At 39.3% G+C, this 130982-nt stretch overlaps 2 protein-coding genes across 2 annotated transcripts; both read right to left on the minus strand.

Moving 5' to 3' along the window:
- Positions 1-59161: 59161 nt before the first annotated feature.
- Positions 59162-64275, minus strand: LOC139725253 (uncharacterized). Its single transcript, XM_071636345.1, has 2 exons — positions 64143-64275; positions 59162-61209 (listed from the first exon to the last, which is right to left on the minus strand). Exons 1-2 carry the CDS (start codon positions 64273-64275, stop codon positions 59162-59164), a joined length of 2181 nt encoding a protein of 726 aa, XP_071492446.1.
- Positions 64276-70390: 6115 nt separating this feature from the next.
- Positions 70391-98657, minus strand: LOC139725244 (lanC-like protein 2). Its single transcript, XM_071636338.1, has 10 exons — positions 98569-98657; positions 96693-96837; positions 95622-95742; positions 94970-95177; positions 91915-92056; positions 90666-90806; positions 88957-89139; positions 79093-79269; positions 72746-72818; positions 70391-70518 (listed from the first exon to the last, which is right to left on the minus strand). Exons 2-10 carry the CDS (start codon positions 96801-96803, stop codon positions 70439-70441), a joined length of 1236 nt encoding a protein of 411 aa, XP_071492439.1. The 5' UTR covers positions 96804-96837; positions 98569-98657; the 3' UTR covers positions 70391-70438.
- Positions 98658-130982: the final 32325 nt, after the last annotated feature.

The following is a 130982-nucleotide window of genomic DNA, read 5'->3' on the forward strand; positions in this document are numbered from 1 at the left end:
TGCGACACAACAGAAGCCTGCAACATTGTGTGCGACATCCTCGAGAATTGGCGACATGCATGTTCTAACTATGTCAGTGTTATCAAATTTGTGAAAAACACGTGTAAAACTTGTGGGACGACAAACTCATATGTTGGCTGAACTCTATTTTATTTTTTTTTAAAAGAATATTTCATTCTCCATCAATGGTATTTCGTTTATGCATCGATACAAGGTACTCCATCATCTCTTTATTGTTTTAGGGGGTTTCGTGTTGACAAAGTCGAGTATTTGGCTGCAAAAATTGCGGTGAGCTACCTGTGGTGTATGGCTGGTGCGTGTTCCACGTGTTTATAGGGCATAGTGAAAATTCAAGGAAAAAAAAACCTACAACCCAAACGAATTGAAACAGAACGCGCAGTGGTACGGGGAAAAGACACTGCGTGCGAACATCTTCTTTAAAAAAAAAATAAAAAATGTCGCTACGGCGACAGGTGTATGCCTCCGCAATAATGCAGGTCTATAGTACAATGTCTTGACCATGTGTGATGACAGTTTCACACAATTGGCAAGATATTAAAATGACAGGTTTGCCACAAATGTGCTGAATGTTCACTTTCCTAGAACTATCAATTGGATGAATGATTAAAACGTCAGAGTGCAGGTATTTGGGGGAACTGATGATTTTTACTGGACTTTTGACCCTTTTATAAGTTTATGCATTGAGTAATTTTCAAGGTATTGAGAAAAAATATAAATTCAGTATCAAATGGTAAAACAGTATTATCTAAACCTGGCCTTTGACCTTTGACCTCACAGTTCCAAAGAGAATCACTGTTAGGTAGAACATGCATAAATATGTAAGTTTCATGATAATACCTTGACTTACTTTTGAGATATGGAGGAAGAAGTGCAATTTAGCACTTTCACTTGACCTTTGACCTTTTGGCACGAAACTTCCCGCAGAATATATATTGGGTTATACATGCATACATCAAGTTAAAAAAATCCTTCAGGCATTGCATAAATATAAGAAAAGTAGTGATATTTTGAGGAGTTGACCTTGAACTTTGACCCCTGACCTTTGACCCATGACCCCCAACTTCCCTAGATAATCACTGCCCATCGGTTCATATATATACTAAGTTCCATGAAGATACCTTGAACCATTTGCGAGATATGGAGAAAAACATGAAATTTCAACCTTTTTTCACAAAATAACCTGTGACCTTTGACCTTTGACCCCGTGACCCTAAAATCCAAACAAAGTATTATCCCCCAGGATATACCCTCATACCAAGTTTGATGCAAAACCACCTCACGGTTCTTGAGATATTGACAAAAACAAAACGGGACGGACGTACGGACGGACGTACGGACGGACGGACGCCCCGAAAACAATGCCTCCGGCCACTTCGTTGGCGGAGAAAAGAGAAAAGAGCAAAATCCCACGATAGCAAGGTGCCACAGACTTGGCAAAGGGGGGGGGGGGGGGGGAGGGGGAGGGGGAAGGGGAGGGGGAGGGGGGAGGGCGGGGGGTAAACCACAAATCCGCGCGGTGGCGCATTCCTGCTGAGGTCATAAACAGTCTGGGGCCTGCGGGAATGAAAAGGATGTTTCGAAGCGAGCTCAAGTCGAAGACTCCGGGGAAGACCACTGGCAGGATTGCAATCGTTACCTGATTCTACATTTCTTTCAATCAATTGACGTAAAATAATGTCATTTTTTCTATTTTCTTTATATCTTTCCTGAAATATATCCCACTGCCCTCCAAAGGGGGAAGATTCTCTATCATTATTCTTTCTTTTCTGACGGTGACTCAGAGGTGCTTGATTATAAAAAGGGAAAATCATGTTACTGTTCGTCACTCTGCAAGTTCGTTGTTCTGAGAGAGAAACACTTTCGCTATTTTTATGGTTCCTTGATTCGGTCACGGGTGTTCGTTCATCCTGAAACGAAATAAATTTCGTACCACGTATAGGACCTAATTCGTTTTCAGAATAAAAATGTTCGGATTATAACTAACGCCTTCATATTCGGAGCAACAAATGGATCTGGAACAGGAATTTGGGGACCCGGATTGACGAACCTTATACATGACGTGTACTTATCCCCCAAAGTAATGGATACCGTGCAAAGAAATTAACGATGTCAAAAAGGGAGATTAGTTTCCCGCCAATTCCCCCTTCCGTCAATACTAAGGCTCCTACTTCGGAAGTATAGGTCTGTCTCTCGTTGCTCGATAAAGAAAAAGAAAAAGAAATGAACAACGTCAAAATAAACAAGAACAGAATAAACGCATGTTCGCCTATCGTGGGGCATCTATGCAATATTGTTACCTTGGATGATATCCTCACCCTCACCATCGTGTAATTCCTATATAAGAAAGCAATTAATAATTATGTTTTGCACTGGATGTTATGAAAATGTATGTGATCTGGTATCCCGACGTAATGTAAATGATTATGTTACATGAAGAGGGCTGTTCGTGGGTGGTATTCGAATACTGTTTTGTATAATCATGATTTCGTTATGTGTAGATTATGTGCGTATAATAAGAGTTTCATTTTAAATGGAGTTTCAATCAATTTTATTATTCATGTCAAATTGGATTCCTCGGAAGACCATCACGACCATGAATGCCGAGTTGCGAGCAGGGCAATCCATACGTTTACCTTGAATCATTTATTAACAGACAATCAAATATCTCCCACTGCCCAAGGGGAAACATATCAAACTAAGAAAGACATTCATTTTTGCTTTTAAGATTTCCCCTCCCGTCTGACAATAATTTTCTGAAACATCCACCAGTGCCGGATGTAGAATGTTTATTCCGAAGGTGATATCCGACAATGAAGTACAAAGGCTTGATACTCCGATGAATTAGAATCACAAGCTTACGCAATGCTATTTTACGAAGAACACTCTTCGGATATATGTTGAAGATTAGTGCCTAAACATTACCTATAAACCAAAACAATCGTAGCATATGTATACTAGCTAGGCCTTCTAAATAACCGATAAAACATTTAAACGAATTAATAATTGCCTATAAATAATCGGCAGCACCCCTCAAGTATTTCAAGAAACAACTATATGTCTTGTGCAAAACAATTCCTGCATATTTTTTGAATGTGGCAAGATATAATGCGAACATGAGATTGTGAGTTATAAGAACAATTTCAATATTGAGCTGAGTTCAGCAGATGTCATAAAATATCTTCGGATCTCGTTCATGAGGACATGCCAGCAGAGTTTGGGTAAATGAAATGCAGCCATTTCCACTGGAACTAATGGTAGATCAATGTTATTGCCGTATCCTTGGAGTAAAATGTCGCCGGGGCGCGGGACAATTCATTGTGGTGTCTTCGAAGGAAACATCACCGGAGCAAGTGTTGGTGGTTCAGTCGTCGGCGGAGCAATCATTGTCGACGGAGCAGATGTCGTTGGGGTGGTGTTGTGGAGCACATTCTCGCGGAGCGAATTAATGTCAGTGGAGCATAAAGACTGACCTCTCTTTGATACATACGTATACTCATGGACACAAAGAAACATTAGCCAATGGTATAAAGGGTATAGTGGTCGGACATTTCCATCGCCTTGATGTTACCATTTTGCAAAGAATCTACAAATTTTAGTAACATACATTCACCAAAATTAATGTCATACCGTACATTTCTGGATGCTGAAAATAATTAGAAGCTGACCTATTTCACTCAGCGTGACAAAGGTGAAAAGTTTACGTTTTCTCTGTTGTTCCGGATTAAAGAAAAACAAAATAACGTCACCATGATTAATTTCCTATTATGACAATGTGTGGGAAGGGATAATGTGTTATTCATATTTTTTGCGGTACATCAATGATCATTGATGCGACTTGACTTGACATCATCTTGAAGTTCATCAGGACGTGTTTCCAGTGACGTTCATTTACTGGTGCTATATAGGGACAGCATGTCATGTTTTTACGGAGCGTTGTTCAATCTGTTAAAAACAATATAAAAAACATACATAACGATATGTGCACAGGAAATTACAATCCTCTGATAATTTATGACAATAATAATGAGATGTGATGTTTATGGCTTATTTGCAATACATTGCACTCCCGTTACAACGAACACGGTAATAACGAAGCAAAACTTCTGTTCCCAAAATGTTCGCCATTAAAGTCTGTGTTAAAAAAAATTCGCTTATAACGAACACGTTTATAGCGAAATTTTCGTTATAACGAAGTCTTTTCCGAGCGCCACTGACAAAGAAAAACAAAAGAAATGTGCTCTGTTATAACGAAATGCGGATCGCTTCCGAAAATACGTAGCGGAACAAGCATTTATAGCGTCTCTGCGTGGGCGAATGCTTCACAATACTGCGTTTTCGATCCGTGTGTCACGCACAAGTTTTCGAGGAGAACTTGCATTATTGTTAAACAATCTGACAATAATCTGAAATTGAGTAAGGTTCCTTATTACAAAACACAAAGATTCTGATACACCTAAATGTCCGTTAGTTCGGAAATGAAACAGTGTTTGTTCACGAACATTTTGGCGTTATTCCAAAGATTCGTTATTCCGAAAAAAAAAATAAAAATATGGTTCTTATTACGACGGTGCGTTTGTCCGAAAATGATAGGAATTCCAAACATTCATTAATTGGAACATTAAAAAAACAACAACCTAAAACAACAACAAAACAAAAAAAAAAACCAAAACAAACAAACAAACAAAAAACGTTTCGTTAATCCAGAAAAGAAAAGGTAAGTCCAATAACAAATCTTAGGAATTGCAAACCTTATAATCGTCTTATAAGAAAACTGAACCTTCGAAATACGTAACCTGTGTCATTTTTTTTTTTAAATTAACAAACCTTCCACGGAATGACAAACTTTATTACATTTTCGGATTAAAAAACCTTCGCAACAACGAACCTTCGGAATAGTGATCCTTTCTCAGTTAGTAAATTACAAACCTTTGGAATGACGAACCTGATCATTTTAATTTCCGATCGACGAACCTTCGGACATTACAAACAACTTTATGCTCTCTTTTAATTGTAATATTCAAACGAAATTTAAAAGGTCCCATTCCATTTTACATAGCTTTCCAGTGTATTCAGCAAACAGAACATCATAATTTATATGCGTGGTTTCCTTGTTTTCGTTTAATATTGTATTTGTTCGGTTATAACGAAACTTCGTTATAACGAAAGAAAACTGCCCCCATGCCCCCTATAGGGTATAGTTAGTTCTCTTTTCTTTTAAAATGTATATCATCAAGGTTCTGCAGTGACCACGGGTATATTATTTTTTGATATTTGTTTTTAGGAAGGAAACAACCCCGTAACGAGGGGGGTATTGGTGGCACGAGAAACTGAAGGGGAAAAAAATGCATGGGGGAGCCTTTTTTTCCTATTCAGCCGATTAATCCCGAGTGGGGGCACCAGAAAGAAATAAAAAAGAAAGGATGCAATATATATATCTATATATATATATATATATATATATATATATATATACGTGTGATACATACCTGATGGCATACGTGTAGAGCTGTCCACCGTTGCTTGTTATACCGGTCGAACACGAAGCCACCTCGATCACTACTGATTATAGCTTACTATAACACGAAGCCCCCCTCGATCTCCATTGGGATTGTGTTATGTGAAAGAGATTGCATAAGATTATGCTCTTGTCATGACATTTGTCATTATGAAAAAAGGGAAAAGACGGTCGCACAATTACAGATGGAAGAGGTCTTTGATTTGCTTTGTTGTTGTTGTTGTTGACAAAATTGTCTCACAGAATCACCTGATAAGCAAACAAACCAGTCCTCTTCACATTAATTTTTTTCTGCCAATTCTCTCCACAAAATTGGCCGCTAAGCAAAAACAACAACAACAACAAAAAATAATAATAATACAAACAGAACCAGCACATGACTGTGGTAATCAATTCCATCAAATCACCTGCCCAAACAACAAGCAAACATGTTATACATAAAACGCATATTAGGCCCTACTAATTGTAAAAACAAACAGTCAGTAAAACAACTAGAAAACATAACATTTCGGAATACGTCTTTCTTGGTCAATCAGGCCTGCGCATACTACGCTACGAAAAAAAAAATAAGAAAAAAATGTCCGGCATAAAATGCTACATGCCAAGCGTCAATATCCATGATAGGCCTATGCCTACTCTGATGGCAACGTTGACCATGTAGATAATCGTCATTAACAATCGGATTTTCTATATTATGTTAGTTAGCGATTTTTTTTTCTTTTTGACTAGACAGCCCATTCATTGTCAGAATGAGCAAAAGAAAAAAAAAAGGCTGTGAAGACTTTTTTTGAAAATAATTTCTTTCATTTTTTTGTTTAAATCTTGACCTGACAGCACATATGTCGAGAGAAGTGTTTTTCTTCGATAAGCATATAAACATGGCAATTGAACATTATTCTAGAAGAACGCTACATGTATACCATCTTGCAGCACAGTTCCATTACACACTCTTTGACTGCACACAGTACACAGGTACCACGTGAATGGAGCAATGAAGCAAAAACAAACAAAAACGAAAACAAAAACCCGAAAACAATAATAATCTAAACAGGACTAGCATTTCTGTACAATCTGTCGACAAATCATCTGCTCAAACAAAAAACATTGTCGCGTTCTGCACAAAACGCATATAGGCCCTACTAAATCTGTAAAACAACAACAACAAAATAAATAACCCGAACCTTTCGGAATCCATATAATTCTTTGACACTCAGACCTATGCTATTTACGCTAAGAAAAAATGGACAAATGGAAAAATGTCAAGCATAAATGCTACGTTGCAACTGATATACGTCGATGTAGGACAATTTGTCAATCAGCTGCAATGAAAACATCTCGACGGAAGAATTTCATGAATTTGAATAAAATTAATGCTTCGTGCCAAGCGTCATGTACTGCACCAACTCTGGCAACGTATAGTGTATAGACGATCATCAGTAACAACCGAGCTGGGTTTGTTTTTGTTGTTGTTGGTTTGTTGTTGATGTTTTAGTTAGGTTTAGTCGGCGATTGTTTTCTTTTTTTACTTGACAGCTGATTTATCGACATAATCGGCCAAAAAAAAAAGGAAAAAAAGTGCAGACAATTTTTGATTTCAAACAACGAAACCCAAAATAATATTAATAGTAATCAAAACAGGATTAGTGGTCATCAATATTATTCTGTCAACAGATCGCCTGACAAAACAAAACAAAACGAAAACACAATTAAACACGTCTTCCATAAAACGCATATAGGCCCAACTAATTTGAAAAACAATCAGTAAAAGTACGCTGAGAAAAAAAGAAGAAAAAAAGGAATGAAATTAAGAAAGAAATGCTCAGCATATACAGGCTGAAGCGTCAACTATGGCAACGTTGACCGTGTGTAGATCATCAAGCTGTTTTTACTTCTGTAGGTTTAGTTGACGATATTTAGTGCATTTTTTTTATTGGACTGCTCATTTAGGCTATGGACAGAGTTGGCAAAAACGATGCAAAGATTGTTATTGATTTTTTGATTTGGCTTGTCAGCACTTACGGCGAGAGAATTGCTTTTCTTTCATCATAAATGATATAGTGTAAAAACCATGGCAAATTGAACAAGACCCTGTCGCCATTACACGCCGGCCGCAGTAACTACGCACAGAACACAGGTAGGCCCTACCATGCTGGACAAACAAATCAAAAAACAAAAAAAAAAAAAACCTAAAACGACAATAACACAAACAGGATTAGCAAATTTGGTTGTCAGTTCTCTCGACAAATCACCTGACCAACAACAAACATGTCCTACAATCGCAAAACGTATCTCAATAGGCCCCACTAATTTGAAAATTACAAACAATCAGTAAAAAAAAAAAAAAACAGAAAAAAAGCAAAACAAAAATCCTTTCGATTTCGGATTATGTCTTTCTCTGACAATCAGGCCTATGCAACTAAAAAAATAAATAAAAAATTAAGATTAGAAATGAACAGCATGTGGTACGTGCGGAAGCGTCAACATCTACCGACTGCATGGCAACTTTGGCTGTGTAGATGATCATCAGTAATAAATACATGAGAGCTGTTGTTCTTACTTAGGTTTACTTGGCATTTTTTCTTTACTTGATTGTGTGATCATGTATCGTCACTAACAAAAGGATCGTTTCCCTCATTTCAGTCTTGTTTTGCAGATGTGCCTTTTTCAGACAGAAATGTCTTTGAATAGATACAGATGATGAGGAGCAGCAATACCTGAGATCATGAGAAATTTTGTGTCAATCATGCACGGCCACCTGTAGGCCTACATCTCAAAAGCGTCTCAAAGACAGTTTTAGCATGCTTTAGGGTACTGCTTTGATCCCATGATTGTCACCGCAAGCAAGCCGGGAGAAGAACAAGATGGAGATTCGATAAATCTAAAACTATATGCGCAGAAGAAAATAACGCAGAAAAATCAAAAGAAGTGAATGTGCAGTCTTGAGGTGTATGTTAGGAAATCATACCTCAAAGCAAGCACTTTCGCTAGGGAAAAGCAGGCAGTTTTTAAAAGAAATGATGGAAGAATGATTGTCACTTGTGATCTCAATATTTCACTTTTCCGTAGCATATTCCAGAGCACAAAAAAAAAAGAAGGAAAAAAAAAGGATCGGTAATCGTAGAGGACAGGTATATCCTGTAGGGAAGGTATAATGCGTGTGCAAAAATGTGTACGATGAATGTCCTTGTACTAGTAGGCCTATATTAGGTCCATGGCCTGTCAACAAATCACCCGACGAACAACAAACATGTCCTTCACAAAACGTACAGGCCCACTATTGTTTACTCTTTTTTTTTTTTACTTGGAAGCTCATTTATCGACAGAATAACAATAACAAGAAAAATGGGAGGGCTACCTTTGATTGTTTGTTTCAGTTATTTTATCTGTTCTTGTCAACACATAATATGGCGAGAGAATCTTATTGTTTATTATAGCATGAAAACATGGCAATTGAACATGCATTTCGGACCGCCTCTAGATCTGCAGAACAGTCCACTAACACGCGCAGCTCGCAGCTGGTCGTATGAATACTAACAGTAGTGTACCCAAGTAATAATACGTGTATATACGTTAGTAGCTTGCAACGGGGCGAACGAACGAAGCCAGCTCGCTTGCCATGGCCACGCATGTACCATCCACTAGTACAGTGATTGGCATAGCATTGTCATAGCGAACGGAAGCCAGTACGATATCGCCACGGACTACATTGTTCAGTGGACTGAATCCACTCTTTGGTGGAAGCATGACTAGCAAGGAGTATCGACTTTTTGGTGGAAGCAGGGAGGTCTCACCTCCCTGGTGGAAGGCAAAGAGTGGGGAAAGCGCGTGGGGCATGTGTACAATATGGGTACTAGATAGCATGCTCATGGCCGGCCACCCACATGCACAGTATACGGTTGGCCCATCCATGCCCCCATGATACGTACACACAACATACACCGCACAGGGGTATCGTTCGATCGTACACTACTGGACGTCGGACATAAAACGCACACAGTGGCTATACACACAATGTACGCGCGCAGTTGTCGACAGCTTGCTCTGCTATAAACGGATCGCGGATCGTAGCCTCTGGGATGCGGTCGCGCTTGTGTACAGTACACTTCAGTAGTATATCACAGAGCTCTCTCAAGACTTCTGTAAGTAGTATAGTATCAGTAGTATCCGAAAACCGACTTTCTTCTCGGGACCGCAAGGGGGCGTTGTGAATCATGCGCTCGAGACCAAATCCTTCCGTTTAAACGAGCCGTTATTTTGCGAGAGTCACTACTGCAGTTCTCATCTAAATTGACGTTCTAGTAATCAAACATGAGTTATAATGCTCCCTAAGCATCATACTGACTAGCAGTTATATCCTGATACTTTGAATCATGGTTTCACTCGGTGAAATGCACCTTAACAGGAACTCCATTTTATCTTTAAGCTTATGCAAGCTTGACTCATGCGATAGTTTCGTGTATATGCGTGTATATACTCTATTTCTCCTCAGATAGGACGTTGTTTGAAAGCGAGTTACAGAAGGGTAAACTTGCACTTAGAGTAATAGCACCAATAGGGAGATTTTACTTTTCTAGCATAATGAAAGATCACTTGAGTTATAGGCCTATATCTCCTTCAGAAAGGCAAAGGAAACAATGGGAAATGAGATTACCCTTAACATAATCAAATAAATCGAGGGTTTGCGTAATTTTGTGAAATTCTTTAAATATTTTCTATAACTTGTTGTCCTGCAGTGACGTCACAAACTGCAGCAGTTCTAAAACACTGATGACAACAACGAAACCTTAAAAATTCATTTTTTCCCAACTTGTCCTATTTTCCTCAAACTTCATTGTGTACTATAATAAATAATATGGCTGAATTCACTCAATCCACTTTTGGGTTTCGCTCCCCTGAAAAAGTGCCCACAGGGAAGTTGAAATGCGGTCATGTGACAAATATTGAAAAATTTCTGTGGTCAGTATTTCATAGAGTAACTCAATGGAGATTCAAGTTAAGTAGCTCAAAATGGTTTGCTGAGGAGTCAACGCTAACTTTCCCTTATAATCCCCTTTCTTGTCCTTGAAAGTCATGGGTTTGCTTGTGTGAATGTATGTATTTTTTTTTTTTTTTGGGGGGGGGGGGATGGGGGTGGGGAAGCTAAACTGTGTGTGTGTGGGGGGGGGGGATTCAGTCTCCCCCTCCCCGTTATCAACGCTGCCATTTACCAGGTTGTGTCTATCATCTCCAGTGCTTACATTTTTTTTCTCTAATTCTTTCCGTTTTTACGTTGTTTCGATTAATCTTGTATAAAATATTGCAATTAGAAGTGGAGTGGAGAGTTGGGAAAGGAGGCAGTAAGTGACCCATTGCCTTCTCTTACGATGGAGAAGAAAAAAATAACCACGACATTGAAAGATTGAAGAAGAAGAAGAAGAAGAAGAAGAAGATGAAGATGAAGACTATAGTGCTAGGCCGCAGCCCTCAGTGATTTCTTCAGTCCCATACGTGGTGGAAGGATGGCACTCAGCAGCTAAAGTCATTTACTTTCCTTGACCTGCACACAAGATACCATAATCAGGTGGTGTTTATAGGTTGCTCAAGCTTTGTATCACTTTGCAGAGAACACGTTGCCAAGGATGCAGTACTATAATCAGATAATGGTTTTACCATTTGTGCCTCATCCTTCGACAAGAATCTTTAGTCTCAGGAGCCTATGATTTGCTCTGAGTCTGATCATCAGTTTGCGATGACATCGAGGTCAACAGGCTGATAGGGCGCATCGCGAGAAGATCAGTGTTCGCGTTTTCCCCGAAGTTACGATATGACGCACAAAATATACACCCTCGCTTTGCGCCTTTTATGAGGCGGGACCAAAGAGGTTCTATATGTAATAGAACCTCTTTGGGTGGGACAGAGTGTTCCTACCTTGGAATGTACTGTAAGCATGCAGCGACAATGTGAATCGCATAATTGCACTTTTTTTTTGTCTCTTTGTTTTCCATGTTTTTGCCCTGGTATTATCTATTTGTGACATTTTTCAAATAGTTAATTGACCCTATTTCCTCCTTCCCAGAATGATAATTGTAATGTACCTGTTTTTATCCCCTTTTCTGCAATATATACTCACACTATCAGCAGGTACAAGATTAGATAGATGAAGGACACTGGCATATAGAATTTCAAATTTCGCATCATTTCACTTATACACGTATAGCAATCACAGATATGAAGTACTCGTATTATATTCCTCATGAGGAGAATCATTGATTCTGATTGGTTAAACGTGCGACCACTATTGTTCTGTCTTATTTTATTTGTGTTTTTTATTTATAATCATGCGCTTAAGTGCCATCTTGCAGGCGTATCTACACTTGCGCATATCGTGAAATACATGTTTAATATGTAATTTCAATGCCTTAATTTAACATGCATGTATTCATTAAGTGGGATGCAGTACGTAAAATAGATCTCGACTCTTTTTTTTTTTGGGGGGGGAGGATGGGGGTGGGGTCACGGTTAAAGCTATTTGCCTCAGTGATTTCTCAACAGTACTATGCACCCTGACTTCGTCTCAGGGTATAGCACAGTTACATTTTTTCGTTTTTTAAAAAAAATCCAATTCAGATGAAATAATCCCAGTGATATCAATCACGAAATACAATGACATACAAGTGTATTTACGAACATGATTGGCTATACAATAGCGATCTCATAATGAGGATATGTACCGAGAAGTTACAAAAACAGATAACCTGTGTTGGGATGCACTGATGTACAGTGTGAATACATTTGATACAAGAATGACGAACACGCACACACATATAACATTATACACTCAAAGAAAGAGAGAGAGAGAGAGAGAGAGAGAGAGAGAGACGGAGAGACGGAGAGAGAGAGGGAGAGACGGAGAGAGAGAGGGAGAGACGGAGAGAGAGAGAGACGGAGAGAGAGAGAGAGTGTGTGTGTGTGTGTAAAAGAGCAAGAAGAAGAAGAAGAGTAAGAGGAAAGAAAAAGCAACACACATGGTCACAGACTTCCTAAAATGTAAAAGATAATGTAAATGTTGGTCTAATGTTTGACTGTCCTCCCTGAATAAACAATTCTGGCAAATCAGACTTTTTCCATGAGTGCATTGAAGAAAAAAGAAGATTTTTCTTAAATTTGTTTTTAAATACATCCATACATCAAAGTTCCAAAATTCCAGATTTTTGGTCCAGTAAAGAGAATATTTGACACTTATTGCAGTGTCACATGACTTGCAAGATGTAGATGTAGACAAGCCAGTGATAATATACATGTATGCTGTATTATATGAAAACTCTTGTACAGGGGGAAAATTTTCCAGGATGAGGTTCATGGTTTTGTTTTGTACACAAAAACACCTTGTTGAAAAAAAAAGCAGTTGGCCTATTTCATGAACTGTCATCAGTCTCATTTTATTGTATCGTATATTGTTGAGCATTATATACTTCTATAGGGGATGTTAATAGGCGCGGTCAGACTTGCAAAAGACTTGAGAATTTTAAAGGACAAGTTCACCTTCATAAACATAAGGATTGAGAGAATGCAACAATAATAGTAGAACACATCAGTGAAAGTTTGAGGAAAATTGGACAATCGATGCAAAAGTTATGAATTTTTAAAATTTTTGCGTTGGAACCGCTGGATGAGGAGACTACTACAGCTTGTGAGTCACATGCGTACAACAGTAAAAAGAAAATGTAAAAGAAAATTCAACATATTTTCACTTTTTTCGCATAATAAAAGAGCACTTGACCTGCCTCTTTCTAAAGGCGGGGGAATAATATTACCCATAACATTTGTCGGTAAAGAGTCAGGGGAATGTACTTTTTTCAAAATATGGAATTTTGTGAAATTCTCTTTACATTTTCCTTATATTGTTGTACGCATGTGACATCTAAGTTATACATACACTGCAGTAGTCTTCTCATCCACCGGTTGACTGCACAAAAACTTCGAAAATTCATAACTTTTGAACGGATTGTCTGATTTTCCTCAAACTATCACAGATGACGTTGTGTTCTACTAATATTGCTACATTCTCTCAGTCCTTATGTTTATGAAGGTGAACTTGTCCTTTAACATTGCGAAGTCTTCTTTTGTCGTGCGGTTAAAACTTTGATATCTTATACGATATCTTATAGATCGCGAAGTTAATCTTCTCGATCTTTTGCCAATCTGACCGCACCTATTTGCCCAAGGGTTATTTCTTAACAGTTGAGAAAACGGTATCGTTCAAAATTGGTATTTTGTCAACTGCGGCAAATTGTGCAAAAATGTCTTGCGAATGTTGTATTGTTCCATCGCCCTCTCTATTTCTCACGTACTGCAGTTTGGAAAGTGCCTTCCTGCCAGTCCGAATTGTGTTCACAATAACTGATGGGGGAAATAAGGCGCGGTCAGACTGGCAAGAGATCGAGAAGTTTATCATCACGAAGTCTTCGCGGTCTTTTGTCGTGCGGTCACACTGGCAGCTGACTGGCAAAACTTCGAGATAGATCTCGATCTTTTGCCAGTTGGACCGCACCTGTCTTCTTTATCTATAGGGTGTAGGACTATATAGCCTCTTCAGTGTGGCCACGGCCGCTTCCCTTAGTAATATGACTCTACCAGAGGGTCCTGTCATTACTTTTACCACAGCACTAGCAGAGCCAGATACAGTTGTACCCTATACCTGGGTACCCAGACGGACATGACAGATAAAATGCATCCTTTCCAATACAGAGGACGTACAGAAACTTGACGGGATTCGAACTCCGATTTTACCAACCATGCCACATTATAGTGCCCCCAAACAACTGTAAATAAAGCATCACAGCTACGATTGAACTCCTTAAAGGACAAGTCCACCTTCATATACATGTGGATTGAGTGAATGCAGCAATATTAGTAGAACACATCAGTGAAAGTTTGGGGAAAATCGGACAATCCGTTCAAAAGTTATGAATTTTTAAAGTATCTGCGTAGTCACTGCTGGATGAGAAGACTACTATAGTGTATGATGTCATATGCGTACAACCATACAAAGAAAATAAAAAGAGAATTTTACAAAAACTTTACTTTTTGAATTAAGTGCACATTTCTTCGACTTGTTACTGACATATGTTAAGGGTAATATTATTCCCCCTGCCTTCTGAAAGAGAGAAGCCAAGTGTTCTTCTGTTATGCGAGAAAAGTGAGAATATGTTGAATTTTCTTTATTCTTTCTTTATATCGTTGTACTCATGTGACATCACAAGATATAGTAGTCTTCTCATCGAGCCTTGAGTGAGCAGAAACTTCAAAAAATCACAACTTTTGAACGGATTGTCCGACTTTCCTCAAACTCTCAGTGATGTGCTCTACTAATATTGCTGCATTCACTCAACCCACATGTCTATGAAGGTGAACTTGTCCTTTAACATCAAACATAGAGGTATACTTCCGGACAGCATGACAATTCCGGATGCGCACATTTTTGCGTTCTATTATCATAACGACATTCAATAGGCTCGATCGGGACTTTGTCTAGCCTCACAGAGCGTTGTTTGAACCGAAATTGCGAAAATCAAAACAAAAACAGAAAGCGTCCGTTGATACGATCCACTCTCTTACCTAATCAATTTTCCCACTATATAACTAGATTTTAACATTATATGTTTCTTAGCAAGTCAACGTAAAGCGATGTAATCATAACATCGTCAAGTCTGCACGTGGTAACAAAACATGTACACGCGTTATTTTTACACGTTAAAATTCCTCAATCTTTTTTACCTCTTGGTGAAACTTTTACCCTTCTATTTATTCGTGTTACTGAGTAGGGCCTAAACTTGAGCACCGAGTGTGTCTGTCCGTCATTTATGTATGGGCGTATACAGGCCCGTAGCCAGGATTTTTCAAGGGGGGGGGGGGGGTGCGGTCACTAAAAAAACGGACCTTCGGTACCAATACCAATGATGACACACACACACACACACACACACACACACACACACACACACACAATTATATATATATATATATATATGTATATATATATATATATATATATATTCTTTGGACGACCGAACTACAAAAGTTGTATAAGAATTTGCGCGCGAAGCGCGCCGCAAATTGTGAATTTTGATTGTTTTAATGACGTTTTAAAGTCTCGAGGAAATTTGTATTTTTGTCTGTTGCATGCAATCGCGTTACGGTATTTCATCTAGGAAATAGTAAAAACTCATTTTGCCAGGAAGTTGCAAAGTTTAATTGTGTTCGAGACTCTGCGCGCGTAGCGCGCCGCAAAAGTGAGAATAGTGATTTTCCTGGTGTTGTTTTAACTTTTATTTTTTCTATTGTATACCCGCGTTAGCAGGCCTGAAGCCAGGATTTTTAAAGGAAGGGGGGATTGCGTTAATTAACAAAACGGTCCTTTGATACTGTCCCGGGAGGGGTAGCGACAATTAAAAGGTTGACACCATGCTCATACATGGACTTTCAAAATGGCCCCTAAACGAGTAATGATCATATAATTTTTTCGGGCCTTAAAAACAAGTATTCCTTAAATGTTTCCTGCACCCTAAAGAAGTACTTCATCATGATCGAACAATATACCATTTTCCCAAATTTCGGCCTTTTTGATACCCTTTGATTATATACGCTCGTACATCACACTTTCCATCTAATCCGTGAGAAAAAACGACCCCTATTACGCGTTTTCTTTAGCGAGTATGGTCACGGTGTCCACCTTTCAGTTGGAGTTTTCCATCCCATTGGATGCTGTTTGGAAGATGAAACATTCACTTTACTATACAGTATATCAGCCGTTGGTATGCGAGTTTGTCAAAAACGAAAATAAATAAGAAAATTTTTAAAACAAAATGAATTGTAAATGTGAACCATTTATATTTTGCCTCCTTGTGGTAGGATATTTCCAGCATTTCCGAACTTTCAAATAATCATTTTAGATTTAATAATATTAAAGGTAGTAGATCCGATTCGCAAACATCTCCAATATCAGTCAAATGTCATATTAACCATCATGCTAAGAAGGTTTTCTTTGTGAAATTTGGAGGTCAGTGAAATTCAAAAATTAAACATCCGTTAGCCATTGGAAGAAGTTGAGTGCAAATTTAGACCTCAGGCTTAGTGCTCAGATGTTTTCCTATTTGATTTGATCTGTCTTACTGTGCACACTAAGATACATACTGGAATGGTTATTTCTTATTTATTAAATTATAGTAGCATATTTGGTTACGAGCTGTCTCTAGGCATTTTCGAATTTGGGCTGCAAAGAGATCCACTACCTTTAAGTTAGAAGAGAGATAAGTAAATAATGATAAAATAAACAAACAAAAAAGAATGAGTTTCTTTTGTAATACTATCTGACAAACTTTTTACTTTACCATTTTACTTCATAGCTCAGCACTTTCCATTCTCTCTCATACCCTCTTACCCATTACATTTAAATGAAATACAACTAAAATGAGTTTGCGTGCCTGCATAATACTCTTTGGAAATTATAAGTGAGAATGTTCTTAGGTTTTGGCTCACTTTAAAATGAGAACCAATAGAACTGTCACAACATGAGAAAATGTATAAGTAATAATCAACAGTACATTTCCGAATTTGGCCTGCAAAGAAATCCGCTACCTGTAAGTTAGAAAAGAGATTAGTAAATAATGATAAAATAAACAACAAAAAAGAATGAGTTTCTACCGCCGTATCCAGAACAGAGCCTGAAACGGTGCAGGCTCAAGAAATCGTTTGTACTAATACGTCTTGTTTGTAAGACAGGCCTTTAATTTTGTTTTGTCTCACCTGATCGTTCGTAAGAAATGCTAATTCATGACCACCTTTTCACAATTTGATTGGAGCATGCATTCATAATGGAAAATAGTTGACATAATAATCTATCCCCAGGCATTATCATGCCAACATGTACTTATATATACATGTACTATATCTTTGTGAGACGTAGATATAAAATGTCTCAGGTTTTCGATTATAGTAATTTCGAGGAAATTTCTTTAATTTTTATCATATATGTAAACTTGAGGCTATTAGATTTTCATCCACTTACATACCTCTGTTCCTGTGAAAAAATGCAAGTGTCAACCTCAATGTCATCCACGAATCGCACGTACTCGGGCGGCCAGTGGAAAAAAAAAAACACCGGTCACACGCGCCAAGGGCCATGGCATGCAGTGCCAATATGATAATAGCTCGCACAAATTGATACATAACATTTTGTGTTTGTGTGCATGGGGACGATCCGATGGTTCATACAACAAAAGGGTTTCGTACAATTATTTTTAACATTGTTAAACGTACTCTTCCACATTTACGTAGCATATAATGTGTCTTTATATTTATTTGGATTGTTATCTTGAGAATTGCTAAAAACCGTTATTATGAAAAAGTGGACCTTTCAGAATTTGGGGGGGGGGGGGGGTGCGTACGCACCCGACGCACCCCCCCCCCCCCCCCCCCCCCCTGGCTACGGGCCTGGTATAAGTATAGGGAAGGAGTTTCGACGTGAGAAGGAAAACGCGAGGTCAAGCGGCCATGTATGCACAGAACAGACGGAAATGATCTACTATTCGAATAACGTTATCTGTCAGTAACCCCGTTTACACCGAAGCTCGTGTGTCTCTTCCAAGGATTTTTTCCGGGGGGTCGTAATCAAAATTTTTTGACCTTTACCTTTGCGAGGGAGCGGGGTGGGGGGGGGGGGGGGGGGGGGGGGGGGGGGGGGGAGAGGGTGTGGGGGGGAGGGTGTGGGGGGAGGGTGGGGGGGAGGGTGTGGGAGGGGGGTGTCCCCCCTCCCACGGTAGGGAGTTTTTGAATTTTATATCTTAAAATGGGGCCATGTGGTGCAACTACAAAAGTGACTTTCTCGGTATGGCAGTGCGGCTTAGAAATAAGGTATGGAAGCATACATGTATTAAAACTAAGTTACAAAATTTACGAGGTTTTTGGCAATTTGCTGGAACACCACCTGGTCACTTTTTCTTGTTGTATATAGGGTGAAAAGCCCTCAAAAAACAAAAATGTCTTTTACAAAAAGTGGACCTCTTGAAAATGGGGGGGGGGGGGGGGGGAGGGGGTCGTACGACCCTCCCGACCCCATTCGCATACATCCATGATTTGTGCCTATATTCTAATTAAAACAAAAGTTATCTAAAAAAGTGTCCCTTTTGGTGGTTGGAAACCCATTTTGTTGTTGTTGTTGTCGTGGGTGTGTGTTCGTATCTTTTTTTCACTGTGAGGCGTGAGAAAAGGCTAGTCAAGCGTGTAAGCGTGAGAAACCTAGAAAGCACACTGAGGCGTGAGGCTTGGTCGTAGGTCCGTATATGCATAGCTCGATCATGACCGGGGACAGCTGAAAACAGGGGGGGGGGGGTCATCCCTCGAGACAGACACCAACGAGTCATACTGCCCAAAAGAGTTCGGCAATGAAAAACGGTCTATGAGTCGTACGGCCCACGTGTCATATGGCCCATCAACTAGACACCAGGCAAATAAGGCCCATCATTGGTCCGACACTAGGCAAACGGGGCCTACGAATTTGACACTATAGCTAAACAAGGCCAACGAGTTTGACATTACATCACTGCTTAGTGTCGAACTTGTGGACCTTATTTGTTTAGTGTCAAACTCATTGGCTGCATGTATTACTCGTGAGGTGTAGAACTCGTGGGCTGTAGTGATTCACGGGTGTTCAACTCGTGACGTGCACCCGAAACAGTCCAGGCGATGGACTGGTAGCTCGACCGCGACTTGTATTGGCAGCGTATTAAAATTTAATAACTATATTATTTGCCATATTATTTGTTTACCATGTAGCAATTCAAGACGGCGAGACTGAGAAAAGGAAAAACTGAACTAGACGGAGGCCACATTTACGGCCATGGTCCTTTGTGTAAACGGGGTCTCAGCGAGTTCCAGTCAATCGAAAATCTGACGTAAGGTTGTAATGGAGCGAAACAGGTGATGGCTGCTGCAAATGTGTTTAGGAAATCTCTTCGGTTGATTTTATTAATGTAGGATTAAGCATGACCTACAGCTGGCACTGAGTTTAACTCAGTCACAAACGTTCAAGAACCTTGGGTCTCGTCAGTTTACCAACTGAAGTAATCAGGTCTTCAATTGTACAACCATGATACGCCAACGGATGCTACGATGGAGCTACGTAACTCTTGCATTTGCCGTCGGGTGGATTTGCTTTGTATGTGTGCTACTTCACAACGCAGGTGGATTCTTTCCTTATACCTTGATTCGAGTGGGAACGAAACGCAAAAAGTGAGTTCATTAGAATTCAGTCTTTTCTATCTATTGGGATTTTACTATACCTCTATCTTGTATTGTAAGATGACTATTATAATATGGTATATGTAGGCTTATGTTACGTCTGTATTTCAAAAGATAGCTATCAGCAGTAAAATAATTGTTTTCCCATCAGGGCGCAGTGTATGTAGGTCCGCCCGACACGACCAGTATGTGTATTCAAAGTGCATACCATATTGGGGGTGGGGGGGGGGGGGGGGGAGGGGGAGCATGTCGTCGCTACTTTCTCGTGTTGTATCATTTTTTTCAAAGGGAAACAGTATTGGCTGCTGGTTGCTGTGGCTAGTGCGGTACTGAAGTATCAGCTGAGCAGTAAAGCAACAATTTTTCATACTGGAAACTATAGTGGAAAGCAATATTTTAGCATATGCGCTCTTACAAATACTCGGTCTCTTCGATGACGACTATAGAAATAGTACACATTCAAACCGTTAAATGGAGAATGTGAATACTCAGTAATTTGAACTAGAGGGCTCTATCATTCCTAGTACTGTACATCAGCAGTGGCTGCCCGTCCTCGTGACGATTAACAGTAGGAAGTGCAAACTCTGATACATATGTGGAAGAGCTTTTAACCTATAGAGAATTATCATAGTTGATATACCAGTGAAAACATTAACAAAAATTGCACAGTACTCACTACATCTTAGACTGTTATTTGATCTATTTGAAATCAGGCGGAAAGGAATGCTTATGATGTGTTATGTCGCAAATTCATGCTTGATGGAATGGAACTGTAATTCTTGCACCCGAAGAGACTAGCAGACTTTAAGTAGGTCCTATATATTCTATTGATAAAGAGACATGCAAATACAAACAAACAAACAAACAAACAAACAAACAAAAAATCATTAAACGAAGTTACACAAATTAACTGAAAGCTGATGTTTGGCATAGCTTTCAGGTGACAGAAGAGGAAGGAAGGCAACTCAGTAATGTGAAGTTGCTGAAGAAATGCTGTCATCCGATGGGAGTCGGCATCAGTACGGCCCCGCCAGAGGACCAGACGCCTCTTGCACCCATCGAACTTCGGCAGCAGTCAGAAATGACTCTGGATAATGTTTCGTTACTTCTGAGGCTTAATGAAAGCAAGTCCTCCTGGAAGTTTCGTACGGATCTCCTTCTTCGATTAAGGTAAGAAACACACATGTATATTAATCTTACTTGATAAGCAAAAGAGTCAGCATGATTTATTCACGAAATATCCGATGAAAATTTACACAGCACGCCGCTGCACTATGTTTTTTAGACATAATCATATATAGAAGTATACACGAACTGGTATAATCACGCCATGATGAAAATAACTGGGAATTAGTTTGCAAGTGAAGAAATCTTGTCTTCTCGGACACTTGACTTCTCGCGTGAATGACCAGGTGATTTTTGTAACATCCTAACTGCCACTTCGACAACATATTTACAGAAAAAACAAAATATTTTGTCATGGTTTATGGTTTTGTCTGCTTTTGCACGAGATTGCAGCTGCTGCATGTTTTCCGTTGATGATCTCTAGGGACCTGCCCTAACCCAAACCTTGGCTGGAAATGTTATACCAGGGAGGTGTCTCACCTCCCTGGTTATACCCAGCTTTGACGTCTTCAGATTCAGCCACAGTTCGCCACATGCTCGAGTGCATTTCGTTAGTTCCTGTTCTGTTGTTTGTCTTCTTCCTTTAAAATTGGAACTAAATTAAAATCTAAATTGATTCAATATACCACAGCAAACATAACATGCACTGAAATGTTGTAGAAAGTAAAACAGTGACGGATTGCACATTCTGTTCAAACTTTGTTAAACATGTAACAAAATTTCGACAGTTATAAATGTAAATACATGTACTATTATACACTAGTGGGGGACGCGTCAGTCCAAAGCTGCCCCTGCCCCAAATGTCCAGTGTTCTCAGGTAAAAGTCTGCAAGAATGCATAGAAGGTGAACTTGCGATACTCTGGTGAATGCGAGACCCCCGGGTCTCTTATATTTTAAAATGCATGTCCGCATTTTTCTACAAACTTGCCAGAGTGATAAGATATACAAATATAAACAGCATGCCCACTAGAGGCCTCAAAACTGCGTCCACCCCCCCCCCCCCCTCAGTTTTGATGTTCTGCAAGAATGCATGGAATGTGAACTTGCGACAGTCAGGTGAGCGAGAGACCCCCGGGAATCTTGATTTTGTTTTGTTTTGTTTTGTTTCTAATAGGGTTAGATAATAATAATTATAATAATCATTGCATTCGTAGTCCGCTTCAAACGGTGTTTCTATGACAACTGGTGCTATTTATGTAAAAGACAAGAAAACACGATAACATAATTAGGACAGTGCAAACCAAAATAACAGAAACAAAGAGAAGAAGAAAAAAATCTTCAATTGTATAGAAGACGAAACGTTTGTATTGATGACGTAAAAATATATTGAGCTAATGATATGTCTTTTCCTGTAGAAAACAAATCCGTGACTACACTGGGGAAGACTTTTTGGAAGGATCCTTCCTAAGCCAGTCCAAAACCGCTCTCGATTCTCAAATCAAGTTTTATCCTCCTCCAACCAACGCTCGCGTTAACGTAACACGGCCTCTCTGGAATCGACTACCGAAGGTATGCATCAACCGCCCTTTTTTACCAAGGGGGGGGGGGGGGGGGATTAGAATCGAAAAAAAAGATAGAAAAGAAATGAAATAAGATTGAAAAAAGTCTATTGACAAAAATGATAACATATGAGAAATAGATTAACAGTACAATGTGTATACTACAATGTATGTACTTCAATAAAAATCGAAACAAACAAGTGAAAAGTGAAATGATAAGCGAACTTACTAACTGAAAGAAGGAAATTAATTTTGTAATCAAAATGCAGTTTCAGACCAGAACGTCGTTTGAAGAGCACTGTTTTTTTTTCTGCATTGAAGGTGCGATATACTGGTTGAATATTGTATTCAATTCAAACGGCAAATATTGTGAAGTAAACACTTGAAATTTGATGTGTGATGTGCATACTTAAGTATAGCTCACTTGAATGAACTGCATGCTTTGGGCCTGTGGCAAAATGTAACCCTTTAACAGAGATCTAAATCAGAGATCATTCATATTGCTGGATGATTTCTAATCACAATCGTTATCATTTCAGCTGACACAAAAAATATGTTGTGATGGCTGAACTCATGCCAACATTCCCTATCTGTCACCCGATATTGAAGTAACCCATTTATACAATAATAGAAACACATATAATGTATTCCTGTATACATGATATAAAGGCCTACGTACATGTATATCATATTTCATAGCATGATCAAGGTGCAAAATAATGTATTGATCAACAAACTCCTGTTGCAGATACATGTATGTGTGTTTATTTACAAACAGAAATAAAAAGAAAATGTTTGGGAACTGGGAAGAGTTAATACCAAACTGCTGTTTGTGACATAGTGACTTTTTTTTTTGTCATACTATGGCTTCAAAAATCAATTTTGTAACAGACAATACTTAAGAGTAACACTGACACATTGGAAGTTGTTATTGGCCGAGTCAAAGCTGATTGATGTTGCCCACTATAGGAAATCACGAGTTGAAACCAAAATGCATGTTTTATGATGAAGATAATGAAAAGAATATTAAAAAAAGAGGTTTCATAATATTTATGGTGAAATAAACGTCTTTCATAACTTTCCATAATGCAACAGGACTTGAGGGTCCAAATAGAACTTGAACTAAGTACAGCAAGTCCTGAAATTTCCCCCTTTTTTCCCTAGAGTTAAGTACGTAATGTATTTTCATTTCATTACACTAATATTTACAAAAGCAACGCAGCGAATAATCTAGTAAGAGAATTAACTATCCCTTAATACTAGAAGTATAGACACCCCAAGCTCATGATTCATTGGATTTTGTAGGATGTGAAAGTAAAGCGTATTCACGGATCCACACACTTGGCAGGAACCTATCTACAAAGGAGCTCACTACCAGAGTTGCAGTGTCGTGGGAAGCAGCGGTATTCTGTCTGGGGCTAACTGTGGGGAAGAAATCGACCATACGGACTTTGTGTTCAGGTGGGCTGACGTGCTAGCTATACCTTCCGTTGGGTTTATTTAAATAGATGTAAGTTTTAAATAGACTTGCAATGCGGTATTTTGTCAGTTCTACATGTACTATATTTATTCAAGAATAAGAGATTGTAAACAGAACTGCCTGTTTTGTCAAAGTTTCACATTGAGACACGCGACATATATAGTGAATTAAAGAAATGGTATTTTTTTCAGAGTAGATTGTTTTTCCTTTCACCATTCGCTCGTACCCTAAGACAACCATTTTTCTTTTTCTTTTTTAACCCATCTCAAAGCCGTGCGGGAAGAGGGATTCGACACCCACCCCCTCCCATCTTCGAAACCGAATGATGAAACAAGATGAAATTTGGCATACCTGTACATCAAGTAAATCAAGCTGGATCAACAAATGAAATAGGCCCTACAGTAATGTATCATGAGCATAATTCTTAAGTCTTTAATTGCTGATAAAGTATCATGCAAATGGACAAAATTCTTATGCCTTTCATGGGTTTGTCAGTAATTTTTGAGGAAAAATTGATGGTAACTTTCTCATTTAAGTGAGCTATCGATATTTTGCAGTCGTTTTAATGCCAGAATGGCGTCCTTATCAATACTAAATACGTGTAATCAAGAAGTTGATAGGAAGTGGTCTTCTACACCCATGTCAAGTGCATGTTGACATTTTTCTTAAGAGCAAACTCTGCCAAAGTCATTAATCCTACCGTAATTTGATTATTGTTCCTGTGCATGGTCAAACTGCTCACTTGGCTCAGTCGGTTGCGCGTCTGCCTCACGATCACGCGGCCCGGGTTCGAACCCGAGTCTGGACTGAGAAATGTTGTGTGTATTAAAGCATACCGTCCCCTCTAGCAAGATCGAGGCAAAACACTCTGTCCCTCGGATAGGACATAAAATGGACGTCCCGTGTATGAGAGAGTAATAACTCATGCACGTAAGATCCCGCTTCATTCATTCATTGCAAAGAGCAGGGTGTTTAACCCGGTGAAGTGGTCCCACCTCACATCCAACTGGACCCCATGGAAGACCAGCTTTAACGTATAGCTGAATATGGGATATCCAGCCATCTTCTCAGATGGAAATGAGCAAGCAAACAAGATGTGCTTATCAAACAACACAAGAAAATGGCCAGAGTGGTAAGGAGAGTGGATCACACAGTGCCGACCAGCCAGGTGCTCGGAAGGCTACGCTGGACGACGCGACGCTTGAAAAGAGGTGGCGTTTGAACACTTGTACAGCAGTAAGACACTTCACGGCAAACATGCCTGAATATGTGCGAGAACTCATTACACCCCTTGGCAACACACACTCATCTTACACGAAACGCAAGTAACAATGGTCTAATAATTCCACAAGTTAAAACTCAAGCAGGAAAAAAAAAATCGTTTTCACACTATGCACCATGTCTTTGGAATCTGATCAGCTCCCCGCTTTAGTCCGAAACGCCACCTCCCTTCAAACGTTCGTAAGAACATACATACAATATCTCACTTGGGGTAGAATGCGGTTATTTTGATATTCTTGTATAATGAAAAGGTATTATTTTCCTTTAAATAATGTGAACTTGTGTATCATTATAACAAAGATGAATTTTGCATTATACGTATAGTATTAATATTGTTTTGATGCTCACGATGTAAAAAGGGATGTCCTTGATTTGTTATAATGTGTATGTTGAACTAACTGTTATATTTGCATTCTGATGCAGGGCCCCCCTAGGATAACAGTGTATAAACCACTGATGGGGCTACCCTGGGCAAAGAAAACTGAATAAATAAATAAATTAAGAGGGCTCTAGCTGCCATTTGCAAAATATGCAAATGCAGACATCTGCAAAGTTGACGTACAAAACATGATGTATTCTGCCACCAAAATGGAAATAAACTTGATACAGTGCATTAGGTTTATGAGTAAATGGATTATCAAATCCTTTATACAGTTGTATTACATTTCTAAATATTTGTATCCAACATTAAATGATTCTCAAATTCCTCTAAAATGTTCAAATTTATGCCAGCCAGTGAAAGTTTATGCATATTTGCTGTTTATGAATTCAATAATTATGTGGAAAAAAAAATTAGGAAGAGAGAAAATATCCGAAACCCCCCCCCCCAATGTTATTATAGCAGTAAGAATGGGACTTGTTTTTTCTTCTTTTTCGTAGCGTTCACTCTTCATACATTTTTTTCTATCAAATTTTTATCACGGAAATGGATAATTGATCATAATATGAAAGGCAATCGTAGCCATGAAATACTTTGAGAACATTCCATAATCTTTGGCCTTCATGAGACCTTATATTGACCTCTGATTTGCTAATGAACTTATGATTGCAAACCAAGTATAGGTTTATTGGGCAAGTCCAAGCTATTCGATCACGTACTCATGGCTGAAAATTCAAAATGCTTCAAATAAAACAAACTTGGTGTCATTGTAAAGCCAAGATGTTGAAATACATGAATTTTACTGATAAAAAAACACAGAAAATTGCTTGTGTGTGGCCAGTAATAAATGAATACATTTGCATAAATTAGAAATTAGGGTAACGCGTGGGACATAAAAAATTGTTGCATTTTAAAGATATATTAAAATTTTACTTTTGTAGCCCAATACAAGTGGGACCACCATGTCTGATTGGGAAGTTATCATGATTATGACTTCCAATTTCTCAAATAATTTAATATTCAAATGAGGGACATGCCAAAATTGGCATGTCCCACGCGTTACTTTTTTAGGTCATTGTTTCTCATTTGCATAAAAGCTGGTACATGTAATTGAATTTTCCTTAAACTTTCAAAAGACCAAATCTACATTAGTCTCCATCATAACGTAGAGAAGAAAAGTCAGTCTGTTCAATATAATTAACACCATCTTTAATGAGACTTGGTAACGCGTGGGACAGCATAATTACAATGGGAGTATATTGAAATTTTTTCCATAAAGGAATAGAATTTCCCCAAACCTTATAGAACAATGAATTCTCTATACAGTACTCAAAATACCGATTATTTTAGCCTTGTACATTCCTGGCATTCTTTTACCGGGCTGGAAGTAAATTTGTGAAAGTTTTGTACAAAGCAAAATACAAACAAACAAAACAAAATAAAATGAAACAAACAAAATTTATATATACTTCATAGGTCTTCATAATTATTGTCTATGAGAACTCACATTTTGCTTAATTGTGATATATTTTGCCATATTTATTGAAGAGATGACCTAATTTTTCCTTCAAATAAAAATCGCAGTCTTTTTTTTAAACAAATAAAGTGTCCACCCAATTTTTTTCCAGTCACAAAATGAAATGAATGTATTGTACGTGTTGTGTATGTACCATAATACTTTGATGCTGTATAACTACTAAAGATTTATTATCACAATATTTTGCTTGATAAAAAGTTGTTCATGGTTTGTGTTTGATCTTAATATGCGACTATGAGTGTTGTGCCTTACACTATAAACAAACAATAACGGTCACTCAAAAGTACAGGTATGACACAAGTTATAAAACAGACTTTCACCACATAGTAATAAATGAACAACTTTGCATCAAGGGTGGGGGGACTATATAGGCCTACATGTACAGCGGTACTTGTAAATCTACAACACTGTTCTGTTCACTGAAAGCAACTGAAGATTCCGTGTATAGTGGTCTATGGCTTCATGAAAGATACAGCAATATTACTCTAATATCAAAAACTTTCTAAATTATATCAAATAGTTTACTGGACGTTTATTTTTTTCTATTATAAATTGTTTATTTGAAAGCCCATAACGACTTTACGAAGAGAATGGTGTGTCACAGAAATAAGTCTGAAATACTTTTGTGAACCTGTTACCTTTTTCAAAATATGTAATAATATGTTCTATATGAAAGCAAAAAAAAAAAAATGGTAAAGCGTAAAACTTAACTAGAAATGTCGCTATGGCGACTGGTAAGCCTCCACCATAATGCATGGTTCTCCTAATAGTACAATGTCTTGGCAATGTGTGATGATAGTTTTGCATAATTGGCAAAATATTAAAATGACAGGCTTGTCACAAATGTGTTGAATGTTCACATTCCTTTAACTAGGTATAATTGGATGAATTTCTATATTGTTTCAGAATGCAGGTATTTGGGGATTTGAGAATTTTTACTTGACTTCTGACCTTTTAATAAATTTATGCATCATTAAGTAATTTTCAAAGTATGGAGAAAAAAGTGTAATTTCAGTATCAAATAGTAAAATTTTAGCATTTTAACCTGGCCTTTGTCCCTTGACCTTTAACCCTATGACCCTAAAATTCCCAAGAGAATCACTGTCAGGTAGACCATGCAGTTCCATGGTGATACCTTGAGTTACTTTCGAGATATGGTGGAAGAAGTGAAATTTAGCACTTTCACTTGACCTTTGACCTATTGGCAATATATGTATATATGTGTATATGTATATATTATGTTTCAAGAAAAATCCTGTAGGCATTGCTTAAATAAGAGGGAAATAGTGACATTTTAAGGAGTTGACCTTGACCTTTGACCCCTGACCCATAACCCTACATAATCACTGCCAGTCAGTACATGCATATGTACTAAGTTCCATGAAGATACCTTGAACCATTTGCGAGATATGGAGAAAAAAGTGAAATTCTAATATTTTCACTTGACCTTTGACCTCATGACCCCAAACTCTCTCTGAAGAATCCTCATTTAGCAGTACACATATAAATTAAGTTTCAAGAAAATACCTTCAGGCATTGCATAGATATGAGAGAAATAGTGAAATTTTGAGTATTTGACCTCTGACCTTGAGCATGTGCAACCAAAAGGTGATAGGCACAACTTCGCCCACTCATACATAATGATTATACATGCCAAGTTTCATTAGGATACCTCAAACAGTTTTTTAGTTACGCTGTCCATAAAAATTGATTACGGACGGACGGACGAACAACCCGAAAACATAAAGCCTCCGGCAACACTTCGTGGCGGAGGCATAAAAAACAAACAAACAAACGTACAGGCGATTTCGGGCATTTTGGGGGAGCAATAAGATAGGTAGTTTCAAACAGTTGAATTACCAATGGTTAACAGCCTACATGTACACGTATCCATTTTCATCAGACGATTTGCGTAGCCTCCATAGAAATGATGTACTAAATGAATCAGTTTGTTTATGAAAATTAATTTATGAAATGGTAAATAAAGCTTTTCTGCAAGCAAATGGAGTCAAATATTATGTATCTGTCTTACTGCCTGAAATAAATACCACACTTAAAGTTTTCTCAAGTAGATGTGCCATTTTCAGAATACATGTATTACCCATAGTGACAAAAATGTCCCACGCGTTACAATACCCATCTTTTCAAAATTGACCGTGAGAAAAAAACAGAGAACTTAATGAATTAATGAACATATTCTTCTATCTAAGTAAAGATGTGTAACAAGTTGCTCACTATGATTTTTTTGTGTGCGCAAGTATTTTCACAATATTTGAGAAACAAAGTAAACGAAGAAAAAAAAAGAGTCATCTTTCTGGTCCCACGCGTTACTCAAGAATAAATTAGCATAAATCAATTACGGAATTAGTAATTCTCATTTTATTCTGTTGTTTTGTGCGTAGATACCTATAATATCTACCAGAAACAACCAAACAATTGAGCTGTCATAACTACCTGAAATATAGGACTTAATTTGTTTACTGGTGCAAAATAGCTTGGACTTGCCCTATTCCATCCATATGAATTCCACAATGTGACAAGACTCAGTATAAAGCGCATTTCTGTGTAATAGTATGAGAAAAAAAACCCCACATACTTTTAAATGATAAACGTCTAAATATATGTATGTAATCACCAAAGACGTGGAGGGGTCTGGGGTTCCATCCCTCTCCCATCCTCTTTCCTCTGTTCCTAGCAGTTGTGTACACGTCCACGCACATCACGACATTTTCCTCCACTACGACTATTGCCCCGGTTTTATTTTCTCCAAGGACTTAGGGTTAGGGCTAGGGTTTTGATAGGATTTTATTAGTTTGATGTGAGGATTAGGTATGCAGATATTTCAAGGGCGCAATTGGCGCAGGAGCAAATGTCGTGGAAACCATACATGTACTAATTGTACATGTGAGACAACAATAACAAAGTCGTGATAGCAGTGATTATACCAGCTACCTTTCTGAGTATGTACGTGTAGTAAACAAGATATCTTCGTCTCACTTCTCGAATTCAAATCATGCAGAATGAATAATGCTCCAACATCCGAGTTTGCTGCTGACGTGGGAAGGAAAACAAGTCAGATGTCTCTCACGGGGAAAAGTCTTGCCAAACTAAGGTGAACTTTTGCCAAAGACTTGCCTTTCAACTGTTGGTCTTGATATTTACCCGACAAACCCACTTTGGGGTTTTCAGGTTTCAGGTTTCAGGTTTATTTAACACTTCCATAAAAACAAATCAACATATAACAGAAAACATTCAGCATTACAATCAATTAGACTACACAAAAGCATTATCATTACAACAACATTCATAAGAAGTATAACAATGAACAAAATGATTGGATAGTGTTAGGAGACAAGCAGAAAGGCACAGCCTTATATTTAAGCCTGTCTCCAGAAAAAATATACACATATATTATAATAAATCATATCATGGGAATATTTTTGATAAATATAAATCATCTCAATTTCAGCAAGTTGAAACATGGCTGTACACACCTATCAGATACACACACACACACACACACATACGCACGCCTACACACAAACGGCCTAACAATCAGAAAATTCAATGTATTGATTTAGAAGGTATAACTTGTATCTCCTTTGGAATAATCGTAATGATGTGCTGCCTCGAATATCTGGAGGAATTCCGTTCCATATTTTAGGTCCATTGACAAATATCGATTTTTGAGACGGCAAGGTTCTGGCAAAAGGAACACTATATACGTTAACATTTCTCATATTATATCTACAATTAGTATATAACTTAAAATAATCTAATAAATTTTGAGGAATCATATTGTTAAAACACAAATACATAAATATTGCACACTGATAAATATAAATATCTTGAAACCTCAAAAGTTTCAATTGGTAAAATATTGGAGTAGTATGGGCATAATAATCACTGTGATTTATCAAACGAATAAGTTTTTTTTGAAGCAATAATATTCTATTCACATTTGACATACTGGAATTGGCCCATATTACCGAACAATAATTCAAATGCGGGAGACTTATCATACTCTCATAGGCTATACCTGTATAATGATGGCAGCGTCAGTTAAACGCGAGGTCACGTCTCTTTACACGCTTACACTCTCTTTTCCCCGGTGTTTTGTTGTTTTGGATGCGAAAACATCACGATCTTCTTAACCCCCAAGTTTAACGTCTATAAAGTAGAGCTACGGAAATGTCTCCACATTCTCCTCTTCTTCTTCTTTGTTCTATTTCATGCAGTTGGCTGAAATCTTCAAAGTTCAAACCATCGTGCCAGGCCGACCTTGAATACGTCTCATCTGACAAAGTCACGTACTCCCACCTGCCAGTTCATGTAGTTCGCCTTCCCACCTACCCAGAATCAAAGTTCTTGAGACTTCTTGCCCAAGGCTGCCAAGTCTTGCCAGAGTCTGAGGGAAAGCTTGTACTGGGAAACCCTCAGTTCAGTCCCAAATTGAATGGGTTCTGGCGTCAGCACGGCATTCCTTTAAAAGTCTCTTCAGGTGAATAGATAATCACAGTACAGTGCACTCCCGTTATAACGAAATGCTCGGGACCGGCAGTTTTCTTTAACCGAACAAATTCAATATAATGCATTGTATAACGAAAACAAGGAATCCACGCATAGTATGTATTGCATTCTGTTTGAGGAATACTCATCGTACACTGGAAAGCTATGTGAAATGGGATGGTACCTTTCTAATTTCGTTTAAATATTACATTTAAAAGACAGAATAAGGTTGTTTGTATTGTCAAACATGACTTTGTATAGAAAATAATGGTTGAGGATTCGGTTAAGATCGCTATTCCAGAGGTCCATTTGTTACTAAAATTCGTTACTCCGAAGGCTCCTTATTCCGAAGTTTCACCATTCCCGGGATTCTGAAGGTTTGTTCAACTGAAGCTTCACTTTTCCGACGATTCGTTATTCCAAAAGTTCATGTAATCTTGTTAGAAATATATTGTTCGTTTTCCGAAGGTTCGTTGACGGGAAAATGAAATGAGGTTCGTCACTCCAAAGGTTTGTAAATCAGAAAATTAGAAAGGTTCACTTTTCCGAAGGTTCGTTGTTCCGACGGTTTTTTTAACCGAAAATGAAAGAAGGTTCGTTATTACGAAGGATTGTGAATAAAAAAAAAGAAAAAAAAATAGGTTAGTTATTTCGAAGGTTCAGTTATCTTAATACGATTATAAGGTTTGGAATTTTTTAGTGGCCTCACCTTTATCACTTTTAGATTAAGGATTTTTTTTTTTTTAATGTTCCGATGATCGAACGTTTGCAATTCCTATCAATTTCGGACTAACGAACCGTCGTAATAAGAACCACATTTCATTGTCAGATTAACGAACCTTATTAATAACGAACCTTTGGAACAACGTCAAAATGTTCGTAATAACAAATCCTATTTCATATCTGAATTTACGGACATTGAAGTGTATCATAAATATCAGAATCTGTGTTTTGTAATTTAAGAACCTTCAGAACAATAAAACGAATCTTATTTAATTTCAGATTATTGTACATGTATTACAACAACGCAAGTTGCCCTCGGTAACTGTGCGTGACACACAGAGCAAACACACGGTGATGTGAAGCGTTCTCCCATGCACGCTATACGAGCAAAATGCTTGCTCCGCTATAACGTATTTTCGAAAAGCGCTCCGCATTTCGTTATAACGGAGCACTTCTTTTGTTTTTCTTTGTCAGTGGCGCTCGGAAAAGACTTCGAAAATGTCGCTATAACCGTGTCTGTTAAAAGCGAATTTTGTACCATAGACTTTAATGGCGATAATTTTGGGACCAGAAGTTTTACTTCGTTATAACCGTGTTCGTTGTAACGGGAGTGCACTGTACATGTAAACCTGACACTGCTCGCGAGATAGCAGCACTATACATGTACACTAGTTGCAAGCAAAGAAGAAGCTACGCTAACAGGGTAGGCCCCATGTCACAATGGAAATTGACAAAAGTTGCCAAAAATTGACAAAATTGACAAAGATTGCGCAACATTATGCAAAGTTGACATGCAAGTTTAGGCAACTTTGCATTTGCTTGCGCAACTTTGCGCCATTTCCGGCAATTTTGCGCCCATTTCTGGCAATTTTCCGCAACTTCCGGCAATTTTGCGCAACCTTGCACCATTTCCGGCAATTTTGCGCAACCTTGCGCCATTTCCGGCAATTTTGCGCAACCTTGCGCCATTTCCGGCAATTTTGCGCAACCTTGCGCCATTTCCGGCAATTTTGCGCCCATTTCTGGCAATTTTCCGCAACTTCCGGCAATTTTGTGCCCATTTCTGACAATTTTCCGCAACTTCCGGCAATTTTGCGCAACTTTGCGCCATGTCCAGCAATTTTACGCAACTTCGTGCCATTTTCCGGCATTTCTGTGCAATTTTGCGCCATTTCGGGCAATTTTGCGCAACTTTGCACCATTTCAGGCAATTTTGTACAACTTTGCGCCATTTTAGGCAATTTTGCCCAACTTTGCGCCATTTCCAGCAATTTTGTGCAACTTAGCACATTTTCAGGAAACTTTGGAAAAGTTTGCACAATTTAAGGGAACTTTGCACAATATCAAACATTTTTTAGCAATTTTTAGCACCTGCACACAATACAATGCCACTTTGAGCAGGTTTTCAAAATATATTGACTTTTGGTGCCTGCTCTCTTTCATTCGTCTCAAAATCTTATCTTGTATATGATTTCAAATATCAGGACTTTATAATAATACTATTGCATCTTTCCTGTGGTCATGCACTTCTGCCAAACAATCACATAGTTGAACATCATCTTTGAAACTCTGTATTCATACATGTACTTCAGTCACAGAGTATGAGGACACCAAGAATGGTGCAATGTCAGATGTGCATGTATATAAAAGATTTCTTTATTAATTTTTTAATCCTCTAGCCCTCTATAATATTTTGTTCATATCTAAAGGGATCATGGAGAAAATATTAACATTCATGTGGTTCCAAAATCTCCATATATGCAATACGGTAAAGTGGGGGATGATGCTGTGGAACGGATCACCCACCTTTTAAATTCTTTGGGAGATAATTACATGGAACTCTAGCATTAACTAATTAAATATACTATCGCAAATCTAACGATGACATGCAATGCCTGGAGTATTTTATGTGGTACTAGTGAACAAAATAAAAAGACCTGCTTGCAAAAATATTTTGTAATGGAAGAAACAATTTATTATACTTAAAAATGTGATACATGTGATATGACTGCTGGATTTTGTTTACCACCCTTCCTCTAACTGTATTGAACAGTTCGTCGGCATTGTCTCTTAATGACATAAACCAGTTTTGGCAAAATTGATCATGAAGTATAGTAGGGGGGGGGGGTCAGGAAAAAGCATTTATTATAGTGAGATATAACTTCCATAATTACACACATTAAGAAGATTTTTGTGGCACTGAAAATGGAGAATTAAATATTGCTGACTTAGAAGGAACTTTTGTCCTGTGGCCATTTTCACCATTAACACTTGTGTAATAAAACACTCGCCATGAGTCCCTTAAACTATGTGCTTCCTTTAACTTAATCATGGTTAAGAGATTCCCTTAACCCTATGTCCACTGGGGGGGTCAAATTGACCCCCCCCCCCCCCGTACAAAAATTTTCTGCTGCCGCGCGACCGCCGCTGATCGCGTGATAATTTTTGGTGACTTTTTTTTTCTTTTGAAATAAATTTTGCGAAAATCCGACCACCGGTCGCGAGGTCACGTGACATTTCGTAAGTGCATGTCTGCCCAAAATTTGGCAAAAACCTGCTTTTCCCATACGTTTGTGTGCAAAGCAGCATATTTCATAAATTGCTCTAAAACACAGCTTTTTCAATCTTCTAGGCCATTTAAAAGATGTTATGTGACTTCACATCAACTAATTTTAGATTAGAAAACAAAAAAAAATCTTAAAAACAAGGAAATACATAAGAAATAAAAACAATAGAATACATAAGAAATTCGGAAAACAATACAATACAAAGAAAATGTTTTGAAATTTGAAAATATTACCATATAATCTTGTTGACAATGCTTCTGGGATACTTTCTGCAAAGAATTAGAATCCAATTATAATTTTTGAAGGAAATATTGATATATTTGTGAATTTTATGAAATTTGATGCACCTCATTTGCATAAATTATAATAATTAAAAAAATTAAGAACTTTTGCGAAAAAAATAATGCAGCGACGTTCTTTTCACGTGTCTTCAGGCTTACTTGAATACTTCCAAACTGAAGTTAAATTACATTCAATTAAAACAGAAAACTAAACATTTCAGGTAATAAAGGAAACATTAAACACAATGATAATGTATACATGTACGTAGACTCCATTTGCTTATGAAGAGAGACATTTGTTTAGCCCTTTTGATTGGGGTGCAATAGGTATACATATACAAATCATCAGAAATCTGCAGTTTTGACAGAAACAAAATGCTTCCTACATGTAGTCAGCTCTACTGTCCCAAACTGGATACATCCTTGAGATCTTTGAAGCATCAGCAACAGATATGGAATACATTATTGCATTTGATTGTAATGTTACTTTAGTTTGAAAGTATTCATTTATAATGGAGTCTTGTACACACATTACCAACAAAATATCAGTATGTGGGGGTAACAGTAACTTTGTAAATTGCATTAAAAAGAGTTTTTAAAGGTGAAGAAATAAAATATCATCCTAGATATTTACATGTTATGTTAATACTATACTGACAATTAACATACATAAAAATCAAGTAAAAATATTATTCGTCTGGGGGGCAAAAGCAAGGTTAAAGGAAAGGTCAAAGGTCATAGCACTTTAACTTTCTCCAATAATATGTTTGATACCATTTTTGAATTCCTCTTTGAATTTCATTTTGAATGGTACCAGTTTCACAAAAATTGGTCAACCAGTTCAGACGCATTGTGCCGTTGAAATGGAAGGTCACAACCATTTTTGCCAAAACGAATCAAATAGGGCGGGCCATAGCTCGGAATGGCTTTTTTTTTGTTTCATGGGAAGGTAATGTTAAACTTTATGTGTACCAAATTTGAGCAAATTCTGAGACGGAAGGGTGCAAAATTGCACTTTCATTGGGTGAATTGGCATGGAATGACCCTAGAGCTCCATTATAGATAATTGTATCATACCTTTCTTTGATTTACAGTCCATCACTGGACACCAGAACATAACTGGATTTATTGTCAGTACTTCATAGGTCTTATCGCCATAAACTTTGCCAGTCATGCTCCTGAATCGGTCAAACTCATAAAGGAGAAACGAAGCATCTGTGCTGCAGAGGAGCTTGTTACAATTTTCTGACCATTTTCCATCAGACTTAAGTTCTCTTACTAGTTCTTGGTGGATTTTAGAAGCTGTCACAAGAAAATAAAAATTAGATAAAGGAGTAAGTGAACAGGCTTTGAGCCAGTTTTGTCATTTCGATATCTTTAAAAAATAAACAAAACAAACAAACAAACAAAAAGAAACTAAGGAATATAGGGATTCTTAAATATAAGAAATATACTTTTACACAATACACACACCACTGCTTGTGATACATGTACAGCAGGGACATTGTTTATAAACAGTTTTCCAAATGTAAATCCAGGGGACAATAATTTGATTTGGGCTGGTGTAACTGGGAATTCTGACTCACTTTCATTTGCAAATGCAATAGACCCTATGCATAGAATTTCTGCCCCTACAAGATGCCAGAAAACAATGGTTATATTGAAATGTTGCCTGGTCAACCGATTCCCGGTATCAATGGGTTGTCAACTCTGATGCAAACCAGCGAAATGGTGTACATGACAAGCCATGTCCTCCACGATGGCGGCAATTTCAATTGTAATGCTGTTCCGCATGGTGGAATGCATATAGGGTCTGTAGCGGATACTCCCATAAAAAAAGTCCAATAAAAATTCTGTTAAAAATGAATGGGTCGGCTCATATGGCCTAATATAAATAACAATAGTGGTATATCTATGTGCAATGGCTACCTGATACTGATTTTGGTTGACATGCACAAGCACACTTTACATAGTAGTAAAAACACATGAAATACTGTGGTTACCAGTAGTTTTCTCAAGCCATCACTTCATATGCAAAGGAAGACCCTATGAACAAATCTACTAGACCTTCGTTATCTCATTAAGGCATCAGCATATTTGTGACCATCCACCACAAATCGCTTGTAAAGTCGGCACCGACTTGAGACTAGTTTCTGTTTGTTTTCAGTAGAAGAATTGATTAGGTGTTCTGTACCATAGTGCAATCCCTGGGCATTGTTGATTACGAAGAACGATAAAAGGCAATGGGTGGTAACTGGGTCGGTCATGTATAACATACTTCATTCAATCAATGCAAACAAACGCCCATGGATCACATTATCGTAGAGAACACCTGTTCAATTCTTCCACTGGAAACGAACAGAACCCAGAAACCAGACTCACCTTGGTACCAACTTAACGAGTGATTCGTTGTGGACGGTCACATTTTTGCCATGATCCTCAATAAGGGGCTTTCCCCCTGGAACCCCTGCCAAGTAGCTTTGCCTCCTGGAATGCATAACATTGGACAGAAATTTCATTGCATCTCAGTCCCAACCCCCCCCCCCCCCCCCACCAATCAAAATCATCATGTCCTAAGCCTATGTACTTCTCATCATGACTAACACTTTTCACAGTTTATATGAAGCGTGTAATTCTAACAATGTTTTATAAAGGTGAAATATTTGTCTCACAAACATTATCACTAAACTTTATCAACCATTCTTAAACACTTTAGTCAGTTCTTGAAATTTCATTGGTTCCTGGCCGTGTTACATACACATGGCTGCAGCATGTGCACGTCTACGCAATGCGCACACGCGCTGCTCGAACCAATTGGAGCCGCATAGTAATAACGGGACTGATCGATTCTAAAGCCCAGGTAATATTTTGTGTAAAAAATGTAAAAATTGCCTAGTCTAAAAGTTAGTCTATTTTTAAAATTAAAACCAATCTTGAATTGAAGTGTTTAAGAATGAGAATAAAGGTATTGTTTTTAGCTGCTGACTTGCATCTATATATCATATAACAAGCGATCGGATTCCATTATTTTTAGCATAGAACAGAGACTCCAACTCTCCCGTTTTCGACGGGAGATCTCCCGCCGAAAGCCCATTTTTGCACAATCTCCCGTTCTCCCGTTTGAGATTTGATTTCTCCCGCCCTGGCTCTGTGTCTCCCGGTGGAAAGGATTTCTTACTTATTTCTATCGTATGTTGAAAAAACAAGCCTTTGATAGCACCAGAGAACATCTAGAATCCTAGGAACTTCGCGCTTCTCACACATCAACTTGGAGTCTCCCGTTTGCTAGGGGTTTCAGGCGGGAGAATCTCCAGATCAGAAGGCGCTTGGGTTGGAGTCTCTGATAGAACCGTTCGGCTACGCCTCACAGTTCTTGATATCGCCTGTGTTATATGAGACGACAGATGCACGTCAGCAACTAAAAACAATACCTTCATTCTCTAATTGACAATAAGCAGCAACAGTTTTTCAGAAGTAACATTATTAGGCCTACTATTTGGATGTCATTACTCATTAGCAACACCTCTTTTGGCACCTACTATTTAGAGCAAACATGATGCAAACTTAACCCGTTTGAAATCTAAACTAATAAAATCAGAGACTCTCTCTTTGTCTGTTCACGAATAGGCTCCTAAACGATGTACTTTCATACTGAACTGACCCCGTACAATGATAGAACAGGTATCTAAGATGTGCAATGGGTAGGTTAGAGTAGGGGGTCAATCGTTTACTATGCAAATAACAAAAAAAAAAATGAATAATAAACAGCTTGGTTGCTATGGCTTGTGCCGAAAGGGTGGGTTGGGTGGTGGCGCGTCGCGTTAATGGGAACACCACCCTTCGTCCAAAGCCCCCCCGGTTTTGCCGAAAGGGTGCGTTGGGAGCGTTGGGTCGCGTCGCGTTGACTGGAACCCCACCCTTCGTCCAAAGCCCCCCCCCCCCCCCCCCCCCCGGTTTTGCCGAAAGGGTGCGTTGGTACTTTTTCTTACGTAATATCAAAAGAATTGAATTTATATTTAACCTTCAAACAACCATTTCAAAGAGGCTATCGTCCGGATCGGTTTACACTCTATTACAACTTGGTCTACAGCCAGTTGGTCTAATAGACTGTTTAATATCAGTTGGTCTAATATATACCAGTTGGTCTAGTCATCATTTCGTCCAATTACTGTTTGGTCTAATTGCTATTTGTTGTTTAATATCAGTTGGTTAGATATGAATTCAAAACTCGTCTTTTAACCCTATAAAGCCCAAGGGGGGGGGGGGCACATTGTGCCCCCTACCCGATTTTCATTCGCCACTCCTTCGCCCTTAATTCAGTTTTAACCAAATTTGGTGACTTTTCTAAAAATCTTATTCCAAACATTTTGACATATGATTAAGCTATATTTGATATTGCTGGTTGCCATGGCAACAATAAAACTGACAACCATGTCAGTCAGATTTTGCATATTTTTCTGTTCCAATTCCAATTACCCATATTATAATGTATAAAATGGGCGTTTCTTGGCTGAAATTTGCTGAAGGAGCAAAATGTGAAGTAATTATGGCCCTGAAATGTTCTTCCTATTATTTCCTTTGTTTTTCTGTGACAATGCCATAAAACAGTAGATATAATAGAGGTACTTGAAAATAACAGTATTTTCCAAAGATTGCCATTCTATTTTGTGTCATTTTGATTCCTCCACCCAAGTTATACCTCTAATATCATTTGTTTATCACATTATCAATCTGCAAACTTAAAATTCCGATATTATTGGTATATGAAATATGATAACTATATGCATGTACCTATTCCTAACAATACATCACAGGTCTCATAATGTATTTCTTTATTTTGTTATGAATAGCGCCCCCATGTAGTGACCTTGAGAAATTTCGACCATAAAAAATAATGAGCTTTGACTTGCAAATCATTTGTGGCAAATATGAAAAATATTGGTCTATGATAACACATAGTGGGGATAAAGAAATTATACAGAAAAATCATGTTTTTAGCATATTTCCTATGTATTTCTTTATATTTTGGTGAATAGCGCCCTCTATGTGTCACCATGAAAAAAAAAAATCAAGTATGCGGTCATGTAGACTATGAGTTGCTCTACCCATGTGCCGAATGTGACGATGAAACATCAAACAATAACATCAAGATAGCTTGGGCTTTATAGGGTTACATGAGAAAAAGAGAAAAAGTACCAACGCACCCTTTCGGCAAAACCGGGGGGGGGGGGGGTTTGGACGAAGGGTGGGGTTCCAGTCAACGCGACGCGATCCAACGCTCCCAACGCACCCTTTCGGCAAAACCGGGGGGGGGGGGGGGCTTTGGACGAAGGGTGGTGTTCCCATTAACGCGACGCGCCACCACCCAACCCACCCTTTCGGCACAAGCCGGTTGCTATGCGGTCCTACACATGGATTACGCGTTGCAACATCAGGGTCATGTTATACGCGCGATGACGGTGATGCTCGCGTCAGACGCGAATGCACGGTAACTGCGGCGACGCGTTCACTGTGCACAGTGGCCATGGCCACTGCGAAGCACGGGTACCCGCTAGTTATAATAAAATTGTACATCATGACTTGTTATGTGGAGCAACACTACGGATAATATTTCTTGTTAGGAACGCAAACTAGAGCAACTGTTCTCCAAGCAGAAGTGTCTGAGCATTGAACCAGATAGCCACGAGTGTATATGTTTATGCAGCTGTCATTTGTATGACGCACCTCTTGACCCCCGGGAAAAGTGCGTCATGGTCGCGTCAAGTACCACCAATTTGATGATGCGTGGTACCGTCACGGGAGCAAAATGTCCGTCACATACTGACCCATTATGTGCGTCATAGTCGGTCATTTAACCAGAGTGTGTCAAAAGGTTCGTTAATATACTAATGATGCACAGGATAGAGTGCGTTAGTGTAGGCGTAGTGCACTCGAGGGTATTTACAATTGGGAAACATGCACTACATTGTAAATACCCGAGAGTGAGCTACGCCTACACTAACGCCACGAAATAATCCTGTGCATCATTTGTTTTATAAAATGGGTCGAAAATTCGAAAACTAACATCATTTTTCAGCGTTTTTCACGTACCTTTGTGGATCAAGACGTCCGAAGATGTTCGTCCCAAACTTTTACGCACGTCGCACTCGCGGAAGTCCCGCACATACAGTATAAGTATAATGGGGGGTTGGGTTTCCGGACACCCGCATGAAAACTTACTTATTTTACATAGAATATGCACCCTTTACCTTAAAGACTTGATATAGACTTCTCATATAGGCCTACTAGACAACATACTCTGAAAACGGCGTGAGAATTAACCTGCTAAATCGTTGGATTTGCTCTTCAAAGTGACTCCATGTACGTGTCCGGTCCCATAACGCTTGGTCTACTGTACTGTACAAAGTGTACGTATAGTACAGTATACGTACGTACGCCACATATGTTATGCACAAGGGAAGACAGGCCGGCCGGCCGGCAGCCCGAACTAGAAGTTGTTTACAGGATTGACGGCGCGTACGCGTATGCACGCAATTCATCAAAGGAGCCGCCGCGCGCACAGACGATCGGCAATCTACCATAGGATTACAGGCAGTGCAGTTGTACTGAAGTAAAGGAAGGAGGTGTGTCTCATTTCAGCGCTTCCTATTGGCTACATTCTTGAACCCATTTTATAATAGGACCGTCATGTAATTTTGCGAGGCTTCTTGCATGGTATCCCTCCGTAACAGAATAAAACAAACTCGCGATCGCGAGCCGGGCAAATTCACCGGCTCCTGAAAACGCGAAACTGACACAATTTTCATTCAGTTTTATTATAACATACTGATACTCACTTCATTCTCGTATGTCTTCTTTTTCTATCTGATGTCAGACTAAAGGTCTTTTCAGAAGGTTTGAGCACAAATTTGCTCAAAAAACCACACTACCAAACACGATTTGTGATTAAAATCATCACATACAGCCCGCGGCATCGCGAAGCTCGCTATCCTTCAATCGCATTCACTGCTGTAGTGTAGCATCGACCGACCGTCGACCGTGAAATCTGCTGCAAAACCATGTGCGTGATGTGGACCGTGTTGTACATGTATACAGTACAGGCGTACAGTACAGGCGTACATACACGTGTACAGAAGACGAGGCATGGCAGAGCAGAGGCCAGGCCGCGATTATTTTTTCCGTAACCCTAACCTGCCGATCGACACACAAACGATTATGGAACTACTGAGAGTCTTATTCATATTTATGAACAAAATATTTACGTCGATGTAGGGCAATTTGTTAATCAGTTGCAATACTGACAGTCTATTATTAACTTAAAATAGTAAATTCTATTCAAACACTAGCCATATAAACCATGTACCTAACTTAGGGTTTAATAAGGTTCGTGTTTAAATATAGGCAGGGGCTTCAATCAAGCTGTTTTCGAATCGGGGAAGGGGAGGCGGGAGGTTACGGAAAAAAATTACTGTGGCCATGCCAGGCCGTAGTTTCGCGAAACTAGATATAATAGTTCGAGGACATGCCATAGCAACGTGTAGGCCTATATATCAAAACACGCGTTTCTATGGGATGTCCATGAACTAGGGAACGGTTTTGAGAAATTCGAAGTCATTCGAAGTTGAAGTGGTCTTTTCCTATGCATTTTTAGGTGATCCGAGTATCCTCTCGAATCACCTTCTGTATCTGTACGGATTCTTTCTTTCTTTCTTTCTTCTTCTTCTTCTTCTTCTTCTTCTTTCTTTCTTTCTTTATTTCTCCCCAAAAGTTGTGCAGAGGTTAGCTCAGAAAGTGATATGCCTATCAAGTTCATACTTATACCATGTATGTATCGTGTCCCAAAGACGACAGATCTAGTTATTTTTTGTTGTTGTTCATATCTCAAAAATTCGATTTCTTATTTTTTTTTCAACTGGTATTTGGGAGTCTTGTAATATATTTAAAATGTTGATAGAAATTTCTGAATATATTCAGAAAGTACGCCTAGGCGCCTACTGTTTGGATAAACGGTAAACATAGTCTACGTTCGATACGAAGAAATCATTACGTCTTTCACTTGAGGAAAAACATACAAAACAAACAAACAAACAAAAAACACGTACGAACGAATGTTGATAGCCAAAACCAGGGAGGTGGAAGAAAGACCTCCCTGGCCAAAACTTTGATAAGTAATAAGCAGTTATGATGAGCGTGAACTGAAATTAATTGTCACGATTTTGCTGTCTAACCAGGTGATGACTGCATCTCATTGAACCTACTCGTAGTGAATTTCTCTGGGCATACGAGACCTTTTTATTTCTGTGATTGCATTTTTAATTGACTGATTAATCGATCTTTTTTTTTTTTAGTGTTCAGGGAACATAAGATATTCGATCAAGTACACTATATTCGACTGTTTGATGTTTCCTACTATGCGCCAAAAGAAAGGCTATAGAATCACGATATTTTTGCAATGATTCCTTTAATTCAACTAATGAGCTGGTTCTTCGATCGATATTTCCAGGATATTTACACGCTGTTTATTCCAGCGCGCGCATTCTTTCGTCTGGCACGCACCTGGGTGTGGCACCTGCTTTTGTGGAAATTTCCACAAGGGGAGAGAGGTGGGGTGTCAAGTTTCTTATCGAGCCGAAGAGACTGCATGTAACACAATCTCTTCGCTCTGATTTATTGTCATTCGTGCTTTCCCCTTATTCTTTGCTGATGTTGGTAAAATCAGACAACTTGTCTAAAATTTGTCACAAATTTTCTTTAGGTATGGAAGAAGAGAAAGGGGAAAGGAAAAGAGAAAAAAAGAGGAAAGAAGAAGAAGGCCAAGGGGAAGGAAGAACCTGGGGTGTTAAGTTGGATTGACATTTTCGGGGGAATTGGCGACTGTGACCTCTAAAGTCTCTAACAACATGTTAGAGGTCATTTTTAGTGTTTGGGTTAACTGGGGGGGGGGGAACATTTCTGATGGGGGAAATGCCTCATAACCCCCCCCCCCACCCTCTCACTCTCTCTCTCTCTTTAACTTATGTGAATTTTAACACTTCAATCTATCTTTTAGGCCCGTGAAGATTAAACCTAGCAGAATTAGATTATTATCCATAATCATATAGATCTAGGCCTTACAAAGAAATACAGTGTCACTCACGTCGTTAGGCCTACAAGTCGCGACGACGTGGAATCGGGGAAATCTCCACCGACTCCCGTCCTCAGATTTAGAAGACGACCCGAGGGTAAGAATTTGAGACGTCACCTCGTACTAAGCTTGACGTTCGGTCTGGCGTTAGAAAGCTGCCTAATGCAATGAAAAACCCCCACCCCATTCCTAAATAATCCAAACTGCCTTTAGAGCCACGTTCTATTACAACCACAACACACAAAAAAATGTAAATAAAAACAAACACAAAACAATAAATAAATATATATTTTTTTTAATTGTTCCAAATTCGAATAGACTAATAGTAATATAAATCTTAGGGCTTACCTTTATATCAGATGCCATGTACATGGCTTCCTGTGTTATCTTGTTCCGGTAACATGTGGGTTATGAAATTATAATCATCATGATTTAAAAAAAAAAATTGATCAAATGGAATTATAAACACTTTAAAATTAAAGAAATCGCGTAAATCAGAAATAATTTGTTTTATGTGTTTATCATTAATAATGATCAAGTCACTTGGTCTAATATCTAAATGAGACTCCATGAGTTTCTTCAGCAGTGGGCTCGCTTTTGACGACATATTTTTGTATCTTGACTCGACTCGACTATACAGTATTCGACTTGAGAAAAAGAATGAAGATGGCGTATCGATATCTCTTGTGAATATCGATACAGACCTCATTTTAACTTTCAACCAATGAAACAGCCGCAAATTTGCAAAGAATCGTTTTTCAAGTAGTTCAAGTTTTGACACGTCCGGCGCACCATGAATCGAAATGACGTCATCTCTTAGTTTGTTTGGGTTTTATCCTTCGATCTCTAACCACTGGATATAGCATAGTACCAAAGACGCTTAATTGAAAAGACTGGGAACTGCGCGATTTTCATGTACAAAACAAATGGACAGCGCGCGGTCATCAAGCGTGCTAATTAATTCATACGCGGGTATACTCAGTCGCACTTGGTGGGTAGTTTCTCAGTTATAGTGGTACGCAATTATACTAATGATGCACAGGATAGAGTGTGTTAGTGAAGGTGTGGCGCGCTCGAGAGTATTGACAATGGTGCGACATGCACGAGGCGCAGCCGAGTGCATGTTTGCAACCGTTGTCAATACTCGAGAGTGAGCCGCACCTTCACTAACGCCACGAAATAATCCTGTGCATCATTAGATTTATAAAATGGGTCGAAAACTAACAGCATTATTCACGTACCTTTGTGGGTCAATACCAGTCAGCTACATGTAGCACTCGCTCAAAAGTCAAGGTGTCCGAAGATGTTCGTCCCAAACATTTACGCACGTCGCACTCGGAAATCCCGCACACTATAAGTACTGTACGTACGTATAAGAGTATACGTACGCCACGTACTGTTATGCACAAGAAAGGCCGCCGGCTGTTGTGGCAGCCCGCGGCCCGAACTAGAAGTTGTTTACAGGATTGACAGCGCGTATAGTAGCGCGTGACGCACTTGTAACAACTGATTGAGTGCGCACTGCTAGTGTAAAACATTGTGACGTACATCAGGCCAGGGAGGTGGAAGAGAGACTCTTCTTAGTGCTTACCTGAAGAAAATAATGCACGCACACGTGACTCATTTCAGCGCTTCCACTTGGCTACATTCTTGAACCCATTTTATAATATACTAATGATGCACAGGATAGAGTGTGTTAGTGAAGGTGCGGCGCGCTCGAGAGTGTTGACAATGGTGCGACATGCACGAGGCGCAGCCGAGTGCATGTTTGCAACCGTTGTCAATACTCGAGAGTGAGCCGCACCTTCACTAACGCCACGAAATAATCCTGTGCATCATTAGTTTTATAAAATGGGTCGAAAACTAACAGCATTATTCACGTACCTTTGTGGGTCAATACCAGTCAGCTACATGTAGCACTCGCTCAAACGGTGTCCGAAGATGTTCGTCCCAAACATTTACGCACGTCGCACTCGGAAATCCCGCACACTATAAGTACTGTACGTTCGTATAAGAGTATACGTACGCCACGTACTGTTATGCACAAGAAAGGCCGCCGGCTGTTGTGGCAGCCCGCGGCCCGAACTAGAAGTTGTTTACAGGATTGACAGCGCGTATAGTAGCGCGTGACGCACTTGTAACAACTGATTGAGTGCGCACTGCTAGTGTAAATTATAAAATGGGTTCAAGAATGTAGCCAATAGGAAGCGCTGAAATGAGACACACCTCCTTCCTTTACTTCAGTACAACTGCACTGCCTGTAATCCTATGGTAGATTGCCGATCGTCTGTGCGCGCGGCGGCTCCTTTGATGAATTGCATGCATACGCGTACGCGCTGTCAATCCTGTAAACAACTTCTAGTTCGGGCTGCCGGCCGGCCGGCCTGTCTTCCCTTGTGCATAACATATGTGGCGTACGTACATGTACGTATACTGTACTATACGTACACTTTGTACAGTACAGTAGACCAAGCGTTATGGGACCGGACGCGTACATGGAGTCACTTTGAAGAGCAAATCCAACGATTTAGCAGGTTAATTCTCACGCCGTTTTCAGAGTATGTTGTCTAGTAGGCCTATATGAGGAGTCTATATCAAGTCTTTAAGGTAAAGGGTGCATATTCTATGTAAAATACTGGTAAGTAAGTTTTCATGCGGGTGTCCTGAAACCCAACCCCCCATTATACTTATACTGTAATGTGCGGGACTTCCGCGAGTGCGACGTGCGCAAAAGTTTGGGACGAACATCTTCGGACGTCTTGACTCACAAAGGTACGTGAAAAACGCTGAAAAATGATGTTAGTTTTCGAATTTTCGACCCATTTTATAAAACAAATGATGCACAGGATTATTTCGTGGCGTTAGTGTAGGCGTAACTCACTCTCGGGTATTTACAATGTAGTGCAACATGCACTCGGCTTCGCCTCGTGCATGTTTCACAATTGTAAATACCCTCGAGTGCACTACGCCTACACTAACGCACTCTATCCTGTGCATCATTTGTATAACATTGTGACGTACGTCAGGCCAGGGAGGTGGAAGAGAGACTCTTCTTAGTGCTTACCTGAAGAAAATAATGCACGCACACGTGACTCATTTCAGCGCTTCCACTTGGCTACATTCTTGAACCCATTTTATAATATACTAATGATGCACAGGATAGAGTGTGTTAGTGAAGGTGCGGCGCGCTCGAGAGTATTGACAATGGTGCGACATGCACGAGGCGCAGCCGAGTGCATGTTTGCAACCGTTGTCAATACTCGAGAGTGAGCCGCACCTTCACTAACGCCACGAAATAATCCTGTGCATCATTAGTTTTATAAAATGGGTCGAAAACTAACAGCATTATTCACGTACCTTTGTGGGTCAATACCAGTCAGCTACATGTAGCACTCGCTCAAAAGTCAAGATGTCCGAAGATGTTCGTCCCAAACATTTACGCACGTCGCACTCGGAAATCCCGCACACTGTAAGTACTGTACGTACGTATAAGAGTATACGTACGCCACGTACTGTTATGCACAAGAAAGGCCGCCGGTGTAGCGGCAGATAGCGTTCCGCGGCGTTTTTTGTTCTAGAACAGTATCCGCCGGCAGTTATCGTTTCAATCGGCAGTTATCGTTCCGACATGGGCTGAAATCTGCCGCGATTAGTGACGGCAGATACTGTACAGCGGCGGATTTTGTACGTACAGGCTACTACGTTGTAATAGCGTTGCTTAACCTGCCGCGTGCACGTGATCTTCGTCAGGGACTGTGTCGAAAGAGTTCCGCGCTGCGCGGATTAGGTTCCAAGTGGCTACTGCAGCCATTTTAGTAAGCAAAATGCTGCATGAATCGTCACGAGATGGAGTGAATTCTGCCTCCCTATGAATACACAACAGGGCGGACTTATTCCTCTCTTTGAATACGTTACAGGGACTCACGGTTGACATTTTTATAATCTGTTGATATTTTTATAATCTGCGGACATTTTAGTAGGCAAAGTGCTGCATTCACCTAGGCATGATACCTGCACCATGTGCACTGGAGTGAATTCTGCCTCCCTTTCATTTTCTCGTTTGAGGGGGAGCCGAGGGGAGGGGGTGGGGGAGGGAGGGGGAGGGATCATAATGCTATTCAAAAGCATATATCTATAAGATAATTTCTCGCATGGCTACGAAAAAAAAAGATACGTGCGGACCAGAGCTAGCTGTTGTAACCTCGGAATACCGGTCTGGAGTGTAAGTGGAGGCAGCGAAACAGCAGCAGCGAGGGGCGGAAGCAGCAAATATAGAGTTATTGTACGTGAAACTCGAAATGGAAGCAGCGAACAAGCAGGGGCGCATTGGCAGAATCAGCGAAAAGAAGAAACCACAGTGAGAAGCAACGATAGTAACGATACCTGCGCTTCAGAACAGTATCCGCCAGTGTTAGGACACGATCTGCCGGCGGATACTGTTTTAGAACAAAAAAAAAACGCCGCGGAACGCTATCTGCCGCTACACCGGCTGTTGTGGCAGTCCGCGGCCCGAACTAGAAGTTGTTTACAGGATTGACAGCGCGTATAGTAGCGCGTGACGCACTTGTAACAACTGAGTGCGCACTGCTAGTGTAAAACAATAGCCGGGTTCACACGTACAAATTAGCGGGATGACGATCGCGATGCTCATCCCGAGTTTTTTGGCGAGCGTCCACACGTACCAAATTAGCGGGATGGCGATCGCGATCGGTAGGCCTATCCCGCTAATTTGGCGAGCGTCCACACGTACCGAATTATCCCGCTAATTGCCGATAGAGACAACAACAAAGCCTGCAAACTGGGTCACACAGCGCCCTTCTCTAGCCGGGTTCACACGTACAAATTAGCGGGATGACGATCGCGATGCTCATCCCGAGTTTTTTGGCGAGCGTCCACACGTACCAAATTAGCGGGATGGCGATCGCGATCGGTATCCCGCTAATTTGGCGAGCGTCCACACGTACCGAATTATCCCGCTAAGTGCCGATAGAGACAACAACAAAGCCTGCAAACTGGGTCACGCAGCGCCCTTCTCTATCACTGCTTGCGCGCACTTACCTTTGTCCATTGTCTTTTACGCGTCAGTGGTGTGGTTCGCGCGCTGTTGTTATTGTTCTCCAAAGAGGTGAAGGACCTCTTCGCAGAGGCCTCGCTGTTGTGATGTGCGCATTGCATGATGGGATGTAAAAACTCGAGATTGTAATCCCGACCGTTCACACGTACCAGCGCGCGGCCAATTATCCCGCTAATTGACGAACCAGCGCAAGATTTCTTGGGATTAGCATCGCGATGCTTATCCCGCTAATTTTCGGGTTTTTTCTGTCCACACGTGCAAAAAACTAGGGATGACGATCGCGATGCAAATCTCGAGATTTGTATCCCGCTAATTGGTGTACGTGTGAACCCGGCTTCTGTCACTGCTTGCGCGCACTTACCTTTGTCCATTGTCTTTTACGCGTCAGTGGTGTGGTTCGCGCGCTGTTGTTGTTGTGCTCCAAAGAGGTGAAGGACCTCTTCGCAGAGGCCTCGCTGTTGTGATGTGCGCATCCCTTACAAAAAATAACCATGAAATCTAAGGTATTACCATGGTAAAACCTCAATTACCATAGTAAAACCATGGTATCGATGGTATTACTACGAGTACCACAGAAAAACCATGGTGATGCATGGTGATACCACAGAAAAACCATGGTAAAACCTCAATTGCCATAGTACAACGATGGTATCGATGGTATTACTATGAGTACCACAGAAAAACCATGGTGATGCATGGTGATACCACAGAAAAACCATGGTAAACTATCATTACCATGACACAACCATGGTACTGATACGTATACCATAGAATAACCGTGAAGTCTATGGTATTTCCATGGTCTTACCATAGGCGCCACAAAATAACCATAGTAATAGTATGTTATAATCTTTATACCATAGCACTACCATGGTATTACTACCAGTACCATGGAAAAACCATGCCATCTACTGCATTTGCCTGGTATAACTATACAGGTATAAAATAACTATGGTGATGCCGGGTTATGGCCATCATACCATGGCGTCACCACGGTATTACCACTTGTACCATAAAATAACCATGGTATATAGGGCATTTCCTCAGTATTGCTGCACTAATTAACCATGGATATACCATGTAATAACCATCATACCATAGCACGGTTATGGCACTACTAGGCCTACTTGTACCATAGAATAACCATGGAGATACCATATAACAACCATCATACCATGTACTACAACCACAGGGTCTTTAATCGTACCGCAGCATATATAATCACAGTCTTTATGTTATCTTCTGTATTTCTAAAGGTACACAAAAATACCCATGGTGATACCGTGGTTCAACAACAAAATATCAATTATGATATTCTTATAGCTTAAAGGGATTGTACAGTAGGTACTGGTTGAGATGAGGATTCAGATTTATAACTTTTTTTTTTCATTCAGATGATAAACCTCTTATGAAATATGAAAGAGCATGTACAGCTGTAATTTCAAGAAGGATTCAACGTTTTGAAGAAAATTCGTCTTGAAATGGCTGAGATTACCAATCCCTTCCCCCCCCCCCCCAAATTAAAAAAATCACAATGAAATTGACAGGCCCCATCTTTCACTAGGAGCTCTTTGTTTTAATTTGTTTTTAGATATCTCAGTCATTTCTCAGCCTGTTTTCATTAAATAAACGTTTGAGTCCTCTTCTGCTCTTTACCATTTCAAAGAGTGGTTTCTAAATATCTCGCAAAACGTTACAAGCTGAATCCTCATCTCGTCCAGTATTGTATACTCCCTTTAAATGTCAAATAATGACAAAAAAGGTACATTCTCTACTGGTATCACAAGGAAAAAATGGTCCCATTATAGCTATCCGTTTGACCCAACTTGTTCAAATAGTTGCAAACTGGAAGTAGGCCGATACTCGTTCACATTATACCATGGTGTGAATTACCATACAGTTAAAGATGAAAATTAATAACAACTCACACCATTCCAGCTGACACTAAATTGAATGAGCTGACACACTCTAAAAAACACCAATCAATTCCAGCTGAATATATGGCCTGGCTCTAAATCATTGATTATGAAGTTTTATTTGTACCAACTGGAAAACATGCCGCTCAACTGGCAGATTCACTAGTTGACTCCACTTAGACAAGTTGACTCCAAACTAACATTTCATTCCAACTGACAGACTGAAACAAATGAAATAAACTGCGCAATTGTCTACCAATTAGAATTTATTGACATAACCTACAGATTCACCACTGGATTCCAATTGCAAGAAACGGAATAAAGTGTCATACTGAAATATCAACTACCCGATTCCTGTATAGATACAGCTGGACATAAACGGGCCCTTAATAATTGTATTGAAATTGACTATAAGACACAACTGGCAGATTTACCAGTTGATTCCACTTGAAAGCGATGGAATGGACTGGTACACTGAGAAAACAGCTGACTCCAGTTTGAACAAATGGATCAAACTGTGATGAGTGAGTTAATAATAACACACATAATAGTAGTAGCATAGTAGTACTGGTGATAATAATAATGATGATGATAATAATAATAATAATAATAATAATAATAATAATAATAAGGTCTTATCCAGGAGAGCCTCTCCACTGTTGCCACTGCTCTATACCACAGGGCCCTGCCATACCACTAACAGTTGAACTGTTCTAATGAAAATGACAGATTAAAAAAATTAGATCTATTGAGTGAACTGGAATATTAAAGCCTATTGGTTGATTCCAGTAGGAAGAGATAGACCAAAGTATGCCCTTTGACAAAGTGGGATCAACTGGACACAACAAGCAGATTTTTCAGTAGATGATCCACTTGAAAGAAATTGTGTGAAATGGCATACAACAACCAGTTGATTCCAGTAGAAACAATGAGTGCACATTCGAGTTCAACACCCACAAATCATACAGCCAACAAATCAAACAACCCATAAATTTGACGCCTAGCGAACAAGGCCCATATGACTGCGACACTATAAGGCCCACGACACTTTTACAATAACGTAAGCCCCATGATGCAATGTCGAGCTTGTGGGCCTTATGACTTGTGGGATGACCCCGAAAAATTGGACCAATTCGGTGCAGGTCGAATCGACTGGACACAACTGGCAGATTTACCAGTAAAAACTGGCATACTAAAACATCAACTCCATGATTCCAGCAGATTCAGCTTTTTTGAACCAGGCTCTTGTATACCTGTTGCAAATGACTTGACACAACTGATAGATTTATTCAACTTGAAAGCAATGCAGATTTAACCTACATATGCACTTTGATAAAGTTTAGGCCGTAACAGTTAGTAGAACCAAGCCGGGATAAATGGACCAAACTGGCATGACTGGGGAAGTTCATACCAGTTCATCAAATCTGGCAGTTTTACCAGTTGATTCCACTTTTTAAACGATTATAAACGTACCAATACATTACAGTCAAAACTATTGGACCATTATGAGTATACTTGCAACAAATGGGAAAAATCAAAATATATATCAACTGATTCTTAAGGTAAACCCCTTAAACTCTAAGGGACGTGGCAGGAGAGGGAAGGGCGGAATCCACCCTCGACGTTTCGAGTCTGCGATGGAAGAGACCCTGTTATGAGACATTTTGACTTTTTTTCAAGTTCAACTTCAAATTCATTGTTGTTTTTTCCACAGCAAAATAATATATTTGGTGAACATAAATCTCGCTTTCTTCAATGAAAGTATAATGCATGTAATTTGTACAGAGAAAGCAATAATTGAAAACCTAAAGTAGGGGTACAATACAATGGTTGCTGAGGTAACAAAAGTGAAATAAATGAAATATGCATTGTATGAAAAAGGGAGGGACCCACTAAAAAGACAAAGCTTGTGAAGTGCGGTCCCTTCTCCGATTGAAAAAAAAATCGATGCAAAGATTGATTGAAAACAGCAACAAAGAAACTCTTGAAAAATCTGACTATTCTTTAGCGGAGCGGATCCAGGAATTCCGTAAATGGGGGGGGGGGGGAGGGATCTGTCATGGTGCCACTTCCGGAATTAAAGGGGGCACACACGCCCATTTTCATTTTGTTTTCTTGTTATTTATTTATTTTTATCTTATCAAAAATTAAAGAAGGGGCCCCCTGGAGCTATCACTGCTGTAACATTAATCACTGCGATTGATTGATCTTATGCTAATTATGGTATAAAAGTGGTCAATGAGAATCTCCAATAAGAACACAAAGGAAAAAATTAAAAAACAAAGAAATACATTTGAAACTCCAAAAGCAATCATATACATTAAAAAAATGGCTTTTGGAAGTCCTTTAATGTGTGATGCATACAGTCTTTAAACATGTAAAAACAGACTTACAAATAATTAAGAAATAGACTCTTAATGCTTTTAATTGGGCTAAAATAAGATGTTGGGCCTAATTTGCACAAATAATTAATTGATGAATTAAAATTAGAAATTGACAATCAAAAAAAATTCTTAAGACATATAAGACATAATTTTGTAGATTACACTGTAGTTGTAACACGTGCCAAATTTCGCTATAACGATCGTAATACTAATGGTCAAGATCTTGTGGGGGGGGGGTGAGGCAAAATTCCCTCCCAAAATGCAAATTTTAGCATTTATAGCCAAATAAGCCCGGCACGTTAAAAATAAGCAAACTAATTAATTCTTTATATATAACAGTTCACTTGTTTTGGAACTAATTCACATTGTGAGTTATCTCATACAAATTCCAAGTACGACCCAAAATATTATACCGGTACGTTCATGTAATAAATGTACAGCCTGTATTTAGTATATATGTGTGAATGTGTGTATGCGTGTATGTGTGTATGTGTGTGCTTGTGTGTGTGTGGGTGTGGGTGAGTGCAAACACCCGGTTAGTACTAATATATCCACGAACACAACTGACTTCTTCCCATGCAGTTTAAACCTCATCTACCCAACTGGAAAATGTAACACAAGTTGATTCAAGTTGCACGAACCATGTTTTGACTTGGTTTCTGTATCGCTCATGAATATTCATGAGAGAGCATCTAACATGCAAAAGGAGAGAAAATTGAAAGAAGACATAAAAACCCAAAGTATATAGTCTGGGTTTAAACTTTGAAGTATGTTGGGAAATTTCTCTTTTGTTACCAACTATTTTAACTTGTGTTATAACAATGCATATTCATATTTTGATAGGACTAATATTATGTATGACATGTAGTTAGTAACCATGCCTTAAACCTTTTCAGATATCAGCCCATATATAAAGAACTGATACACTAGCAATGTATCTAGGAATTTAGTATACTCTAGGTATACAGATAGGTAGACCTGTGTAGAGTAGGATGTATGGTCTTGTACAATAGTGTAGAAACAGGTGTATGCAATTTGAGGCCATGTCAAGTAGGTAACATACTAGTACTGCATGTTGGAAATACACAATCATTAATATTATTTTTCTTTTCAAATTGTAATATCATGGTAATTTTACCATGGTAATACCATGGTAATACCATGGTAAAACCATGGTCAAATCACCACAGTACATGGTAAATTCACCTCAGAAATACCATGGTATTGTACCATGGTACCGGTACCATGGTATTTGGTAAGCACAGTAATACCATGGTAATATACCATGGTACATGGTAAGAGCAGTAATACCATGGTATTTTGCCATGGTAATACCATGGTAATGTACCATGGTTTTACTAGGGCAAAATTACCAGGTTTCCATGATTCATTACCATACCATGGTATTACCATGGTAAAGCCATGGTTCTTTTTTGTAAGGGATTGCATGATGGGATATAAAAACTCGAGATTGTAATCCCGACCGTTCACACGTACCAGCGCGCGGCCAATTATCCCGCTAATTGACGAACCAGCGCAAGATTTCTTGGGATTAGCATCGCGATGCTTATCCCGCTAATTTTCGGGTTTTTTCTGTCCACACGTGCAAAAAACTCGGGATGACGATCGCGATGCAAATCTCGAGATTTGTATCCCGCTAATTGGTGTACGTGTGAACCCGGCTATTGTGACGTACGTCAGGCCAGGGAGGTGGAAGAGAGACTCTTCTTAGTGCTTACCTGAAGAAAATAATGCACGCACACGTGACTCATTTCAGCGCTTCCAATTGGCTACATTCTTGAACCCATTTTATAAATCCAATTAATGTACAATACAAATGGACGCGTGCGCAATCACCCATATATTGCGCAGTGAAACTTAATCATGGCAAGGCGCGTGATCAATAAATTCGACGCAACTGATTGGTGATTGATGCGCTTATTTCTTTTGTCACTGATTGTGTTTTGGCGTATTGTGGCATTGCCTATTTTTCATGTACACGAATTAATCCTTATTTTTCTAAAATATTTTGTTACGATTCAAGCACTTTATATCACAAAAATCGTGTATAATTTTAAAATCTTTTAAAGATAATATTAACACCATTTATCTTATAAATAATCAATGCTTGCGGGCGGACTGAGTTGTGTTCTTAGCTCTGTGATTATAGTTCTGCCCGATCAGTCAGGCGCAAGATCGATTTACCGATCTTATGGAAAAGAATGGTTTTTGGCTGTTTTCAATCACCCGCCGCGTGATGGCGTAGAGATCGTGCTACATAGACTCTACGCAGTCGTTTATTCAAAACAACCAAAAACATCAAAATTATTAATCGATCTGCACGCAAGAATGATAGGAGTTGCGTATACGTGAACGGGTGACATGGTAACTTCATTCTCACACACACACACACACACACACACACAAACACACACACATGCACAGAATATTTCTCAGTATAGTTTCTTTTTGAAGGTATTGCAGTTTTGTTACGTTATTAGTAGTATACACACACGCACACACACACACATACATACATACATACATACACACAAACACACATATTTTTAGTGTCTCAATATGTAGCGCTTTTATTCTAAGACAATGCAGTTCCATTTCGCGATTACTATGGTCCAAAAACTACCTGGCCTGATGTGCATGCTTGGTGGGGGGGGGGGGGGGGGGGGGGTCAAGCAGGAGAAGCAAACCCCATAATTTGAAAACCAAACAGGGTGTTGACCCATACGCAGAGCGGGAGATGTTTTTAGTACCGTTTTAGAATGTTTTCCCCTGCTCGTTTGTCATAATTCAATTGCATATCTTGGTATATAAGAAATCAAAACAAGAACAATTACATAATCTTACCCCCCGGTTCAATAGAGGGGTTTCGTAATGTCAAATTTTATGCACACACCTTTGTTAAATTTCGATAAGCAAACATTTGTTCACCTGATAACAAACAATAACATTGTAATGGATGGAATGATCGTCACCCGCTGTGAATGTTGCTATAGGTTTGACAAGCTACAATGTTTGTCCGACTTGGCAATACTAATGTATGCAGTTCGCCTTCTGACTATTGTGATGTGGTTGTATTTGACAGGTGAATACATAGTTTGTCTACATTACCAAATCATCTATTCTGCTCCACCCCCCCCCCCCCTTCTACTCTATGTCTCTGAGCTTCACGATAAGATGTTACATTGATAAACATTAGCGAGTTGCAACCCAACTGATAACAAACAATACCCTTACCAGATTGCGTTATTTGACAAAGCGCCTGTTCGAACACGTCTATAAGGAACGGTTCGTTCAAATCTTCAAAAATATCGAGCCTAATTACGTATTCCAGTGGAAATTCTCAAAAATGTCATGGCTCATTTTCTTTTATATTAACAGAGAAGTATCATTATGTATTCTTCATGATTCATGCGCTTTGTAAAAAATATTGAGCCATGACATTTTCCGTAAATATTTTTTGAAAAACGGTACTGCAAACCAAACATTTGTTGGCCATAGGTATAACACGCAACGCATCGCAAAGCATGACGGGACTAAGGTTTATGTATTATTCATCAGGCCCCAAAACAACCATAAACCGTTCTTTTGGGGAAGAACGGTATTTCGATCTTGTGCCTGACTGCCGATTGCGGTCCAAATGTGCTTGCTCCATGCATACTGCACGCTTTCCTATCTTGTTAACTCTTTGATAGTACCAAAGATATTAGAGTTAACAAGATAGGAAAACGCACAGAATGTACGGAGCAAGCACATTTGGACCTCATTTGGGGAAGGGAGAAGAATTAAAGTGGAATTTTGTGAGAAGTTAACCCGTTGAAGACGAGTCCCGGGTATAATCGGGCTGGGGTCATAAGAATTGCGTGTAATAGCAAAATCAGCTCGTCTTCAACGGGTTAATGGAACTTAGTAGGGTGGAACATCCTATTACCGGACGCTTTTCTTTGTGGCTTTGAATTCCGTACTCATAGAGTGAAATTTCGGCTAAAAACAACACCACTTATTCACAGACTCATGGAAATTACGAATTCAGCCAACTTACGTCATTTCTTCGTTCCAGTTTTTAGAAAATATGCTTCAAACATACCCCTCTAAAAATAGTGGTTTTTTGCGCGGTGCAAAATCGCATTGTATTACCGGACGCTATTTTCGTAATCGAATAATCGAGGTCTTTCGCACCTAATCCTTGCACCAGAATCACAATTCATCCCACAAATCACCATACACATTCTCACCGAGCGGATGACACACAAAAAAATCTGCAAATGAAGCTCAAATTTCGTATTTTACAGTAAAATGTCTGTCTTGACCATTTCGAACAGTTCACGCAATAAAACCTTGTGAGAAATCGACAACTGGTTAGAGTATACGTGCTTTGTCTATGGGAGCTGCACGCGCGGGTGATGAGTTGCGTGCCCCTTAGCGCACAACTATTCCGCATCGTTCGCGTTTGAGGACGATAGCTACAATTTTTCCGATATTGATCAGTGAACTTTTGGTTCTAATAGAATCTTCAGCATTTTTCCTGTATGTGAGTGGGATTTCATAGAATTTCAGTCGCGAAATGTGATTCAAACATGCATAAATATTAACTATAAACAAGGTACGGGTCACTCAACTATAAATTTGAGGTAAAATGTGAATTTTTTCGTTTTTTTTTACATTTTTATGTGGCGTTTTTTGCGATTTCGGTCCACACAAAGTTCTGTGAGGCTAATCTACGAAGTCTCGCGCGTACAGAATGTCATTAGTACGCAAAAATGTGCGTGTCCGGTAATACCATGGTGTCCGGTGACACCATGCTTGCCCCTACAATTTTATGTGACTTTGTGAACCTTTGCGCAATTTTGCATAACTTTGTGAAAAGTTAATGTAACTTTGTACAACTTTGCGCAATTTTTTGCAACTTTGTGAGAAGGTCATGCAACTTTGTACAACTTTGCACATTTTTGTGCAACTTCGTGAGAAGTTTATGCAATTTAGTGCAACTTTGTACAATTTTGCGCAATTTAGTGCAACTTTGTACAATTTTGCGCAATTTTTAGTGCAACTTTGTACAATTTTGCGCAATTTAGTGCAACTTTGTACAATTTTGCGCAATTTAGTGCAACTTTGTACAATTTTGCGCAATTTAGTGCAACTTTGTACAATTTTGCGCAATTTAGTGCAACTTTGAGAAAAGTTTGTGCAACTTTGTACAATTTTGCGCAATTTAGTGCAACTTTGAGAAAAGTTTGTGCAACTTAGTACAATTTTGCGCAATTTAGTGCAACTTTGAGAAAAGTTTGTGCAACTTTGTACAATTTTGCGCAATTTTGTGCAACTTTGTGAAAAGTTTATGCAACTTTGTACAACTTTGCGCAATTTTGAGCAACTTTGTGAAAAGTTTATGCAATTTTGTACAATTTTGTGCAACTTTGGTCAATTTTGTCAATTTTTGGCAACTTTTGTCAATTTCCACTGTGACATGGGGCCTCTTCCCAGTTGATGCGATGTTCCGACTGTTGAGCGTGTTTCACGATGGCTGACTTTTCCCATTCCGAACGTCTGTAGCATGTTTTGTGTTCTTTCAGTCTGGTCTCTAGCGATCTCCCTGTTTCACCTACGTAGACTTTGCCGCATTCGCAAGGGATACGGTAGACACCTGGTTGTTTGTGTTTGGGGTGCTTGTCTTTGTGTGAGTGCAATGAATTGTGAAGTTTGTTGGAAGATGTATGACGGACCTGGATGTTGGCGGACTTGAAGATGCGTTGTAGTTTGTGCGAGGTGGCGCCGAGGTAGGGAAGATTTACAGTTGTGATGGGCTGTTCCTTGGCTGCTTGGTTGGGATGAGAAGGTGCCTGAGTGTTGATTTTGTGCTTGGGGTATTGGTTGATAGTGGTGAGTGTGTCTGTGATATGTTCGAGTTCTTGTCGAAGATGTTCTTTGTCGCTGATTTGATGAGCACGTCGGACGAGAGCGTTCGGTACTGACTGGCGGACTGCTGGATGATGGAAGGAGCGGTAGTGAAGATATCTGTCGGTGTGAGTGGGTTTGCGGTAGACCTGGTGAGAGAAAGTGCCAGCGTTGGTCTTTGTGACGAGAACATCGAGGAAGGGGAGAGAATGATTGTGTTCCGTTTCCACTGTGAATGAGATGTTGAAGTGTTGTTCGTTGAGGTGTGAGAGGAAGTCGTCCAGTTGATCTGCTTGGTGTGGCCAGATGGTGAAGATGTCGTCGACATACCGGAGCCAGAGTGAAGGTTTGTGCTGTGCTGTGGCTAGTGCGTGGCTTTCGAAATGTTCCATGTAGATGTTGGCAATGATCGGTGAGAGGGGGGAGCCCATGGCTGCGCCTTGTTGCTGTTTGTAGTGTGTGTCCCTCCATCGGAAGGAGGTAGAATTGAGACATGTGAGGAGGAGGTCGTGTATCTGTTGTGGTGTGAGTTGTGTTCTGGAAGAAAGAGAAGGGTCATCGGTGAGACGTTGTTTGATGATGTCACAGGCTTCGTTGACAGGAACGCTGGTGAAGAGTGATTCTACATCAAAGCTGACGAGGGTGTCTGTAGGGTTGATGGTGGTTTGAGAGAGAATGTCAATGAAGTGTTTGGAATTGTTAATGTGGTGTTCTGTGTTGCCAACGAGTGGCTGTAGAATGTCTGACAGGTGTTTGGCTGTTTCGTAGCAGGGGGAACCTCGTGTAGAAATGATGGGGCGGAGAGGCACTGATGGCTTGTGAATTTTGGGTTGCCCGAAGAGGATGGGACATCTGCTGGAAGAGGCACGGAGTCTGAAATAAAGCTGTTGAGGAAGGGCATTGGATCGATGAAGTTCGAGGAGCTTGGCGTTGAGTTTCCTCTCGGTGGCAGGAGTCGGGTCACGTTTCAGTTCGGTGTATGTGGGGGTGTGGAGGATGTCTTGTATCTTTTGTTCGTATTGTGTTTTGTCCATGACGACCGTGGCGTTGCCTTTGTCTGCTTGAATGATATGGATGGATGCGTTGCTTTGTAGAGTCTTCACCGCTGTTCGTTCTTCTTTGTTGAGGTTGGGCTGCGGTGGCTTGGCTGTGGAGAGAGCTTGAGTAACAAGGAGTCGAATGTTGTCGGCTGCGGCTTTGTTCAGGTATCTGAGCTTGGGTTCCGTTTGTTGTATGATTTCTGTGAAAGGAATCTTCTTGGGTGGTGTTGCGAAGTTAAGCCCTAGGGATAACACGTTGTGTTCGGCTTGTGTGAGGTTGTGCTGGCTTAAATTGACAACGGTGTTACGGGCGGCGGGCGGCTTGTCTCGTGTGTATGTACGGGTATGGCTGTTATGTAGTGTGTTGAACTTCCGTATCTGCTTGTCTCTGGTGTGGAGAAATGTGGTCCTTGCTGTGTGAGAGTTGAAGGTCTGTATCTTCTGGAGGTCAGCAGGATGTAGTGTTTGTGACAAGTGTGTTTGTGAGGTGTTGATTTGTTGATCGATTGTGTGAAGTTCTTGTCGAGTATGGGCTATGCGTTCTCTGGTGAGGGAGAGGCCGGCTTGGTGAAGAACATAATGTGAAGAACATAATGTGTTGGATACCAACGTCTAGAAATACTGTATGCACCATAACGATATCGTCAGGTGCAAACTTACAATATTGATATTATTCTAAACGAGAATGTAAAAACGTGTATCCGAAGGGCGAACCTTACACTCACGCACCCCCCCCCCCCACACACACACACACGTCCAAACCATGCTATTGACCATACAATTGAGGAAAAGACAATAATTATTGGAAATCTCAATGCATTGCAATACGTTCAATGATCTGTTCTGTACGGATATGGATGAAAGACAAATTGACATAGGTGTACATACCACTTTGTATCATGTACAGTATTCCTTTCTTGTGGAAATGAATAAACGATCGAACTGAACTGAATTGTGGCTATATTAACTATACCGGGTGTCCCAAAAAAAGCGGAACGGTGGATTTTCAGTACTTTGCGATCTAAACGTGATATATTTTTTGACATCATTAGAAAGAACATCTTCCGCAGAAGACAATGATACCAAAATCATTAAATTTGGTTCAGTACTTTTTATTCTACGCCAATTTCCGAAATGCAGTCATTTTCAAATTTCGCCGGATTTTTGCGACTTATGAGATAATGATTTGAGTGCGACACGCGATCCATACGGTGAATATTGTGTAAGCTCGGTGATCCATGCCAACAAAAGATACAGCTTTCACATTGGGCACTGGCCAGGAAAAAGCGGTGTGTGTGTGTGTGTCTGTGTCTGTGTGTGCGCGCGCCCAATATGAAAGCGTTGTCTTTTGTTGACATGGATCAACGAGCTTATACAATTCGCCGTATGGAACGCGTGTCGCATCCAAATTATTATCTCATAAGTCGCAAAAAATTGAAAATGACTGCATTTACAGAAAATGGCGTAGAATAAAAAGTACTGAACCAAATTTAATGATTTTGGTATCATGGCCTTCTGTGGAAGATGTTCTTTTTGATGGTGTCAAAAAATATATCACTTTTAGAACGCAAGGTACTGAAAATCCACCGTTCCGCTTTTTTTGGGACACCCGGTATATGAGTATAGTTTGGTTTTCAGCATAATATGGGGCTTTTTGCTAACTGAGTATCACGAACATATGATTTATAGACAAAGCACATTTTCGGAAGAGCCATCTTCACCCGTTGTCTTCACGCAGACGTGTGAGGGCTGGATCTAAGGCGCAAGAATGTTTGTTTGTTTGTTTGTTTGTTTGTTTGTTCGTTTGCTCGTGGTGAGCAGTTTGAGTCTCATACAGAAACAAGTATAGGCGCTAATAGCTGCTGGTCAAATCTAAAAATCATGTTTGCCTGTGTATATCTAACCATTGCTTGGATGTGTGTTTGCATTTGTGTATGTCTGTATGTTTGTGTGTGTATGTGTGTTTGTGTGTATATTCGTGCGTGCGTGTGTGTGTGTGTGTGTGTGTGTGTGCGACATGTGACTTTATATGCTTTCAGATAGTGAACAGGAGAATCGCTGACCTCAGGCGATCATCTTCCAGATAGTTTACGGGAATAACGAACCGGATTGGTATCAAAGTAAAATCGTAAGTATTATGCATAGGTTATCTCTGAATTGGTTACCTTCAACCTACAAAATAATGACATGTCCCAAGCCTTATTATCGGCTGTAATCCAGCGAATGGAAAGAAAATTGCGGCATTCACTACCTGACAAGCGACAAAGTCGGTACTCGTGACAGAGACGATGGTCTATTAAAGTCAGATACATACATCGAATGGCCTAAGCTTCCATGAAAAAAAAAAATATGAACTTAACAATCCACCTTTGAGGCATGAATATAATATAGCGCTCCAATCTGATACTCGGAAGAAGATTTGTCGGCGCACTGTTTCTGGGAAAGGCCATTTTGAAGTCATTTTTAGGCCCGACCTGACAAGATTTAAATCTCCGTCAACTTTTAATGAGGTACACTCAGTGTTCCGTCGAAGACTGTCTTGGGCAGTCTGTGGGATTTGATATGCAAATTAATTAGCTGTCGATTAAAGAACCGATCTTTCGCTGCCATGATTGTCTGCTTCCCATTAAAAAAAAAATCTAAGCATTACGAAGAGAGGAGTTGTAAGTGATTGCAATTCTTAGCCAACATTACTTCTAGCTAACCTAAACAAGAATAAAAGGAAAACGGATCACTTTCGAAGAACTATATTATGAACATCACTTAAGAGATATTAGCCTCTACCATTCGTTTTATATATAAAGACATATAGTAGCGTGGGGTTTCACGGGTGGCCCAAATAAATCTTTCGCTGTCCACCGAGGTACTTTCGAAAACCATGAATAGCACTGGTCAGCAAAGATATGCATCGAAGGGTACATTCATCGGTAACCATGGTAACGGTCGACTCCAGTCAAGATTCTTCGGCTGTGTGTGAACTTACATGTACATAGATATCAGAGATCAGTGATAAAGCTGTATACAATACAATCGTTGGGATTCCCGAAAACAGTGCACCCTGTGGAAGAACAGACATATTTTGATAATATGACTGAACAGGCAATCCCCCATTTCTTCTGTAAGTATATGCAATGTATATGCAACTTGTAATGTGTGTATTTTTATATGAAGACGGAAATAAAAACAAACAACAACAAACAACAAACTCTCGTTATAACGAAGACGATTATAACGAAATTCCGTTTACAACGAAATAAAAAAAAGGTCGCAAATTATTGGCCAAATGTTTATTTTTTCGGTTATAACGAACTATAGAACAAAGAAATTTGACAGTCCCGAGGACTTCGTTATAACGGAAGTCCACTGTGATATATCCGAGCGGGCCAGCCTTCCGACTCCATCATCACGCTATATACCGAGTCTGTAAATTACGGTCCGAATCTACCTTCGGTGTTGGCCTACTTGAATGAGAAATAGAGGATAACAATAAAGTTGCATGTGACATCGCCAACAACCACTTTGGCGCCAACCCCAAGATGGATGATGCAGACAGAGGCCACCTCATCCGCCGCCATCGTCCGGAACCTCCAGTGGGATCTACCGCCATCTTCCTGAAAACCATGGCCCATCATCGCGAAACTTGTATAGGGCCTATCTTACAGAGATTGCCAGAACCGGTTGGTAAATTGAAGAAGGAAATTGAGGGAGAAGAAAACTATTTTCAGCATCTATGAGGACTCTGGACGTCCTTCAGCAGAAATCTACTCTGGGAAACGACCCGGGGAAACGATGAGAGAGGCAGAGAGAGGAAGAACAAGAAAGAACCAAGCAAACTAATACAATAAGCCAGTTCACAGTTAGCACTATAGTCTGCAATGACATGTCCAACCACAGACTTTGTAAAACCTGGAATAGTCTTCAAGAAGAGCAGTTGAAAACAGCCATGCAGGAAGTGGTAATTTACATGTCAATGCTGCATGAATGGCTTTTGTTAATGTTGCTGAAAAGAATGTACATTCACCTATAAATACCAATCTGCACCTGGTTCATTTATAACGCAGTTGCTGTGATGAGGCCCTATCTAGGTTTTGAATACCTCAGTTGCAAATCCATTTCAAGAGAAGGTCTGCAATGACCTTTATCTGCACATGCTCAGATTGAAACTGTGAACTGGCTTGTACGTGACACTGCCGATGGTAGATCGGTGGAAACTGCTACAATAGAATTGTGAAGAGGCAAATAAAGTGTATATTATACTACGGAAGATCTCTTAATATACATAATATGAGCGTTCTTCCTCTACCCAGTCATGGCTTTGTGTAAGCCGTGCTTCAGATGCACTGCCATACTAATTGATAACAACGAATTTTCCTTGACAGTTCACAATTACTTCAATTTAACTAAACGAAATCAATATCAGCAAAATAGAATCTGCAAAGACAAATTCCTTTTTTGTGAACTCGGTAAGTCACCGATCACCCGACTATGACCAAAGTCGAGAGGTTATTCCGCATGTTGTTGAAATTAACACATTTCTATCAAACAAAGCACGTTATCAATCCTGATCTGTCCTTTTTTTTCATGCCACTTCAAGAAGCCTAAAGAACATTGTTCTCGTTCAATGCACTTCTTGCTTCACTGAAAGCTCAGTTTTAATATGAAAGTGCATGAAACCTGATTTTCTTTAAAAATTAATCTTACAACATCGATCATTATTCATTTGTTCGTATTTGTAGACCTTCAGGTAAAGTTTGCGGTGGAGCAGCTCTGAATGTTACGTATGAAATTCAATATCTAATACGAAATTATTTGTCAAGTGTATATTACACAATATAGAATGCTTTGTAATGAACATACTCAAAATATAAATTATTTCATTGCAGCATGTATATATTATGGTTCTCCAAATATTGATATTACTGATTTCCCTTTCTGCTTATATACTATTAGAAACATTGGATTTTGAAAAGAGGGAAAGTTATCTGATGGACACTTTTAACAGATTTATCAAATTACAGAAGTCATAGAAAAACCCATAAGTTTTGGATGTCATGGTCTTGAACAATATTTCCCCATTGACAACAAACCAATCCGTATTCTACCAAATAGATGACGCTGAATTCCTATGTAGTGACATCTCATTGACTGACACACACACACACACACACACACACACACACACACACACACACACACAAACACACACACACACACACACACACACACACACACACACACACACACACACACACATATTTTCTTTGACTGAAACATAAAAAGCTAGTGGGATAGAGTTCGTTCCGTCGCAGAATGCATTCGACTGTGCCGTTGATCAATTACGTAGTATTTTTACTAAGGACTGGCGTTGTTCCAATGAGCAGAAAACAGTCAAAATCAGTGAAATTAGTTCCATTGTTTTAAAAGGGTAATCCTGGGAATAAAATTATAGACGGGTTGCTCATCTTCCTATTTTGTCTAAATGGCTTGAAAGACGTGTATGTACTATAAAGGCTCTGACTTTTTTGCAAAAAGGAATATATTTGAATTCCTTAGTCTGGTTTTTTAACAAAAATAAATCAACTTTATTGAGTGTGATATGCTTTTTACTGATTACATCTAAGAGATTGACGAAAATAATATACAATACAGTGGACTCCCGTTATAACGACGTTCTTGGGATCGGCAGTTTTCTTTCGTTATATCCAAAATTAGTTATAACATAGCAAATAAACAATAAAAATACACAGAGTGGATAATGTTGTGGCCTGAATATTTACTTCGTTGTAACGAGAATTTCGTTATAATTGGTTCGTTATAACGGGAGTGCACTGTCATCATTTTTGCGGAGTATTCACGGACCTCTTTAATAAAAGCTTTCAACCACCATTGACCGCCATAACCCTTTCAACAAAATAAAATCTATACAAAAATAGAGTTTTACCTATGCAGTGGTTACTAATTACTCGTCAGACAAAGGACAGGAAGATTGATAAAAATGAAAATCAAGAAGTTTCGTGCATTGCCTGTAGTCGTTGGGTATATATTCGGGTAGACAAGTACTGTAGGTATGTAATTACGGATGTCTCCCACGTATGTCGTAATTGCTGCCACTAACCAATTTCTTTCCCCTTCACAGAAACGGAAAGAGATAAGAATTGTTCAGCGATGGCATAAATATTCCGCAAATTTATTCAAATACAAGGGTTTGAATAGAAGCGATGAATACAGATAGGCCCTACAGTATATATGCGTACCGGTATATTTCCGGAGTCCGCGGGTAGATTTGTTTGTATACTCACTTCAATTTCATTTCGTTTGTGCTCATTCATGTAAATGAAGGGTTCGCCAACAATATCTACATCAGATGTACTTGCGCCAGATCAGCATTGCAAGGGCACATTTCATTTTTATGATTTTTTTTTTTTTTTTTTTTACGCAGCAATTCCAGTGGTTCTGGTTGTTCTATTAATGTTTCTCAAGCACAAACATACACACATACACTCGCGCACACACACAAAGATGTGTATATGCAGATTATATGTTATTATACAGGCTTGTATATATACATATATATATATATACATATATATATATATATATTTGGAAGACATTTCCATTTGTTTTATATATAAAATACATATATATATATAGTTGTCTCCCTAATGAAGTGTCTCCCTAAGGTGCCAACTAGGGTGTGTGTGTGTGTGTGTGTGTGTGTGTGTGTGTGTGTGTGTATCTATTATAGTATTCATCGCATAATCGGGACAGGTTGGGAGTAGCAAACACGGCCCCTTTAAGCGAGGTGCCCGATTTCGCGATGAGCATTCACCATACACTAATGGCATACGACATGTACATGTAGTGCACACACACACACACTCACACACACACACATGCATACTGACGTACTGTACATGTGCATGAATACACTACCACGCTACCCCTCGGCGCGACCCTCTAGCTCATTCACAACTGAGGAAGATTGTGACGTACGCACAGGTCACAGTGTATTGAAAGTTGAAACACTCAGAGACGAGGAATTTGGACTTTGCCCTCAAAGTGTATGACTGAGATTAAACAACGTACACAGCCTGAGTTGTGTGAGCGAGGCATGTTTTTTAAATGCATGTATCAACAAAATCAAAGATCGCTTGAAGAAAAATTGGCCCGTTTATCAGAGGTCCCCGCCCGATTATCCAGTGAAAATAACGTGCATTGGAAATGTTTCTGGGAAGCGTATGTCATTTAAGCGAGGTTCCCGATTATCAGATGCCCGATTATGCGATGAATACTGTAAAAGATGAAGAAGTAGAGTGGTAATGCATTTTGACAGTCCAACAGTTCTATTTATTCAGACCTGTTGGAACTGTTGGACTGTTAAAATGCATTACCACTCTACTTCTTCATCTTTTCTACACTGGTACCAACACGCGGACTACAAGTATCATATATATATATATATATATATATATATATATATATATATATATATATATATTCATGCGACTCATGCATACATAAGATGAAATTGTTAAAATCATTTCCAACAGGTTACTTTATTACCATGCACTCGTTCCAAAACTTGATTCAAAATACATGTACACCTATCTGCATGAGATCCACTCTACGTTATGCTTTACCCAATCCTTTCACCAATTTCTCATCAATCAATTAGAAATTATTCGTAGTCATTTCAGATAGACTACATATACACATCGTACATCAACCTTCCTCGTAAATAGGCCTACACATGACTTTAATTCTGTCTATGAGAGCGACACTGTAACAGCATGCGAAAGATACAATGGATTATATTTCAGATACAATGTATTTCGTCGGCACTTTACTCTCTAGGCCACATTTATTTTATGTTAACAAATAATAGCCGCGTGCTTAAAATACAATAATGAAGAAGGGAAATTGAATAAGCACAAATATTCAAACTACTCACTGTTTCACTTCGTATACTTATATAATGTTTTATGATACATTTTCAGAGACGCAAGTGAATGGCAATAATGCACTTGAAATGTTTACAGATAAAGAAAAATATGATTTAAAATAGATGAAATCAATGCTTCCCTGTTGTGAATGAACTTTAGTGACATTTGAGTGACAAAGAGAAGATGAAAAGAGACCATGTTTTGACACTTCTGAGTGCGCAGGTTCAACATTAGCAATGACAATCAGGCATAGTTGGGGCTTTTTTTTTTTACATCTCTTTGATTTCACTGCGAGTCATTGAAAACTTCTGTTTTGTATATCATGCATGTAAACGTATAATACAACTTTGTACAAACATTTCAAGCAATACGTGGCAATTTGCCTGTTGTATGACACTGTGCACAGCAGCAATTGGTGGAGAAACAAGGCGAATTATACATGTGTGTATTGTAATGGGTTGGTGGTTTGCTGCCGCCTACGTTAGGTGGGCTGTGGGATGACAAGCGAGGACACAGAATTTACGCATACAGTCAAACCTGCCATAGCGGCCACCTGTCTGTAGCGACCACCTGTCTATAGCGGCCACTGAAAAATCCCCCCGAGAGAAAAACCCTGTTAAAGACCCTGTGTATAGCGACCACCTGTCTAACGCGGCCAGCGGCTACAAATTTTGTTTCCTGCTGCAGATTTTAACCGGTCTATAGTGGCCAAAAACCCAATGGAGCCGTAGCCAAGCTGATAATTCAGCGTGTTTTCCCGCTTTGTAGCCGTGCGGGCAACGTTCAGTGATTGCCACTGCTGTATTCATCTCTCATTCAGTCATAATAATGCACTAGTGTTAAGCTTTCTTCACGACAATACACATACTACTGTGTAACAATTTCATACACACCGGCATGGTTAAATGCATGAAACACACGGTGTGTGCATACGTACACACATACATGAACACGTAAGGATACAACGATAATACACGTACATGTAGTCAATGCACACAAAGTTGGATTACCCGTCTATAGCGGCCACCTGTATATAACGGCCACTTTTTCTGTCTCCGTCCCTTGGATGGCCGCTATAGACAGGTTTGACTGTACATTGGGCAGTGATAATCTGGATAAATCTACACAAATCTGGTTTGTATGAAAAGTCCGTTGTGATCATCTGATTACTTGGCAATTATGCATGACTGCTGATCAATAAAGAATTGAGAAAGTGACGTTAATTTGATCTGAATTGAAGAATCATTGTGTGTCAAGCCCATGAATGGTTGTGAATGGCATGGCTGTGCATGTTCTAAATAGTGATGTACAGGGAAATGCCACATATAGTGTGGGCAGTCCTTACAGTATCATTCCAAAGGTATTTTCCACTGTTTTTAACATACAAACAAATAATATTATAAATACTATACATAGTATATATAATAATCATATATAAAAAAAGATAGACAGGGGGCTGTTCAGCCACTCATGTACATGCAGTTCTGTACAAGATTTCACTCACTAGGACCAAGAAGTAATAACAGGTGGCAAGAAGTGACTGAGAAGTAGCGAGAAGTGCCATACAGTCCACTGTAGATCTACCTTCTATGGCAAATTCTTGCAAAAGTGCAGGACACAAAGGAGAAATGGGGCACGACGACACCTGACACTGCAATACACAACAAGTGATGCAATGTCCAGCCTTTAATAATACATACTACAGACTGCACAAAAATTGCTGACTTTTCTTCTGATTTTAACCCGTTTCCTTCCCTAAAGTGGATATCTCAGAATTGAGAATAGGCATATTTTGTGTATGGTCGACTGCCTGATAAGCAGGGGGCCAGAATGTATATGCTCCTTCGCCTCAGGTGGGGTAGAGACCAGGGAACCGTGATTCTGAAGGATTGAGAAGATCCGACAAGAAGTAGATTGTTCCGGCGAGTCCTGACGGACAAAAACAGATGGAATGATTTTTATGAAAAGTATCTGGAAGTAATGCATGTTCTTTGTCTATTTCAGGCTGCCAACACTGGAAACTAGTTGAGAGTGAGACTTCCATAGGCCAATGCTATAATTTAGGAGTCAAAATGAGTGAGATCAATAGAAATGCATGCAAATGAAATAAAGTTTTAGAGTGAGAAAGGACCAAAATGAGTGAGTCTCACGCTCAATGCGTGAGAGTTGGCAGCCCTGCTATTTACCATGCTAGTTTGTTTGGCATCAGTTTTCTCTTCCAGTTATCATTTTCTTCCCAGTCGTAGTCATGTTACTGTTTTTCATGTCCTCCAACTTCTGTTACCCCTTATCATTTTATCTTATATATACACCTTCTCATCTTACAACATGTACATACAGATCCATACACACATACATACAGATGTATACATACAGATATTATTTTAAATATGTATCCAAATGTAAATCATAATTTCTGTAAGCTCAACAAAGTTATATGACATAGGCGTGTCAAAACAACTATGTACACATCACATATATTACACAATACACATCATAAATTAATTGCCTTGTTTTTACTGCTCCGATCTTTAGTTTGTTTGTTTTTTTTTTTTCATAATGTTTTACACCATCTTCAAATAGGCCACAAGCAAGGGACAAAAAGGAGTGGAAAAAGAAATTTTATTACCAAATGTGACCCGCTACAACAAAAGGATCCTAAAGTCGCTGACGGGTGAGCCTAGAAAATCGAGTTTGAAGTCAGATCACCAAAATCTGTCAAAACGTTTGGATTTCTGATTTTAACATAATTCTGTAGTCTAATGCATCTTCTATCATCTGCCGAAATTTCGAAGCTAAATGATCAAAGGAAAGGCCTGAAAATAGCATTTTTCTGGGCCATGATTGGCTCGCCCGTCAGCGACTCTTTAGGATCCTTTTGTTTGTAGCGGGTCACAAATACTCCCCTAACTCACTGCTGATTTCTTCCAGCTATCATTATTCTCCTCATGCTACTTCCATTAAGATTTTGTTTTCATCTATTCTTCCCTTTTTATAATCCCATTTTCTTCTACATTGTGTTACAAAATATGAACAATACTATCTTCTTTTCCCTGTATTAAATGCATTTTCTTTCTCATGCATTTCCCATTTTTCTTCTTTCACATGATTGGCAAAAATAATCATCATCTGGTAATGATTTTAAATTCACCTTTGTCCCCATTGGCCTAAAACTTTTCCTAGAAAATGTTTATCTGGTATACACAACATTTAACATGATAATACTTCCAGGCATTGCAGAGATATGAGGTAAATAGTGAAATTTTATAATTTGACCCTGACCTTACGACCTTTCACCTTGAGTGCTGTGAACCCACAAGCTGATGGGTCCAGCTCCATCCACTCATAAATACATAAAATAACAAGTTTCATTTGGATGCCTCAAACAGTTCTTAAGTTATGTCATCCACAAAATTGATTATGGACGAAAGGACATACGGACATACGGACGGACGGACAGACGGACAACCTGAAACCATCATGCCTCTGGCGACACTCCATGTTGGCGTTATAAAAATCTTTCTTCTGATCTCGGAGTAGACAAGACTATCAAATCTGATACAAAAATGCAGCACACAGACACTCACTCACATGCACACACACACACAGAAAAATTAAAAATTGGATGACCTTTACCTGCTGGAGGATGAGTATTTTAGATACATACCGTATGTCCCCCCCAAAAATTAACAACGGGAACCTTATGTAATGATACTTTAAAAATAGTGTATCAATCAAAATACAGTTTCAGGGTAAGAAACTATAACTTATTATTCACATCTTACAGAAAACCCCATCCAGTTTGCTTCAGTGGTCATAGAGAAAGGAGGAATTTTGTAGAGCATGTCAGGAATCTCTTCCCTCCAAGTTCTGTCCAATAAATTTGTGTTCACACATTATGCAGTTCGAAGAGCATCCAAGTGCTACATTTGGATGAATTAGACCCATGACATGCTTTACAACAATCCTCATTTCCCCATAACCACTTAACAACCAAATTGAAAGGATTTTTCTGCAAAATATGGCTAAGATGTTATATTTTAAAACCCTTGAGTAGCATTTAGACAGATTAATCATATTGATAGCTTTCAATGCAAAATTTTTTTTTTGCCATACTGTACAGTTCAGCCATGTCAAAGCCGTAAGGCCAGCTCACCTTCCATTAGTGAGTAGGGCCTGTCAGCTACCCTGCAGCCATGTTTTCCATAATCCATGCACCACTCAGCAAACTAATATCAGAGAAAGGAAAAGTTGATTTGAGGCATTATTTACCATTTTGCAGATGAAACAAAAACCAGCTTTTTAGTGCTTCAAAATAGTTCTAAAATGTAAGTTAGAGATAGAAATAACCAATATAAAAAGTTAATCAGTATAATCACTGTTTAGTACTGTTAAACATACAAAATGTGAACAATATCTACAATAAACTGTCTACAACTATGGTTCATCAAGAAAAAAAGAGTGATATATCTATGCTTATGCTTCACTGCAATGTTTCCTATGGTATGTTTTGTGATACAACTGACCTAAAGATGTGTACACACATGTGTACATCACATGTGATACAGGTAACTCAATCATTTTTTAAATCACTGCTCCCAATGGTAAGCAATAGTAATACAGTGTACCTTCAAACACTCAGTCACATCCAAAACAATTTCATCAAATACAACAGCAGGGATAGCTTTGTTTTGGAGTAGTCTCTGTTCAAGGGGAAGAATTCAGCCTTTTTCACAATGACTTTACTTTCTTTCCCACGCCATTCATCCCCTAATCTTCTCCAGTGTGTCATTTTCTCTCCATATTTTTTCTGTTTTTTTTCTTATTATGGTTTGTTGATGTTGTATGCTGCATGTGAGGAAGTTAATGCTTCTAGTAAATATTGAAAATTTAAAAATTCAGCATGGAATAGTTTTGACTACAAAAAAGAAAGAAGAAAGAAAGAAAAGAGATTTACATATAAATACATGTATAGATATAATCATATGTTAACTGTAATATGTTATCAATCGCGGCGTATCAACAAATTCATTCCAATACATAAATGAATGCGCGATTAAAATTGGAGTGTGGCAAACTAACTGCCAATGATACAATTCTTCCCGTTTTTCACTTAATTTGGCTGGCAGTGCAAATGTGTATTCTGAATCAAAGCCCACAATGATCTAACAAAGAATATTGACATGAATATTTTGGTAGGATTCATATCTCTATTTTCTGGGGTTTCTTTTACTTTTTTTCTACCTCTTATACAACTTACATGGTCTTGTTACTCAACCACAATTTAAACTAGAGAAAAAGAGTGGATGACTGTATCTTGACAAGGACTGTTTTTTTCTTATGCAACTGCCTGTTGACCGATTAAGACTACCATTGCTCAAGAGCAATGAGTCTCGACACTTTTATTTTAGGAAGCAAAGCGGAACAAATACAGGTCATTTACATCATCCCATTCTCAAAGTACATTTCAAGACAGTATTCAAAATCCCTCACAATGGAGGACAAGATTTGAGTTACATAAGAGAAAACTGTTACATGTACATGCCATGCCATAAACAAGTCATGCTTGTTTGTTTGTTTGCTTGCTTGTTTAAATACTCATTATTCCTTCGAGCAGGTTCAGACATGGAACAGCTACTTGCAGGGGCGGATCCAGGAATTCCGTGAAGGGGAGGCGCAACTAATATTTCTGGTGCCACTTCCGGGTTTCATTTCATTTTTTCTTGTTATTTCTTTTGTTTTTAACGACAAATAAAGGGGGGCGGGCGCCTCTTGCACCCCCCTCTGGATCCGCCACTGTACTTGTATTACAATGTGGGACAATTACCATTTCTGGATCTGAGTAAGGTGGAATACAATTTATTTTTTTGCAAATCAGTACTTCCTGACAATTTCATGAGTGGCTAAAATAAATTCACGATTGTGGAGCACAGTACAGAACAGAGAAAGATGCATGAAAGTCACATTCATGTCGGGATCAGAGGTCATATTTTAGCGCATTGTTAAATTCATGAATAGCACCCAACTTGTAAAAAAGTTTTGACCTCCCCTACATCCCCAACCCACCAACATGTGTATTCTGGGAATGTAAGATTTGAGCTCCTGTCAAGGTTTCAAGATTCTTCAAAATAAGTGTTTGTTTCTCTTTCTTTCATTCTTTTAGCTTAGTTTTTTTGTTTGCTTTTTTTTCCCCTAATCCAGTAAAGGGAAAATATCAGCTCAATGTCTTTACGACGTAAACAGATCAGTAAAATTGCAACGGAAGGTGCCTACTCAAGATACAAGACAATGGCTACGAAACCTTCGGCAAAGATAAGATCAACGCTACTTGAAAACAAATTGTGATATTGATATGAAGATGATGATAAAAGTGATGGAAATAACCAATACAGCAGACAGCTGCCAATGGCATCTTATCTAACAGTTGATCTCTCATGTAAACAACAAACTCACGATACAAATAACTTCTGCATTGAGAATTCAATCACATGTCATGTACTTTACTATGATTGACTAGTACAAGACAAATGCATGGTTAGACACAAAAAAAAACCCACATGAATAAGAAATGATGCAAATGATAAGGTTTCTTTGTTAGAAAAGCAATATAATGTTGACTCTACTATTCCCTATCAAAATAATGTGATCCTTAAAACTGCACACACAAGCCATTTTGCTCCTAAGTGCATGTTTTGACAATCCGATGCACTATATCATAATTATGAAAGATATGGCTCATAAGTACAGCTGCTGCAGAGCAGAGATTTGTATCAATTCCTGGTCATCTCTTATTTCAAGACCAATTCACATCAACCACAACAAAATGGAAAAATCTAAAAATCTAACAAAACAAAACAGAAGGTACTCCGCTGCAGAAAAACATGCAGACAGTTCAGCCAAAATTTCTTGACAATGTTGGCGAACTCAGATCTTGTGTGAGTGAGAAAGATCAGCCAGGCACACATATTATAGTATCACGGAGGTAATTAAATTCAACTTTGAACCTATTGAATACAAAAACATGTTGTTTCCTTTATGTTTGTTTTTTTTTTTTTCTTCGTTTTGCCACATACCCATTTATCAACCCTTTCAAAGGGAATTTACAGTATCTGAGAGGTAAAGAGCTACGCCTGGCCAGTTCCGGAAGAGTTGTAGTTCTACGTTGCGTGCAAATACCGGTAGTAATCACACCTACGTACATAGTACGCACCACAAGCCTTAGGCCACTCCGTAATTACACGGTCCTCATCTGTAATATGAATACCCATCTCATACATCTTGAGGCTTCTTTCAAATCAATGGATTCTCACTGGTCTAATTCCTAACTGCGTGGCTTCATAGGGGTTAAGTACGAGACCCGAACTGTCACTGCATGAGGCATTTTGTTGTACATCAGCAGGAGACTAGAAATGTCGCTTTGGCGACTGGTATGCCTCCGCCATAATGCATGATTTTCCCAATAGGTCTAGATAGTATGTGGACAATGTGTGATTACATTTTCACAAAATTGGCAAAATACTGAAATGACAAGTTTGTCACAAATGTGTTGAATGTTCACCTTCCTTGACCTAGGTTTAATTGGATGAATAGGAGAGCATGTATTTGGGGATTTAAGGACCTTAACTAGACTTTGACCCATTCATACATTTATGCATTGAGTAATTTTCAAGGTACCGGTATGGAGAAAAAGTGCAATTTCTGAATTGAATAGTAAATTGTTACCATTTTCATCTGGCCTTTGACCCTAAAATTCATAAAATAATCACTTTCAGGTAGAACATGCATTATATGTACTAAGTTTCAAGATAACTTGAGCTACTTCCGAGATATGGAGGAAAAAGTTAGTTCAGCACTTTCACTTGATCTTTGACCTTTTGACCTTTGAGGCAAAAAAAAAAGAAGAAAAAAAAACTTTCCAGAGAATTTCTATTAGGTTACACATGCATACACCAAGTGTAAAAAAATAACCCTGCTGGAATTGCATAAATATGAGGGAAATAGTAAAATTTTGAAGTGTTGCACTTGACCTTTGACCCCATGAACCCTACATTCTCTAGATAATCACTTCCAGTCAGTACATGTATATACTATGTTCCATGAAGATACCTTGAACAATTTTCCAAGGTACGGGAAAAAAAAAAGAAGTTTTAACATTTTTACTTGACCTTTTGACCTTTGACCTCATGACCCAAACTTTCACCAGAGAATCTTAATTGGGTAATACATGTATACACTAAGTTTCAAGAAAATATCTTCAGGCATTCAATAGATATGGTGGAAATAGTGAAATTTTATGTATTTGACCCTGACCTTTTGACCTTTGACCTCTGACCTCATGACCCAAACTTTCACCAGAGAATCTTAATTGGGTAACACATGTATACACTAAGTTTCAAGAAAATCTCTTCAGGCATTCAATAGATATGGTGGAAATAGTGACATTTTATTATTTGACCTTGACCTTTTGACCTTTGACCTTGAGCATGTGCACCCAAAAGTTGATAGGCACAACTTCACCCCCTAATACACATACATGCCAAGTTTCATTAGGATACCTCAACAGGTTTTGATAGTTACCTTGTCCACAAAATTCATTACGGACGGACAGAAGGACGGACGGACGGACGGAATGACGGACGGACGGACAACCCGAAAACATAATGCGTCCGGCACCACTTCGTGGCGGAGGCATAAAAAATGGACCATAGTAAAAAAAAAAGAAAAAAAGAAGTGTGTGGTGGGGGAGCAGGGAATCCTCCTTTTATCTACTGTTGTTAAATAAGAATAAGAATAATAATAACAATAATGATAATAATAATTGCATTTATATGGTGCCTCATACTAGAAAACACAATAACATTAGCAAAACCAGCATAACAGTAACAAAAGAAGAAGAAGAAACCTAGGACTAGTCTTCAATGGTTTAATAGTGTGTGCAAAATTTCAGCTTAATCTAATAATCCCTTCAATGTGATTGCTCTGCAATCTTACATCCTGTTTTTGTACTGTTTATGTAATACACAGAGTGCAGCTTGGTTGTTACACTCTGTATGTGCCCTCAGGGATGATATTGAGGTTTGTTGAAAAAGATTGGAAATTAACATTTTCAGGTGATTTTGATACATGGAAAAATCAAAGTGTGTATAGACTTGAGAGAGAGAAAAAAAAAAATCTGATATCAGATTTAAATCTACAAAATATCATGCCAGGGGAATGTTTCACAAAGAATTTAAGGCTAACTTAAAGGACAAGTTCACCTTCATAAACATAAGGATTGAGAAAATGCAACAATATTAGTAGAACACATCAGTGAAAGTTTGAGGAAAATTGCACAATCGATGCAAAAGTTATGAATTTTTTAAATTTTTGTGTTGGAACCGCTGGATGAGGAGACTACTACAGCTTGTGAGTCATATGCGTACAACAGTATAAAGAAAATGTAAAAGAAAATTCAACATATTTTCACTTTTTTGGCATAATAAAAGTGCACTTGACTTGCCTCTTTCTCAAGGCAGGGGGAATAATATTACCCGTAACACTTGTCGGTAACGAGTCAGGGGAATGTGTACTTTTTTCAAAAGATGGAATTTTGTGAAATTCTCTTTATATTTTCCTTATATTGTTGTACGCATGTGACATCTAAGTTATTCATACACTGCAGTAGTCTTCTCATCCAGCGGGTACTGCACAAAAACTTCAAAAATTCATAACTTTTGAACGGATTGTCTGATTTTCCTCAAACTTTCAATGATGTGTTCTACTAAAATTGCTACATTCTCTCAATCCTTATGTTTATGAAGGTGAACTTGTCCTTTAAGATTTAAGATTGATAAAAATTATGGCATGCCGAGTGTGTCTTCACTGTTGCTCAACTTTCTGATAAAAATGAAGATTTTGGAAACTTCTTTTCATGTAGTTTTTAATAATACAAGATAAAATAAATAATAAAATAATTATTCTGTAAACACTAACGATAATTTGAAGTGGGTGGTGATTTCACTAATAAAATTGAACAGGGAAACTAGTGGCATACCATAATCTTTAGTCAATCTTAAATATTAAAGGTCCTGTTTAACTTTGGGAGCGGTGATATTAAAAATGTTCAAGACATCACATTTGATGCATATGCCTAAGTTTGTTGTACCAAAAAACATCCTACCAAAGATTTTCGCAATAAAGCCTTAAATCTAAGGAGATATCAGTATTTTTCTCAATAAACCGTAACTGTAGACGATTTAGTCTGGAAACATTTTCATTCTAAGTATTGTTCTAATTTTGTTTATTAACAATACTTAACATTGATTTTACTGACTCAAATTTTTACAGTGGTTGTTTCAATCCCTAACTCATATTTTAGAACTATTTTAAAGCACTAATGCTGGGTTTGTGTTTTACGTGCAAATGGTAAATTATGCCTTTAAGTTAGACTTGAATTCTTCATGAAACGCCCCCCCCCCCCCTGGTTCCTAGAGAGAGCAGTCCTTCATCAGTTGAATACCTTACCTTGCAGGCACGATACAGCTGCTTGGGGTCCTTGGTGGCCTGATAGAGGACGACAAAGGCATATCCATTGCCAGCCGTCCCGTGGCACAGACCATAGCCCTTGCGCAACAGCCCCCTCTGCCATATCACGTCCCCACAACAGAGGGCGGCATTCAAGTACTGCTCCTCACCGAAGACCTGTGAGAGAAATGAAAAACTCCACTTAACTCTTTATGTGCCACATTCGCAAGCCTGACTCAAAGTCGACATCGTGTCAAGTTCGGATATTCTGCTCAAACGCTCAAAGCCGCCCAAACCGACTGATAAATCGCAAAACGCTACAGTACATCGTACAATGAAAGCTTCCACGCGATTGCATTCCTGTCACATATACAGTGGCGGATCCAGAGGGGGGCGCAACCGGCGCACGCCCCCCCCCCTTTATTTTTCGTAAAAAACAAAAGAAATAAAAAGAAAAACGATGAAATGAAACCCGGAAGTGGCACCAGAAATATCAGTCACGCCCCCCCTTTACAGAATTCCTGGATCCGCCCCTGATATAGCTTGCATTTTAGTGGTGATTGACTATCAAATTGTGTTCCCTACTGGATTTGCGACTAAATTCTAAGTTTCTTGTCAGTGTTTTGTGTGCAAAAGTCATACCTCTACAATAATGCAGTTATTGGTCATTTGAAAGAAAAGCAATCATATATTCGTCATACAGTTTACTTCGAAGCTAAGATTGGATTAACACATTTTCTCTACAACTTTGCTCATTCAGTGTCCAGGACAACCAACATTTATAAAGTTACTTATATCTAAAAAATAGAATGTTTTCCCAAAGCAAGACTACTTGCAATGTCAGAATAATGTAGCACGCAGGGGTTTACATCGTGGCGCACAAAGAGATAATTCTCATGCAGCAACTACAAATGGCAATGCATGCTACTCATCTACATACTGCTGCTTTGCAATACATTCTAAATTTTCATGAATTGGTTTCTAAATTTGAGTTGCAGGGCATTGCAATCATGTGTGTATACTTCAATAATTTTGCAAGGCTATATTCTCCTCACCGAAAAACACTGTGATAGAATCCAGAAGGGAGCATCAATTAATGTTTGTTGACTGAAATACATACACAATACAGGATGGCCCAAAAAGAACGGAACACCTAAGATCTTTGATTTCAGCAATATTGTTGTAAATATGTCATTATTTTGCACACTATTGGAAAGGCCATTTTTTTTTTTCAATAGAATGACACCAAGTTCTTTAATTTTGGTTAATGCATTATATGATTTTAGGATCATTTTTGTCAACCCTTGCAATTTTCAAAATGTGATGACTTTGCACTCTCAGAGATACCGAAACCAGCGAGAATTCGGCTTGCCATAGAACCAGTAATGCACAATGTGTGGAATGTGGGGCGGACGTTGTGATTGTCATTGTCCGTTATCATTGTGAATAATGTGAATTTCATTGTTACTATCATTGTGAATGCTACTGGTTCTATTCTTGCTGTTTTCGGTATCTCTGAGAGTGCAAAATGATCACATTTTGAAAATTGCAAGGGTGGACAAAAATGGTTCTAAAATCATAACGCATTAATAAGAATTAAAGAACTTGGTGTTATTCTATTGGAAAAAGAATGGCCTCTCCAATGGTATGCAAAATAATGACACATTTGCAACAATATTGCTGAAATTAAAGATCTTAGATGTTCCGTTCTTTCTGGGCCACTCTGTATAATCTGCAGATTCTCTACTTGTTTATTATCATATCATCACATCATAAGTATGACTCAACCTGTTGAGGATGGGCTGATTTTGCTACAACATGAATTTCCCACAGACACTTGCGCGAGTATACTCAGGAATCATCCTCAATAGGTTAAACTTGCCTGTTCTTCCCCTCTTTTGTTTAAATTTTTAATCCAAACGACAAAACAAATGTACTCAGCCTAATATCTGGTTTCTGGTTGATTTTATAGGCCTCAGTGCTACCTATGATACTATCATTAAAAATATCACTATTTTGGAGTCATTTCAGTCCATAGTATAAGCCACAAGGCAAGGTATATCTGTACATAATCATTCATTGTTACAATTTCATAGGGCAGAGGAAAAATAAAAACCCTCTCTTGATTTCTTTGCGGTTCATATGTTGTTCGTTTCACTTGCACACTATCAAAAAACCTTTTGATTGCTAAATTTAATCATTGAATCTTTAATTGGAAACATCAGACAGAAGATTCGCATAGTTGTTTCCTCTCAAATTGGCAACATTTTGGTAGCAATCATTTCCAATTCTTAGTTTTGACACTGAATGAATTCGACCACTTCTGCCTGATCTTTCTGAAAGATAGGAATAGGATAGGACATGCTGTGGATTTCAGAGGTGCCAATTTTGATGACAAGCAAGGGATTTTTCGTGGCAAAATTCCTCCAGACTAGATAGCCTTAAATGAATTTAACCAACATGGGCCCTTCACTGACAAGAGCAATGACTGATAAAGTTTGTCAAATGGGGAGTTGCATTTGAGTTTAAAGATAATAAAAAGTTTTGGTACCTCAAAAGCTTCCCTGAATTTCCTTGTCTTGGTTTGTGTTTCAGGTTAAAGTACGTTGTCTGTGAGAATTACTCGCCCCAAAGTGCTCTCATGTCTTAGTAATCATGCAATAATGGTTTCGTACCAGAGCCGACGCTGTACAGCGTCGATAAATATTGTACGAAACCTCTGACTGCGACCAGCAGCGTGCACCCCATTGTACGCATAGCTAACTGCGACCAGCAGCCCCATACGCATAGCGTAATGGGGCTTCGCATTGTAGCATTCAGGATCATGACAGAATTAGTATCGCGGGTAAATGTCAACTTAAAATCCAAAAATTTCTTCGATTTGAAGACTTACCAATTAAGTTGAAGTATTGAAAACGGGCTTCGAACAACGTTTGGTTCTGCCAATAGTCCCTTTCTGTTCGAATTGATGACTGAATGTGACTCGGTCGAGAGGACCTTGGGAGAGCTATACACTGGATACCATGGCCAGCGCATGCGCACACAAACATCTTATCCGTTTATGGATTTGAAATTTGTGTGCATGTGATGTGTTCGCATGCACTGGCTGTATACTAGTATTCATTGTACTGTATGTAGCTCTCCTAAGGTCCTGTCGACCGAGTCACATTCAGTCATCAATTCGAACAGAAAGGGACTATAGGCAGAACCAAACGTTGCCCGAAGCCTGTTTTCAATACGTCAACTTAATTGGTAAGTCTTCAAATTGAAGAATTTATGGGATTTTAAGTTGACATTTACCCTGCGATACTAAATCTGTCTTGATCCTGAATGCTACAATGCGAAGCCCGATTACGCTATGCGTATGGGACTGCTGGTCGCTATGCGTATGGGGCTGCTGATCGCAGTTAATTGCATGATTACTAAGACATGAGAGCACTTTGGGGCGAGTAAGTCTCACAGTGTTAGTTATATGAAAGGTACTTTAACCTGAAACACAAACTAAGACAAGGAAATTCAAGGACACTTTTGAGGTACCAAAACTTTTTATTATCTTTAACAATGTGAACAATTCTTCAACTCTATTGCAAGTCATCAAGATATTTTGAGGTGGCCAGAAACGAGGATTGACAGAAATACGGACTGACACAAACAATGAGACAATTATGATCAAGATGGTTTTGTTTTTTGCCTCTATTTTTGTATTGTGGAAGCCTTGTGGCTGGTGCCACACATTTTCCTCGAAAATTATTTGTCTTCATATACTCCCCGCATTTTGTCTATTCCTGGAGTCATTGGCTACCAGGGCAATGTGAATCTATGGCTGCCTGGACTCTCCCTGAACAATTAACCAACTGCATCAGAAATGGGAGGGACTGAGGGATACAGTAGCTTGTGAGGCTTCACTCTCACCATCCTGGGCCCCGGGAAGCACAGCAACTAGAATAGAAAGTTTGCCAAATGGGCAGTAACACACAGCATGACTTCATGAGAGTGCGCAAATCATCCACAGTATTTTAATTAGGCACGGCGGAGCGCACCAATTACAGGGCAGAAATCCATTAAGTGCCGCAATTTCTTTGCATAAAATTCAAACATCATGCTATTGGTCAGCAAAAAAAAAAAAAGACTAAACAGCTTTCCACGTCCAAAACTCATAAGATGAATATTTTTATGAAATCTAAAACTCACAATACGAATATTTCTATGAAATCTAAAACTCACAAGACAAATATTTCTATGAAATCTAAAACTCACAAGAAAAATATTTCTATGAAATTATATGAAACTCACAAGACGAATATTTCTATGAAATCTAAAACTCACGAGATGAATATTTCTATGAAATCTAAAACTCACGAGACGAATATTTCTGTGAAATCTAAAACTCACGAGACGAATATTTCTATGAAATCTAAAACTCACAGGACGAATATTTCTATGAAATCTAAAACTCACGAGACGAATATTTCTATGAAATCTAAAACTAACAAGACGAATATTTCTATGAAATCTTAAACTCACAAGATGAATAATTCTGTGAAATTATCTGAAACTCACAAGACGAATATTTCTATGAAATCTAAAACTTGGATTTGAATTTTGACAAATAATAAAGCATAGGTACTTTTACTTCAAGAAAAAAATGCATTTTAGCTATCTATATTTTGATGAAAAAAAATTGAGTAAAAACCAAAGTTGACTTCATCTGAATTTCTCAATTTCTTGCGGATGGGCCAGCAAGTCCCACACATTCGTAACCATAATGTGATATGACACATACACAGTGAGATGTATAACGCATGCACCTCTGACTGCAGCTCAGAACCACGCTGGTATCATGGAGCTACCATTAGCTCCATTCTTGCATGAGGCTGCATTCACATAGAAGTATACTATTCGGGTATTCGGGGCTCATTTTCGAGGGCACACGAATACCTTGAATCGAATGATAGGATTTCCTCACACCGGTTCACATAAGAGGGCACTATTCGAAAGTACCGAATAGCTGCGAATAGTATAGCAAAGTGGGAATCGAGCTTGTTCGATTTTCTTGCAGCGTATACCGTCTCTCGTTTATGAAATAATGACAATTTTGGTCTGGATTTGCCCTTTAGCAAAAATAAGCATGTAGACTAACATTCTGATGCAGTTTAGAAATTGTTAAATAAGATTTGCTGGGATGTAGGAGGAAGAAATCCTCACTGCATGGGATGGTGAGTTGACGGTACGGGTGATGGTGTACTCAGTGTCCGAATAGCGAATAGCGAATAGCGAATAGCGAATACCGAATACTTCTATGTGAACGCAGCCTTATAGCAGTGTAATTCTAATGGTATCAGCGGTGCAAAACGTTTCAATAATTTATCTACTGCAGCACTGGGAATAGTCTCATTTCAAGACCATATGCCTGTGTGTCATTTTGTTTTCAAAATTCAAATACTCTTTAACAACGAAAGTAGTAGCAAGTTGACCTGGGGTGGTCCTGCACCTAAGTCTTTGCAAAGGCAGCAACTTTGTCACCGCAGAGGGCTCATTTTGTGGACTAGGGAACTATACAAAAAATAGTTGGCTAAGCTAATCCCAAGCATGAAAGGGGTATAAGTTTCCTGGACAATTAGGGCAAGTGGGCAAATTGGATTGCATCCCGTTGGCCCTTTTAAAAAAACTAGAAATATCACTTAAGGTGATTAATACCCCCGCCCCGTGACGACAGTCTTACCCAAGGAATGATCTTTCCTTGATCTTCTGCCATTTAAATGCCGTTACCATGGCAACGCAGCTTCTGACACGTCCGAAAAATATGTCTTGCACATCTTCCCACCAAGACTATTGTGTGTGCCACATTTCATAAGCTTTTGTCAAAAACTGAGGAAGTAGTTCAATCCACAAGATCTTTGCTTGATCTTCTACCATTAATATGCCGTTACCATGGTAACGCAGCTTCCGACATGTCCAAAAAATATGTCTTGCACATCTTCCCACCAAAACCAATGTGTGTGCCACATTTCATGAGCTTCAGTCGAATACAGAGGAAGTAGTTCAATCCGCAAGATCTTTCCTTGATCTTCTGCCATTTATATGCCGTTACCATGGCAACGCAGCTTCCGACACGTCCGAAAAATATGTCTTCCACATCTTCCCACCAAGATCAAGGTGTGTGCCACATTTCATAAGCTTTGGTCAAAAAACTGAGGAAGTAGTTAAATCCGCAAGATCTTTCCTTGATCTTCTGCCATTAATATGCCGTTACCATGGCAACGTACTTTCGGGTACTGTCAAAAAATGCGTCTTGCACATCTACAACCAAAGGCACACATCTGTACCAAGTTTCATGGAAATTGGGCAAAAACTGAGGAAGTAGTTTGCAACACAAAATTTTCCATCATTTTGGCTCATAATATGTGAGCTGTTACCATGGCAACATACTTTTTGTCACTGTCAAGAAATGTGTCATGCTGACCTATATCCTAAGACAAACATTCAATATGAATTCCATGAGAATTGGAAGAACACTGATGAAGCAGTTTTGCCATGAAGCATTTTGCCCTATATTTTACCAATAACATGCCGTTACCATGGCAACGCACTTTTTGCCACTGCGGAAATATGTGTCTTGCGCATTAACATATTAAGATGAACATCTGTACCTAATTTCATAAAAATTGATCAAAAACTGTGGGAGGAGTTCGCGACGCAAGATTTGTACCCATTTTTGCCCATAATATGCCTTTACCATGGCAACGTACTTTTGAGTACTGTCAAAAAATACGTCTTGCACATCTACAACCCAAGGCACACATCTGTGCCAAGTTTTATGGGAATCGGTTGAAAACTGAGGAAGTAGTTCGCGACGCAAGATTTGCAACGGACCGACCGCCCGACCGACCGCTCGACCGACCGACCGCCCGACCGCCCGACCGTCCGCTGATTCCTATGTACCCCCTTCAAACTTCGTTTGGCGGGGGTATAAAAATCATTGCTCCATCACACAAAAACCTCAACTCAGCAGCAGAATCTGTAACAAGAGGCCTGGACTCTAAAAATCTTTCTTTTTTGTAAAAAAGCATTTTCTAGTTGATGCTCTCTATTTGTGAAGGAGGTAAACATGTAATCAATCATGGTTTTGACAGTTTGTATCCGTAAAGAATTAATCTCATAATACTTTTGACCCTCGCAGACATCTAGCTAGAGGGTTATTTCTGACAAGACTTTCACTCTGCTCCATGTTAAAGTCCAAATTATAGAATGGGTAGCGAGAATCCTGCGATCTGATTGGTCGAGGGCTATGTGTTGATTTTTACTGGCCGCATAGTGGTAAACATGTTATCGCGCACTTGTAGCAAGAGTACGCGTACTTGTAACAAAGGTTTGCGCACTAAGCAAGCGTTCGCGCACACAGGTTGGCCATGCGTCCAGTAAATACTGATGCATGGCTGGCCGTGCGTCCAGTAAAAACTGATGCATGCTCGTTTACGGCAAGCCAAAAGGAAATGCATCCAGTAATTTTGTCATCGGGTAACACGATAGAAAAATGGGTTTTTGACAAGAAAATTACCCATTCTATAAATCAGATGACGCACATGTCTTTTCGTGCGTCAGTCGGAATATAGTGTGCATGCGGTAACTATGGAATTTAGGCATTCCATAGTTACCTTATGCACACAATTCCGACTGACGCACTCAGACCTGTGCGTCATTTGTATAAACTGACCTTTCTGGTATGATGAAAAAAAAAAAGAAAAAAGAGGAGATTCATTGCACAACAGAATTACACTGCCATGGAAGTGAATCCTTACAGTTTAAAAAATGAAAAAGAAAGCAAATGGTAGAGAAGATGAGAACACAAAGAAGACGGCACACCACTGGAGAGAAAAATGGGAAGACATATGACTAGATCAAGCCGTATAATACAAAATCCAGCAAACATGAGAAAGGATTGTCTGTTTTTATTTCATTTTGTTCTGCTTTGAAATGTATTGTTTTGTTTTATTTTGTTTTTATTATCATGATGGCAAGTAGAGGAAACCATTATCAGCATAGGGGAGGATGCGATCAAATGCAGGGAGGGACAGGAAAGATTTGTGACTTTATACAACACCTCAAAAAGAATGTAGCTATCCGGTTGATCGATTGCCAATCATGTGAGTGACATTCAGTTATAAGTTCCATCGCACGCTGTGGCTGTAAGCCATGCAATTTTGCTTGAGCAAAAATGGATAGCGCATGGCTGACGTCACCCACTTCCATTGACTCCCATGTTAAACTCACAATTGACTGAAAATTTTTGTTCCATCGCACGGCTTTGACGTCACAATAAACAAACATTTGCCGCACGCACTAAACAATTATAAGTGCGCTTACAAGCGCGTACTTAATCGAAACCGATCGGTTTCGCGTACCTACATACACACATTTATGGCTGGCTGTGACTGTGCAGCCGCTCATTCGCCTTATACGGAAAATGACTGCCATTTACGTGCTAAATTCAAGAATCTATGTGGACCACATCTGTTGATGTCTGACGTCTTATATATAACAAATAGTGTAAGGTCTTTACTCGTGCAGTGGGAGAAGATTTCACACTCAGTGAAAGATGAGGCACAACGTGTTCAATGAGGCAAAGCCGAGTTGAATAGAGCGGCTCTATCTTTTATCTCGTGCGAAATCTTGTAGTATCGCACTCATGACTGTGCACTATTTGTATACCATTAATAAGGTTGAGACAGAGGGAGAGGGGAAAACAGGAGAAATTAATGTTGATGCATATACAGGGGGTCACATTGTGCAAGCATCACAAATGGTACTTTTTGATGCCCTATAGATATATCGATACCAGCATTTTGTATGACTACATAGTGACATTTACCATACTTTTGAACAGGTGTCCCCTAATTCTTTCTGCCATCATCAAGCACTCAACTTAGCTTGCCGAGCCTTTTTATTTCCATCAGCATTCAGTAATGATCCAAATTTGACCTATGTAGTTGTAGATCTGTACATTCCTTGATGAAAATTTCCAGACACCTTTACCAATGGGTGAAGACGCAACTCCAGTTGCTGTGCAAGGCGGGGAACAAAGCACAGCAGGGCTTACATGCGAAAATTTGTTTTGCTGTATATCCACAAGAGGCATATGTGGCTTCAACCTCGCTCAGACAGTGGACAGTCTTTGTTCTTTCGCGGTTTTGCTTCATTGCTGCTCACGGGTTCTATACATGAAACATATTCCTACGTGCACAAGATTTAAGAATAATGTTGTCACTATCAACCCAAATGCAGACAAGACTGCCTTCCCATAATACATGTAGACTAAATTTACGTTTCTTCGTGTTATGCTGACCAGAAAGAAATGACTATAATCAAACATAAGAGTTTCTTCTTTCAACTTTTTTTTTTCTGTATGAAAACTGAGTATTTTTGCTTAATATACATTTTCCAAAGTAGAAGTGCGCGTGTTTGCTATATAAACACTCATATGAGGTCAAATGTAGCAATCAAAACCGAGCTCACTACAAGTCATTCTGACTTGTGATGACCCATACGGGTGCCCTTAGAGTGTCAAACAAAGGAATTTGCGAACCAGTCAGCAAACACTTTACTCATATTTCATGTCCAATATTTCCCACAATAAAATGGCACATGGAGTCGAGGGTAAAAAAAAAAGGGGTAACATATACAGGACGACTGCTTTCGCACAGCTGGCAGGTTAGCAACTCATCTTTTCTTTGTTGATAGGCAAAAAGAATCTTGTTTGGGGGCCTTCAATGTTCTCACAGAATTGCGAAAGGAACGGATTAAAACTGGAAACATTGTGATGCCTTTACTCGGGTCTAGTATCTTTGGCGGTACATGCCTCCATACCTTGTACGCCTGTAGCAGCATGTGAATGACTCCAGGGGCCCCGTGACACCAGTGAATCAGCCTGTCCGTCTGGTTGCCTAGCGATGATGGGAAATTTCCTGAGGGAAAGCGGAGTGCAAGTATGTAGTCGGCTGCGGGCTTTATCAGCGACTGCAAACTCTTGGTCATTGCCGGGCAATTGACCTTGTGGGGAGAAAAAAAAAAACATAACCATCAACCGAATAGATGGCATTAAATAACCATGTATATGAAATGGTTCCATGACATTTGCTCCTGTGACAATTGCTCCTATGAAATATCTGCACGCTCGGCCAAACGTAACTTTTACCCACAAACATAACCCTAACCCTAATCCTAATCCTCACATCAAACTGAACGCAAAATCCTGATGATCACAACCCAAACGCTAACCCATAGGGATTATCATCTTTGCCATTTGAGGTTCAGTGCTGGTGTTAGCTGTACGTTGTATGTGTAAAGTCTACACTAAATGCAATGGTCGCTTACGTAGTGTCTCTCATCATCCTCACACACAGTCAAAACCATATGCCTATCATCTTCCTATACCGCGTTCCTGTCAGGGGCATGTTCACATTCGACCCCTCCCTCACAGGCACTCAAAGGGGATTCACGGTCACTGACACCGATTGTGGTGGGCATGTCATTGTATGAGAACACACAACCATTGGGAAACGAGATCATGCGCCTGGAAGGCCGTACACAGATGTCGTTTTGCCCCATAAAGGCAGCACACGGTACACAAAAACTCCTTGTCACGCAATGCCTGCAGACTACATGGTGGTTTGATGCTAACATCTCATGTTGGGATCAATAATATTATGTGATCAGTATCATTGCATTGATCTGACCGTCGGTGTTGGGGCTCGATTTATGGCAGTTGCTTATAGGAGCTAGCACTAGCACTAACACTAGCACTGATCCTGAAATCACCCAATATGTAGAAAATTGTAACAAACTGAAGAAATGAGGAATATTGGCAACATTTTCTATTATTCGAAGACTGTGAGTGAATCGGCACTGAGATGTTACGTTCTCAACAACCTTGAAGATAAGGGGAATCATCCCCACTCCTGAGAACACAAGGAAGCTCTAGTTTACTACTGAGTCTATACAGCAAGAGGGGAGAGCTGCGCAAACAACTACTTATGACAAAGGTGGTAACCTTGCCACGCCCACATGAGTGACGTACATGTAACATCACGATTTCCTGAAATTTCTCTCTTACATGTAATCCTTCACAAATTTCTATTGATGATAGCTTTTGTTTTGCATTCCCCTTTAATCTTTTACAAGGTTTTATTATGAAAGGGTTTTTGTTTTTGTTTTGTTTTGGTTTTGGTTTTTTGCATTGCTGCATCTTGTTTTGTTTTCAAAATCAAAGTTGCTGAATTCTTCACTGATCAATGATTTTGCGTCACTCCTTCCATGCGCAGACTTTTTTCTTTCAAAGGGTTCTGGCAAAGTATGGCTTCCTTCCAAGTCTGCAGCAGAGCACATGCTCCATACCAGCGGAGCACATGATCCATACCAGCAGAGCACATGCTCCATACCAGCGGAGCACATGCTCCATACCTGCGGAGCACATGCTCCATACCTGCGGAGCACATGCTCCATACCAGCGGAGCACATGATCCATACCAGTGGAGCACATGCTCCATACCTGCAGAGCACATGCTCCAGATCCATACCTGCAGGAGCAGTGCTAAGATTCCCGCCATGCCGTGCGCGGCCCCGATGTACTTCTTCTCGTGCCACTCAAACATGAGAGGGCTGGCTGACCGCTCCTCTCTGGCCAACCGCTGACCAGAGTCTAGTATCCTCTGACACACCTGTCCAGCATTTCAAAGGAGGAAAAAGAAAGAAAGAAAGTAAGAAAGGAAGGAGGGAAGAAAGAAAGGATGAAGGAAAAAAGAAAGAAACCATACAATGAACAAATGAAAGATGAATTGTTGTTGTTATGTTTGAGAGGTGCATCATTCACATGTGAATATTTGTGCCTTTATCTGCATAATATCAATACATTACATATTAAGATCAATTACTCAGGAAATTAAAAAACATAACAATTAATAATTATTTTTGTGTGCGGGGAGCAGTCTGCTGTCATAGTTACAGTGTAGGGCAGATAGTCCCAGTGCATGATGACAACAAAATCTGGTCAGCCCAGCTCGTACGTTGAGCAAGCTTCTCAGTCCTGCGCCACTGACCTAGACCTCTTTATTTGTCACACACAGGGCGCTCTGCCCAACACATACGGTGTAAAAGCAGATTCTCGAATACGTTATGAACATCAAAACAAATTATTTCACACGTACGTTTCAAAATAAACATATAATTTGAAATAATTCTAATTCTACATGACGGTTAGGGTCTTATGCTCAGTGTCAGTCACATGATTTGGGAACATGATCATTTCTTTCTTTAAAATGGGTGCTAAGTATAAACACAAGTCACTATCAACAAAGGAACAGATTAAGCATTCTCATAAATTGCTATTATTATTTGTGCTGTTGTCCCAACTAGCACAGTGTGTGAGAACATGTTCTTCATGCACAAAAGATGGTGAAATACACATAGGGCGCATGATGTATGCATGATGGTGGAAAAATATTTAACTAAAATCTTTCTCCCTCCTACTATAAAAACATAAAATTAGGGGGGGGGGCTGGCAATTTTTTGGCACTGGGCCTGATAAGATGAATTTCACAGTTAACAACCAAAAACATTTGACTGCTCTTATTTTCTCCCTAGTTTCAATCAATGTGAAATGTGAGAAAAATTTCCACTGTTAGGTTATCTCTCTTTCTCTCTGGGTAGGGAAGGAAGAAAGTGACTACAAGAACAAAAGTAATATCTATGAGATACGTCTTGACACACAGAACAAATGATATAGATTACTTTCTCCCCTGCAGTTCAAGTTCGTGTGAAGAAACATACCTTATCTATCAAGTCAGGGCTGACGTACCCCTCCCCCAGGTTCTTCTGCAGAAAGAGGAGGGCATAGAGGTACCCCACCCTCCCGTACAGCAGTTCGTCGGGCAAGGCAGAGTCCAGCACCATTCTGTGGAGTCCCTCCAACCTGAATGAAACGATTCAAAAGTTTTTCGTAAAAGTTCAGCTAATTTCATCTTCACTACACTCACAAACTAACAACACAGATTAATGAAAACTAAAAAAAAAATAAATGAAGTACAGTCCGACCTCTCTGTACTTAAAGTTACGAACGACTTAAGAACGACTGGCGATCAGTTCTGATATGCTATACTTAGATCAGAATTTCAATAATTCAGCACAAGATCTGACCACCATTTGTTTTAAAGTCGTTTGTAACTTTAAGAACAGCTTTATGAAACGCCCCCATGTAAGGGATTTGGCCGGATATGGGAGACTCAATGTTTAATGCACCCATCTGCAGAAAAAAGATCGCTTGTAATGTGCCCTGATTTAATGAAAAATTTTCTGTCCATGTTCTTGCAGTGATTTGGGGGTAGTGAATGTCTGAATGCATGTTGAAAATTAGATGTGAATGTACATATGTTCATTATGTTGAGAATAATATGCAATTCACATGAGTTTGTGCTGGAATTTTGTTTGAGTTTGAAATCCCCCTTTTCCCTGTAATTATTAGATTGAAAAAAAAGAAAGAAAAGAAAATCATGCCGAGATCGCAGATGATAGATAGGTCTAGATAAAGAGAGGCTGGATAGGAGAGGTCAAACTGTACCAGTAAACAAAACAGAGTTTTATGTGGTCTGAAACAATTATGAATTTTTCACTTTCCCCCAAGTGGATACAGTGCACTCCCGTTATAACGAAATGCTCGGGACCGGCAGTTTTCTTTCGTTATAACAAAATTTCGTTATAACCGAACAAATACAATATATAACGAAAGCAAGGAAGCCACACGTATATGATATTCTGTTTGTTGAATACTCGTCATACACTGGAAAGCTCTGTGAACAATAAAACAAATAGTTAATCTATTTCAGATTATTGTATTACAATAACACAAGTTCCCCTTGGAAACTGTGTGTGACACACCAAGCGAACACACAGTGATGTGACGCATTCGCCCATGCAGAGACGCTGTAAATGCCTTGTTCCGCTATGTATTTTCGAAAGCGATCTGCATTTCGTTATAACGGAGCACATTTCTTTTGTTTTTCTTTGTCAGTGGTGCTCGGAAAAGACTTCGTTATACCGAAAATTTCGCTATAACCGTGTTCGTTATAAGCGAATTTTGTACCATAGACTTTAATGGCGATAATTTTGGGACCAGAAGTTTTACTTCGTTATAACGAAATTTCGTTATAACCGTGTTCGTTGTAACGGGAGTGCACTGTACTGACATTAATAGAATCAAGGCTGATCAACCCTCCTAGGGGAGAGTATGAGAACAACCGAAAAGTATTAAAATGGGCTTCACTATTATGAATGAGCATGTGACAAGATCATTTCATTGAACAGCACACACTCGAAAAAAAAAAGACCTATGGACATATGAATTGCTTCCCATTTAACCTGTTGAGGACAAGCTGATTTTGCTACTAGTTGTACACATATTTCTCATAGGCACTTGCCCGAGTATACTCAGGACTCGTCCTCAAAAGGTTAAGTACAGAATGAACGGCAAAGTAGAATGTCTTTAAACCACATGTCCACTACGCACGGCTGCGTAAGTTATCTAACCCTTACTGTGCACCTGGCATGCACATTGGGGCACTTTCTGCACCATTTGGTACAGACTTGGGGAAACTAATTGCCAACGGATAGAAACTACCTGATCCCCCTATTAAATCTCTACTGGATCACTATGGCCTTTGTGGTCAAAAATCATTTTGCAAAATGTGCAAGTGACGAAAATACTGTACACGGTAAAAAAAATGCCGCATACATTGTCTCAAAGTTGTGAATTCCCAAGATTTGTCTGTTAAAAAGGGATAATATTAGTACTTTCTCATCCCATCACTGAAAATTGACCAAGCACTTGCAAAACTGTGTTTTACAAGTCCTACACAGTTAGCTACATGTTATGCTGCATTTACACCATGTTCCCTGCAGCCATGGCAGCCCCGTCTGTCCAAAACATAATGCGCCATGGGTAGATGGGATATTCTCCTGTTTTTTTCCCCTCTGTATTCCAGTCTTGTTTGTTCCAGTCCTTGCTCCAGTATAAAACATGTAGTTACCAGACACCGTTCTCACGGGGTCTGGTCAGGCTAGACTATACAATATTTTTTGTCACGTCTCACTACGACAGGCATGCCAAGTTCACAAATTTTTTATGAGTGAGATTTTCATGACTCGGCATCTCGGCGAGCGAATGTACGCGCGAGTGAGGGTGTGGGAGGGATTTTTCCCCCTGTAGCCTCCCACGGTAGGGAGCTTTTTCAATTTTTAGCTTTCAATGGTGCGATCAGGTGCATACTTAAGTGACTATTTTTTAATTATTTTAAAAGACAAAAGGAAAATACATGTATACTTTCAATGGCAACTATCACTTTAATCTTTAGAGCTATGCTCATTATAGGCCCAAGTTGCCGATTTCGCGCGGTGCGCGAGAAAAATGGGTGCCATGTGTGAGATCGTGAGACGGCCCCTAAATGCTTGAGTCTCACGCAGAATGCGTGAGACTTGGTAGCTCTGCTACGAACCGCCTCCAAGTTTTGTTATGGCCTATTATGTGCTGTCGTGCTTTGTTGTATCCACCCCATGCCATTTTATTACCACCTACAAGTTTTCTCATTAGCATCAGGACTGCTTGTGGCAAAGTTTTTTAAAGTTCAAAAATCCCACAGGCATCCACGACAATAATGGCCTGTTACATTTGCCCATCCCGTCCCATCGCGTTGTCTCACGTCCATCCCGTTTTGTGCACGGTGGCCTGAAACGGGACTACCGTGGCAGCCGCAAACATGGTGCAAATGCAGCACTATGGCATAGACAAGTAAGTAACATTTTACTCTGTGGTGAGTAGCTAAATTAATCTTACTTGTTCACACAGTCACGGACTTGAGACGGTTGATTCATCAAGTGGTACAATACTGCACCAACAGCGAGGGGGCCCCCGTCACCACACATGAAGGTGATGCGTCGGCCCTTCAAGTGCCGTAGAGGGCGCTTCACAAATTCCAGACTCTTACCAAGGTACTCCTGGTGCCCAAGCTTTCGGTAGAGGTGGAGATAGAGTAATGATACACCTGTGAAGGAATTAATGAAATCAAAGAAACATTGATTTGATCTATGATTCATCGGAGGTGGGAGGTTGAGGAAAGTGCTATGAATTAATATGATATACATACTACTGTCTTCCATTACAAATGGGTAGCATCTATCTACATGATATTAATAGTTATTTTTGAATCATTATGTTTTTCATTATCAACTTCACCTGTAAGTTTTATCCAAATCCGTTCACAACTTTTTGCGTTATTCTGCAAAACAGACAAACAAACAAACAAATGCTGACAAAAACATAGCCTCCTTGGCAGAGGTAATTGATAATTAGTAAATGTAGATGAGTAACAAGTAGATAAAAGATAGAAATTTCTTTTTTCTTTTTTCTTTTTACTGTAAAGTGGCAAGAATGAAGGAGAGGTATATATGGATGGCTTCATAGAAGTAGCACATCTTGCTGGACATACCAGTGACTCCAGTGTAGACTGATTGGTCAGTCTCATCGCATTCCCTCCTCAGTCCAGCCTCCAACTGACCAATGAGACTCGCCACCGAGTCCCCAACAGATTTGCGAAAGGATTCCGAAAGCTGTGGACAGGTCAAGCAGATCACAAAAGTAATAGCAGTAGTGATACAGGTAGGTGCACCAGTGATAGTAAGAGGAGAAATAATGGCAGCAGAAGCAGCCAAAGTAGTTAGTAATAATATTGGCACACTAAAGTAAGTCAAAGAACCAAAGTGAACCATGGCAATCTTTATTTAAGTTCACTGTTTGACATTGCATATTTTATTAACTAGTTTGCTTTACACATTTTCTTTGTTTTTCGCTCTGCTCATATAGAAATGTGTGGAGGAAAAACCAATATAAAGTATGAAATGTACAACCTACAATAGTCTATATAGGTAGAAAATTCAAGACTTTATGCACAGCTTGAGATTAGCGGTGGCTTAAATTGTGATCCCAGAGCCACGAGAAATTTATGTCAGGCCACCAAAATTTTGAAAAGGCTAGCATCTTTTGGTTGCCTGAACAGGCACTTAAGATTAAAAATTCATTGTTCTGTCTCTCTTATGTCAAACGACTACATTTCTTCCTCGGGCCATCAAAGTTTCAGATTAGCAGATTTTAGTGGCCCGAACAGGCCGCCAGAGGAAAAAGTTAATGTCAAGCCCTGCCTTAATATACCAAGGTTACTACAAAGGAGAGTTCTTTTTTATTTTCCAAACATCACTCTCAGGGAGACTATAATCGCACACATGTCATCATTGATGCACAACTACTGTAAATGAAAATATATTTTGACAGACTTCACAAAAATGACAAAAAACAACACCCATGATGTTGATGTTGATGAAAACTACTGGATGCCTAGCTTCAAAAAAGAGAAAACACATTATCACTCTCCAGGATTAAATCCCAAGATGATAGACATTTTTCACCTACGATATGAAGAAAATTCACAAGGGGCCTAAAGGAATGGCCCACACAAGCACTAGCTGCACCCCGCCAATTTTGCTGCACTTCCAATACCGCTCACCATGTCATCTTTGAGTACACTCGAGGCCGAGTTGGCGTCAAACGGCGGGTAGGGGTTGTTGAACTCTCGCCTGTCCGATGATGGCTGCTCGTCACGCTTTCGCTTGCTCATCCTTCAGCAGTTAAGCCATTGACCTTCAAGAAATCTATAAGATAGAAAGGAAATGAATATTTACTCCCACCCAATGTCTAAAATATTTCGGAGGAGAGTTATGACACGATCTACTTTAATCAAGCCTACATGGGTGATCAAAAACCTAGATCATGTATTATCAAAGTCCAACATTTTTTCCTCCGACCGTATGCTTTATACTTCGAGCATCTTCTGAGAGCGTACTCTGTATTTCTGAGAATGACTGGACCTCAAAACATCACACTGAAGTCAGGATACACATCAAATAATATTGCCTGACCAATCTAGAGCTGAGATTACAATACTTTTGTAAAGAGGGTGGTGAGTTAGCTCAGTCAGTAGTGTGTCTGCCTCACGATCCTTAGGACCCCGGTTTAATCCTCTGGTCCCACTGAGCAATGTTGTGTGTAATCATACTGTCCCCTCTAGTAAGAGGCAAAAACACTCTGTCCCTTGGATAGGACATAAAATGGAGGTCCTGTGTGAGAGTCACAACTCACGCACGTAAAAGATCCCGCTTCTTTTATTCATCATGAAGAGCAGGGTGTTTAATCCGGTGAAGTGGTCCCACCTTAATTATACATAACTGAACCCCATGGAAGAACAGCTACTGCAACTGAATATGGGCTACCAGCCATTTCCTCTGATGGAAATGAAACAAGATTCTCTGATTAAATTTGAATTCATCTTTCATTGCCGATCCTTTTTTCGCCACTACTGATCTAAACCCAAGTATCAACATACTCTGACATTACTGTCACACGGAGCCCTAAAAATAAAGTATCAAGTCCCGTTTTCAACTCAACCTCTCTTTAAGTCATGTCGACTAGGCTGTAGAGAGGTCTATTCATAGTATTATTATTATTTTTAATAGGCTATGCACTGTAACATGAGCTTTAAATAGATCTAGTCTATGTTTTTGCTGTTTAGCTTCTTTTTTTTTTTGGTAATCAGAAGAGTGAAATATCACCTTTAAGGATTTGCAAAATCAGCTTCATTTACAAAAGTGCTCTTGGGTCTAATCAGTAGAAGAGCTACGAGCGAAAAACTGAAATGGTTTTATAAAAGGAGATAGGTGTCTATAATTATTCACCCATTGAGGATGGACTGATTTTGCTATTAGAACACGCATTTTTCATAGACACCTGCCCAAGACCAAGCATTTCCAGGACTCGTCTTCAACGGATGAATATATTGCTTTAACTTAAGTTACAATCACCCTGTCCTGTAACTGCAACCAGCCGAACGCTTCACGTTCAGGCTGTGTACAAGGAGTACCCTATAGGGTTAGGCTTACCTGTTCTGTTGACTGAAGCAAAAGACTAAACTAACAGTTAAGTCTGTATATACTGTCGCGTCGGCAGTCGGGGATATGTTCCGCGGGGACTAAGTATCATGAGTGGCCTAGACACAGAATCCTTCTCCTATAGAACTAGATCTATGTCTTTAAAAAAAAAAAAAAAACAGACTTGGCTGTATAGTCTATCTTCTTTCTTATTCTCATGGAAAGTGTATACTTAGTACAAATTTTGTATTTCTTCTACTTTTGACAAGCAGTGACCTGTGCAACACGAACCTTCTTGGCAAGGCTGTACCGTACTGTAGGCGCGGCGTCGCATCATCGGTCCGCGCGCCGGCCGAGCGGGCCGGGCAGGCGGCAGGTCTCTGGCGCTGGCGCGGTGACAGATCGAGGTGCTGCGCCGTGCACGTGTGCATGCAGCAGGACCAACAAAATCATACCCACCCTTGATGCGAAGCTCGCAACAATGCTAAGTCGGGTAGATTTCGTCAGTTGTGAGTATAAACCACACTTCGTATCGTCTTTTGTTTCAAACAAGCAAAAACGTAGTCACAACGTATCGTCAGATGACCATTGATTGACCCTTTCCAGCCAGGACCCAGGTGCCGAACCTTACCATACACAGCTAGTAGCTACAGCTACAAGGTGCCGAAATCATAACAAAAATGTTAGTGCTGCTGTGTGCTGCCCTCTGTTGTTAAGGAAGAGCTATGAAAGTACTCCTGGGCCCTGTTGCATAAACCCTTACCGCTGGACTTACCGCATATGGAAAACTTTCGCACGATTTCGCGCATTTAGGGTTGACAGACCAGAGTGCACGTAGTCGCCGAGAGCCAACAGCCGAGTGCACTCGAGCATAATATGGGAAGGAGCGGACTCGTCCATTGTACGGGAATCGGGAGAACCGTGCGTGTGCTTACTGGAGGGACAGAATACGCCTTAGAAGAAATGCATGCATGAACATGGAAGCCATTTTTTTTTAATCTGACAGCTAATAATGAAATGATATTAGTATTTTTAGTACCGGGAATCTAGATTAGCTACAACGGCATTTCCATTTCACCACACAAGTTGATCATTCACGAGCACACACACCAACGCGTACAGTATCTACATAATGGGTTCACTAACCCCTGTTGATTTAATGGGACTGAACCATGGTCTGTTCAAGCACGGCTTGTTGCAACCTCAAGTCATCTCGGCAGAGCAAAATACGCATGATGATCCTTGAATTTGGCAATATTTAGCTCTGAAAGAAGTGGTAAATACACTCTGCAGGATTGTCAGAATATTAATAAAATAATGTGGATGAAAGACGATTCAAAAGGCATGATATCCAGCGAAAATTGTGAATAACTTGAACTCTCCCGCCTTCGTTTCACAGCACAAACACAATTGTTTGTTTACGCACACTCGTCCGTTGTCCGTAAGCATTAGGGGAATTGTGTACAATGGACAGCACAAAAGCTAGCACGCTTAGCAAAGTCACAAGCAGTTTTGTAAAACATTCTTTGATTTGACAAGAAAAGTGCCCTAATTTCTCTCTGACCAATCAAAACAAGTTATACATCACTGAAGAGCCCAAACATTCTACTTCATTTTGAAGTGCGAGGGTAAACAATTCCACTAAGCTTCCGTGGTACAGCCTGTGATTTATATGGGCATGTCCGACAATTATGGCTTATTTTGGGTACGCCGCCATAGACAAACTCAGGATTTGGTGATTTGAAGCAGAATTTCAGGGGAAAAGTGCCCTAATTTCCCCAAACCTATTTTTGGTGAAATACACAGAGTAGAAAGAGGGTACATTCTAGTTTCATTTGGAGTGCGAGGGTTTTGAATTCATAGCCATGTTTTTTGTGCAGAGCTATTTTTGTCCCAAAGGAGGGGGATATGACGCGTCTTTTCACGTGTTATAAGCACCGGTGCTCTCGCTCCGGAGCAAATGCGCGCAAGTTTTCCATATGCTCCTTTCTAGCGGTAAGTCTTCAAATTAGCGGTAAATTTTAGAATCCTTGATGCTGATTGGCTATGATGCCTAATTTTGACGGTAGTTACCATTGAAATTCAACGGTAAGTTTTATGCAACGGGCCCCTGGCATCGTACTGCGCGCATCTCCACAAGAAGATTTAATACGTGTATGAATGAGTGAAGTTTATTAAAATAAGTGTAGAAAAAAGTTATCATTTTCATATCTTCTATGTTTATGAAGTGTAATTCCGTTACCCTGATTTCACTTAATCTCTTTTCAATAAAGGCAACTTTGACATTGCGCCTTAAAGATTTATTACTGTTATCTTTTCATAGACCAGCTAATTACAGGAAGGAATATTTTGCTCCGCTCAAATATACCTCTTCAAAGATGAGATATTTGAGCTGACATTAAGTTTTGAGACTCAGTTGCCACATTAACGACCGGGCCCCCACTCAAGCGATCAGCCATGCATAGCTATGCTTTCATGTAAATTTTTTGTTCCTTGTAGAACAAACATTGGAATGTTCCATTCCAAAATAATTGTTAGAGTTGCCCCCTTTATTCAGATGGAAATGGGTTAGGATTTTGACCCCTTTTCACCGTTTGTTTGTTCGATTATTTGTCTTGGTTTTTTTTTTAAGCCATCAAAAATTACTCCCCCTCCCCCCCCCCCCCCCCCCCCCCCCATCATCACGGGCTAAATAGGCCTACCACTTGCAGTAGCTGTCATGCGAAAGAAAGGGCTGCCCGGCATGCTTTGCTGCAGCAAGACATGCTTATTTTGGAGAATCGGGAAAACACCAAACACAATCATTACCTCTATTCTAGAATTTTCGGTGTTTTGCAAGTAGGCTTACCTCTATTCGGGACCCTATATTTCAGAATTTTTCGGGAGGGATATGAAAATACCCCTTATTCAAAATGTTCTGAAAGACGCCCAATTTTCTACTAGTAATTTGGGGGTCTTTTCAACCGAATGAAGCCTTGAAATGCACCCCTTCCCCTCCCCCCCCCCCCCAAAAAAAAACAAAATCGGGAACGCTCATGCGGCAGAGGACCACATGGGGGGGGGGGGGTGGGGGTGGGGGTGTGACGGACAATGTAGGCCTATGGGTCATTCGTCATTCGCTGTCGTGAACAATCATGGACAAAATCTGAGCCTATTATGGTGTGTACGGCTGGATAGGCCCTTATACCCAGCATTACCATGGTAGCATGTGGCTTCTTTAAAGGGGAATTCCAGACCAGTTAAATCTTAGTCTAAAAGGAAAAATTATCAGTAAAATTGTGACAAGCACAATAGTGACAATTTGGTCACAATCAGATTTAAAGTAAGGAAATTATGAAATTTCAAAGATTTGCTAAATTTTGTGAAAAAAAAATATCCAACAGCTGATATGAAGTTGATTATTGGGCTGCTAAATGGCATCTCCTCTTAATATATACTTTTCCTTTGATTGTGTTCTACAAAGTGACGAAACTTCAAATTTTTGGCTGTAAGAGTGTAAAACATAATGTTATTCCTGGTTGAATCCGTATTGTCTTCCGAGTGACGATCAGTCAGATTTCTCATCAGAACTTGAGAGTGGGACATATTATTATATTGTGTATAAACGAAATAGGCCGACTGGCAGTTTCAAAATTTTATTCACAAACAGTGTGGTAAATTCCTGTTGTAAGGGGATAACATTATCAATTCACAATTTGCACATTCATTCTATTGACTGTTCAAGAAATGTTTCGCTTAAATTGGCGGTATTTCACAATTTCACCATTCACAACCTTCTTTAAATCATTCCATTTTGATCAAATTTTAATTCTTTTGTTAAGAAAATTGCACTCTTTCTTTACAGACTGTCTTTCAACTGATGTTATACGGAATTTTCCTTTTAATCAGGGGTAAGAAGTCATATAGGTCTCCTGCATAAAATACATACGTCATCAACAGAAACCCCTGAGGAAGCCTGACTTGTTATAACTGCCTTGTGTCGCTATTAAATAATACCCCCACTTCTGAGAGTATAGAGCTTCGACCTACTTGACATTCAAGAAAAATATTGTTGATCACATTCTACGCAGGAGGCATTCCCTTCAGACATCGCGTGTGGGCTTCAATAAATGATAAAATGAATAAAAAAAAACACAGAACGGTAGAAGGTCGTTGTCCTTCGCCATTGTTTATGAGGAGAATGCAAACCGATCTCTGCTTTCAAGCAGTCGCCTACATTTCAATTTTTTATCCGTAATTTTGTCAAAAAAGTCACAACATCGTAAACTTCAGTTCAGTTCGCAATATTCTTATACTCGATGACGATGTCGTACTTAGTTTGTATAATTCATTTATCCTCGTATTCTCACTGTAATTGTATTTTTGTTGGCGATGAAATTAATGGCCTGAATGAAAGAAAATGAACGAAAAAAAGGACATAAATAGATATTCAAAGCAGAAGTTGTCAAATTTGACATATCATTTCCATATGTTTTCATGGTACACCTAGCTATAGTCTGTGAAAATCTCAATGAAAGTCTCCATTCATTCAATCAACGTTCTGCTTGGGGAAATGGCTGTGCCCTATTAACCGTTGGACAAGTATACCTATAAGAGTCAGTTTATTAGTTTGCATGTGGTGTTCTATTTCTAATCTATTGTTGTTAATAGTTTTCCGGCAAACGTATATGAAGTACAAGGTTACCAGCGTTTGACAATACATCCGTTAATAGCAATTATCATCGTTTTTATAAGTTCATATCTATTGCGGTAAACATGGGGCTTTTGAATCAGCAAACGTCCTATCGCATGCATTAGTGCTCCCTCTACTGTAAATAATGGGAGTTAATTTCAGAGAAATTTCGCACAGTCACCGACTGTCGGCCCCTTGGTAAGGAATGGTAAATATGTTATTCATTCATACAGACTCAGTTGTCTGCAACACTTCCCTATATACAACTTGTACTATCGTATTGAACTAGCACTATAATTTTGTTAAAGACAGACCGCCAAGCTGGCAAATGGCTGGGGCGAGATGTTTTAACAGTAATGCTATCGAGGCTTTAAATTATTTTCAATTATTTGTTATTTTAATCTATTTATGGAACTTTCTTTTTCAGGAATACAATATAGGCCCTACAAACAACGTGGACAAACGAAAATACAACAACACAGCAGATCGTAATTTCGGTTACTAATATCTTTATAGGAAGATTAAGTGTTCAAACAAAATCAATATAATTTAGAGGCAAAATACAGTGAATTATTGTATTTATACTTTCATGGCAATACATGTTTAACGTTGCAGGAGCCGTCACATTAAACGTGTTAAGCTGAGAGATCTGTATGAATGAATAACATATTTACCATTCCTTACCAAGGGGAAGACAGTCGGTGAAACTATAAGTCTGGTCATTCGTGACTCCACGAGAATGACAGCCCTCTACCAGTCTACTTACAGCGCGACCAGAAATCTATTCTTAAGTATTTTACTATAGCAACAAGACAGGGGGGGGGGGGGGGAGGGGTATCACGAATGGCCAGACTTAGTTGCACTTTGACAAAAGGAATAATAAATGAGTATGCAGTTGTACTTAAACGGACCTTAAATTCACACAATTACAAAGAATTATGAAAGTTATCAATACTCTATATCATTTCACTAAATTATCTAAATTTAATGTATGTTTTGGGGATATTTGCTTCGTCAAAATGATATCAAAGTGGATGAAAACGATCAAGAGTGTGTTAGCTTGACACGGTTAGCAATTATTAGTATTCCTTATCACAGAGAATCATCATTAATCAACCGAACATGGATGAAAAAAGTGACACACGCATGCAGGACTTCGTACTTGGTGCGGTTTTTAAACTGAATCTTGTGTTGATTTTGAGTGTGTTTGCAATGGAATAACGGCGGGAATGGTCAAATAAATGAGTTGATTGAATAGATTAACGAAAGGCAGAAGAAAAACATAATATTCTGGATAGTAGGTCACTATACAGCATGCACCATCAATCGAATTATGTTCCAATTAAAACACCAAAATTACCAACAGTGCTTGCCCCCTATTAATTTTATCTTTTTAGATTAAGATCAAACGACTTCTACTTATTCTCAATTACAATGAACATCAATGAATTTGGATTCTTCCCTGTATTTAGTTTTCATTAACCCTAACTAGGCCGGGCCATTTAGGTAGATCATAGAGCAGGGGGGGGGGGGGGGGGGAGGGGGTCCCAGGCCCCCCCCCCCCCCTCCAGATCTCGGCCGTCGACCACGCGATCGCGACGAAAATTGGCTCACACATTGCCTATAATGATGCATGAAATCAGACAATTTGGTATAAGTCCCTAAGTACAGCTCAAAATGGGCAATTTTTTGTGTAAATATTCTTTTTAGTGTCCTGAGCAAATATAAGAGAAAAAATACCACATTGTGCCATCAGAAAAAAAAGTGGTAAGTATTTTTTTTTGTTTTTTGTATTTCTTATGTATTTCTTTGTTTTTTCGACTTTATATATTTTTCATTGTTTTTTCGATGAAACTTGTCCGCGACATTGTTCCAAACATGAAAATATGTTATTAATTAATTTTAATCAATAAAACCCCAAAATAATCATGCTTTTATGAAATTTGCCTTTAAGCACAGTTTGCATTGAAATTGTACACGAATTCACGTTTTTGAGCGATTTTTGGTCGGACATGCACGTACATATTCAGGCGCAACTTCGGAACCGCGCGCCTGGGCATCGCAAATTTGGTGTCAAAAGATTCGGGAGACTCGAAAGAAAAAAGTCATGAAAAGTTGCAGCGATAGCTTTTCGCGTTAGCGATACATTGCGCGGACCGTCGGGGGAGTCGGAGCCCCCCCCCCCCCCCCCCCCCACCCGGCCTAGTTAGGGTTAAGCCTATATGCTACATATTTTTTGCTTGACACAATGTTTTCTCGACGCCTAACCCTTTCGTATGCAACGTATTCTAACAGTAATTCTATATGGTGCAGAATAAATTCCTTCATTAAGGGAAGAAATGTCATTTACAGTAAACGCCGTTGGTGAAAAAGAAAGGAAGAAAAAAAACCCAAACAAACCCCCAAAATAAAATGTATCAGTAAAAAAGAATCCATCGATCATAATTATCAATAGAAAATAAATCAATATGTGTGAAAACAGATCATGCAACTTATACCTTCAAAGTATGTGACCTATAAAAAATAGATAACTTAAGGTGAACTTGATGGAATGGTAAGGACGAAAGAATACGTGACAAATGATTACATGATAGATAATAACACGTATTCACCCACTCATACTGTGCATCGCTTCGCGAATAACAATACAATATCATGAATCCGTGAACAATCATATCACCATGTAATATAGGGTAACAGTTACGGCACGTAGCCAGAAATTGCTCAGAAAAGTTTCAATATTATGCCAAGTTTTATCAATAAAATATATGTCATTGTAATGAGGGCAGATTCAATGGGTCACTGAGGGGAAAAGCGAATACAGCACCTTTATTTTATTATGTTTTATTTCATTTACCTTATCTAATTCAATTCAATACAGTTTTTATTTCATTGCGTTCTATTCTATCTTATTCTATTTTATGTCATTTCATATAATATCTTATCATTTTTTAGTTTACTTTATTTCATTTCATTTTATATCATTCTATTTCATAACATTTTATTTCATTTCACTTTATTCTATTTTTTTTGTTCATTTTATTTCTTTTTTAAAGGAATTGTCTTATTTCATTCTGATAAACAGAAGTGGGCCTGTATGCAGAAGGTGATGATAAGAATTTAGTGTCAGTGAACTGCAATGATTATTTGACGTTTAAGAATATGCGATACATTGAGTTACTAGAAGGGTATAGATAATGGAGACGGCGTTTCCAAGGACAAAGTCCGCCTTGTGTACATAATAATAGTTACTGGCAACCATCAACGTCAGCTGGTGAGTAAGACAGACATTCCACATGCTTCAGGCAAATTATCATCGTTCTCAAAAGTTGTCACCGAGTCTACGTATAACTACTCTGAACTTGACACATATAAATTATCCCTGTGACACACGATTTGTGTTGGTCGCTATAATATTGTTCAAAATCATATAACTATCTGACACAGTGGGTCACGTTCTGGGCAGTATTAATATTGTTTTCAACCGATGTGTGATATCGATTGAAACCGTGGAGATAACACAGGGGTGGATCCAGGGAGGACCGCAACCGGCGCACGCCCCCCCCCCTTTATTTTTTGTTGAAACAAAAGAAATAAAAAGAAAAAAATGGGGGAAGGGGTGCGTGCGCCCCCGGACCTGAAAACAGGTCCATGAGTCATATATACAGCTCACGAGTCATACAGCCCATGAGTTCGACACTCATGGGCAAATAAAGCTCACATGAGTTCGACACAAGGTAATAAAGCCCACGAGTTCGACAGCACGGGGCTATCGGTCTCGTGGGTCTTGTTAACTTAGTGTCGAACTCATGGGCTGTATGACTCGTGGGTGTCGGTCTCGTGACGTGCACCCAGTCGACATGGTGGAACTACTGAAAATGATTTTAAAAAATGAATTAAAAAAAATCCATGCGCACGTGAAATTAGGGAGTGAGGAGCATTCTACATGCACAGTCAAGATAGAAAGAGACGGGTCTGGTACAAGACTAGCATCAGAGAACATTGTGTATGATATGTCACTAAATTTGTTCATTAAAGGGCAACTTTAATCAATCGTTATTGATAAAGATAAGACTCATTGTTTGTATTAGATACTTCCTATTCAATGCCAATCATGTCGAAAGACAGGTGTGTGCATGCCATTCCTACAAAGTTCTGAGACTATGTAACTTGGTAGACTTATAATATGGAGTGGTCAATTTGGAGAATCGTGGCATTTGTTCGAAAATTAATATTCTTATTCTTTATTCCGATACTAACTAATCCTTCTTTTTCTTTTTTTTTTGGCTGTGAGGGTCTTTGATAGATGCAGCCTGTCGAAAAAAGTTCATTCCATTTCTTTTCGGCAAGTCTATCGAATGTTCACCAACATCACGTGCAAATGTATTGTCTTTGTGCGAGGACGAAGCGCCCTCAACATAAAATAATAACAATCCAGGTCGATCGTCTTGTGGAAATAGTGTACTTGTATTCACAGCATTTAGCTTTTGCCAAGGAGTTATCAGACACTGTGTCTGATCAGAAACGTTGTTTTACTCAAGTTAGGGAGGTAAAGTCTCATCTCCTTGTTCAAGCATAAATATGATGGTGTTTTCTGTGTCTATGGCGAATAGGTTATAGGACTATGCCTCTGAAGTACAATGACGCAATTCATGTTTGAGAGTCTCAAGGTATTTACTTGAGGAAGGGGGTACACTGGAATTATTTCAGCTTACTTTTTGTACGTGGAGAAAAATGCAAAGTGGAAATAAACTTGAGTGAAAATTACTACCACATCATCAGCTCGGAAAGTTCACACTCGGTATTGTTTGAATCAAAGAATATTATAGAGCGCTTCTATAACTCTTTGGTTTGAATAACGTTGACGCATCTACTATTTCTGTCGGTATGTTTGTTCACACTTCAGTGTTTCATGATAAGGATTTATGACTGCTCGTTGGAACTAAAATCGTCATAATGGCGCACTTACACAGCAATTGAGTAGTAAAGGGTTTGCTTAAAACACATTGGCAAATACACGAGGTTATTGCTTATGAGACATGCATGCGAATGTGTTTTGTTGGTTTTGCGATAACGGGAAACATTGTTGATGAAACTGATAGGAATGATTGATTGACGTAAGTACGTCTTATCTTTATATAGTAGGGTCATTATCCTTGGTTTACTAAAAACTGACAGATATGTTGGTATGGACTTATGGCCCGAATTCACGAAGGTGGTACAAATGAACCATGGTTTAAACCATGGTTTAAACCATGGACAAAAACCATGGAGCGCCAAGTGTCGCATGGAATATTTCGTTACGAAATCAGTCTTTTCGTCGATGAAATGATCATTTTGTAACGAAATGACATTTTGTAACTAAATGAACACTTCGTCCACGAAATGATAAAATCGTTAACGAAACGGTCATTTTGTCGACGAAAATAATGATAAATATTCGTAACGGAATATTCCGTGCGACACTTGGCGCTCAATGGTTTTTGTTCATGGTTTAAACCATAGTTTCATTTGTACCACCTTCGTGAATTCGGGCCTGCCTTCTCTTTATGAAACTTTATATGCATGGCCCACTGCCAGCTGTAAGGTAATGACAACAGCAAGCAAACATTCTTAGTTATTAACTGATTTCAATCAAAGGAAATTCAATGAAAATGCAGTGAACTCGGTTAAACGCTTATTTATTCTTTTTTTTAAATGAATGCAATGGCATCAATGGATGAGAAGACAATGTAGATTTTTCTCTTAGTTTCACTTCTTCATTTATTATTATTATTATTATTATTATTATTATTATTTATTCGGCATTTGCAAAACAATACAAGTGATAACAGAGAAACAGAATAAACAAACAAAACACAAGAAAACAAAGTGTCAGGCTTTCCCTGTTGAGCTTCCCGAAGGAGCCGGGTTGGAAAAAAGCAATCAAAATCACTATGACCCTTGGGCCTCTCCAACCAACTTAAGGAAGCACATCAGGGAATTGTTGAACATAAAAGAAAAGAAATAATACAATTTTGAATTAAGCGTGTACACCAAGGGATTTTTTCTTCATACAAGCAAAAAATATCATTGTGGCAAATGGGTATTCCTTCCACCCCCTCCCCCGTAAAAAGAAAAGAAAAAAAAATCCAGTATACAAAAAAAATTTATCCTTTATACCTTTATTTATGTACTGCATGTACGGTATATAGGCTATGTATGTGTATGTTTGTATGTGCTTGCGTAATGTGTGTGTGTGTGTGTGTGTGTGTGTGTGTGTGTGTGAATTGTATATGTGTATGTGTTTTACCTGCACCTTCAAGTAGAAAGATTCACGCGTACTCCTTGACAGGAGATTATAATGTTCTGCACATTCCTTTTGTTTATTCAAACATTCGAGTGGAATGTAAAGAAACGAATGAAATCGAAAAAAAAAAGAAAATAGTTACATCATATGTTTGTCTTCATGCGACGATATTTTGTTTATTTATTTGACTTTACTAATATTGTTCCATATCCTTTAAGTTGCCATTGTTAATTACAATGTTTAAGAGCAATCTCGTGCTTCATAATTATAACGCAAAAAAGTTAAATTTTTCCTCTTTATCAGAAATGGTAGATACTATTATATTTCATTTTCTCAACGAATTAACTCAAATTAAAATGGAAGTTTCCATGAGATATTTGTTGAAAAGTTATGCGATAGTATGTCTTTCCTGAGGCTGAGTTAAGACGCCATCATCATGTATTTTCGTCTGTAGTTCATTTTCCCATTGTTTAATAGATGGTATCACTTTTAATTCGCAAGCTTCATTGTGTGGCTACTGAAAGATGAAACGAATCGCAACCCCTCCACACACACACACACAAACTCACAAACAAACACACAAACACAACCACACGCAAACACACACAACCACACAGACACAGACACACAGACACACACACACACACACACACACACACACACACACACACACTTGCACAATTAAATAAGAATATCATGAATACAAGCAATCTGCCTCTCGCCTGTGGATATCATGCAAGGGAAGCCCAGCGAATTGAGGGCTAGCTGACACGGTGCTGCCCGTCAGTGCTTCCGATCATGTTGGCACTGCGTGCATTCTGGCAGGGCTGAAGAGCTGCGGAGATCGAGGCATATATGCCGTTTTGCCCTGTGCGTATACAACAATGGCACTTGAATGTTTGTACTCAGCCTCTGGATCTCTCTCGCATGCATTTTCGTCTCTTGGCCCCCATTGTTTCGGTCGCTCCTATCCAGGTCAGCGCCTAAATTTGCGGATGTGTGAAGCTATCTGCGCGTTGCTGTGTGAGGAAAAAAATGACTCGTATCAGCTGTGCGATATCGCCTGAACGCACTGCTCCCGAACTTAAGGTGACGAACGGGTTGTCTTTCTGCTCGTATGACTTTATTTTGCGAAACTTGGTCTGGTTTGCTTAATGAAGGGCAAATGGTCCTGAGCGTCGATTGTGGTTCGGTACTTTATCGACAGAAACAAACATTTATTCCTCTCTTGATTAGTGGGTGGTAGCAGCATTAGAAGAGCATCGACATCTAGAGCTTCTTCCCCTACGTTTGAGCCTTCACATTTTACCGAACTACCAAGAAATGGCATTTATCCACAGCAGCTGTGACGCGATACAACTCAATGACTGCTGCACTTCGCTCGAGGACCCTGTCGTCACGCCAAACTTTGCCGGCGAAATGGATGTCGAAGAAGAGACCGAGGACGTGGTGGAGTCGCGAAAGCGCTCTCCGATATCGCACTGCGTGCTGCTGATGCCCTTCGAGCACCAGGTCGGCGGCCACGCGGCCATGATGAAGTGTGACGAGAAATCCGTGTGCAAGATCGAGAACGCCAACGAGGTGCGGTTCTACCAGCGGATGCCAAACGATCTCGCCGAATTCGTCCCCGTGTTCAAGGGCAAGTTTGATCTCAATTCAGCTCCCATGTTCACCTTTTACTCACCCTTTTTATCCTAATAAGAATATTCAAGTTAGTTCAATTCAATGCAATTCAATTCTATTCTATTCAATAGTTTATCAAATGACTCAAAGCGGTACATGACTATGAGTCAATTTGACTTTCGTCCAACTGATAAGGACAGTTCATTGTCTATAAAGTATATGCACGAATGATATTATACATCGTGTAGGCCTATATATATATCGATAGGAATCCATTTGGCTTGAAATTTCAATTTCAAATTTAGATTCAATGTGTAGATAGTTCTTTTACGCTGTTTCTCTGTGTTCTGAAGATGTGTCAGTACAACGCGAGAAGGTGCAGAGCAAACATGCATTGACTATTAGTTTCGCTGTCAGCAAAGCAAAACATTTCCTTCGATCTTGGCGAAGTTTCATCCTTCGATTGATGGACGCCGGGGGAGACAGGGGACAGTCACGTCCAAAAGCACATAGGGTCACGCTGTTCTACTTCCATTTTAAAAACAACTTTTTTTTTATTTGCTATATGTCTGAATGGCCTTTTAGTTGATAACGTTCAGATTGGACAAGGTTGCTGGGGACAAGGCGAGGGTCGTCCCAATTAATTAGTAGGGCGAATTGTTATTGTGTGTCTTCCCATTCATCTCCATAAATGTGTAACATCGCATGCGATATACGAAGAGTGGAATAAGGCGTGATTTGAAGTACAATACTGTTTGAAGACAGATAAAACTGATCTAAAAAGTTGTATAGTCGACCACAGATATAACTGATCAAAAAGGTGGTATAGTTGACCATTGGTTTAGAATATCATCATAGCAATTCGAGAAATGATTTCATCTTTGTGAAAGTTAAGTGCTGTCCTGAAAAGCCTCTGTATGTCATGTATCATATTGCGTCGTCTTTTTAAATCATGTAAAAGGAGTAAAAAGAATCGTTCCTGTTATGGGAAAAAAATAAGAGGAATGTCCAACTCTTTTGTTCCCCCATACACACACGCACATTTGCCAGTCTAACAAATATGGCCTGAAACTAACGTTTCATATCTGTATACCCGAGACGTCAGGCAGTGTATGCATTTACGTATAGTTCTGACATTTTATGATCATCATGTTTATTATTATTATTATTATGGTAATCATCATCATTATTATTATTATTTTTATTATTATCATTATTATTATTATTATTATTACTATTATTGTTATTATTATCATTATCATTATCATTATTATTATTATTATTATTATTAGTGTTATCATTATCATCATCATCATCATCATTATTATTGTGATATTCCTTAATATAAGATATAATCTTCGGCAGAACACCCATGCTTTTAAATGAAATTTGTGATATGTTGCACTAAACTGGTCTCGCACTATGACCCAGTTTCCTTTCGAGGGCGCCCCCACATTATGCAATTAATGATCACTAAATCACCTTCCAGTTTTCGTGATGATTTTGGCAGGATCATTTGCGTAAACCATCTGTCCCTTCACGCCGCGCGTCTGACTATAGGGTCACGTAAAGTTATATGCTCCTTATACGTTTGACCAATTCAAGGAGCTTGAAGCTCCATAGACGAAGGAGTTAGCAGCTTGTTTTGACTCAGTGCTGACTATACTATAAAGATAGCTCCGGTGAGCCACGAGCAGATTTCAATCCGATTGTTCCTAACCTACATTGTTGTATTTTTTTTTGATCGCTTTTAGAACTCAAAGTGACCTTCGCCGCATAACAAAAGATGACTGAGGCCCACACTGGATCAGGGTTGGAGGCGACCAGGAAATGAAGGGGAGGGGGTGGGGGGGGGGGTTGATACCAATAGCTCAGAATGCTTGCAAGTACAGTATTATTGAAGGGAAGGGAGCCTTGACTGACTTTCCTGCATAAGACGGATATTAGATTTGATTCCTGCCAATATCGTGAAAATTTACACTGTTGTCGAAACATTTGTCAACCTCTCTCTCTTTTAATTCGGATAATTTTCATTTTTGTAAGTTTTCAAATCACACACCAGGATGACACAATTTGATTTGATTTGATTTGACTTGACTTGATTTGTTTTTCACAAAATGCGTAAACAGACATTGTACACAAATGATAAAGATTACAGCAAGTTTGCACATGGAATATGTTACAGATGAAGTGCTTTGAGTTTGTACAGAAAAAGCGCTAGATTAATACTGGCTTGGTTATGAATGTACATTTCTTGTGTGTGGATCGTCATAAGCTATTCAAAGCTTGTGACTGGGACGCCCAAAAGGTAGGCCTATACAATAACTTACGCGAATGATAATGTACAGAAACATTATGCAAGAAACGTAATATTATGAAGGCCTACACTGTAAAAACATCGGTGTTAGATTTAACACCATGGGTGCTAAATCTAACACCGATCATACTTCAATAGAGGACCACACCCACAGGTGTAGAAAATGCACTGTGATGGTGTTGAAAAGTGTTCACCTGACACTTCGTGGTGTTAATTTGACACTGTACTGGTGTTAATTCAAAAATGACACCACATGGTGTTGATTTGATATTTGTTGGTGTTAATAACAATGGTTTAACACCCGTCCAGCTTCAATACGAGACCACACCAGCTGGTGTTACTGTGGTGTAAATTTATTTTCACATTTTTTCAAAAATCTAGTATTTTAATGTAAAATTCTTGATCGTCTTGTTTAAATTAAAAATCAACAAGAAGTGCAGTTACTAAGAAACTCTTCAAAAAACAGTTTTATATTTGAAAATGACACCCGGAGGTGTTAATTTAACACCATAAATGAGCACCGAAAATTTAATACCAGCTTGGTGTTCACTATTTAACACCGGACTTTTTGCAGTGTATACTTGAAGTAGAGTTAGGGATATAGTAGAATAAAATTAATTGAAACAATCGATCTACCACCGGAAGTTGAATTTATCTTTAAATTATGTCAGGGTCCTCTCAACTTAAAATGAAAATGGTATTGTTGCATATTGATTCGGATGGAATATGCCGATCATTGCATGATATGCTCGTGCATTTCATCCACTGCCTAATGCTGAAAAAATCGAGGAAGGGGAAGATTACCAATTTTGTTTCATCTCTGAAGTCATATTGAATTTGTTTGCAGATGTTTAATTGTGTCAAGTGCATCACAAGTTGAAAGGACGGAATGATGTCGAAAGTCAACATGGTATAGAGATGTTGCCCATATCTGTTTCTGTGACAGTCGCATTGAGATAGTTTGGATTTTTGTTTTTAATATGGGGGTGGGGTGTGTGAAATGCCTAGCAGGAAGGTTTTACTTGTTTAGTTCTCAAGTAAACACTTGCAGAGAGAAATGTTGCAGATCGTCTAATAGCTAACTGATGTATTTCGCATACAATTTAATCAGCGCCCATGCTACGTTATAATGTATGAATTATTCAGCAACTCAGTTTAACTTTCCTCGACGCTATACCTTTTCTCTCTCTTCTATCTTTCATGACATGATCGCGCGTTCTCCGATTCGTTGTCTGGAAGAAAGATGCGGTCATCGGTAATTGGGTCGTTTTTGAGGGCTTGTAAACGTCTGCACACAGCAGCCACTTTTCACCCATTTCTCGCTGGCGGCTATACTGCCATGCAGGCTTCATGCTGCAGAAGACTCTCGAATTGTGTCAAGTACGTGCTCTTTGAGAGACGGTACATTGAAGAGAAATTGGCTACCGGGAGAAATGTTGTCCTTCACTGTTTCCATGGCAACTGCGCTTACATTTCTACCTTTTCCTTTTTCGTTCTGTCTAGTAGGAAAATGGCATCAGTGGTTCAGGTGGCGATCCTACAAGCTTCAATAAGGAAACAAGGCCCTATTGAAATTACAGGAGAGATATGCCATCGTGTATATGGTGGCGTGCTGTTTCCGTTGTTGCTATCGACACAGCTCAGTATCCCCTTGCAATTCAACGCGTCAGTTGCGAAGCAGAATGGTAGAAAATAACTTTCGGGGTTTCCGTTGTTATCTTGCTCTCACTGACGACCAAGCTCATGCGCTTAACCTATATAGGGATGGAATCGTTCTGTTACAATGAGGTTGCCGAAATCCTGGAGTTGTTACTGATCAAAACTGTCACACCCTGAATAAGAAGGAGGAGAAGAAGTGCACTAATGGTTCTTTTTTTTCATAATATCTATAGAAACAGTTCTGTGGATCAATGTGGATAGTCAGACATTTAATGCATGCCTAAATGTGTTGGTCTTTCTTGTTAGCATGCATGGTGATCCAAGAGTTTCTTAATCCCCTTGTTGTGTTGTTCAAATCCCTGCGGAGGAATGCTTTGCATGATAGTAATGTGATACACAAGGAGGCATGGTATGACCTTTTAGCATCATACAACATGGATGTCTTCCCCAATTACCTGAATTCACCGTGATAGATTGATTTGTGTTTTTTTTTTCTTCCATCTTTCTTTTTCCCCTTTTGGACCTATTTCAAATATTCGCAACAATACAGATGCAATGCGTTAAAAACTAATGAAAAAAAAATGACAGCATAGGATCTTAAACGTGACAAATCTGACGTTTGACACGTTGCCATCTATACATTGTTGTTTGAGCATACACCCCCCCCCCAAAAAAAAAAACAAAAAACTGCAAGATCGTCAGTTAATATTCTCTAATCAGCTTAAGTGACAAGTAAGTTTAGATGACATGATTACAATGCTTAAACTAAATAATACATCATAATGAAAGGCTTTAAACAACCTAATGCTGCAGAGCGTTCTTTTCAAAAACGGATTCAAGCCAGCTTTATACAACACCGCCTCACCTCATGGAAAATAAAAGACACGTCTGCAAATGATACAAACGTTACATTTTTCTTTTTTCATTCGAATAAAACAGGCGTTGGCTATCGCTCTGACCTCACAAGTTGTATTACAAAGATGACTGAAGTCCATTTAGATGAATTCCAAAATAACATAATATCCATGGCAAAAGTTCTAATACAGAGTGATAATCATTATAGCAATAAATACTGGCATTATTTTGTTAGCAGTTGTCCGTACAATGTCGATTAAAAAAAAAGAGAAGAAAATCATGCTTCCATAATACTTTGCTCTGAAAGAGCGGTTATAGGCCCATCACTTCGTTGAATGGCTCATATTTATGATAATGAAACATAATTTTGTGAAACCACAACGAATCTCAGCGTCCATAATTCTTTGGATTTTGTATATAGTTGTTAAAGAACAAATATCTTTTCACTGATATTTTTCCCTTTTTATCTTTTTTAGACTTTTTCCATTACTTTTTCTTTTCATTTAAAAAGTTGTTTTTAACCCAAACGCGCGGGAATGGTCTTCTATCAAATATTGTAGCGAAAGCAGAGGCATTGAAGATAAACAATATGTTTTGTACTGGCAACAACTACTGAGTATAGCGCGTCACGTTTCCCCCTTTTCCCTCTGGGAAATTAGCAGGGATCGTGCTGCTCTGTATCATTAGGGAGCTTTAGATTTTAGACGCGCGGACGTTCAAAGGGGAAAAAAATGTTCTGAGCGTGCGCAGTAGCGCGGGTCAAGTTGACGCACGCTTCTGCGCACGCTCAGAACATATGTTTTTTTTTTTCCCTCTGAACGTCCGCGCGTCTAAAATCTAAAGCTCCCTATTTAATTGTATTCTACACAGACGACGGCTAATCTCTTCTCAACTTGGATCTCAGATTTCGGAAAAGGAGAATGAGAGAGGTTGGGGTGGGGGGAAAGAAAATTTACACAGATGGAGAGAAGAGAGGAGAGGGAGGGAGGGGGAAAGTGAAATATGGGGGGAGGGAATAAAGATCCTTGTAATTTTAAAAGCCTGCTTGACTAACACAGACCTGTTCTGTGTATGGGCGCTGTAGCCCTCTGAGATATGTTTAGTTTAGTTCATTTCTGTTTTACTTCTTACAGTGAACAGGAAAAGTACTCTATAAATGCAAGGAATCATTTTAAAATTATTTTCCCCTCTAACGTGTTTAATGTAAATTGAATTTGGGCGTTCAGATGAGATGAATACTGATTGACGTATACTCGTATTCTTTTCACAGGTTTTTTTTTTCTCCTTCTCCTCCTCCTCCTCCTCCTCCTTCTTCTTCTCTGATTTCTGTTTTAATGTGTAAGCGTCCTTTATTGCAAACAAAATATCATTTGTATATGCCCAAGTATGGATGTCCCATAACTCTTAGAGTCATAGAGCTCAGACTGAGAAGAGAGAGATTGGGAGGGGAAGGAGGAAAAGATGGAGAGGGAGAAAGAAAGAAAAAAAAACACACACGAAGGAGCTGCTAAATTGAGCAACGTAACATAATCATTACAAAATTCCAAATTTAAATGCGAGCGCCGATTCGTCGTCTTCATCCTCGTCAGTTTTTTCTTTGTGACGATTAAACCTGTCCTGACGGGAATCGAATCCGGCTAATCTCTTCCTCCTTTTTTTATTTTTATTTTGTTTGTTTGTTTGTTTGTTTGTTTTTAATCGCTTTTGGATCGATGGTTGTTGTGTTTGTTGTTGTTGTTGTTGTTGTTGTTGTTGTTGTTGTTGTTGTTGTTGTTGTTGTTGTTTTACCTTGCGTGTTAAGACGCTCAATCCATGCCGAATGTTGCCCGGACGATGTTGTGATAATTTGGGCCACTTTATTTACCCATGTAGGCTGCGACAAGATAAAATTGCCACCGCGACAATTGCCACTACAACGTCCGGACGAGGAGTTAATGCTGATAACTAGGAGTTAATGCTGATAACCATGCTTGCCCGGACGTGGAGCTACAAAACGTATATCTCCGTGATCCAGACAACCTTTCAATATTCATATTCGACAAATATATAGAACATTGACATATTAAACCCGTATCCACCCTACCTCCAAAAGGCGTTCATGCAGGAAAACAGACAGGAAAGGAAGGTAACAGAAAAGAGAAAGGCATTGGGTGTAAAGGGGGAAACATTTTTTCTCGATTATTCCGTGACAGTTATCATTCTCTTCCCGCGTGATAAACTTGAACTGTGTTATGTAGCGAGTTTAATTTCAAGTTCTGACCTTCTACAGAGAGAATAGACGGTATGCAACTAACGTCAAAATGCCACTGACTGCCTTCGTAAACTCGATCTATACCCTTTTATCTTCATACCAACAATACAGATGGAAATGTGGCTACAAAGTTCATCTATTGTGATGGCCCAGGATGGGGGGGGGGGGGGGGGTGGCAGGGGAGGCAGGATTCGAGAGACAATGGCCTGCCCGTTAACCACGCGAATGGTGATATATATTCGGATGTCTATTCTTGTAATCTCCCCCTGTAAACGTGATAAAGAGGTACATTGTCTTGTCGAATCTTTCGACCTTTTACTCTTGTCGCCGGTGCTAGCTATTAGTAATACCTTTCAATCAAACGAGTTCAGACGAGGGTATGGATATATTTACCATGATTTATCTCATTGTCGTGTTCAAGGGTTCACCTGTCGCGTCACAGTGACAACATCATTACAAATGATTCTACAGGCATTTTCTGGTTCCGTTTCGTTTTTGTCAGGACTCTGCATGATTCAGTTGCCATCGCTGCATGGCACGCTTCGTCTTTGAGAAGAAATTGAGTAGTTGATAATATATCTAAGTAGTCATGAGTTTGTTCATTCGGTATTCTTTGCTCACGGTAACCCTTCAGTGTAGCATGCTGATACACTGTTATTCGTGAGGGCCGTTTCACATGATAGATAACAAGGTGAATTCAACATACGCAAACTCAAAAATTCAGGACATCCAGTTAGTACCTTGTAGGAATTATATTCCCTGAAAGGGATCACAAACACTAGCTATTGACTTGTTTACATAATACCTTCGCTCGTTTGGTGGTGTAAAAATCACTAGCATTGATAACAATGCAAACTGCTGTCATCAGAGTGTATTTTGTGGGTAAAATTTCCTAAATATGCAGCAATTTTTATCTCCTCTCTTCGAAATATCATTATACAAGTTTGCGCGCATCAACAAACCCCGGTCTGATCTGTGATTGTTGAAAACAATATAATACACTCAATATCATGAACCTACAAGAGGATGGGGTTTAATATGAAGACAATGTTGAAATCCTTTCTGTTCCAATTTAAACGACTTGCAGATAATTAGCTGTAATAAGTTTCTGCATGGAAATATCGGATATTAAGTTCTCTGTTATGATAATTATGTCACTCAAAATTTGTGCATAAAATGATCCTGAAATATAGCACCCTAAATGGATGAAATATCAAGTTAAAATTGCACAAACTAACGAGCGTTCACGGTTCTGAGTATTTAAAGTAAACCCATGAACTGCTGAGGGCCTGCGAAGTGGCCAAAAGGGTACATTTTGTACCATTCTGACTTTCTTTTATTGATGCACTCAGAACAGATCCATTATGTCATTGTAGAAATGACAAACGAAAATATGTGTTGTTAGTTTGGAGCAGTATCACCTGTGCTGCTACTGGTGGATTATCAGTGATCTGTAAATTAAAGGAGAAGTTTTCCAACTGTTATATGGTGATTCAGTTCGAGGCGTCACGTAGAAAGACAATATAAAGAAAATAATTATGAAGAGATTTCCACGAGATCATGTTAAATGAAATATAAACATAACACTATTCTCCTGCTTTCTCAGAGAAGTAAATCAATTTTGGAGTTTCATTATGCTAGAAAATGGACACTTTCTGGAATTCTCGTGATAATCCCTTAATATCGATCTTCTCATTCGGAGATGGCGGTCCCAAAACTTCAAGGCCTACAATTCACAGCTTTAGTACAGCTTGTCATATTTTCTTTAAACTTTAGTGATGTGTTCTAGGCCTTATACATAATAATGTACGTGTATAACAATAGTAATACTGCTGCATTCACTCATTCCACATGTTGAGGAAACTTCCCCGTTAAAGTGGAAATCCAGTCCAAATATAAGTTAATCTGATAAGAAAGAGTAAGTTCAACGGTATAAATTTGATAAAAATCGGATGAAAAACAAGGAATATGTGACATTTTGAAATTTCGCTATTTTGGGGGAAAACAGTTCTTAAACTTTATATGAATATATGCGATATGGCAAAGTGAACTTATAATTCCCTCACGACTTACCGTATAGTTTGTACATAAAATTTTGAAATGTCCAGTTTTTCATTCAAACGCATTTATGACAGAGGCTCAATTCCTCGTACTAACTGATCACTATTCTGAAGTTATTCAAACAGGAATAACGTCATGTTTCGGACTTCAATGACAGAAACATTGAATTTTCGGCGTGTTTTTGTTTGTTTGTACACAATCAATGGAAATTTGTGAGGGTATGACATGGTAAGCTCAAGTATGTGCATATTCATATATATCCATTGTACAAGAACTGTTTTGCAGAAATTAGCAAAACTTCAAAATGTCATAACTTCCTTATTTTTCATCCGATTTCAGTCACATTTTTACCGTTAAACTCGTAAGATTTTACTCTATTTTATTAGGAAAAAAATATATTTGGATTGGATTTTCTCGTTAAACGGTACTTATCGATAATCTTGACTATTATGATGATTGAGAAAGGGGGAAAGAAGAAGACAAAAATCATTGTTAGATGACAGTTAATGGCAGAAACCGCTATACGTAGTTGTTCCCCAATATAACAGCTTTGCAATATAAGTTTCATCTACCAGTGAAAGCAAATTCTCATGTACTTTCCACCACTCTTTACGCACACACCCTGAAAGAACTCGTTACAAGATTAAACCATCAAGTGCAACGTGGACCACCCATTGTCTGTGCTTGTTTCAATTACAGAGACCAAGAAACAATGCACAGGACCAATTGTGAAGGGCATAAAAACATCCTAATACACATTGTGTTCACCATCTGAACTTCCCAGATCATTGGCCTCTCGCAGTGACGCAGTATACCAACTCTTATCGACGTAGTAGGAATAACTGAAGCTATTATCTTTTAAGGCAAACGAACATGGCATTAGACTTCGGAAATGGCCTCGGGCACATGCAAGACCCTCTCTGATCACATGGAGGCTGAACAGCCGTGCGGCAGACCTCCGACAATGATTGTTCGATGCTCGAACACGCTGTCTTTGCTCGAAATTTTCGTTCGCGAGCCGTTGTCAAAATCAAATTACTGAACGCATGGATCCAGGTATTGCATCGTGGGCAACGGCGGAATGAATTAAATCGAGAGCATTCTCGAGTTGCACGCTGAGAAGAAAATTGACACGTCTGATAAAACAGACTAATAATAAATGAATAACAGGTTCGCGTGCGATACCGACATGTACATGTGCTGGGTTGTTCAGTTGCACGTGATCTTCATTTGCTAGCAGAATGCGGATACTTAAACAATAATCAGTGTGCTTTTCTCTCACCGTGTGGACAAAAACAAAGTGTACCAAACAAACACGGCTTAAAAATCGTCAAAGGGTCATATCTCTGCAAAACATGACCAGTAATCTGGTTATCCCCCGAGAAAGTGTACTAAAGCTGGCCATGACGCTCCTTCGCGTGGCAGTGGTCTTTGTCCTGTAGTCATCTGTGCAATGACAGCGTTCTGATTGTGACGTGCAGATAATTGACTCTACTAATTTGCTTCGCTCACGGACACAACCACTTATACTTGTGTTTGACTGCATGATATACATGTACAATGTATTTCTCTCGCTCGGTCTCTATCTATCTCTATCTATCTATCTATCTATCTATCTATCTATCTATCTATCTATCTTTCTATCTATCTATATCTATCTATCTATCTATCTATCTATCTATCTATCTATCTATCTATCTATCTTTCTATCTATCTATATCTATCTATCTATCTATCTATCTATCTATCTATCTATCTATCTATATCTCTCACTATCTCTCTACATATTGTATAGTCTCTATATATTATCTCTCTAATATGTATACTCTCTCCATATACTCTCTCCATAATCTCTCTCTCTATTATATTCCCTATATCATATAACTAAGCATATGTATAAATATCTCTCTCTCTTTCTGCCGACATATACCTTTACATACAAACATATATCCATGCATGGGTGCATAACATACAAACACTGTGGACGAAAATTATTTTTTCACTCCTATATCAATCTTCCACGTCTCTGCATGCTCACTCAAAGCATCTCCCTCATCCCTGCTCAAAAGCTTCGAGAGAACCATACCATATTTCGTTTTATACCGAGGTTGATTATAGAGTTTGGGTGGTGCAGTTGACTGCTATACAGCACGGAAGGAAACTGTTTACCCGCCATCAGTATAACCTACCATACAGTGTTATGAAACTGACAATATCAATGACACACATTATGTTTGTATACTTCATCAATAATCGCGTCACATAAAGTATAGTTGTGCAGAAATGTAATCAAGTCAATCTGAATCGAATCAATTAAAATTTTGCCCTCCCAGTCGCGCACTTAAAGGGGATGGCTAGTAACTGATCGGTGGAAATGCTGGGGGATGATTGTTCCAATTCTTGTGGGATTCATTAAAGAGTACATTATGTATCTATTGTTATGTGAAAATTGTTTACTTCAGAATGGTCTCATATTCAAGTAATGTGCAGTTTAATGTTTCCAGGTTAGCATGCCTGTACAGTGACAGGGCATTAAACTGCACATTACTTGAATATGAGACAGTTCTGAAGCAAATAATTTTCACACAACAATAGATATATAATGTACTCTTAATGAATCCCAAAAGAATGGGAGCAATCATCCCCCAGCATTCCCACTGATTCCCACTGATCAGTCACTATATAGCTACCCCCTATGAGCATACAATTTGTAGATGGTATTGTCATGGGCAAGATCGATTCACTCCGCCTAAACGTAAAAGCATGCAACCACGAACAAACTGTAGACCATCTGTGCATTTTCAAGCAGGGAAATGGAATGATATTTCCTCCTTTCCGATCTTTATTAGCAAACTACATAATGTTAGACTTCCAATGTACAATATATACTACGCCTATACACTACAACTTTTTTTTTCTGGGGGGGGGGGTGGTATTTCATAGTCAACATTGATAACCCAAATACACAATCGTAGTAAAATTAATAGTCGAAAAGTAACTCTTTCGCCCGTGGCTAAAAGTGAACGTATATAGCTCATCGTATTATAATCTGTATACAGTAAGTACGTCCAGTCATCAGGTCATGGATCTTCAACGTTCCACTCGTGACTATTATGTTTCCGCAGTGTATATCATGCAAGTTTGGTGATAAATTTGATTTGCAAACCCATTCCCGCTGATTCCAAGAACAGCGGATCAGGTAGTGCATAAATTCGCTGATGAGGCTCATCTTAATTCCAGTACTGTAAACTGATTTTGTGTTATTACAAAACCATGTGGCAGAAACAGGCCAGGTTAATGAAGCGTGTACATGATAGGAGTGATTTTGCGTTAAGTATACCACAAAATACACAGACGGCGAGTGATATAGATACGTAATCTAGGCGTTTGGATTGACCTGGATTGTTTTTATTTTCAAATGCTGTGACAGGTCTGGTTGACGTGTACGTGGAGGAGGGTGAGTACGGCAGGTTGTCGATGAAGGCATATCCCGTCGGGATGAGGAAAGAGCTTCGCAGGAGCTTCACGGACAGCGCGGGAGAGGAGCAGTACTTCGACTCGGACGAGGACGCGGCCGAGGTCGAGCGTCGATACCTGTTGTCTTCTCAGTGTCAGGTGAGCTCCGCGCGGTCAATCTCCATTTCGATACTCGAACAACACGATAAGTAACATCTTTGCTCAACGCAGCGTTTATTTTTCAACAGGAGTTTTTTTTTCTGCCTTCTATTTCGAGTACGATGAATATTATGCAGAGAGCCTCTGTTCTTTTGTACTTTGTGTCCATCATCATAAGTGCACATTATTGTATTGTCTTCGATGAGTGACTTAATGTTTTGTTTATTGCTGAAGAGGTGATTTTCTTTTAATTTCTGGAATAATTGGTCTTGAAGTGTGTGTGTGTGTGTTTTTTTCTTTTTAATGTTTTCAAGAAATCATGTTTTTGCTCCGTCATGTATTCAAACAAAACTTTGCAATCGGGGATTAAGAGAGGTTATAGTTCCCCCAAAGTTGACTCGTGCTGTACGTGATATTCTTCCTTTCTGTCATTTCTGGTAGTACGGAAAAGACGTGAACCGGCTGAGTCTCACCGACATGGGCAGCTACGGCGAGGAGAACGAGGGGGAGAACGCAGCCCCGTACGTCTCGAACCTCCACGCGCCGCCCCCCGAATCGACATCGCGTTCGTACTGTTTATCGCGACGGCGGTTTTCCTCGAGGGATCGGCGGCACAAGCAGCACAGAGGTTCGACAAAGCCCTGCTGCTGGTAAGGCCCACTATATAAGTACGTAGTGTCCGAAAACTATAAGTTTATATCCAGGGATAACTGTCCATTGGAGTTGAAATCTCCAAGGCAATAACATTATCATGTACATTGTTCCTGGAAAAAAAAGTAGCCCTCAACATTATGCTTTTAGACAAGAACAAGCTTATACCGTGTGGTTTCCTTTTATAGGGAAGTTAATGATCTGTAAAAGTAAACGCATCATACAAGGTAACTATATGGCTCGTGTAAAGAAGTAAGTTGGGGGTTGGGGGATGGGTGTGGTCGGCAGAGGGATGTAGACATCCGGTTCTCCAAGGTGCAACTGGCCTATAATGCCACATTGTGTTGTCTGTTTAGTGACGTCTAGATTTCGTCATAATACAGCTTAAAATTACCATCAAAACGTGCTCTAGGGAGTTCCCAATTTTTCCATTGTCCCTGTGCGGATTTACAGTCACGGGCTTCCCTCAAACCACGGCCCTTTTCTTGGGTGGCTTGATGCGAAGTAATTTAAAGACCTCGTCACTACACTGAGTGACGGAGTATCGTTGAGTTTAAAGGAGCAGCAAAGTGATACATGTAACGATGTAGGCCCTATATGTAGAACCATCAAGTTTGTGATATTGACTTCCGGCCACCGAATGACTCTTGTGTTCAATCGCTCTCGCATTTCTCCTGAAAAGAAAAAGCCGTACAAGGAAAGAAGCTTAGTATTTTCATGAATAACTCCTCTGTCAATGTGTTTGTTTGTGTGTGTATCATGATTATAGGGTACGTGTGCTGAGTAACGGCAACCTGTGTGTCGACGTGAATTCGGACGAGGAAGACTCGGACCTGTTCGAAGACCAGTCGGACGCCAACCGCTCTGTGACCGGAGTCCGCACGGCACGCTGCAACCCCTGGAGCATGTACTGCCAGCGCCAACAGCTCATGAAGATGAGGAACGCGGGAAACTCGGCTGACTGTTTCAGTATCCTTTTCATTGACCACGCCCACCCCCTCCCGACAGGCCAATTAACAATCAGTGTGCCACATTGATTTTCTGTCCATATGTATGTGTGTAAAATTTGTGCATATTAATTGACTCATTGACAGAGAAAGGGTTAATTCAAAGACCTGGTAGCTTGGGAACACCATGGAGTGTGAAGGCCCGCCTCGGATATACTCGAGAATCCCCGTAACGAATTGTGTATAGCTTTATCACTGATCTCTATGTAAGTACACACACAGCCGAAGATTCTCGACTGGAGTCGATCTTTACCGATGAGCGTACAAATGCACGCTTCAATGCACCTATACGCCGACGGGCGCTATTCGTGGCTTTCGTATGTACCCCGATGAGCTGCGAATGAATTTCCTATTTGTCATCCCCATTGACTGAAACTTTCACTGTTTCGTTCACCTGTTATTTTTCTTCAACGTCAGCTGAAAAAAAAAATCAGCTTGAACATGAAGTGGATTACCACTTTAAATCCATGCGATCATCAAATTTCCTGAATTTCCTCTTTTTCTCCCGAATAAGCTTTTCCCAAAACTGCGTTTTATTCATCATCATAATAGGCCTAGTGGATGACTTCGGCGGCGGGCTGGGGGGGGGGGGGGGGGGGGGGAGGAGGGGAAAAAAGGAAACGACAATGAGAGCATTAGGAGATTCAGGCATTATTCGACAAAAGTTACTCCCGAAATCAACATGTATGCTGTGCACTTTTCCTAAACAACTCTTGACCAGTCATGATATTTTTATATTAATGTGAAATATATCACCATGTGTATATGACTGCATAATACCATGTACATAAGCATTATTTACAAGGTTTATAACAAGAATGCCCAGTCACTAGAATGTTTGATGGATTTGTGGTGAAATGTTATAAAACTAAAGCTGAAGCTAAATTCACATCATTCAGACATTATCTCTCAGAGATCGATGAACTGTCCATTACTTCATAACGGGCTGATTCTTAACCTTCTCTATACCGAACTGAGCAGTCGACGGAAATATCAAGTGACGGTACTAATAGGCAACTGGATATCTAAGTCATGCGATATTATAAAATTGTTTCCATCCATTGTTGTTGTTGTTGTTGTTGTTGTTGATGATGATGTTGTTGTTGTTGTTGTTGTTGTTGATGTTGTTGTTGTTGTTTACCAGACCCGATTAGGGTCTTTACGTGCGTTGTATGTGTTGCGACAGCACTTAACGATAGAACTTTTCAAAGTCACCGAACTATTCACACACAACCTAAATGGGTCAATTCCTGGCCTGACTAGCATTAAACTAGTCGAGCACGGTTAGTAAAAATTGCTATACGAACATGATGATAGTAAAATGCGGCAATGCAGCTAGTAATGCTCTACTGGATTAAATCAGGCCATGGTTTACTAACCCAAAGCTAGTCAATCAAGTCTGACTAGCATAAAATTGTATGCTGTACTAGTTTGCAGTGTATACGCCAAGAATTAGTCAAAGTGGAGGAACTAGTGTAAAGCTAGTCGAAGTGGAGAAACTATCATAAACTCGTTGATCTTACGAAAACAGCGCATGTTAGTAAAACTGAAGGAACTACCGTGAACTAGTAAGTCAAGCTGGCAGAACTAGGGTGAATTCCAGTGAATACATATTTGAATGCATTTGGTTAGGCCAATAGAAATTGAGAATTCCCCTGTCATGTGTTTACTTTAAGCCAATCACCAGCCGCAATTTCCCCTGGTTTGGGCGCGGGAAGGTTTACCTGAGCGACGCGTCTGTCGCCTGTGCGTGGACGTACTGTGTGCATGTGTATACGATGTGCTGTGCGTGTATTATATGCATAGGATTTACGTGCGTGTGCAATCGTGAGAATCAGAGCCTGGATGTAATGGACGTGAGAAAATTTCTGTCTTCAAATGGAGTGGGGCGGAGATATTATTCACATTTTTGAAGGTAAGCAAACCATAGATCGATCTAATTATAACTTGTTGAGTTTTTCCAGTATTATGGGCTACTACCTCTCCGTAAACGACCATCTAAGTTACCTTACGAATAACCCCGGGCCCGGGACGCTCCTTGTAACGTTAGTGTACACAGTTAGCTATGGGGCTGGTCGCAGTTACCTTACCATAAACACCTAACAGCTAGAATCCGAGGCCGAAACTCAACTGTTAGGTGTTAGGATCTAATACTACGTACTTTGAGTCTTGTGCATGTTGGGATGGGGCTCGGCCTATTCGCGGACTATAAAGTCTTTAACTTTTTAACGTTAGAAACGCATTTTTCAAACAAAATAGAGTCTAGACCAGGTTATGATTTCCAAAATTAACAAAAATGAGTGGCGAATGTAACCGTAATTGACATTGTACATCTGACATTGTAACTGTGTGAGGGGGCTACTTGTACTTTTGTAGGCACCTATAGAGCGAAGTTGAAAAAATGCCTCTCATGATACATCGATCATCAGGAGCTATCTTCTAATAGAGTTCTAAAAGTTCTAACATTAACAATAACATTATGCGTTTCAGAAAATATTGGGACACACTAAACTCTCAGTCTAAATTCTCCAGAACGTTAGTCGTAGGTCTAACGTTAACTACTAACAGTGTATAATGTTAGATCTTAGAGAAACTAATAGAACTAGACACGGTCTAGTCTACATGTACTTAAGTTGGGGTTCTACCGAGGTAGGGCTTACTCTAAGTCTAACTGTAAAAGTCTAACCGTTAGTCTAAACAAGTCTCACAACCGTTGGCGTTAATTGTAGGCCCTACTCATTTATTCTATTCCAACTAGAACAGCATTAACACGAAATAGGCCTACTATTACTAACGGGTTAGGCCCAACTAGTATTAGTAGGTAGTCTAGAACTCCGGTTAGGTCCCCACTCACCCTTCACCGCTATAGCTGGGGACTTCTTTCAACCTCCATAGACTTTGCGCATTTAGTGGAGACACACACGCAGAATGAGAGGGGACCGATATCACGATTTAGCCCTAGAACGTAGTAGAAGCAGAACCTAGACCACTGTTAAACATCTAGGGCCTACATTGAACGGTTTTCCAGGATAAGCTATATCCTAGGGCCTAGGTCCGGTTCTCATTGCGGTATTATAGACCTAACGTTAGGCCTACAGTGCAGTGGTATGAACTCTACATGGACTACAAGCATAGCATCATGCACACAGAGATGATCACTGTAAAGTATGTAGAGGGAGACGTCTGGTCGAGTTTAGACCACGGTTAGAGATCGACGTATTTAGCTGTGCTATAATTAACCCTATTTTAACTGGGGGGGGGGGGGGGGGGTCAAATTGACCCCCTTCTCGACATTTCACCCCACGATTCCGCAACGCGCAAAGATTTTGCCGCGTCATTTCATGACTTTTTTTCATTGAAGTCTCCCGCATATTTTGAGACCAAATTTGCGACGTCCGGGTACACCGTTTTGAAGTTACGCAATGTTTTGCATGTATGCATGTCAACCTGAAAACAGCTCAAATTCATGATTTCTGTGCAAATCCTATGCAAATTGTGGTTTGTTTGTTTGGTTTTTTTTTTGTTTAATTGATATAAATGAGATATTTCAACTTTTAACCATTGAAATTAATCAATTCTAATGTAGATAAGCTTGAAAAAGTGCCTGCAACAAATTTTGGAAAAAAAACAAACAAACAATGGAAAACAAAAGATCGAACAAACAGTAAAATACAAGAAAAATTAACAAAACAATAAAAAAACAAAAGAAACTGATTTTGACTGCGCTATTTTTTAAAAAGAAAATTGTTTGATGTGTCTTGAGGAACTCTGACACAAAAATTTAGCAATCCTTCAGTCTTTTTGTTGGAGTTATATGTAAAAATATAATTTCATGCATAAATTTGCATAATTAATTTATTCAAAAATATAAAATCAACATTTTTTCTATTGTATGACCGTGTAATCTTGTAGTTGACATCCGGCTCTATTTTCAGGCAAAATTTTGCGGCGATCGCGCGATCGGCGGCCGAGATCTGAAGGGGGGGTCAAATTGACCCCCCCCCCCCCGTAAAAACTTGGTCTCCAATAGCCCAGTTGAAATAGGGTTAATGCAATAGACTAGAAGCGTCTAGAAACTCTACATTGCTATTGAGTCGACAGCCGAATCACTGACACTGTGTTGCCAGAAGGTGATCTCGATTGATACGGTAATAAAAAAAAAATGGTGAAATTTGGTGATTTATATAATTGTGATGACCTATGTAGTAAAAAGGACTTTTATTTGCCACCACATTCGAGCATCCACACAGCTGGGAGAATACCATAGTGCTATTGCACTCCCACGTCATGTGTGGCAATCATCTAAGTAAGAAATACGATGCATGCACTGTTAAGTGTTAGTCCACTGTGACATCACACTTCTAGCTGAAGATCAACGTGCTCACACATCATGGAGATCGATCCCCCTTTTAGCAGACGACAACGGGTACTATATTTGAACATTGTTTTTTATGAAAGTTACAGGTGACCTTAGGCATTGAAATTTGGCAGAGATCATCTTTGGGTCTTTCTAAATATGCTGATCGATGTAGCTAAAAAGTAATTTCTAGCTTTTCTATTGATGCACACTTAGTATTTGTGTCGGACAAAACGGAACTGCATATTGTCTTGTGGAGATGAGTTCTAAATCCATTTCTGAACATTGTGTTTTCATGCTTTCCTCCAGATAAAAAGACGTAACATGACAGTTCTTCGGGAGTGATGGTGATTTAAAGGAAACTCGGTATAGGGGTCATCATTTGGAGAACGAAGACAGATTGATAGCTGTACAGTCTCTGTCACACTACGAGGGTGCAGATCACCAGATTGAAGAAGTACATGTAACAGATGTGGCCAACGACTAGCCATTGAATGCAGGGTTGACGAATGCTGGAAACACCGGGCCAACATCAGCGAAGGAGCCTCTGAGATATGGACTTCCATTGCACTAACCCTGCTGTAAGCTATTCTGTTGTTTTCCACGATGATTAATGAAGGGAGACTAGTTTGAAATTGATTCACATTTATTTTACATTCTAGAGTCTCAGTAATTACATAAGAGGCTACATTAAGAGACTGAAAGCTTTGTAGGTTTTGTTTTGTTTGAAGAAATGATTTTCAAGTATTAATTATTCTTCATGGAGCAGTTTTGGAGCTGTCCTTCTCTCTGAAAATGAAAGCCTTGAGAGGTTAGTACTCGTATTTAAGAAAAATGTGTACTTGCTGTATCGACAGAAGTGAAAACCATGTTATGGTCAGTCTTGAGTTGTGTAAGTAGAGCTGAACGTTGCTTATGGCAAATATGTATATTAAATGATTTTGCACTTCAAGTTTATAATGTAAACTGGAGGGACCTATTATCCTCATGCCATAATTTGTATGATTTGTAAAACCTTTAAATTTTACTTATTTGCCCAGGAATTCAACACACACATCACTCCAAGGGGTAGGAGATACTTCAATAGCTGATGGAAGGAGTTCTGACTGCTCCAAGGAGACACCTGCTTATCCAGATCATCGTAGCATATTTCTTGTTGATAATGGAAGCAGAAAACTGTACAGCGTAAGTTCAATTGTTTGAATACTGGTCTGGAAAACCAGTTTCCCATTGTCATGTCTTGTACTATACATTTCCATGCAATATAGCACCATCTAATTTGCCTGTTCACTTTTGTTTTTGTCTTCTCAAATATAGAGAATAACAGTCTAAAATGTGCCCCCCCCCCCAAAAAAAAAAAAAAAAAAAAAAAAAAATGAAGGGACCGGTAAGTATAACGTTGTAAATGAAGTGATGGTTATAGATTTAAAAATAAAGACTGATATACTTGTATGAAACATGTAAACAGAGTGTACCTACAAGACTCCGCGCTGACTTATTTTCTTGGTAGCCCCAT

This window comes from Diadema antillarum, unplaced genomic scaffold (assembly GCF_040938485.1).
Source record: "Diadema antillarum isolate AM-2024a unplaced genomic scaffold, OU_Dant_1.0 seq00000029_RagTag, whole genome shotgun sequence".
NCBI classification, from domain to species: domain Eukaryota; kingdom Metazoa; phylum Echinodermata; class Echinoidea; order Diadematoida; family Diadematidae; genus Diadema; species Diadema antillarum.

Coding starts and splice junctions, on each gene's coding strand:
- LOC139725253 (XM_071636345.1), bottom strand. CDS start 64,275: ATGGGCCATGGTTTTCAGGAAGATGGCGGTAGATCCCACTGGAGGTTC. Junction 61,210..64,142: donor GGTTGTTGGCGATGTCACAT/GCAACTTTATTG, acceptor TTCTTCACCAAG/CCGGCCTCTCCCTCACCAGA.
- LOC139725244 (XM_071636338.1), bottom strand. CDS start 96,803: ATGAGCAAGCGAAAGCGTGACGAGCAGCCATCATCGGACAGGCGAGAG. Junction 95,178..95,621: donor AGTCTACACTGGAGTCACTG/GTATGTCCAGCA, acceptor ATTCCTTCACAG/GTGTATCATTACTCTATCTC. Junction 79,270..88,956: donor TGCTGCTACAGGCGTACAAG/GTATGGAGGCAT, acceptor TTTCTCTCACAG/GTCTTCGGTGAGGAGCAGTA.